The 144,179-nt window shown below is 44.2% G+C and overlaps 2 protein-coding genes, 1 non-coding gene and 1 pseudogene across 16 annotated transcripts; 1 reads left to right on the forward strand and 3 right to left on the reverse strand.

Moving 5' to 3' along the window:
* Positions 1-5,399: 5,399 nt before the first annotated feature.
* On the forward strand, positions 5,400-62,739 carry STK38 (serine/threonine kinase 38). 8 transcript variants are annotated; one of them, XM_055144508.1, is made up of 14 exons: positions 5,400-5,525; positions 16,390-16,525; positions 30,868-30,919; positions 33,281-33,403; positions 37,602-37,685; positions 41,540-41,663; positions 44,271-44,425; positions 47,540-47,642; positions 48,410-48,471; positions 56,316-56,433; positions 57,614-57,737; positions 58,297-58,392; positions 59,173-59,267; positions 60,131-62,739. In XM_055144508.1, exons 2-14 carry the CDS (start codon positions 16,395-16,397, stop codon positions 60,259-60,261), a joined length of 1,398 nt encoding a protein of 465 aa, XP_055000483.1. In that variant the 5' UTR covers positions 5,400-5,525; positions 16,390-16,394; the 3' UTR covers positions 60,262-62,739. The 8 variants fall into 8 exon arrangements, 7 of the variants coding, with proteins under 7 accessions (XP_055000483.1, XP_055000482.1, XP_055000484.1 ...); XM_055144507.1 differs by having other exon boundaries at positions 5,404-5,525; positions 16,393-16,525; XM_055144509.1 differs by lacking the exon at positions 5,400-5,525 and adding an exon at positions 5,543-6,108.
* LOC101554493 (spastin-like) lies at positions 13,703-15,234 on the reverse strand (annotated as a pseudogene).
* A 3,389-nt stretch (positions 62,740-66,128) lies between the features above and the next one.
* Positions 66,129-101,855, reverse strand: KCTD20 (potassium channel tetramerization domain containing 20). 7 transcript variants are annotated; one of them, XM_055144632.1, is made up of 9 exons: positions 101,731-101,855; positions 87,172-87,281; positions 85,684-85,889; positions 79,947-80,220; positions 76,849-76,951; positions 76,059-76,179; positions 73,970-74,167; positions 71,194-71,304; positions 66,129-69,380 (listed from the first exon to the last, which is right to left on the reverse strand). In XM_055144632.1, the coding sequence occupies exons 3-9, from the start codon at positions 85,856-85,858 to the stop codon at positions 69,088-69,090; spliced, it is 1,275 nt and encodes a 424-aa protein (XP_055000607.1). In that variant the 5' UTR covers positions 85,859-85,889; positions 87,172-87,281; positions 101,731-101,855; the 3' UTR covers positions 66,129-69,087. The 7 variants fall into 7 exon arrangements, with proteins under 7 accessions (XP_055000607.1, XP_055000609.1, XP_055000608.1 ...); XM_055144634.1 differs by having other exon boundaries at positions 87,172-87,236; positions 101,731-101,814; XM_055144633.1 differs by lacking the exon at positions 101,731-101,855 and adding an exon at positions 101,012-101,463 and having other exon boundaries at positions 87,172-87,236.
* Positions 101,856-106,146: 4,291 nt separating this feature from the next.
* On the reverse strand, positions 106,147-106,253 carry LOC129406736 (U6 spliceosomal RNA). The gene has a single exon (XR_008631195.1). It is a non-coding gene; the product is annotated as a U6 spliceosomal RNA (small nuclear RNA).
* Between the last annotated feature and the right edge of the window lie 37,926 nt (positions 106,254-144,179).

The following is a 144,179-nucleotide window of genomic DNA, read 5'->3' on the forward strand; positions in this document are numbered from 1 at the left end:
AAAGTCTCTTGTGGGTTTATACAGATTTTAAAATTGTTTTATTTCCTTGAAAACATTCCATTGGTCTTTTACTGAACATTGTGGCCACCATTATGTAACATGACCATTTTAATCAAGCTTTTTCACAACCTGAGCTCAGAATGTCTCTTCATTACTTTGTGTCTTCTACTTATTTTAATAGTATCTTTTAACTGCAGTTTATAGATCTATCACCTCCTTTGTTAGATTTACTCACTGCATTTTTATCTTTTTTAATAATGCAATTGTAAACAGCATCACTCCCTTAATTTCCCTTTCTTATGAGATCATCTTCAAAGCCTTTTATGGGAATGCTGAGTCTCCTTTCATCCCTCCGCTTGGATATACACAAGCACTAGCAGATCGTCTACTTGTCCCCCTCCTCCTAAGACCACACACACATACACACATACCCACACATGCACACACAAACTCACACAATCCCTCCTGTTGGTGACCACTTGTATCTCTGCTCCTCTGGTTTAGAGACATGCTAATCAGAACTCCATAAAACATCTCAAACAATTTGGGAAACACCATAAAATGAATATACTTTGAATTAATTATTTTGCTGCCAGGGATCAAACTGAGGGCCATACACACACAAGGCTTGTGCTCCCCCACTGACCCATTTCCATAACAAGGTTTTCTGTTAGTTTGTTTTGGGGACACACCCACATGGTGCTGGGTGGCTCTCCCAGGCTATGTGCTCAGGGGTCACTCCTCGTAGTCCTTGGAAGACTATGAGGTGCTGGGTTGAACCCAGAGAAAGCAGAAGCCCAGTCATGGCTTTTCTCTCTGGTCCCAGCAGGGTTCTGCTTGGCTCTGCCATGCTGGTGGGCAAGACATGTGCTGGTCAGGCCCAACGTCCTGCACATGCCAGGTGTCCCCTCTACCCCTTGAGCCATGTCCCTAGCTCCCTTTTCCCATCGCTCCCTGGAGACTCCGGAAGACACAGGTTGGTCAGGATTGCACATATCAGACACTTCCAGTTTCACACTTGCCCTAGGCATTTTCTCAGCCTGAGCCAGCACTGGACCCTTCTTCACTGGGTGCCCCCAACATCAGAGCAGTCGGCATTTCCTCTGTATTGGGATTTGAATTCATCACCTTGTGCTTGCCAGGCAAGTGTTTCATGTGCTAAGCCACTTCAGGACTCTCGTGAGCATTCCTATTTTGGAGGGGGGTGGTCCACCCCTGGTGGTGCCCAGGACTTACTTCTGGCAGTGTCAGTCCTGCTGGAGCTTGGGGAAACCATATGGGGTGCCAGGGGTTGAATCTTGATGGATTGTATAAGGCAAGCACCTTACCTACTACACTATCTCTCTGGTCTCTGATGAGTATCTTTTATTTTTCTTTTTTAACATTTTTAGTGAATCCTTGTGAGACAGACCCTTACAAAGCTATTCATGATTAGATTTCAAGTCATATAGTATTCCAACACCCATTCCTACACCAGGGTACAATGCCACCTATTTGCACAGTGTCCCCAGGCTCCCTCCCATCACATCCCCACTCCCTGCCTGCCTCTAGGGTAGGCACTTTTCTTCTCTCTGTCTGTCTGTCTGTCTGTCTGTCTGTCTGTCTCTCTCTCTCTCTCTCTCACTGTGTCTCTCTCTCTCCTTTTGGGAATTGTAGTTTTTTTTATTGTAATTGCAATATTAATACCAAAAGTTTCTCAAGAATACCCTTTACCTACTTTTACATTCTCATGAGTATTCTTTTTTTTTCTGGCTTTTTGGTTCATGCCCAGTGATTCACAGGGGTTACTCCTGGCTCATGAACTTGGGAGTTACTCCTTGCGGTGCTCGGGGGATCATATGGTATGCTGGGAATCGAACTCAGGTCGGCCGCGTGCAAGTCAAATGCCCTACCCGCTATGCTCTCACTCCAGTCCTCTCATGAGCATTCTTGATAGAGAATCACAATATTATTAAAGGTCCTGAGAAGTTCTTCATAAAGAAACATTTCTTTACTTAGCTTGGCAGTTTCCAGTCCTCTGAATGTGGAACCGCGGGTGTGTCCTATAAACTCTATTTGGAGGAAATGAGATCCAAATGCACCCATTTAGAGGGAATGTATGAACTCATTCCCTCAATGTATGAACTGACTAAGAGGACAGTTTTTAGGGCCTCTGAAAACATGGGAAAATTTAGCACATTCCAGAGGAAGTCTGAGTCTTGTGACTCAGGCAGAGTTCTGCACCCCACCAGCTGGGAGAAGAAAAACCCTTTATTTGTCCTTTTCTGAATGACAGGGATTGAATCCAGACCTCATACACAAAGGCATGCATACACTCCACCACTGACCACCCCTGGATCCATCCTGACTGCCACTGGATCTGCCATTGATTTACCACTGGATCTTGGAAAGAAAAGTGTTTCATAGTGGGTTTCCCCAAACTGCCTTGTTGGACAAAAGTTCCCCACAGTGACGTCAGTGTCCATCTCATCCTTTCAGGCCTGGCTTTTCTGGTGGAATTGTTTGTTTTTGATAACTTGTCTTTGCCCCAGCCGCTGCTCAGCAATTAGAGTTCTCTTTCTGTCCTTGCTGCATACGGCTTTCATATCTTCTTCCCTTCTGACACTTTAACTTCCAAATGGGGAGTGGGAAAAGTTTGTGCAGCATTTGTGTTAGCCAAATTTTCAAATTTTTTATTTCTGAAAACTTTCAGTTTGTTCCTGAAGAATCGTTATTCGTCTCCCTCTCTCCCGCCTTTCCTCCCTCCTTCCCTCCCGCCCTCTCTCTGTCTCTCTCTGTCTCTCTCTGTCTCTCTCTCTCTGTCTCTCTCTCACACACACACACAGAAAAACACACACACACACACAGTCTTGATTTTTTGTTTTTGGGCCAGACCCAGGAGTATTCAGGGCTGACTCAGTCTCCACATCCAGGGATCACTCCTGGCAGGGACTGAGGGACCATATGGAGTGCCAGGAATCAAACTCAGGCAGGCCATGTGCAAGACAAATGAGTGTGAGTGAGAGTGAGAGTACAATGGGCAGGGAGTTTGCCTGGCATGCAGATGATCTGGATTCCATCCCTGGTCCCCCAGCACCATCACGACTGATCCCTATGTGCAGAGCCAGAAGTAAACCCTGAGCATCACCAGACGTGGCCCCCAAACAAGTGCCCTTGCTATTCTCTTGCCAGTCCTGTACACAGTGTTTTGGAAAAATACAGTTTTCAAATTTGTATCTTTTAAGACCTCCTTTCTCTCTCTTTTTGGATTTCGGGTCACACCTGGAAATGTTCACACCTGGGCTCACTCCTAGCTTTTCACTCAGGGTTCACACCTTGTAGGTTCCAGTGATCATACACAGAGCCGGGGATTGAACCCAGGTTGGCTGTGTGCAAAGCAAGATCCCTACCTGCTGTGCTGTTTTCAGCCCCATCATTAAGACTCCAGTTAAAAGAAAAAAATTCTGTAAACAGGAGGCCAGAGAGAAAACAGGGCTAAAGGTCATTGCCTTGCATGAACAGGACTGACCCCAGAGTACAGAGCCAGTAATAAGCCCTGAGTACAGTTGGGTGTGTCCACACCCACACTCCCCCAACCAAAATCCCTCTAAACAGGAAAAATCCTAATATTAAAGTTAACATTGACCTATATTGGTCTATCTAAAAATTTTCAAAAAAAAAAGATTTTGAAAATCTACTTTTGCATTTCGGACATTCTTTCCATTGAGGTTTAAGATTTCTAGATGAAGCATTAGGTTAAAAAAGACAGACAGCTGCTGCAGGCCCAGCTAATTTTATCAGTGTTTTCCAGAAGGAGCTACAAATAAAACCTTTCTCTGGGCCAGGGTGGTTATTGGCCACCAATTGAGAATTTTCTCTCTTAGCTCAGCACTCTCCTTGCTGCTTGCATAGGACAGTGGGAGAGAAGTAGAGAGAGGAAGGCAGCTAGAGGGGACGGGAAGTTCTTACAGCGTCTCCGAAGTACTGCACATATGGGCTCATGAGAACCACTAGGGGTACTCTGGAGCGCAAAGCTGGGAATAGTCTGAACACTACAGGGTGTGGTCGCCCACCCACTCTTCCCCCAAGAGAGAGCCAGGCTCAACATTTAAAGGTGGTATCATGTACATCGCAAGATAGCAACAAAGGTCCAAAGGCAACACTAGAGAACTGATCCACACAGTTGATTGGAGGAGGGAGGTTCGAGAGGGAGCGGTGTTTTGGTCCTTGGGAGAGGGAGGTGGGTACATGGGTGATGAATGTGGTGTCAGAATTATGCCCGTGAGAAACCAAAATTAAACCAAAAATTAATAGTATTGTGAACCACAGAATTCAATAATTCTTTTTTTAAAAATATGGAGCGATAGCACAGCGGTAGGGCTTTTGCCTTTCACGCAGCCGACCTGTGTTTGATTCCTCCGCCCCTCTCGGAGAGCCCAAGCTACCGAGAGTATCCCTCCCACACGGCAGAGCCTGGCAAGCTACCCGTGGGGTATTGGATTTGCCAAAAACAGTAACAATAAGTCTCTCAATGAGAGATGTTACTGGTGCCCGCTCGAGCAAATCCATGAGCAACGGGATGACAGTGACAGTGACATATTTCACACACAAAAAGGCAGTAATATAAAATTAATCGAGGGAAACCAACAAGCCACCTATGTGAGAGAAAGATAACTTAGGGTCTCTATTCAGTGGTGCTTGGTGGTTATACCCTGATTTCTGTCCAGGGGTCACTCCGAGAGGTGCTTGGGTTGGGGGGCATGTGATACCAAGAATCAAACCTCGGCCTCTCCCATGCAAAGCGTGCACTCAGCCTGTTGAGTGTGATGTTTATTGTTGTGGGGGCGGCTATTGTTGTGACCGCCCCAGCCCCGTGCTACTCCCAGTTCCAGGACTTCAGGCGCTCTGGGCTGCAGGGGTAAAGAACTCCCTAGGTTCCAAGGTTAGGAACGCTAATCCTTACTTTAAGCAATCCAAAAGACGATTGCTCCTAAGTCGAAAATTTAGGAAGTGGAGGATGTGACATTTGACAGAGCTACACAAGAGCACGGGCTCTAGAATACGCAGACGCACACGCACGAGCGAATGCATGCCAAACAGGTTAAGTCCGAGTAAGGTCTGTACTGTAATTAATTGCCCTGTGCCAGTGCCAGTTTCCTGGTTTTGATAAGGTAGTCTCGTTGTGCCAAGACGTTAAGGGGAGCTGGGTGGGTGAGAGGCACGCGAGACCTCCGCGGATCATTTTGCAACGTTTGGTGTCTACAACCGTTTCACAATAAAAAGTAGAGAAGTTCACAGCCCACAGGGAGCACCCCCCCCCCCCCGCCCCGCTCCGCGACTCCGCCCCCAGCACGCGGTGCGCCGGCCCCGAGGGGCGGGGCGGGGCGGTGCCGGGGTCGCGCCTGCGCACTGAGGGGCGGGGCAGGCGGCGGCGGGGTCGCGCCTGCGCACTGCGGGCTCGCGCAGCCCCCCTCCGGCGACACGCGTCTTGGTCCCTCGGCGCCGCCGTCGTTCCGGCCGCGGCCGCCTCCCGACGTCCTGCCCCGGTGAGTGCCCCCGACTGGGGGCTGGCGGGGCCGGGAGCCGCTTTCTTCGCGGGCTAGAGGGGAGGGTGGGCGTGGAGCGAGCGGCCGCCTCTCCGCGCCCCCGTAGCCGCGCTGACCGCCCCCGCTGCCCGACCCTGCCCCGACCCACCGGCCGGCGCTTCCTGGGGAGCGACGCGAGGCCCGTGTCCGGGGGTCCCGGGCCCAGGGGGAGCGAGGCCCGTGTCCGGGGGTCTCGTGTCCGGGGGTCTCGAGCCCTGGGGGCGCGAGGCCCGTGTCCGGAAATCCCGTGTCCGGGGGTCCCGAGTCCGGGGGTCGCGAGTCCGGAGGGCCGGCCGGTGCACAGGTCCTTGCTCAGCCGGGCGTGCCTGTCAGTGACGGAACTCGTCGCTCTCCGTCGGGCCTTTTCGGCGTCTGCAGTGCCCCGATTCTGAGAGGGTCCTGTTCCTAGGGTCCGTTTCTCTGAGCCCCTTTTAAAAGAAGAGTTCCCACCCACTGTTAGTACTGGTCCCGCAGTGGGAGAGTGAGACCGCGGGACGGGAGGCGCAGTGACCCGGAGGCCCTCCAGGACAGGTACCCGGTTGCAGTAAGTCTCCGCGTCTCTGTTGTGCAGTAGCAGTTGTGTCTCGGTCAGAGATGATCGGAATCAGGCCCGGCGGCGAGTGGAGGGCGCCGGGAGAAGGGCAGGGGGAAGGACCGGCAGCCTTCAGTCCCTTTCTGGAGAATGTGGGCTTGATAGATACGCGGCTTTGAACGCACTCAGGCTCCTGCTGGGCTTTTGGACGGGTCGCAAGTTACGCCTTAAATGGGTCTGAAACACACCTCTGCCCCCCTGCCCATTTTTTGTGTATCCAGCAATATAAATGTAATCTTCTTCGTTCTTGAGCTTTGTTGTCAACTGAAAAATCATTAACTTGCTTAACCTGCTTTTATTAATGGCCTTTTATATGGAAAGCATTGTTTATTTTAGGCTTAAACACTTTCGAGTTGTATTTTTGTGTTGAAATAATTTTAGTTGTCAACATTTAACGATTGTATCCAATGTATAGAAAGGTTTATAGAAATTTTCAGACAAGGGACCTTACTTGTTTGCTTCAGACTTGTTTTTAAATATGGTTTCAGAATTTCTCCACCAAACTCACAGTGCATGTGGTTTTCATTGTGGGTGGATGGGGTACAGGCTGACAAATAAGGAACCACACCCAGACTTCATAATCAGAGGTTTGAAAACAAATTCTTTTACTGATATCCTACTACATTCTAATTTGCTTTGGTCTTAGCAGAAATTTTCTCATAAGAGTAATATTTTTTAATAGTAAGAACTGAATACAATGTCACTAATTTACTTTTACGGAATATTTGGCATATCATGAATCAAAATGCATAACTCAGAAGTTGTGCCTTGATTTTTTTTTTTTTTTTTTTGCTTTTTTGGGTCACACCCAGCGATGCACAGGGGTCACTCCTGGCTCGTTCACTCAGGAATTACTCCTGGCGGTGCTCGGGGGACCATATGGGATGCTGGGATTCGAACCCTGGTCGGCCGCGTGCAAGGCAAACGCCCTACCCGCTGTGCTATCACTCCAGCCCCTGTGCCTTGATTTTTGAATTGCTTTTCTCTGTAAAAGTTCTTTTATGTGATTTCCCCCCAAGAATTTTTTCTTTTTTTTTTTTTGCTTTTTGGGTCACACCCGGCGATGCACAGGGGTTACTCCTGGCTTTACACTCAGGAATCACCCTTGGCGGTGCTCAGGAGACCATATGGGATGCTGGGAATCGAACACGGGTCGGCCGCGTGCAAGGCAAACGCCCTACCCGCTGTGCTATCACTCCAGCCCTCCAAGAATTTTTTCTAAAAAATTGTTTTATGTTGTCTTTTTCCTTAGTAATAATGAATGTGTGCACATTCTTCAAAAGCCTTAACTTAGTCTGTGAAACAATTTAAAAGTCTTCTGAGTTTTCAAGGGGATAATTTTAAGAAAACTTTTAAAGAAAATGCATTACATCTGAAAATGGTGATTTTTTTGCCCCCAAAGAATGAAATATTGAGCACTGTTATCAACATTAGAGCAATTTAAGGTTGGTGAGCAATCTGGCCAAATGTGATGATAGATATAGGTTGGTTGGTAAAAATACTTGTGGGAAGACCAGGTTCAAATTTGGCGGGGAGTGTTAAGTAAGCTGTCGAACTTGTTTGGGCTTTAAGGCATTTTCCATCACTGATATTATGATTCATATTTATTTGTCATATTATTTCCATTAAAGGCCTTTGTTTTAACTTGCAAATTTAAATTGAAGACATTTATCAAATACCACCATAAGACATCATAGCACCTGTATTCCTCTTACACATTTTTAAGAAATATTTAGGAATTGTATTTGTTTTTTAGATTTTTATTTGCTTGTTTTTTTTTTTTGGTTTGTTTGTTTTTGTTTTTGCCATGGCTGGTAGTGCTCAGGGTTCCTGGCTCTGTACTCATGGATCCCTCCTAGCGGGACTTGTGGGACCTTATATGGTGCTGGGGGTTGAACTTGAGTTCGACCCAGGCACCCGCCGAGCTAAGTGCCTTTCCCTGCTGTACTGTCTCTCAGGCCTCACTGTAGAAACTGTAAACGTAAAAATTTTTGGTGGTATGATAGTTGTAGTACATACTGAAAAAAATACAAAATATGAATAGTCTGAACAAGAATAAAGTGATCCTTGGGGCCAGTGATGTAGCTTAGTTGTAGAGTGCATGTCTCATATATGTGAGGGCCCGGATTTGAACCTCAGCCATACAAAAGAGTGTTAAATAATTTTTTTTTTTGTATCCTATTGCTTAGAATTAAGCCACTGATAACATTTTTATATATTTCTAATACTTCTCTACTATATATTAGGCACATAAGCAGAATTGCAATCATAATTCAGTTTTTTAATTTTTAAACTTTTCATTTATTTTTTGGTTCACACTTGACTGTGCTCAGGGCTTACTCCTGGCATTACACTCAGGGATCACTCTGGTGTGGTTGGGGGACCATATGGGACACCAGGGATGAAACCTGTCTCTGCAATGTCCAAAGTAGGTACCTCACCCACTGTTCTACTGCTCCATCCCCCTTTGAACTTTAATTTATACTGGAAATGTTTCCCCTGACATCAGACATTTGAACATATGTTGTCTCCATAGTGTTTCATCTTGGATTTTTTTTTTCTGTAAACAAACTTTTAATCTGTAAACTAAGTGCAAATAATCCATTTGTTTTCATTACAATATTTAAAAGGCCAGGAATCTCTACTACCTACAGTGACATTTTATTTATTTATTTATTTATTTTTATTGCATCACCATGTGGAAAGTTACAAAGCTTTCAGGTTTAAGTCTCAGTTATACAATGCTCAAACACTCATCCCTTCACCAGAGCACATATTCCACCACCAAGAATTACAGTATACCTCCCCCCTACCCCCCACCTCCCCAGCCCCCCCCCCCCCCCGCCTCGCCTGTGTAACTGATAAATTTCACTTTACTTTGATTACATTCAGTATTTCAACAAAAAACTCACTATTATTGTTTGGAGTTTCTCCCCCAAAGTCGGACCTGCTGAAAGGGAAGCATTTGATAATTTGTTTTCCATTGCTGAAAATGAAGAGATATGAGGCAGCCGCAAGGTTTTGGATTTCTGTATTTTAGTATTTTAGTAACTAAGTCAGAGAAATTTCTGCCAGAAATTGCATCATTGCAAGCTTGTACCTCTCTGCTACTTTGTTTTTTTGTTTGGTTTTGTTTTTTGTTTGTTTTTTTTTTTTGCTTTTTGGGTCACACCCAGCAATGCTCAGGGGTTACTCCCGGCTTTGCACTCAGGAATTACTCCTGGCAGTGCTTGGGGGACAATATGGGATGCCGGGGATCGAACCCAGGTCGGCTGCGTGCAAGGCAAACGCCCTACCCGCTGTGCTATCGCTCCGGCCCCTCTCTCTGCTACTTTATATTCCACATACAAGTGCAATCTTTCTATGTCTCTTTCTTTCTGACTCAACATGATACTTTTCATGTTGATCCACTTATATGCAAATTTCATGACTTCATCTTTTCTGATAGCTGTATAGTATTCCATTGTGTAGATGTACCAAAGTTTCTTTAACCAGTCATCTGTTTTGGGGCACTCTGTTTTTTCCCAGATTGTGGCTATTGTAAACAGTGCTGCAATGAACATAGAGATGCAGATGTCATTTCTACTATACCTTTTTGCCTCTCCGGGATATATTCCCAGGAGTCGTATTGCTGGGTCAAATGGAAGCTCAATTTTCTAATTTTTTGAGAATCGTCCATATTGTTTTCCAAAAGGGCTGAACCAGTCGGCATTCCCACCAGCAGTGGAGGAGAGTCCTGTTCTACCCACATCCATGCCAACACCAGTTGCTTTTGTTTTTTAGGATGTGGGGATGTGGGCCACTCTCTGTGGTGTGAGATGATATCTCATTGTTGCTTTGATCTGCATCTCCCTGATGATTAGTGATGTTGAACATTTTCTCATGTGCCTCTCAGCCTTTTGGATTTCTTCTTTGGGAAAGTTTCTGTTCATTTCATCACCCCATTTCTTTTTTTTTTTTTTTGCTTTTTGGGTCACACCCGGCGATGCACAGGGGTTACTCCTGGCTCTGCACTCAGGAATTATCCCTGGCGGTGCTCAGGGGACCATATGGGATGCTGGGAATCGAACCCGGGTCGGCCTTGTGGAGGGCAAACGCCCTACCGGCTGTGCTATCGCTCCAGCCCCTCATCACCCCATTTCTTGATCGCGTTGGCAGTTTTCTTTTTGTGGAGTTCAACTAGTGTATTGTATATCCTTGATATCAACCCTTTATCAGATGGGTACTGCGTAAATATCCTTTCCCATTCTGTAGATTGTCTTTGTATTTTGGTCACTGTTTCTTTTGAGGTGCAGAAGCCTCTTAGTTTGCGATAGTCCCATTTATTTATCTCTGTTTTCACTTGCTTGGCCAGCGGCGTGTCAGCTTTGAAGATACCGTTGGCTTCAATATCGTGGAGGGTTTTGCCGGCCTTGTCTTCAGTGTACCTTAGGGATTCTAGTCTGATGTTGAGGTCTTTAGTCTATTTTGATCTGACTTTTGTACATGGTGATAGGTGGAGAACTACATTTGTACATGGTGATAGGTGGAGATCTACATTTTTTTGCATGTAGCTGTCCAGTTTTGCCAGCACAATTTGTTAAACATGCTTTCCTTGCTCCACTTCACATTTCTTGCTCCCTTATCAAAGATTAGATGATCATATATTTGGGGATGTGTGTCAGAGTATTCAACCCTGTTCCATTGGCTGCAGCTGTGCCTTTGTTCCAGTACCATGCTATTTTAATTTCTACCGCTTTGTAGTAGGGCTTGAAGTTGGGGAGGTTGATTCCTCCCATTTTCTTTTTCCCAAGAATTGCTTTAGCTATTCGTGGGGGCTTATTGTTCCATATGAATTTCAGGAGCGCTTGCTCCATTTCTTTGAAAAATGTCAAGGGTATCCTTAGGGATCACATTGAATTTGTACAATGCTTTGGGGAGTATTGCCATTTTGACAATATTAATTCTTCCAATCCATGAGCAGGGGATATCTTTCCATTTCCTCATGTCCTCTTTTATTTCCTGAAGTAGTGTTTTGTAGTTTTCATTATACAAGTCCTTTACCTCCTTAGTTAAGCTGATTCTGAGGTACTTGATTTTTTTTTTTTTTTTTGCTTTTTGGGTCACACCTGGCGATGCACAGGGGTTACTCCTGGCTCTGCACTCAGGAATTACCCCTGGCTGTGCTCAGGGGACCATATGGGATGCTGGGATTCGAATCCAGGTTGGCTGCGTGCAAGGCAAACGCCCTACCCGCTGTGCTATAGCTCCAGCCCCCAGGTACTTGATTTTTTAAGGCACAGTTGTGAACAGCATTGCTTTTATCGTGTCGCTTTCTTCTCTCTCATTATTTGCATATAGGAAAGTCATGGACTTTTGGTATTGATTTTATAGCCTGCAACTTTACTATATGAGTCTATTGTTTCTAGGAGTTTCTTGGTAGAGGTTTTAGGGTTCTCTAAGTATAGTATATCATCTGCGAATAGTGAGAGCTTGATTTCTTCCTTTCCTACCTGAATGCCCTTAATATCTTTTTCTTGTCTAATCGCTTTTGCAAGTACTTCCAGTACTATATTGAACAGAAGTGGAGAGAGTGGGCATCCTTGTCTTGTCCCTGATCTTAGAGGGAAGGCTCTTAGTTTTTCCCCATTGAGGATGATGCTTGCTGTAGGCTTGTGATAAATTGCTTTGATTATATTGAGGAAGGTCCCTTCTATACCCATTTTGGCGAGAGTTTTCATCATAAACGGGTGCTGGATCTTGGCAAATGCTTTCTCTGCATCTATTGATATGATTATATGATTTTTATATTTTCTTTTGTTGATATGATGGATTATGTTGATTGATTTCCGAATGTTAAACCATCCTTGCATCCCTGGGATGAATCCCACTTGGTTGTGGTGTATGATCTTTTTGTTGAGTTGTTGAATTCTAGTTGCTAATATTTTGTTGAGAATCTTTGCATCTGTGTTCATCAGGGATATTGGCTTGTAGTTTTCTTTTTTTGTGGTGTCTTTGTTTGCTTTTGGTATTAGGGAGATATGAGCCTCATAGAAACTGTTTGGGAGGGTTTCTGTTTCTTCAATTTCCTGGAAAAGCTTGAGAAGAACTGGCAATAGGTCCTCTTTAAATGTTTGGAAGAGTTCGCCCGTCTGAACCTGGGCTTTTGTTTTTGGGAAGACTTTTGATTACAGTTTACAATGACATTTTTATAATAAAAATCCAGGCATGTACAAACAAGAAATAGAATTACCGTACACTTGGGGGCACAAAAGGTTGAGTAATAGACTAAGACATTAGTTAACAAAGGGAGCACACAAGAAACCTAGAAAATGTATGCAGTATATAAAAACAGTAATTTAGTTCATTGAAGAGATTAATATTAAAGATGGGATATCCACTGCCTTATAATTATCCTGTAAACCATAAGAAAGCAATAAGCAATACATTATAAATATTTTGGCTTTCAGCACTTTCCTTCTCTCATACTGCAATAATTTTTTTTTTAAATAGCTGTTGAAGTTGTCTTCACTTGTCTGTTCAGGGCTTACTCTTGGTTCCTGCTCAGGGGCCCTGCCTGGATGTGGCTGGGGACTGAACAGGGCCCCTGAGCAGGAAAGTGCCCAATTCACTGGACTGACTCTCCATCCCAAAATGGTCTTTGTCTAAATATTAGAATAATCCTAGCAGAAAATAAATTCCATGAGGAATAAGTTAACAATCTACGACAGATTTCTGACAGATGTACTTGAAAACATTACTGCAGGTCACATGAGGATTGATCTGCATCTTGTATGATAGAGTAACTCAACCCTTCAAACAATCTTGCCCTCCTTTCTTTTAGCAAATTTGCTTCGTTGCCATCATTTTATTTTCTAAAACATATGGAAGGTAAAAAGAAAAACAAAAAATAAAAAGAATACAACTGTTTAATGTCTGTAAATTTATGAAGAAAACAATCCCAGAATGCTTTTTCCTCCTACTGTCACACTGGGGAAAGTCTCATTTGGCACACTGGGTTTATACAAAGGAAAAAGAAGAGAGTAAAAAATGAAAGTATTTGGTATTCTAACCACTTCAGTAAAGAGAACAGTAGAAAAGGAAAACAGGAACAGTTACTACTGAAGACACCAAGAGACACATATCCAAAGCTCTTGTGTTTCTACCATTCACTATCTCCGGAATACTTGACTTTGCAACACGATATACAAGTATTTACACTCTGATGCTGCTGGAAAGACCAGACTCAAGTTCTGCTGTGCTCTGAGCTGCAGTGCCCAGTGGGGTGGTCACGATCAAGGCAGTAAGGCTGTAAAGAAAAGATTCCTTTATACATGAAACTAACCATACTGTAAATGAAGATGCATGAAACCGAAAATACTATTTAAAAAATGAAAATATTCCATTTGCATTGTATATCTTATTTAAATTTTTTTTTCCCTGTTTATCTTCTAGGATGCAGAATTAGAAGTATGAAAAGTTCTGTAAACTTAGGCTGAGTTTCTGTAGCTGGTAACTATTCTTTGAAGATGGCGTTTCTCTCCTGGAAAGTGGAGTATTCTGCAGCTTACAAATGTCTTAAACAGTGGTTATCTCCAAAGTCCGTGTTCCAGCGTATACATGCTTCTAAGGTTTGAGGGCTCACACGGCCTTTTATCTTTTTCAAGGATTCAGTGAAGTCTGCTAATCAAATATTTCTCATCTCACTGGCAGACATATTCTTCACTTGTTTTTGTTTCAGTTCCCGAATAGGTCCCAGTGCTGCATCTTTCGCCAAAGCTGTTAGATCACTTCCTGAGTATCCATCAGTCATTCTAGCAAGTTGAGCTAATTCTTTTGGGGTCAACGGGCTTCCTTGTATACACAGCAGATTTTTAAGTAAAAGTAGTCTGTCTCCTCATTTGGCAAAGAAACATACACTCATTTGATGAAACGCCTCATCCAGTTGGTCGCACCCACCACAAGTACTTGGTCATCTCCAGCTGACTGTACACCATCGAATTCTATTAGAAACTCTGTCTTCAGACGCCGACTGGCATCGTGCGCTCCTTCCCGTCTTTCACACAAAAGGCTATAAACTTCATCTACCAAGATGATGGAAGGATGAAGCTCCTGAGCCACAGCAAAAAGACTCGCACCAATTTCTCTCCTTCTCCCACCTATTTTGAAGTTAAACTTGCAGCACTTATGTTAAAGAAGGTTGCATTAGACTCTGCAGCTACTGCTTTAGCCAGCATTGTCTTACCATTTCCAGGTGGACCAAAGAGCAGCAATCCTCGGGCAGGAGCTTGAAGGCCTGTGAACAACTCAGGCCTTAGAGAAGGAAGAATAACAATTTCTTGCAATGCTTGTTTTTGCCAACTCTTGGCCAGCTATATCATCAAATTTAACAGCTGTCCCATTGTCCACAATTTCATTCATAATAAGGTTAGCAAGATTGCTGTCCACATTTCGAAAATTGTTCAAGTCTTTTTTTTTTTTTTATGAGCAGCAGTTGTAGGGGTAGGAGGCTTATTTATTCTGTTTGTTTTTTGAGTGTTCTTGTGAGCACCAGCTGCTCCACAGACCAAGGACAGGCTGCTGTACCTGGGCGCTAAGTGGTGGCCAGAAAGGCCTTGTGGATCTGGTTTTTGTCACTGTTTTTGAATGAGGCAGTGAGTTACTAGTATGAGTTAAAGGATCTTTCTTTTTTTGAAATAGCTTTACTTTCTGGCTGAAGGTGTCTGATGAGGCAGGTCAGGTTAGTACTGTCATTATAGACATCTGTGTGTGACTTGGAGAACTGCAACACTGGCTGTAGCTTCTCTAGAAGCTGTAACCGGTCCTTGGCCATAACCAAACAAGTCATCATTTTAGCTTGAAGGCGACTAGGTCTTTCACACTGTTCACCCTGGCCTGTAACCATAACAGCAATTTCTTTTTCCAGTTCTTTAATACCTTTCTTCTACCATTCCAGGGCTTGCTCCTTTTGTCCTTGGTCATCCTTGTTGATGCGCAGCGCCACAGAGATGTACTCAAAGGCCTGCTTGTGGCACTCGTACTCGATTTCTGCCCTTCCTGGGCAGTGCAGGTGCAGGCGCCGGCACAACCACCTCATTTTGGACTTTTTAATCAGTGCTTAGTTTTGTTTTGACCAGCCAAGTTACTTTTAGTTTTCTTTTGTCATTTCAGTGCTGTCTTGAATCAATTTCCTTGTATAGAAATCCTGGGTTTCTTCAAAGTAGACTTCTAGATAGTAAAGAATTATACTGGGTCTTTAATTACATATGTTTAATTTATTCATATGTTATTTTGCTTGTTCTCATTTCATTTTCTTTTTCTGGGTTATGGGACCACACTTGGCAGTACTCAGAACTTAGTCCTGGGTCTGTGCTCAGGGATCACTCCTGGTATGCTCAGGGGACCCTTTGCATTGCTTAGGGATTGAGCCTGGGTTGTCTGTAAGGCAAGCACCTTACTTCTCTGAATTATCTCTGGCCCTCTTTTACTTTTTCTAAAAACAAAGCTAGTGGGGCCGGAGAGATAGTAAAGCAGGTAGGGAGCTTGCCTTGCACATTACTTGACCTGGGTTCTATCCCCGATACCCCATATGGTCCCCCAAGCCTGTCAGGAGTGATCCCTTAGTAATCCCTGAACACCAATAAAAAAACTTGAAAAAAATTACCACAAAACCAGGTTTTATTTATTTTTGGTTTTGGAGGCCACTCCGGAAGTACTCAGGGCTTACTCCTGGCTCTGTGCTCAGTGGACACTCTCGGTGTAGCTCAGGATCCTGGTTTTGCCATGTGCAAAGCAGGCAGCTGGCCTGCTGAGCTTTCTTTGGCCCACTTTAAGCTAGGTTTAAATACATGTAATATTTACTTCAGTTGTTTTTAAGTTACTTCTGACTGCTGCATGGTATTTCTTAGTGTGTTATTCACAGTATTTTATTTCTTTATTGAACTCCCTTCACTTCCTATAAGACAAGTGATGACATCATGAAGATCCTCTCTGAAGTGCATGATCTTGTGCAATCCTCTAAGAACCAATGCATGATAAATTATGCATTTTACCAAGAGGTCTTTCAGCTGTGTCATCGTATATATAGGGTCTTGTTACTTATTTTTACCAAGTATTCTGTGTTTTGGCTTTTGTTAACATATTACTTTATCCTCTAGAAACCACGGTCATTTGCATTATTACTAACTGGGCTGGAGAATGCATAGTTGTTGGATTTTTGAGTCTGAACTAAAACTTTTTTTTTTTTTAATCTAGCAGCCATGGCAATGACGGGCTCAACACCTTGTTCATCTATGAGTAATCACACAAAAGAAAGGGTGACAATGACCAAAGTGACACTGGAAAATTTTTATAGCAACCTTATCGCTCAACATGAAGAACGAGAAATGAGGTAAAGAATTTTGATTGAGAAAGTTTATGTCATGGTTTTGGCATTCATGTAGACCACATGTATAATATTGTTGAAAGGGACAAGAATAGCAGCAACCATATTATAGGCTGTCCTTTGCAATGGAATGACAGTGTCATTGATCTCTAAAATTTCTTGTAATTAAAAAAAAAAGCAACAACTTTGGGTCAGATCCTGGGATTTTGTTCTTAAGAGTGATACTAAAAAAAGTGATATGAATTCTGCATTTACTATTTAGTTGCTACATGAGGCTGGTACAAGTTCCCTGGTCTTTCTGTGTATTATTCCCTCTTCAGGAAAATGAGTAACTCTACTTATCTTGCAGGATTGCTGTTTATAGATGTAACTTATGAATACCTGTAATGCTTCACACGATAGTTGCAGCTCTTGCTGTTGATCTGTTGTACACTATTCATTTATTAATTCATAATGAAAACCTCACTCCAGTATTTGTCATGAAAATGTTCTCAGAAGTGCACAAAAGTTAAAAGAATAGTTAATTGATAAAATCTAATTTGGCCTATTTGGGACGGGGGGTTAGTATGGGCCACACCCAGTGGTGCTCAGGATCTATTCCTTGCTCTCAGTGGTCTCTAGTGACCTCCAGCCAAGAATGGACCTGGGTGCCAAAGTCACTCCTGGGATGTTTAGACCATATGAGGTGGTGCTGGGGAGTGAACTGGGGTCAGACACATGCAAGGCAAGTACTTTTAAGCCCTACTCTTTCCGTCCTGGGGTTTGACCCTAGGACCTCCAAAATGCAAAGCAAGTCTTTACCACTGAGCTATACCGCGATGGCCCTGGCAGTTTTTCCTTTTATAGTTCCTGTCTTCTATGTCCTCTAAGAAGCTCATGTCTAATCCCAAGCAGTATAGTCACTTACCTTTTGTTGTTTCATCAGTAGCCATCTACCCATCTTCCTTCCTTCGTTAAGCCATCTTAAATTTTTGCTTCAAGTTTGTTGCAAAGGTCAACTGAATGTTTCTGCTTGTCTAGAGTTTAATATTTATACATTTTGAGAGTATGTAAGGTGAAATGCACAATCTTAAGGATATCATCCAATGAGTTTTGACATATGCATACTCTTGAAAAACTCAAACATAGCTCAGGGTATAGCAGCACATGCCTTGCATGCTCAGTACCAGCAGTTTAGTCTTCAGCACCAGCTGCTTCTCTCTGGCCCTGAAGGTCTTGGAACACGACCATCAGCAGGCCCAAGCATTGAGCCCTTTGGTCTGCTTGTCAGGTATCACCAAGACTGGCCCTAGAGCCCCTTGAGAACTATTTGGGAGTCCCCCCCAAACAAATTAGCCAACTCTACCAAGACTTAGAATATTGGGGGGGGGCTGGAGCAATAGCACAGCGGGTAGGGCCTTAGCCTTGCAAGCAGCCGACCCGGGTTCGATTCCCAGCATCACATGTGGTCCCCTGAGCACCACCAGGGGTAATTCCTGAGTGCAGAGCCAGGAGTAACCCCTGTGCATCGCCAGGTGTGACCCAAAAAGAAAAAAAAAAAAGAATATTGGGGGCTGGATTAGTAGGACAGCGGGTGGGCATTTGCCTTGCCTGAGGCTGACCTGGGTTCAGTCCCCAGCATCTTCTGTGATCCCACTGATAGGAGTAATTTCTGAGTGTTGAGCCAGGTGTAATTTTGAGTGCGGAGCCAGGAATAACCTCTGAGCATTGCTGGGTGTGACCCAAAAAGCAAAAACAAACAAACAAAAAAACCCAGAAACAAAAAGCCAAAACCAAAAACAAAACAATAACAAAACAAAACAAAACAAAAACCCCAACATAGAATATTGCCATGTCCTAGAAAATTATTTCTTTTTATTTCTTTCTTCTTGCTCTTTCCACCTCTGGCAGCATAACTCTGTGTGTGTGTGTGTGTGTGTGTGTGTGTGTGTGTGTGTGTGTGTGTGTGTGTGTTTTCTTTCCACCTCTGGCAGCATAACTCTGTGTGTGTGTGTGTGTGTGTGTGTGTGTTTTCTTTCCACCTCTGGCAGCATAACTCTGTGTGTGTATGTTTTCTACCAGAGATTAATCATACCTGTTCCATCTAAGTTGAATATATAAATTAATTTGAGTAAGACATCTTTCACTCAGCTTCATGTTTTCTTGCAGGGGGAGGGTCATGTGAAGTTGGGGTTGAACTCGGATTGGCGTGTGCAGGGCTTGTGCCCTGGACCCTGAGCTGTCACTTGAGACCGCCTCCTATTTTTGAAGTTCATCCCTGTTGTTGTTGTAGCAATATTTATTCCTTTATACTGCTGAGTACCTTGTTTTCTGAATATACTTATTTTTATATTTTACTGTTGATAAATATTTGGGTTTTTTAAAGTTTGGTATTTTTTTGGGTGGGGTGGGGTGGGGGTTATTCCTGACTCTGCTTTGGAATGACTCTTTGCGGACCTCAGGGGACCATGAAATGGATTTGAACTGAGGTTGGCTGCCTGCAAGGCAAGTGTCTTACTCTTCTATACTATCCAACTCCTCCTTTTCAGTTTTTATCTGTACACTTTGTTCAACAGTTTTTTGGGTTTTTTTTTTTTTGCTTTTTGGGTCACACCCAGTGATGCACAGGGATTACTTCTGGCTCACTCAGGAATTACTCCTGGCGGTGCTCGGGGGACCATATGGGATACTGGTAATCGAACCTGGGTTGGCCGTGTACAAGGTAAACACCCTCCCCACTGTGCTATTGCTCCAGCCCCTGTTCAACAGTTTTTGTCTACAGAGACTAAATAAGTTTTTTGTGATCATAAATCTTTTAGTGAATAGTTGTTTTTAGTTCTCTGGTACATAGCAGTGGGATTGCTGGCTCATAAACATAAATAGGGGCCGGAGCGGTATCACAGTGGGGAGGGCGTTTGCCTTGCACGCAGCCAACCCGGGTTCGATCTCCGGCATCCCATATGGTCCTCCAAGCACCACCAGGAGTAATTCCTGAGTGCAGGGCCAGGAGTAACCTCTGTGCATCACTGAGTGTGACCCAAAAAGAAAAATAAAAACTATATATAGGTATATGTTTAGTATAAACTGTCACTGTCATCCTGTTGCTTATCGATTTGCTTGAGCAGGCTCCAGTAACATCTCCTTTGTGAGACTTGTTACTGTTTTTGGCATAAACATACAAAAAATTTTGTTAGACTTTTCCTTAAAATACTACCAGTAATACATATAGTTTTAGTTGCTGTTTGATAGCATGTATTCTATTTTTTTTTTTTTACTGCATCAAGTGGTGCTCTGGACTCTGCATGGGGGAGGCATGGGGTGGGACACACACACACGATTCCCCAAACCTGAACCTCTGGCATGCAAAGCATGCACTCAGCCTTTTGAACTATTTCTTAGACCCCTCGTATTTTAAACTTGAGCTATTTTGGGTTAGTTGGAGTGGGGGGGAGCAAGGAATTGGGCCATATTTAGCAGTGCTTGGGGGCTACTCCTGACTCTTCTCTGGGACCATATGGCCTACACTGGATCAGACGGGTTCACTGCATGCAAGGCAAGTGCCTTAACCCCTGGACTGTTATCTCCCTGAGCTGTTTTTGTGGGATCTCACTATTATTTAATTAATGTAGCTTATTTGTTTTTTTTTCCTCTCCATACCTCAAAGGGTGCTCTCATTGAAGTAGTACTTGTGGGTCTCTCCCCAGGCTACTAAGGGAATCAGTTGATGATGAGGATTGAATCTGGGTCTCTTGCAGGCAAATATTGTGCTCCAACCCTTTAAGTTATCTCTCTGGCCCCTCACTGTTATTTTACTCTTTTTTGGGGTGTGGGGAGTTTTGGAGTCACATTAAGGGCTCCCCTGGCTGTGTGCTTGGGTGTTGTCCCCCTGTGTGGTGCTGAAGGAGGAATTTAATCGGGTTGGTCGCATGTGTCCTCTTATTTTAATGTGTGCTTCCTGGTTGAATGAGTGATGGTGAACTTCTTTTTGGGTCATACCCTGCCACTCAGGAATGCTCAGGGATCACTCCTGGTGGTACTCAGGGGGATTCTATTTAGTATCAAGGGCCTAACTGGGTTTATTTACCTCTTATACTATCTCTTCAGCCCTTTTTTGTTGTTCTTGAACATTTTGAATGTAATTTTTTTTGTGCTACACTCAGTTATGCTTAGGGGTTACTCCTGGCTCAGAACTCAGAAATTTCTCCTGGCCGTGCTCAGGGGATCCTAGGGATGCTGGGGATGGAACCCAGTTCAGCCACGTGCAAGACAAGCACCCTACCTGCTATACCAGCCTCTTGAACACTCGGGAGCTTTTTGGCTGGGGTATCTTCCTTCTGGAAACATTTGTTTAAATGTTGAGAATTGAGTTGTAGAAGCTATTTTTCTGTACCTGGGTACTAGAGCTTAGTTTCTGTCAATCTGTGTCTTTCCTGTTTTTGCATCATACCTGGCAGTGCCGAGGGGATGCTCCTGGTTTTAGACTCAGGGTGGTTCCTGGTGGTACTTGGGTGGATTGGAGAGCTGAGGGAATGCTGGGATTGAACCTTCCTACGTGTTGAACATGTGCTTGCCCTGTTGAACTCTTCAGTTTTCTGTCCATTTTTGTCTTCCGGGGCCAGACTCAGGACTCCAGACTGTTCTGAGGTCCCTGCTGGCTGGGCTCAGGGAACAAACCACGCGTGGTGCCGGGGATGCACGGGAGAGCAGCGTTTTGATCACTGTACTCTCTCTAGTCTTTCTGTTCTAACAGTGTCTCTAGGTGAAAAGGTGGCAAATTTTTGTGAAATTTAATTTGGCAGGATTTTATAATTATTCCATTTTATGACATCAGAAAAACCTTTGTCTATTTCCAGGTTCTAAAAAACCTTGTTTTCTCCTGAAGTTTTATAGATTTAGAGTGTTAATTTATTTCTGCAATTTATCCTGAATTACGAAGTATGTGTGTGATGTGAAATGGGAGATGAGATGTATTTTCCCCTTATATTAGTACCATTCATTGCAAGGAAATATTTTCCCTGTGGATTAATTTGGCATTTTTGCAGAAAATCAAAAGACCATGAAAAAGTTTTTTATTAATTTTTTTTATTAATTTCTAGATTCCTTTCAACATTTTACTGATCTCTAGTGAGGAATTATACCTGGCTGTGCTCAGGGCCCTGCGCCGAGGGTGCAGGTCTCATCTTTCCTGGCCGGCTGTGGGTCTGGTGCAGGCACCAGTTAGGGCTCATCTGTTCTTTGAACTGTCTCCCTCTCCCTCCTCTGTTCCTGGGCTCTTTCTTTGTCCCTTTTTCAGTAACTCTGTTTATTATTGTAGGTTTTAGAAGTTAGGTGGTGTATGCACGACCAGACATGTTCTCCCCCTGACCCCCCCCAAAAAAAAGGGTAATATTAAGTTCCCGTCTTTGATTTTTCTTCCAAGATTTGTATATTTTATATTATTTGCATTTTAATATAAAATTTATTTTTATTTTAGTAGTAATAGGGGTCGAACTAACGTATTTCACGTACGCATGGCAAGAACTCTACCACTGAGCTACATCCCTCTTACTATACACATTTTAGAATCAACTTCTCAGTTTCAGTAGGAAAGTCTAAGGGAATTATGATTATTCTGGTGAACCTTTCGTATCAAATGAGGGAGAATTGTTGTCATAACACTGTTTAATCTTCAGATCCATATGAATGATGTATCTCTATATTGTTGGCTCATCCTAATTTTTCTCTGCAATGCTTTATAGTTGATCTTGGTTGTTTGGTTGTTTGGATTGTGGGGTCACACCTGGCAGTCGTCAGAGACTATTCTCAGGAGAGTCCCTTGATGGTGCTCAGGCAGCAAAAGTGGTGCCAGAGATTTGAACTGGAGTTGACCACATGCAAGGCAAGTTCCTTACCCACTTTACTATCTCTCTAGCCCCAGTGTTTTACAGTTTTCAGTGTGGGAATCTTTCTTTCTTCCTTTCTTCCTTTCTTTTCTTCCCTCCCTCCCTCCCTCCCTCCCTCCCTCCCTCCCTCCCTCCCTCCCTTTCTTTCTTTCTTTCTTTCTTTCTTTCTTTCTTTCTTTCTTTCTTTCTTTCTTTCTTTCTTTCTTTCTTTCTTTCTTTCTTTCTTTTAGGAATAGTGGTATTTATTCAGCCATTAATTAAGCTGATTGAATTGGGCATGAACTCTACATTACTTTTTTTTTTTAATTGAATCACCGTAGGGGGCTGGAGCCATAGCACAGTGGGTAGGACGTTTGCCTTGCACACGGCTGACCCGGGTTAGAATCCCAGCGTCCCATATGGTCCCCTGAGCACCGCCAGGGGTAATTCCTGAGTGAAGAGCCAGGAGTAACCCCTGTGCATCTCCGGGTGTGACCAAAAAGCAAAAAATAATAAATAAATAAGTTGAATCACTGTAAGATACAGTTACAAGGCTTTCATGTTTGAGATTCAGCTGTGCAATGATTGAACACCCATCCCTCCACCAGCACACACTTTCCACCACCAGTGTCGCCAATACTCTCTCTCTACTTTTGGGCATTATGTTTTGCTCAAATTTTCCCACCACCATTCAAAACTGCCTGCCAGGGGCAGATGCTAGATCATTGCTCATTTTGAGTATCATGGGTACTGGAATCCTAGATTGTACACGGTTAGGTTCCAGAGACATTTCTGTAGGGCCTAGTCCATTTTGGGATTCAGTTGGGCATCTCTGGACCAGGGCTGTTGGTGTGCTAAGATGGCACCCGGAGGCACATTGTGGGTGTGACAGCTAGGTGGACAGCCCAGCACCTCTGCTGCCATGTGGCATGGAGATTCAGTCCTGGAATCTGCATACCTGGGCCTTGCTTGTGGAAGCTCTTGGTTACCAGGATTCGATCTGGAGTAGTGGGGAGACTGCACCTGCTCCATCTGGGGTGCACCGGTGAAATTGGCTCAGTCTGGGGCCTGGGGAGATCTCGGCTCTGTGGTGTCTTCCAGGACTTGCTGCTGTGTCTGGGTTTTGATCTCTTTCAAGATTTATTTAGGGTTCTCAGAAGCAAGGCCAGTAATAGAGTTTACACGGTGGCACTGGAGTTGGTTTGTGGGGTGATGCCAGTGCTTCCATGTGTGTTGGGAAGTGGGGGGAGGTAGCCCACCCCAACTCTGTCAAAGCCTAGAGATATCAGTCTCAAAACCTGCATACCAGAATGTTCAGCAGATTATATCTTGGTGAGGTCTGTCCGTCTGGAGATGGTTGAGTCAGGCTGGGGCTATGGCAGTGATTTTGGACTATGGAAGCAAGAGACTGCTGGGGCTCTGCTTGGGCAGGCACAGGCCAACCTGCCCCTCCCTCTGATTTACCCCAGTCTGTTCAGCCATGCGTGGGTCTGAGATTAACTGTGGCTTTTGGTCTCTTTTAAGATTTATTTATGGGTCTCTGAGATAAGGCCAATAAATGAGCTTGTATAGCTGAGCTTGAGGTGGTTTGTGGGCATAGCTCCCACATACCTAACTTAGACCATTTAATTTCTTGGTAAACTTGGTCCCAAGTTGATGGGGTCTGGCCAAAGGCAATTTTGGGGTTTCAGGAAGCCTGAAGGTGCCATCAGACTGCTGATGCACTCGCCCCGCAGATACAGGTTGATCTGCTGGCTGCACCATACCTCCAGTGTGGGAATCTTTCTTGTTTTTCTGTTCATCTATTCTTAGTAGATTTTTTAATATGAAGAAACTTTATTATAGTTCTGCTATAAAAAATGGAATAGATGCATATACTAGATTGCATTTTCTGAAATGGCAAAGGAGACAAAGAATAACATTCCTCTTTGACATCTCATCTATCTTGGAGGATCCAGTTTCTTGAACATCTGTAATACTGTCCATGAGGGTACTAATGGTGCTTGTAGTAAAGAATATTTTGTTCAATCACAGATCCTTGCTTGAAATAATTTGCTTTTTCCTTATAATCTGGATTTTAGCACTTGTTCACATGTTTCTTAATTATTATGCACAGGGATAAGTTTTATGTCTTCATACAAATGGCCTATTGCCTTCCCATCAGATTTTGGCTCATGCACTCAGAAATTACTCCTGGCAGTGCTCATGGGATGCTGGGAATCGAACCCTGGTCGGCCGTGTGCAAGGCAAACCCCCTACCTGCTGTGCTATCTATCGCTCCAGCCCACTCATCAGATTTCAAAGCAAGCTCAGCTTTGCAAGTACAGTCATCTGGAAGAGAAGAAAATGTAGTTTATGATGATAAAAATAATACAAAACTGTAATTGGAAGTAATTATTTCAAGATCTTTCTGCTTGATTTTGCCCATTTTACTGCTGCTCTCTTTCTTTCTTTCTTTCTTTCTTTCTTTCTTTCTTTCTTTCTTTCTTTCTTTCTTTCTTTGTTTCTTCCTTTCTTCCTTCCTTCCTTCCTTCCTTCCTTCCTTCCTTCCTTCCTTCCTTCCTTCCTTCCTTCCTTCCTTCCTTTCTTTCTTTCTTCCTTTCTTTCGCTTTTTTTTCTGGTCGTGGTGGATCACACCTGGTGCTGCTCAGGGGTTATTCCTGGGTCTCCTCTCAGGAATTACTCCTGGAGGTGCTCTGGGAACAATATGGGATCCTGGGAATCGAACCTGGATCAGCTGTGTAAAGGCAAATGTTTTCCCTGCTGTGCTATCACTCCTGGTGATGCCCAGGGACCACTTCTGGTGACACTGGGATACCATATGGTGCTGGGGGTCTAATCCGTTGTTCTGCTGTGCAAAGCCCTTACTCCACCTCTTGGAGGCATCTCCTCACTTACAATAATGATATACTTTATAACTGCTGATAGCTAGCTGCTTTTCACTGAACCAGGTAAATGGTTCATGTGAAATCAAGAAAAATTTGCATAGTTGTCTTTAGGCATGTGAAACTTGACGGTTGTTTTCATTAGACATTTCTTCTGAATTTAGAGCTTCTGGTATAGTAGTTAGAAAACAAATGCTCATGAGTACTGGTTATATTTGATAATGGTTCGTTTTCACTTCTACCTACTCTGATGTATATTTTTGTTTTGGGTTCTCCCAAGCAGTGCCCAGAGCCCCAGGGACTCCCTGTGATACTTGGCAGATATCTGGGCCAGACAGTTTAGTGCTCGGGCTTAGCAGTGTGTTGCTTCTCAGGTCCAGTGGTATCAGGGGGACCCCCAGGGCTACCCCAGCAATGTTTGGGTTCCACCAGCACCAACCAGCTAGTGCTTGGGAGTCTCGGGCATAACTGGCTGTGTTGGGGGATTGCTGTGTCAAGGACTGAGTATAGGGCCATATGCTTGCGTAGCCTGGGCTATCTCCTTGGCTCCTTATTTTATTATTAATGTTATATTATGATTTACATTGAGATTGCATCCCTAAATAAATTGAAATCTTATGTGCTTATAAAAATTTTGGTAGTTTTTATTTTTTTCAGAGACCACATTAATGAAGGGAATATTAGGCCTTTATGAGCATCAGAATGTTTGTTTTTGTTAATTTTTGCTATTTCCTAACTATTTTGTGTGTGTGTGGGGGGAGAGGAATCACTCCTAGTGATATATGGAGAGGGTAGTGGGGATGTGGGGGGAACATCGACATATGTGGTGCTTTGGATCAAACTGAGGTCAACAGTGGCCTCTGTTTTCAACCATTTTTTTTAAACCATTGTTTAATAAAAAACAAACAAAAGAAAAAAAACAACTCCCAAAAGCCAGAATATAGTGTGTTTGGTGCTTGCCTTAATCATGGTTCACCTGGGTTTGATCCCCAGCACCCCATATGATTCCCCAAGACTGCCCGGAGTGGTCTGTCTCTGAGTACAGAGCCAGGAGTAAATTCTGAGCACCACCGGTTATGGCCCAAAAATCAAAGAGAAAAGAAATGGGAAAGAAACCCTTAACAATAGAGAAACAAACTGCTCTAGGGGTGGCTCAGCTGTGAATCTCATACCTTGATTCCCTTGGTATCTGGCACCACTACCAAAACAAAAGCAAATTTTTTTTTTCAATTAAAAAAAATTTTTTTTTTGTTTTTTTGGGTCACACCCAAAATGCACAGGGATTACTCCTGGCTCTGCACTCAGGAATTACTCCTAGCGGTGCTCAGGGGACCATATAGGATGCTGAGAATGAACCCGGTCGCCTCAGTGCAAGGCAAACACCCTACCCATTGTGCTATGGCTCTAGCCCCCTTGTTAATCTTTTTAATTGAGAGCTTTTGTTTTGTTTTGGGGGCCACCTCTGATTCTGCTCTGGAGGCTCTCTGCTTAAGTGCAGCCTCTGGTGGTGGTGAGATTGAACCTGGGGAGGCTGGTACAGGGCAAATGTATAATCTCCGGGGTGGCCAAGGGAGGCCCCGAAGCTCTCCCCCTGGCTGCCCAGATTGGGGCTTGAGGGGGGGGTCTCGGGCTGCTCACCCAGCCAGGACAGCCCATGCAGTGGGGCAGACGGAGGAGGAAACGAGGGCCAAGCCAGTTGATTGATCAGTTGCCATTTATTCCATTCTCCCCATGCACCTGTTCCAGTCTCTCTGAGTCTAGCCTCACGCTGCCCCTCATTCCCGTCTCCTCCTGTCTCTCCTGCTCATCTCTCTGTGCTCCATCTTGCTTCCTGCTCTGTTTCCCAGCAACTCTCTCCTCTCTCCTCTTTCCACCCCCAGCACTGTGGTAGATGCTACACCCAGTCCCATAGCAAAATCAACATAAGAAAGCCCTTTCTTTGCTCAGGGGCAGAATACTACTTAAGGGGTTTTTCTCCTTTCCTCAATCCAATAACTTAATTAACATCTTAACTCTGTAGCACTGTCATAGATTTGCTCCAGTGGGCACCAGTGAAGTCTCCATTGCGAGACTTGTTTTTGTTGAAATTGGCCTATCAGTTTAGGCCACAGGTAGCTTGCCAGGCTCTGCGGTGCCGGCGGGATACTCTTGGTATCTGGACTCTCCTAGAGGGACAGAGGAATTGAACCCGGGTCGGCCATGTGCAAGGCAAACACCCTGCCTGCTGTGCTATCGCTCTAGTCAAAATTGTCTAGTTAGTAGTAAAAAAAAAAAAAAAATCACTTGGAGAATTTATGTCTGAAATAAAAACTAAGGAAAATATTATTTTCTCTTGTAAAATATCTTGTTTCTGTTCTTCATGACAACACTTGGTAGATTAATTAAAGCCACAAGGGGCCAGAGCAGTAGTACTTGCCTTCTTGTAGCTGACCCAGATTTCAATCCCTGGAACCCCATATGGTCCCCCAAGCCTGCCAGGAGTGATCCCTGAGCGCAGAGTCAGGAGTAGGCCCTGAGCACCCAGTGTGACACAACCTCCTCTCCCTTGCCAAAACGGTTAAAGCCACAAAAACACAAGATGCAGTTCTTTTCTCAGTAATAGTCTGCCCTGGAGGCACTACATGCTCTATTTCGTTGGCATGGAACTGGTTTGATGCTTGTTTGAGAATCGCAGGAGCCCAGGCCTCCTGATCCCCCCTTGGGAGCATCCCTCATCCCTCCCCCTCCTGCCAAAATCTGTGTGATACTCATTTTTAGAGGATTCCTTAGGAATTTTCTCAAAACTCAAAATCAGATAACCACTTTTGGTTTGGGGACCACACTCAGCATGTGCAAGGCAAACACCCTACTCCCTGTACTATCTCTCCAGCCCCAAGATGTGTTTTTGTTACACATTCTGACCTTTTGTTTTTATTTTTTATGTTACACATTCTGACATTTTATTCAGGCCTTTTAGTTTTTGGGCTTCTGGGCCACATCAGGTGATGCTTGGAGCCTGCTGCTGGCTCTGTGCCCAGAGGTCACTCCCATTAGTGCTTAAAGGGTCATATGTGATGGTGGGAGTGAGCCACGGTTGGCCCATATAGATGGCAAACACCTCCCTCCAGTATGGATATTGATGGATATTTCAAAATATTCTGGAAATTAGGAGGCAAAAAGTGGGCATACATGAAGCCATGTGTGCTTGGCTTGCTTCTTTCTTCATGCCCTGATAGGTCTTTCACTTCCTGATAGTTTGGGTACCATTTCTTACTCATCTGATCCCATGAATTTGTAATATGATTTTAATATTACACTCATTTTAGCAAAATGTTATTATTTAATTATTTTTTATTTTTGACTCACACTTAGTGGTAGCCCAGGGGATACTCCTGGCTCTGCTAAGGAATCCCTCTGGCAGGGCAGTGCTTGGAGGACCATATAAGAGGTGGGGGATTAAACTCTGGTCATCCAGCATCCTATATGCTTCTTCAAGGCAAATGCCCTGTGGCCGGAGAGATAGCACAGTGGGTAGGGTGTTTGCCTTGCATGCAACTGACCCAGGTTTTATCCCTGACATCCCATATGGTGCACAGAGCACCGGCAGGAGTAATTCCTGAGTGCAGAGTCATGAATAACCCCTGAGCATCACTGAGTGTGACCCAAATGCCAAAAAAAAAAAAAAAAAGACTTATTAAGGCAAATGCCGTGCCTGCAGTAAGGGCTCTGACCCCATACACTTACTTTTATCAAAATTTTTATTTTGGGAGACCCTTAGAAAAAGATGTTTCATATCAGACACCCAAAAATGTCTTTGGACTTCCCTCCTTTTTTGTCTTATATATGTGTGTGTGTGTATATATATATATATATATATATTAAGTCATATATATGTGTGTACATATATATTAAGTCATATAAAGTAATTTGGTGCTTAAAAAAGATAGGAATTATTTCTCAGTCAGACTTAAGTCAAGAATACATCTATTTTGATCCTGGGACAGCCTGGAGCTTAGGAAATGTGCCGGCTCAGAACAAGGCCCTTAGGTGGGGCAGGCTGAGGCAAATATTTTTTTGAAATAGATGTACACTGACCAAAATAAACTTTATCATCACCTCATGTTTCTCTGTATGTTCCTCCTGGCTTCTCTGTTTCTTCTTTGTTAGTGGCATCATTTCTCTCCCACTCAAGAAATTTTAAAAGACTTTTTCTCTTGACTCCATCTACAATTTCGACATCATTACAGTTGCTCTGTGGCTTTCTTTCGAAATTTCCAGAACTTTCCTGCACATCTGAGTTATTGTAATGGCTTTCATGCTGCTTCAGGCTTTGTTACTTGCTTTCGCTGCCAGTTCACAAGCCCCTTATCTAATGTAGAAAACTCAATGTATTGCTCCTTTGTGGCGTCAGGTCTGTGCGTCTCAGCCACTAGACACATGCTCTGCTCCCCACACCCCGTGCTGTGCTTTCTTCTTCTTTGTCCTGCTCAGATTACTTGTTTTCTGAAATGGTGATAAATGATAGAAGGGATATCTAGTGCAGATGCTTTCATTTGTCATGCTAAATAAATAGCACGCAGACTAGGTTTTCAGTTTTATTAGATCAACAAGCAACTATAGTTCTAAAATACTATTTGATTCAGTTTCTAAATTCAGTCCTCCAGTATTTAGAGTTTTTTTTTTTTTTTTTCTTTCTGAGCCACACCCGGTAATGCACAGAGGTTACTCCTGGCTCTGCACTCAGGAATCACTCCTGGTGGTGCTTGGGGGACCACATGGGATGCTGGGAATCGAACCCCGATCGACTGCATGCAAGGCAAATGCCCTACCCGCTGTGCTATTGCTCCAGCCTGTCACTGTCACTGTCATCCTGTTGCTCATGGATTTGCTCGAGCGGGCACCAGTAACGTCTCTCATTGTGAGACTTATTGTTACTGTTTTTGGCATATCAAATACGCCATGGGTAGCTTGCCAGGCTCTGCCGTGCGGGTGTGATACTCTTGGTAGCTTGCCAGGCTCTCCAAGAGGGTGGAGGAATCGAACACGGGTTGGCCGCGTGAAAGGCGAACGCCCTACCGCTGTGCTATTGCTCCAGCCCCTAGAGTTGTATAAATATATTTTTTTGTCTGCCCGCCCCCTCTAGAGTTGTATATTTTGATGGTGGTACTGATCACAGATTCCCCTGCTCCCCTCCCCCATACATACACACACACACTCCATGTCTTAACTTCTGCCTTTACCTTTGTTGTTTTTTAGTCTTTGCTTGCGGTAGGGAGGAAAAGGAAGATGTGAAAATAAAGGAAGTAGGTTTCAGTCAGACAGATGTAGAGAAACATCCTGATATAAGAGGTTATCAGACGCCAACTGTTTTGTGGTTTGTTTTGTTTTGTTTTGTTTTGTGTGGCTTCTTGAGGAGGAAATGAAGCCAAAGAAGAAAGCAGAGAGAGAACTTCTATTTCTAAATAAGATTCTTTGTTGCATTAACATCTATACAATCTTAATCAAAATACAGAACCATCTATGGGTGGGAATCATTCCACCTGCCTTAGTAACTTAGCTGATCTCTTTAGATTTTTTAAGATGTACCTGTTTTTATCATTTAAACCATTTTAAAAGGTTACTTCAAATCTTTGTTTCTTCTTAGACAAAAGAAGTTAGAAAAAGTGATGGAAGAAGAAGGCCTTAAAGATGAAGAGGTAATTAATATTGGAAATTTCCTCCTGAACTAGCATGGCAGGCCTTGTCCTGTCCAGGTGTTTGTTAGTCTTGGCGAATGGGGGGAGCGATTTTGGCTTCGTAATAGGAGATTGTTGAGGGCAGGCACACTGCTAGATTTAGATATTCATGTGGAGGAAGAAGTTAATTATCAAGAGCTAAGGAGAAGACTTCCTTTGTACACTTCTAATAAATTAATTAGATCTAGAATTCCAAGAGTAAGATGCGATAAAATAAAAATTAAATGCAAATTGTTGCATATTTACAGAAGTCACAGAAAAGGTTCTAGAGCAGTGGGTTAGATTTCAGAAGTTTCTATCAAGGCAAACTATTTCTCAAAATCATCTTCCCTCCCCCAGCCCACAGATGTGTTAGGAGGATAATGTAATTTTATGGAAAACGGTATAAAGAACTAAATGGCAGTGGGAATGCCTTTAAAATTATGAGGGGCTAGAGTGGTACTGCAGGAAAGGGGCTTGCCTTGCACATACCTGATCTGGGTTTGATCCCTGGCATTACATATGGTCCCCTGAGCCCTGTCAGAATTGATGCTGAGCATAGAATAAAGAGCAAGTACTGAGCACCTCGGGTGTGGTTCTCCCCACAGATAATTGAAAATATGAATTGGTGCTTGAGAGTTAGTACAGGGGTTAAAGTGCTTGCCTTACATGCAGCTGACCTGGTTTATTCCCTGGCACCACATACGGTCCCATGAGCCCCAACAGGAGTGATTTTTGAGCACAGAGCCAGAAGTAAGCCCTGAATACCACTGAGGATGGCCCAGACTGCCCCCCCTCCAAAAACAACACTATCACTGTATCACTGTCATTCCGTTGCTCATCAGTTTGCTCGCCCGCATGGCAGAGCCTGGCAAGCTACCCGTGGCGTATTTGATATGCCAAAAACAGCAACAACAATGGAGACATTACTGGTGCCCGCTTGAGCAAAACCAAAAACAACAACAAAAACAAGAGTAAAGGAATAGTAAATAATAAAATAATAATTAATAATAAAATATAATAGAATAATTTGGGCTGGAGCGACAGCACAGCAGTTGGGCTTTCGCCTTTCACGCGGCCAACCCGTGTTTGATTCCTCCACCCCTCTTGGAGAGCCCGGCAAGCTACTGAGAGTATTGAGCCCGCACGGCAGAGCCTGGCAAGCTACCCGTGCGTATTGGAAATGCCAAAAACAGTAACAATAAGTCTCTCAATGAGAGACATTACTGGTGCCTGCTCGAACAAATCGATGAGCAACGGGATGACAGTGACAGTGAATAAAATAATTTAAAAAAAAGAAATAATAGGAGTGAATCACAGGAAAATGGTTAAAAAATACCCAAATACCTGAGACTTGAAAAGAGCATAAAATGAATGGCATTTTGTAAAAAGCCCAGAGAGAAATTAAACTAAAAAAATTTTAGCAGGAAGCAGGTTAAAGAATGTTGATTGTTTATCCTTCCTTCTTTAGGAAAGTTTACTAGTGGAGTGTAGAAGTAATTCGTCCAAGTTCTTAAAGGAGGCATCCATTTCTTCAGTCTGGGTTGGTTATTGTGTCTGAAGGTGGGATAAGGGAAAACTGACTTTCTCTGGGTCCTTATATAGTGGTTTCATGCTTGGAAAGAAAATGCTTAATCTGATGCGGCTTTGCTTTCAGATGGGTCAAAGTCCCAAATACAGGTTTGTTATGAAGTTTCTCTTCTCTTTCCTATTCTTCTTTCCTCTGTACTTTTAAAAAATTTTTCAAATTCATTTTCTTGAAGTTGTTCATGATACTTGATTACATTCATGATTTCAACACCAATCCCACCACCATTATTTAGAATTTTCCCACTTAAGCCTGCCCCATAGGCAGATGCTAAATAATTTATTTTGTATTGTTAGGAATAGTATGAGATGTCATGCAGCCTCAAAAGTGGCCATGTACTCCTGGAATTCTAAAATTTCTGAATATTTGGGGTCGGGACCATGGCCCTAGTGCCCTTTAAATGGCCCTCAGTGGCAGTTCTTGGGCATGACAGCCAGGAAACTTGAAGGGCTGGGAGGTCGGGGTGGGGGGGGGGCAGGTCACCCATTTCTGACTCTGTGAAGCCTGAAGATTTCAGTCACTGGTCCCGCCTACCCGGTTTTTTTCTTCGGATTCATTGTCATGCATGCACTGCCCTCCCCCCCACCAAGCAGTCTGTGAAGATTGGCTGTGAGGTGGCAGCAATTGGCTTCTGAAATGCCCGTCACTGAGGCGCATGGTGACATGAGCCTCACAGGAGGCCCAGAGATATCTCTGCAGCTCGCTGCTCTCTTCTAAGATTCATTCATGAGTCTTCCTCTGTATTTAAACTCTAGAAACGACTTAGAAGATCAGCACATGCTCGGAAGGAAACAGAATTTCTTCGTTTGAAAAGAACAAGACTTGGATTGGAAGACTTTGAGTCTTTAAAAGTGATAGGCAGAGGAGCATTCGGTGAGGTAAAAAATCATTTATGCTTATCAAATTCAAAAATTAGTACTAATGAACTTAGAAGCTTCTAACATACTAGTACTCTAATATTGTTGATACAACTGAAATATGAGACAGGTAGGTCAAGCTTGTTAGCCTCACTTTTTTTTTTTTTTGGGGGGGGAGGACCGAAGTGGTGCTCAGAGGCAGTTCTCTGTCAGTCAGTCCAGTGGTTTACCATGAAGCCCTGAGAATGTGGTACTCAGCAATTCTGGCATTGCCTGGGCTGCCCCCGCAGTGCTCTGGGGTCTCCGCAGGTACACACAACAACACTTGGGGTACCATGTGGTGCTGAGGGTCAAGTAAGGGTTGGATATATGCAAGGCATGCACCTTGATTCATGTAGAGTGTGTGTGTGTGTGTGTGTGTGTGTGTGTGTGTGTGTGTGTGTGTGTGTGTGTGTGTGTGTGTGTGAAGCAAGATAGCTTAAATTAAATTGGATAAATTGGAACGTATATAGAAAGATAGGAGAAAGAGGGAGACGTGTGTGTTCAGGAGAGAACTCGGGTTCTCCAAAATGGAAGCAAGCAGAGAAACAAACATGAAATGAGACACAGGTCTGAGGCAGAACACTGCTAGAAGAGCAAGCCTGGTTCTGTATCTTTTTATTTTTTTGCTTTTTGGGTCACACTTGGCACTGCTCAGGGGTTACTCCTGGCTCTGTACTCAGGAATTATTCCTGGAGATGCTTGGGGGATCATATGGGATGCTGGGGATTGAGCATGGGTCAGCTGCATGCCAGGCAGTGCCCTACACACTGTGCTATGGCTCTAGTTCCAGCTCTGTATCTTAACTGCTCTAACTTCCTATTTCTGCAGTCCCAGATCTCTGCTCTCTGCTTTTCAGATAAAAATGAGCCCTGCCAGGAGTAATTCCCCAAGTGCAGAGCTAGGAGTGAGTCCAGAACTCTTCTAGATGTGGCCCAAAAGCAAACAGACAAAAGGCATAAACTGAAAACAATGAACAATATAAACTTTCTGTTTTCTATAATCCCAATAATGTAGTACATAGTAATGTCATCCTACATAATAGATTTCTATTAAGAAATTGACTCATGTATATGAAGATTTGTATAACAGATTTTCTTAGGGGATAGAAAATGAGAACTTTGGTTGTAAAAGTGTAAACAATACAGTATCCATGGAAATTGATTAATATCTTAGAAATGTTCATGACTTTTTTTTTTTCTTTTTGGGTCACACCTGGCAATGCACAGGGGTTACTCCTGGCTCTGCACTCAGGAACCACTCCTGGTGGTGCTCAAGGGACCATATGGGATGTTGGGAATCGAACCCCGGGTTGGCCGCATGCAAGAGCAAATGCCCTACCCACTGTGCTATCACTCCAGCCCCAGAAACTCCAGCCCCTACTGACTTTTGTTCAGTAGTTCTACTTCTAGAAATTAATTCTGCAGAACTCTATTAGAAATGACTTTGGCTTACAGGTCTTCCTTGCACATTGTTTATGATAGCAAAAGATTGATAACAGTCTAAATGTCAGTAGGAAGTGGGTTAAACATTTTTCACATGTACACAATGGAAATAGTATGCATCTGTAAGGACACTGAAAATTTATGTACTTTACCAAAACAAATAAACCATCCCAAAAAACAAAACCCACAACAAAAGCACCTTTTGTTTTTACTGGAAAAGAAAAAAGAAAAAATTTCCAAATATGTTTGATTAAAAAAAATAACTCTGCAATAATATTATTTGGTTTTATTTTTTATTTTCTTGCTTTTTGGGTCACACCCAGTGATGCTCAGGGGTTACTCCTGGCTCTGCACTCAGAAATCACTCCTGGCAGTGCTCAGGGAACCATATGGGATGCCGGGGATTAAACCCAAGTCGGCCGTATGCAGGGCAAACCCCCTACCAGCTGTGCTATGGCTCCAGCCCCACTATTTTGTTTTAAAAGACAGCTAGTAATAGTAAAATATGTTTTGTTCTGAAAAATAAGCCAGAAATGGAATGAGAAGTGAGTGGCTTTGGGGACATACCTGGAAAAATAAAATTTACTATTGTATTTCTATTATACAATAACATATATAACATGAACTGTCTAATATATTAAACTGTATAGATGCAGTCCTTTTTTTTTCTTTTGCTTTTTGAGTCACACCTGGCGATGCACAGGGGTTACTCCTGGCTCTGCACTCAGAAATTATTCCTGGCAGTGTACGGGGGACCATGGGATGCTGGGAATCGAACCTGGGTTGGCCGTGTGCAAGGCAAGTGCCCTATCCCTGTGCTATCGCTCCAGCCCCAGTACCTTTTTACAGTTCTAATAAAAGGCTTTTTTCATTGGAACACATTAAATTTGTGTGCAGTCAGCTGATTGTTGGTTTGTATAGGCCATTACTGTCCTTTTCATCATAAAGTGATTTATTTTTAAACAGTTGGTAAATAAGAGAAAGGAGAACTGCATCCAACTTCATTTCCCTGGGCTAAAAGTTCTGGAGCCTTCTCAGAAGAGGAGCAGGCAAGTACTGCCTGCAGCCACCCCCACAGTCCAAAACTTCAGGACTCATCTTGCTCGAGATGCCAGTGGAAAGAAGTGTCCCAGTTTTAGTTTCTGGAGTGCATGACATCTTCAAATTCAACAATACTGACTGCCCAGTAACAGCACAGCAGAGTAGATGGGAAGTAGCCCAGAAGGCCAGTAAGCAGGAAGTAAAAAAAGTGAGCGGGGGCTCATCGAACCCTCATCCAACACCATTGTGAGATAGAACAGTTGCCACAGGTTTTCTTTTACTGCTTTTTTTTTTTTTAAATAAAATTCTATCTTCCAGTTTGTTTTAACAAGCAGTGTGTTATTTCTGTGCCTGTTAAGGGGACAGGTGTGGGGGATGGGTGGGAACCTGAGGAGAGTGGCAGGGTGGGATGGCCACACTGGCGGTGGAATTGGTGCTGGAGTATCAGATGCCCAAAACAACTGTATTATCAGTAACTTTGTAAACCACAGTGTTTAAATAAAGTTAGGAAAACAAAGACAGAACAATCCCCAAACCTCGTTTCCCTACTTAAAGTTTAAAAAAAAAATTTTTTTTTTTTTTTTTGGTGCCAGGGTGATAGTAAAGGCGTTTGCCCTGCACATAGCCAACCCGGGTTCGATCCCCGGCATTCCATATGGTTCCCCTGAGCACCACCAGGTGTGATTCAGAGCCAGGAGTAACCCCTGAGCATCGCCGGGTATGACCCACAAAGCCAAATTTGTGTGTGTGTGTGTGTGTCTGTGTGTGTGTGTGTGTGTGTGTTCTTTTGGGGGGTTGGCTATACTGGAGCTCTGCTCATGGTTGGTCCTATGCACAGGGGTTACTCCTAGGGGGATCATGGGACCATGTGGGGTGCGGGCAGTAAACCTGGGTTGGCTGCATGGAAGGCAGACTCTTGCTATACTGTCACTTCATCCCCTGCGTGAGCTTTTGACTATTTCAGATGTCATCATTTACTTATATTCTGAACTGACTAGATGACCTGTGCCAGGCCCTTAATGAGCTCCTAACGTAGAGTGAGGGTTTTCGGGACTGGAGAGAATGTATAGTGGTTGGGCGCTTACCTTTCATGCAGCCAATCCGAGTGACCTGGGTTCAATCCCCAGCATCGAATATGTTTCCTCAAGCACTGCCAAAGCTAGGAGTAATCCCTGAGTATCCCTGAATGTGCCCCCAAAACAGAAAAAAAAAGCAGCAAAAAGACCCCCTGAAACAACAACAACCATCCAAACAAAAGAAAGTGAGGGTTTTAAAGTAGATTGGTTTATTTTGCTAGAAAGTTAAGCCTGTTCAGATTTGGAAGAATTTGCAGCATTCTCTCCTGACATCACTGTGTGTAAAGGGTGCATATTGAACATTGGACAGGAAGGGCTGTTTCCTTAATATAAATATTGTTGGTTGTATGAAATCGCAGTACTTTCTCATAAAGTTTTGGAGGGGCAGGGAATGTGGTCTCGGATTACCCCAAGTGGTGCTCAGGAACTGCTTCTGGTTCTCAGGGGATTTGTGCCCAGCCCAGGGCTGATTTCATGCAACGAAAGCACCTTAGCCCCGTACTGCCTCTCATGCCCCTTCGGCCCTGCCATTTTTTAGTTTATTACTTCCTGCAGTACGTGAAAGCATTAATTTGGTACTATGAGCTTTTGACTTGATATTTCTTTTGTAACTCTTAGGTGCGACTTGTTCAGAAGAAAGATACAGGGCATGTATATGCAATGAAAATACTCCGCAAAGCAGATATGCTTGAAAAAGAGCAGGTAAAGCGCAGCTGTAGCAGAGCTTTTAGTTAGCTTATGATTTTATTTTTGTTTCCTAAAACTCTTATTTTTTTCTTATTTGACATGTTTATTCTTTATTAGACTTTCTAAGCTATATCATGTATACTCATAATTTTGCTTTTCTTTGCCTAAAATAATACCTAAACATTTTGTGCTGACTTTTAAAAATTAAAGACCTATGTGAGAAACATCTGCTATTTGTATCTCTCGGTTTATCACAAGATGTCTGTCATGAGATCACTTTGAGGTCACACATGGTGTGGTGGCATGTTTCTTATTGAATGCTGAGAGATAAAAATGTGTCTGCATCTTAGATCTAATGTGTCTTAATATACTCTTATATATAATATATTTCAGTGTCTTAATATACTTCTGTATACTCAAACCAGAGTTGGATCTTCTGAGTAGCACATTACTATTTAAGAGATAACAATATTGTAATTTCTAAATAAATTTGAAAAATATAATGCAAACGGCAGAGCATTGCAAATTGTCTGTAACAATTAATTACAGGTGTCAGAGCAGTAGTACAGTGGGGAGTGTGCTTGCCTTGCACACAGCTGGCCAGGTTCCCATATGGTCCCTGAGCACCTCCAGGAGAGATTTTTAAGCTCAGAGCCAGGAGAAAGTCCTGAACACTTCTGGGTGTGGCGCCCAAACCAACAAAATTAATAACATTGAAAACTTGTAAACTATTTTCCAAATAGATTTATTGGCTGCTTAAGAACTTAATAGAGGGCTGGGGCGATAGCTCAGAGGGCTGACGATCATGCCGACCGTCCGTCCCCTGCACTGCCCCTGGCGTGGTCCTGGGAGTCTCACTGCTGCTTGCCCCAAGCATGGACCCCTCAGGCCCACACAGCTGGTCTGAGCCTGGGCCCACTGGAACACTTGGGAGCCTTTTCCCACCAAATGAATTTCTAATATTAGCATATTAAAGATGAAAATGGTGATGGACTATAGATTATTTAATTTTGCTGGCTGCTTCAGAACAAATCAATTAATCATAAAAATAATCTATAAAGATTAGATGCTATTGCAGAGAAGTGAGAGACCCCTGTGACCAGGAGAACATCGATATAGAGCCCAAGAGCAGGCTTGAAGACAGGTCACAGGGTCCCAGAAAACTCCCCAACATACTGTGATGGAACGTTTCCTCAAACACTGTGCTTTTAGGGGCTGGAGTGATAATACAGTGGGCAGGGCGTTTGCCTTGCATGAGGTCAACCTGGGTTCCATTCCCAGCATCCCATATGGTCCCCTGAGCATCGCCAGGAGTAATTCCTGGGTTCAAAGCCAGGACTAACCCCCGTGCATTGCCGCTGGGTGTGACCCAAAACGCAAAAAAAAAAAAAAAAAAAACCACAAAAAAAAACAAAACAAAAAAACACTGTGCTTTCTTCAAAGCCAATTTTGAAAATTTCTTGATATAAAAGTCAACAAAATGTTCCTAGAAGCAGAATTTTAAATTAACTTAATTGCTTAGCCACATTGCTGGTTCCTTGCTTTGTAGAGTTGATCTCAGTCTGATCCAGTTTAATTTCTGGACACACACCTTAGGACTTAATCAGCCTCCTGCAGTTATGTTTAGTCTAGATGAGAGAGTGGAAGTAGACCAAGAGAAGCCCGTTATTTTCAGTAACAGTGACAAAATTTTGATTTAAAGCCTTTTTGGTAAGATACAGGTGCCTTGCAAGGCTGGAGCCATAGCACAGTAGGTGCTTGCTCTGTACGGGACTGACCAAACCAGACATGTTGATCCCTAACATCCGTTATCGTTACCCACCACCACCAGGAGTAACTGTGTGCAAAGTCACAAGTTTACTTCCCCCTCCCATCACTGGGTGTGGCCCCCAAACACAAAACAATTAACACAGAAAGGTATAGGTGCCTTATTTAGAGAAGTTGTTTTTTGTTTCCTTTTACTAAACAGGAATAAAAGCTGTCCACGGAGAACTCAGGTTATTATTCTAGCTCAGAGGATGTAAGTTTCTGCTATCTAGAAAATAAATTTTCAGGGAGCAGAAAACCAGCATTTAGTTCACTTTTTTGTTTCTCTTTAAATGAAAAAGGAAAAATCACTAGTTGTGATGCCAGTGAGGTTTTAGGGTGGGAGGAAAAATATGGGCTTTTATCTTTGCTTTCTTCGTGCCCAGGATAGCGACTGATATGTAGTTCCCGCTCTATTAAATGTTTATAGAATAGGGAAAAGGGAATCTTTGGTATCACTTGCACCTCAGGCTCATTTAATTTTACCCTGTATTCACCTGACTCTGCTTCTAGACCTCAAGGCTCCTAAATGCTATTTCATCTCCAGGAGAGACGGGCACAGATGGTGCGCTCACAGAGACAGTAGCTCCCCTTGACACACAGGAAATGGTTGCAGTCACTCTCTTATTTTCCAGAGTGAGGGTCAAGTGATAACTAGAACTCCTCCCCACTCTTTTTCATGGCTTCCTGCACCAGTCAGAGCCTGTCCCCAGAGCTGGGAGGAAGTGGAGGCGGTCAAGGCTGCCTTGTCCACGTTAGTGATGGGACTTGCCGCAGTGCCAACACTGCTGTGTCCCAAAAGCTTTGCTTCTCTGTTAGATGTGTGAGGGCAGATGTTTACTTAGTGGCATAATTACATTGCACTGTTTCTTATCACCTTTACCTTCCATTTTCCCACCCTCATACCTTGTCAGTGTATTAAAAAAAAATGCAAGTTTTCTACAATATTGAAACTACCAAAAATGTCCCCAAAGTGCATTTTTAGTAGTAACTCAAATATGTAAACTCAGCTTCTTCCAGCATCCAAGGATTAGCATGGAAGACTGGTAGGCTAGGGATAAGACAGGAGAGAATGAAGGATGCTCTCAGTCTCAGTTGGAAGGAAGATTACCTGGCTTTGCCAGAGACATCCTTGTAGCACAATTAAGAATCCATAGGATTGCATAAACAAAACAGCAATCATGGACTGAGTTCTCCGAACAAAAATGCTAGTAACCTTTGATACACTTCCTCTGCAAATATTATAGAAGTCAAGTCCTGTAGCCTATAGTAAGACTAAAATCTCTGTAGCCTATAGTAAGACTAAAACCTCTGTTATAGGATTGGACTGGGCCTTAGTTAACCCAATTTTGGATTTTGTAACCCTTGTAAGAAAAGGACAGAAAGGATCTTGTGACCCTTGTAAGAAGGACAGAAATTGACATTATGTACCAGTGTTTTGATTGCTATTAGAGTAAATAAGGTTAAATTTGATTAACATGTTTACGAACAAAATGCCCCTTCTCACTGATTTTCAGCAACTTCATTTCCTTAGCTTCTATGTTAGTCCAAGTAGAAACTGATAAAATGTCATGTTTTAATCTCCAACATAGGTTTTATTTGTATTTCAGTTCAGAAGGAATTGATCAGGCCCACTATCGGTAACTAAGAGCTGTGACACTGTGTGTGGAATTGCCAACAGGACGTTGCTGTTACAGGCCCAGGCAGAACTGGAGAGTCTCATATTGGAGGCTCTTTTTAATCATAAAAAATGATTTGGACAAAAGTATATGCAAAAGAATGGTAATTTTAACTAATCAGTTTCAATAAATAGTATCATTCGAGTTGCCGTTTGCATTAAATCCATTCATTTTACCATTTTAAATTCTTTCATCACTCAAGTTCTCATTGCCAAATCTCAAGTCAGATGTCAGTTTCTAATTAGAAGGTTTGCCTAAGCATAAATTATATCTTTTGCATCACCACAATTTAATACGCAAAATAGTATTTAAATTGTTTAAACAAATATACAATCTAATAAATCAGAGCAAAGCCTGTCATTAATCCAATGCATATACCTCCAGGTTGGCCACATTCGTGCGGAGCGTGACATTCTAGTGGAGGCAGACAGTTTGTGGGTTGTGAAAATGTTCTATAGTTTTCAGGATAAGCTAAACCTCTACCTAATCATGGAGTTCCTGCCTGGAGGTAATTACTTGACGATGAAAGGTTATTTTTCCTTTTTTGTTTCATGTTTTTTTTCCTCTCACACAATTAACTCCTTTCTACTTTTGATTGTCCTGACAGAGTTGCTTTCTGTATTTTTTTTTAGGTCTATACAGGAGGGCAGTAAGCTGTCTTGTGCTGAGGTGCCTTTCTGCAATTCTTAGTGCCATGAAAGTAACTTTCCCATTCATCCTCATGATTTCTTTCTTTTCTACTTCTTTTAAAATATATAGGAATATACTAGGGACTCTGCCTGCTTTCCTGTCAGTGGAAATCATACATTAAGTTACCAGTGACAGATTTGAAGCTGTAACAGTTCTTGCTTCAACGTTTTTCTTTCTTTTTTATAATTTATATTAATAAGTGAATTTCTCATTTCTTAGTAACTAGTAATCACAAATTTTTTATTTGTGATATTGCAAGTTTTATGTAACTCAACATGTGTGTCTTCTAAGACAACTAGCTCCCAAGTAGGCCCAGAGCAGAATGTATGTTTCTGGTGAGCAGATGGACTGAAGTGCATGGTGGGAATAATAAGCAAATAAAATTGTGCCATAGTTTGATTATATGACAACCTTTAGTTTCGGTCTAGGGTCATCAGTGTTGTTGTTTTTTTTTTTAATCAACAATTGATGGAGATTAGAAAAGAGTCTGGTAGACTAAGAAGAAATTTCTTTAAATGCCAGTTCTTAAGTTGGAGTAAGAACATCTTAGACTCCGTGACATGTCTTCTCTGGCCTTACCCGCACGTCTTTCATAGCTTCTCATGTCTCCCGACCCTTTGCACTCGGTGGAGTTGACCTGCAGGACTTAGACCACTTGGCCTGGGCCTTCTCAGCTGCTGGCCCTGCTCACACGGGATGCCATTGGCTGCTCTTGGGCCACAGTGCAAGGCCACGTAGCAGCCTGAGAGCTGACGGCACACTGCCATCTTGTCTGTTACACATCCACAGATGTGGCTGACAGGAATGGTAGGAATTCATATACTTCAGTGCTTGGAATTGAAATAACAATAAAATGGGGGGACAGCATTTTGAGAAAGTGTTCTTTTTTCTTAAAAGTAATTTTCTCCAAGACTACAAAACTTTCTCCTGAATAAGTGAAATTCAGAAAGCATAATGCTCATTAAAATCAAAGGTCTCTTTCTCTTTTCCCTAGTTTTCTAACATGTATGACTTTCAGTGAGATCTTAATGACTCTTTCCTGTTTCTCTTAGCTTTTATTTACTTATGTGTACTTCCTTTACTTTGTTTTTGTCTATCTGTTGAGTTAGGATCAGAATTTTAAAAATGAATCATTTTATGTTATTGGTATTTAGTAGAAATAATTGAAATTTGAATTTGCAGAGAAAATACTGGTGTGTTATCAATGTTGCATAAGGGATATTGGTTTATATTGAAATTCTTATAAGAAAACATTGGAGGAAAAATACCCACTGGTCTTGGGGTGTTCACTGTGTACTTTTGGGATGTGGGTATGATATAGTATATAGGACTTTCAGTTCCTTTTTAACTTTTGTTAACTAACACATTACTACCTAAATCCCACCTTTTATTTTTTTTTAACACAAGCAATTTATTACCTTTTTCTCCTCCTTTTATCTCTATTCAAAACAAATATTTTATTATTATTATTATTATTTTAATTGAATCACAATGTGGAAAATTACAATGCTTTCAAGCTTAAGTCTCTGTTATACAATGCTGAAACAACCATCCCTTCACCAGTGCTCATATTCCACCACCAAAAAAAAACCACAAAACCCCAGTATACCTCCCATCCCCCCATAACTGATAAATTTCACTTTACTTTCTCTTTACTTTGGTTACATTCAACATTTCAACAAAAAGACTCACTATTATTGTTAGGAGTTCCCCATTAGAGTCAGGCCTGTGGTGGAGAGTTAAGAGGTCTATCTCTCCAATCTCGGCTATCGTGGCCACGCAGTTTTGGATTTCTGTATTAAAAGTCCAGACTAAATCCAGAAAATCCCACCTTCTAATTTGCACATATTCTAGTGTTTTGTGAATAGAAATTGGGGAACTTCTTTGACCTTCTCCAAATGTTAAAAATTTTTTTTGACATTTCAACCGTCCTAGAGGAACAGTCCAATATCTCTGGAAGTGACTCTCTGCAGACAGGTCTGCAGGTATCTGTGCAAAGTGCAAAGTAAAGTAGCTTTCTATCTAGCATATTTTTCCTAAGCCAGATTATTTTTAGTATGAGAGAGTTTCCTTTTTTTCTCTTCAGTAACATGTAAGCCATAGCGTAGTGGTCAGTATCAGTAGCTTAGGCAAAAGTACTTTGCTCTCTGTGCTGTGGATTTTACCTTGTCAGTGTTCAAAAATTTTGGCCCTTTCTGTTTATACTGATCAGTTTTTGGAGCACAGCAGAGGCCTTTTAGCTTTCCCTTAAGTTGGCAATTGGGGAAGACATCTCTGAAGGCTGGCACTTACTCATGTGTTCTGTGTGTGTGTGTGTGTGTGTGTGTGTGTGTGTGTGTGTGTGTGTGTGTGTGTGTGTGTGTGTGTGTGTGTGTGTGTACACTCATGTGTTGTGTGTGTGTGTGTTTTGTCTCTTCATTTCTAGGGGACATGATGACGCTTTTGATGAAGAAAGACACTCTGACCGAAGAAGAGACTCAGTTCTACATAGCAGAAACCGTCCTGGCCATAGACTCCATCCACCAGCTCGGGTTCATCCACAGGGACATCAAGCCGGACAACCTGCTCCTGGACAGCAAGGTGCAGTGCAGAGCGCAGTTCCTGTGTTTTGGGCCTGAGCAGCCTTTTCTCTAAGCTGTGCTAGTACCAGTAGGAGAGTTGTGGAACTATGAGCTACCTTATTTATTTTTTTTTTTTCAGATTCTGGTTGGCTCTCTCCAGTATGCTATTCCAAACTATAATAATTTTTTTTGAAAGGCTTATAATTCTGTTGAACAGTCTTCTTAAAAATTAAGGCCATTTAGAAAATGACTTAAGCATGCATATGCTGCCTGAGCCCATGTACTGCTTGTGCCCACATGGCTGAGCACATGTGGTGCCCGAGCACATGTGTCGCCCGCATTTCCCCTCTTGAGATGGGTACTTTCATGTCTAATGGTGGGATGTGTATAGAGGCTCTCTCCGCCTTTGGAGAAACCTGGGTTCTCTCTTGAGCAAGATACTCTTCACTCTCTCCCACTTTCTCTTCCTGCTTCCCTTCAAAACCTTCAAATAAAACCTGTTTTATTTCAAAAAATAAAAAATGATTTAAGAGTAAAATTGATTTACAAGATTTTTTAAATAAAGGTAAATATAAGTGGCTCTGTTACATGCTTTACCTCTTTTTGGGGGTGAGGTGGGGACTGTTGCTTAGGGTGACACTCGGCTGTATTCAAGGCTTACTCTTGTCTCTGTGCTCAGGGACCACTCCTGGTAGGCCCAGGAGACCATATGAGTGCTGGGGATCACATGCGCGGCAAGCACCTTACCTGCTGTACTGTACTCTCCAGCCTTCATGTATTCACTGTCACTGTCATCCCGTTGCTCATCGATTTGTTCGAGTGGGCACCAGTAACGTCTCTCATTGTGAGACTTATTGTTACTGTTTTTGGCATATCCAATATGCCACGGGTAGCGTGCCAGGCTCTGCCGTGCAGGTGCGATACTCTCGGTAGCTTGCTGGGCTCTCCAAGAGGGGTGGAGGAATCGAACACGGGTCGGCTGCGTGAAAGGCGAAAGCCCAACTGCTGTGCTATTTCTCCAGCTTCATGTATTACCTCTTAAGAAAACTGCTGGGCAACCTCATCAGTTGCAGAGGAACCCAGTCAGAATCAGGACATAAGACAGAACAACCACCACCACAACAAAAATCAAGTTCAGGTTCCAAATCACACTGTCTCTGCTTTACAGAAAAGCACTTCTCGTCCTCTTTAATGTTTTTTTTGTATTCATCCTTTTTGTGGGGGGACTGGTATGAAGGGGTTTCGCCATACCTGGCTGTTCTTAGGACTTCCTCCGGCTCTTGGCTCAGGGATCAATCCTGGAGCTGTTTGGGGGTTCCAGGAACCAGACCTGGGCTGGTTTTATGCAAGGCAAGTGCCTTAACCTTGTACTTGTCTCCAGCCCTTTTTTAAAAAAATTAATCTAATAATTAGTTTATTTATTTATATTAGTGAGGTACAGTTATATACTTACAAATTTTCAGTGCTTGAATTTCAGTCTTACAGTGATTGAGTACCCATCTCTCCACCAGTGCCCATTCTCCACCACCAATGGTCCCAGCATCCCTCCCACCACTCATTTCACTTAGCATGATACTCTTCATATTAATCTATTTATATGCAAATTTCATGACTTCATCCTTTCTAACAGCTGTGTAGTATTCTGTTGTGTAGATGTACCAAAGTTTCTTTAACCAGTCATCTGTTTTGGGGCACTTGGGTTTTTTCCAGATTCTGGCTATTGTAAACAGTGCTGCAATGAATATACAAGTGCAAATACCATTTCTACTATGCTTTTTTGCATCTCTGGGATATATTCCCAGGAGTGGTATTGCTGGGTCAAATGGAAGCTCAATTTCTAATTTTTTGAGAAGCGTCCATACTGTTTTCCAAAAGGGTTGAAGCAGTCGGCATTCCCACCAGCAGTGAAGGAGAGTCCCTTTCTCCCCACATCCTCATCAACACGGGTTGCTTTTGTTCTTTGGGATGTGGGCCCGTCTCTGTGGTGTGAGATGGTATCTCATTGTTGTTTTGATCTGCATCTCCCTGATGATTAGTGATGAAGAGCATTTTCTCATGTGCCTTGTGGCCATTCGGATTTCTTTGAGAAAGTTTCTGTTCATTTCATTGTCATCGCCCCATTTTCTGATGGGGTTGGATGTTTTCTTATTATAGCGTTCAACCAGTGCCTTGTATATCCTTGATATCAACCCTTTATCAGATGGGTATTGGGTGAATATTTTTTCCCATCTTGTAGATTGTCTTTGTATTCTGGCACTGTTTCTTTTTAATCCCATTTGTTTATATCTGTTTCTACTTGCCTGGTCAATGGTGAGTCATCTTTGAAGATACCTGTAGCTTCAGTGACGTTGAGGGGTTTGCCGACCTTGTACCTTATGGTGCCTTGTGGATTCTGGTCTAATATTGAGGTCTTTAATCCCATTTTGATCTGACTTTTGTGCATGGTGTTAGGTAGAGGTCTGAACCCATTTTTTTTGCACGTAGCTGTCCAGTTTTCCCAGCACCATTTATTAAAGAGGCTTTCCTTGCTCCAGTTCACATTTCTTGCTCCCTTATGAAAGATTAGGTGATCATATATTTGAGGGTGTGTGTAAGGATATTCAACCCTGGCCCATGCGGTATATGAGCCCCTGACCACTGTGTTAACTTCCTGACCCTAGATAGGATAATTCTGAAGAAATAGAAACACAGAGGAATGTTTGAGTTTAAAAAGTAGTAAAATCCTGGAAATGAAGAGATAATATAAAAGGTAGGGCCTTGTATGTGGTCTGCCTGAGTTCAATCCCCAGCACCCCAAATGATTCCCGGAACCTGCCAGGAGTAAGCCCTGAACACCTCCAGGTGTGCCCCCCAGACAAATCCAAAGTAAAATTCTTAAAGACTATGAAGGGCTCAATGATGTTTACAGGCTTCTAGATGTTTACAGGTTTCTATGTGTATGAAAATTTAGATAATATGCAAAATTAAAATTATTAGTAGGACTTGGGCTGGTCTTCTAACGCTGTGTTTGCTGTTTCCTTTCCTCTAGTAGACTCAGCAGCCTCCTTGGAACTGGCAGGAGCTAGAGAAGATAATACTCTTTTCCACAGCCATGAATGCTCACCCATCCATTCCCTTATTTTGTTCCCCTTAGGGCCATGTGAAACTTTCCGACTTTGGCCTTTGTACAGGACTGAAAAAGGCACATAGGACGGAATTTTATAGGAATCTGAACCACAGCCTCCCCAGCGACTTCAGTAAGTATAAAAGTCAGATTGGCCTTTCGTGGCCTCTCCCAAGCCTAGAAGAGCCTTTCCTCTGTAGCTGTCATACTCAGCACAGTTGGGATCTGCAGAGTAGAGATACCTTTGTAGATTGACTTGGGATGTAAGGCTAGGTGGAGACTTAAGTATGTGAAGGCAGATGTTCGAGTGAACATCCGGGTGATCTGCTGGGGTACTGGCAGTGAGTATGGGACAAGTATCCTGGGAAAATCCAAGGTGAAGTTCTTCATCGGGGTTTCTTTCTGTCATGGCGGAAGACACTGGTCTCAGAGAGTTCCTTCTCCAGACCACCAAACCACTGAGTTCTGCAGAAGCTTCCGCCCAGCTCTAGCGCAGCTTCTGTCGAGTACGCTAGAGTCCTGGAGTGTCTGACTCTGTAGCAGTTACTACTCTTGGAAATTTAATGGTGATAATAAGTCGTAAACAATTTTGATCCACTTTGGAGCTTCTGCTCCTGATGAGACTGAATGCCTTCTAATTATTTTTGAGATCTGTCCTCTGTCCACAGAGCCCACATCAGAGCACAGCTCTCATTCTGGTTCTGGAGACTTAAGAATTTTAAGGCTCTGATCTGAGCTTACAAACATTCTGGGAAATGTGTTATCCAGACTTAACAGTGGAATGGCAGAAAAAGCAAGATTTTAGGGTCTCAAATGACTTGAACCAGAGCCAATGAAAAAAATGTAATAAACATTATTCCTTTCTGAACTCTGATGAGGATTTGTTTTCTTCACTATTAGCTTTCCAGAATATGAATTCCAAAAGGAAAGCAGAAACCTGGAAGAGAAATAGACGTCAGCTTGTAAGTAATATTTGTGTCTTCTTAATTGTTACAGAGGAAACATGTCTATTTAGAAAATGGGCACATAACATTGCATTTGTTTTGTGCAGTATACTTCCTATATGGAGATTATCCTCCTAGGGCACTGTTATTATGTCTGTAGCACCCAGAATACCAGAAGGATGGAAAATTGCTTAGACATTTTCATAGATAACCTCATTCCGAACTTTCTTTGTAGGTGACAACCCCTTCCTTTGCATCTTTTTCCTTTTTCAGGGGGGAGGGGCGTGGGCCACATCTGCAGCACTCAGAGGCTACTCTTGACTCTGTGCCCAAAGGGTACTCCCAGGGCTGCTTGAGAAACTGTGGTGCCAAGGGTCTAACTTGTGTTGGAGATTGAACTGCACTGATGGCGACTGTGTGCAGGGCGAGTGCCTTAACCACCGGACCCTCTCCCTGGCTCCCAAACTTTCTCCTGTTTCTATGGTAGCAGAGGGATTTCAAAGTGAAACTAAGTATAAATACCTACTTTTAAACGTTTTAAGACAATGGTTCTGAGACACTAAACATTTTGATGCATACAGTATAGACAAGATTCCTCCATTCATACCTGTTCCACTCTTTCCTACTTTTTTGTAATAGAAACAAAGAAGTTGTACATAAAAACTGGAAAGAAATTGGGAAAATCCTTATTATTACATTTGTTTATATACATAATGAGTTATGCTCCAGAAGCTTAAAAATAACATGATTGTATTTACCTTAATACTATGTTGGATGTTATTTATTTGTTTGTTTGTTTGTTTATTGCTTTTTTGGGTCACACCCAGTGATGCACAGGGGTTACTCCTGGCTCATGCACTCAGGAATTACTCCTGGCTGAGCTCTGGGGACCATATGGAATGCTGGGAATAGAACCCGGGTTGGCCACGTGCAAGGCAAACGCTCTACCTGTGTGCTATCGCCCCAGCCCCCTATGTTGGACATTATTTGAAAAGTAAAAATTCACAAGTGAAACACTGTCTTGGCAAACTTTGACATGCAATGTACATGTCCAGTTTCTAATTGTTAGAAAGTTAGTCATTGAGAAAATAGATTTTTTTTTTTTTTTTGCTTTTTTGGGGTCACACCCAGTGATGCACAGGGGTTATTCCTGGCTCATGCACTCAGGAATTACTCCTGGCGGTGCTCAGGGGACCATATGGGATGCTGGGAATCGAACCCGGGTCGGCCACATGCAAGGCAAATGCCCTACCCGTTGTGCTATTGCTCCAGCCCGAGAAAATAGAATTTTTTAAAGGAATGGCAATACTACTGCTTGTTTGTGTATACAGTAACTTATCAGGTATGCCAAAATTATTTTTTCCAGACTTAATAAAATTTTGAATTAAAGTTCTCTATAATATCTTTAGTTATTCATTAGTTTGTGAGTAAGTAGATATCAGTCATGTGAAAATGGAAATGAAAGGGCTTGCATTTCAAAAATTATCTGCGGCCCACATCGGGTGTCTGAGTGCTTCTTTTTTTTTGCTTTTTGGGTCACACCTGGCGATGCACAGGGGTTTCTCCTGGCTCTGCACTCAGGAATTGCCCCTGGCGGTGCTCAGGGAACCATATGGGATGCTGGGAATTGAACCTGGGTCGGCCACGTGCAAGGCAAACGCCCTACCCGCTGTGCTATTGCTCCAGCCCCTGAGGGCTTCTTTTTATTATTTTTTATGTTAAACCTAGGTCCTGGGAGAGGCATTAGCTTAAAACTAAGCACTCTTAGACATATAGTAACTAAAACCCTTGACATCTTATTTTTGGATTTTTACATTTACTGTAGTTAGTCATATAGTAGTTCCTTTTCTGGCACTCTTTATGCCTAGGTTCTATATGTGGTTAAAAACAGTTCACTGGGGGGCTGGAGCAATAGCACAGCAGGTAGGGCCTTTGCCTTGTACGTGGCCGACCCGGGTTCAATTCCCAGCATCCCATATGGTCCCCCGAGCACCGCCAGGAGTGATTCTTGAGTGCAGTGCCAGGAGTAACCCCTGTGCATCTTGGTGTGACCCAAAAAGAAAAAAAAAACAGTTCGTCATGTTGAGTTCCGGGGATGTCAGTAACAGACTGGGTCAGGTGCTTCTGTTTAACCCCTAGGGCAGTAGACCCTGGCTGCCTGTCAGAGTTGTCTAGGATATTTGCACATGTATTGATGGCTGGCACCCACAGCCAGAGATTCTGATTCTGATGGTCTGGGCCGTATAGCCTAGATGTCTGACTTACTGGTTTATTTGTTTTGGATGAACCACCCGTGGTGCTTAGGGGTTACTCCTGGCTCTGCACTCAGTCATCACTCCTGAATTGCCCAGGGGACCGTATGGAATGGGACATGGAACTTGGGTTGGCTGTGTGTAAGGCAACTGCCCTGCCCATGTACTAATACTCTGACCCCCCAGTACTGACTGTTTGGAGAAGAGAACTTCCCAAGTGTGCTTAGGGAACCCCGTCCACTCCTATCCACCGTAGCCGACTGGGTTGCAGGGTCAGTGCCAAGGCTGAGGATGCGCTTCAAGTTCTGTGGTGCTGGTGACCACGAGGCCACCCAGAGCACAGTCACACTAGGCCATGCTCAGGAAGCCCCCAGGGCCACGCCTAGTGAGGCTCCAGAGGCCATGTGGTCCTGGGGCTCGGACTCTGGCTAAACACGTGTCTTGTCCTGACCCTGCAGTATCTCCTTGCTCAGTGGGTCTCTGGTTGTTTCTGAGGGTGAGTGAGGAGGAAGCACCAAATACCCCTGTGAAGTTCAGGGGCCCCCGGCATCAGTGCTCAGGACTGGCTCCGCTGCTGTGTGGGGGAACATCTGTGGTGCTGGGGTTGGAAGCAGGGTCCGGCCACCGAAGCTGCCTGTGCAGCAAGTGCTCTACTTCCTGTCTCATCTCTTTGACCAGGTAATGTAGGTTTGTTTTGGTTTTGTTTTTCTCTTTTTGTGTCACACCCGGTAATGCTCCGGGGTTACTCCTGGCTCTGCACTCAGGAATTACTTCTGATGGTGCTCGGGGACCATATGGGGATTTAACCCGGGTTGGCCACATGCAAGGCAAACACCCTACCTGCTGTGCTATCGCTCCGGCCCCTGCTGTAAAATTTGATAACTGAAGAGATAACTGAATAAGTAATTTTTTTTTTTCTTTTTGGGCCACACCAGGCAATGCACAGGGGTCACTCCTGGCTCTGCACTTAGGAATTACCCCTGGCGTTGCTCAGGGGACCATATGGGATGCTGGGAATAGAACCCGGGTTGGCCGCGTGCAAGGCAAACACCCTACCTGCTGTGCTATCACTCCAGCCCCCTGAATAAGTAATTTTTAAGATAATAAATGCCCCTGCATTATTGAAAAACTTAGCTTTACCTATTTTGGTAAGTCACAACAAGGTGAAGAGTCTTCTGTGATTTTTATTTTATTTATTCAACTTTATTTTTGATTTTTGGGCGATACCCGGTGGTACTCAGGATTTATTTATTCTTGGCTCTGAGCTCAGGGATCACTCCTGGCAGGCTGCAGGACCATATGGAATGCCAGGATTGAACCCAGTTCTGCTGCATTCAAGGCATCTGCCCTACCTGTTCTGGCCAGGTAGCTTAACCTTTGGCTTCACCTTTGGCTACTAGTTTGATAATTATTACTTTGCTTTTTATTTTAATAATAATTATTTGTTGTTATTGTTTTTTCTTTCTTTGTTTTGGTTTTGGGGCTATATGGTATACTCGGGGGTTACTCCTGGATCTAAGCTCAGGATCACTCTTGGCAGTCTTGGTGGGTCTTATGGGAAGCTGGGAATCAAATGTGGTTAGTTGAGTACAAGGCAAGTGCCCTGCCTGCTGTACCGTCTCTCTGGTCCCTTAAAGCTTGTTTTAAATGGAGAGGTGTCCTTAAGCTTAAATACCAGAGAAGATTCATGTATATTTGTCAGTCTTTTTTTTTTTGGCGGGGTGCAGTTTGGGGTGCACCTCTGCTGGTACTCAGACTTAATCCTGGCTCTGTGCTCAGGGGTCACTCCCAGTGTCGCTGGAGATGAAGGGTCGAGCCTGGGTTGACTGCAAGGCAGACACCTTTTCTGCTGTGCTCTTTCCCTGGCCCCAGCCTGACATCTCTGTGTTCTTTCCTCAGCCTGACATCTCATCAGGAGCCCATTCATAGCTTCAGGAGGGAGGCTTCACAGTTTCCCTATGACTTGACTTTGCTTTGGGGAGGCAACAGTCTGAGGACCAATCATGAGATATCAGGGCTTCCCACATGGAAAGCATGCACTCTAGGCCTTTGAGCTATTTCTCTGGCCCCTATTACTTTTTTTAGTTAATGAGAGAAAAGTTACATGTCCTTTTGTTTTGTTTTGTTTTGTATTTGGGCCACACTAGCGACGCTCAGGGCTTACTCCTGACTCTGTACTCAGGAATCACTCTTGATGGTGCTTGGAGGACTATATGGGATGCTGGGGATCAAACTCAGGTTGGCCATGTGCGAGGCTAGTGCCTTGCCTACTGTACTATCGTTCCTGCCCCTATATCTACATGTCTGTCCTTCATAGTTAAAAATTTTTGTTTTTGGTTTTGCACCACATCTGGCAGTACTCAGGGCTGCCTCTGCCCAAGGATCGTTTCTGGTGGGAACGATTCAGGGGACCATATATGGGGACCAGACCTGGAGTGGCTGTGTATAAGGCAAGTGCCCTACCTGCTGTACTATCGCTTCAGTTCCTAAAGTTTTAAAAATCTGAATAACCTAAGGCTCTCGTGCTGTGACTAAGTTTCTTGCCTTTTTATATATTTGTAGTATGATGGAAAAGGATTAAGATCATCCTGTTTTCTCATGGTCACCTGACCTATTTTCATCCATTGAGAGTGGAGAAAAGCAGAGGTTTTAATCTTTGCCCTTAGTTGCTTAAATTGTACTGTAATGTCTTAAACTTGTTTTATTTTACTACTCTAAAAGGATTAAAAGCCTCATATATATTGAAAGATGTGAATAAACTATAAGACACATCACCCACTCCAGGCCTTGGAATTATCTGACAGCCATGTGTGTACCAGGGAACCAGCAGTTCTAGCCCTAAGTGTACCCTCTGAAGAAATACTGGAACCCGGAATCAGGAGACACATGCAGAAAATTTCTTGCATTTTTTTTCAATAGCAAGCAAAACCTTTGGAGTATCTAATAATGAAATGGTTACATTCTATAGCACTGTCATCTTGCTCATCGATTTGCTCGAGTGGGCACCCGTAACATCTCCATTGTGAGACTTGTTACTGTTTTTGGCATATCAAATACGCCATGGGTAGCTTGCCAGGCGCGCGGGTAAGATACTCTCAGTAGCTTGCTGGGCTCTCCGAGAGGGACGGAAGAATCGAACCCAAGTCAGCTGCGTGCAAGGCTAACGCCCTACCTGCTATGCTATTGCTCCGGTCCCTTACATTCTGTATCTGATTATTTATGAAAATAATTGAAGTACAGCTGCATGAGAAATCATAGATCAATTTTAGAAACAAATACTGAGCAAAAATCAAATAGCAGAGGATTGTATGTACAACATGATACCCTTCTTACAAAGCCCCAAAATAAAACTAAGTAATATCTCATTTTGAAAGATGTGTGTGGCACAATTAAATTTCTTTTTAAGGAGCTTTTGAATGTAGCCTGAGACTGAACATGTGCTTTGCATTTAGAAACGGGGTTTGATCCCCAGTAGCATATGTCCCCCAAGCACTGCTGGAAGGAATCCCCAAACGCAGAGCCAGCAGCAGCCTCCCAGCACTTTGGATGTGGCCCAAAAACAAAAATACAAACCAAAAAAAAAAGATCTTTTTAAGCCAGAGGAGTGATAGATAAACAATTGAACATAGACATTAGGAAGCAAGAAAGGCAGACAGAAAGGGCAGGAGTACACATTTAATTCTAAGGAGCTTGGTGGTTTGGGTCATTTTCATTATGCTTTGTAATCACATGCTTTTCAGTATGTGACAGTTGCTTTATTGTTTAAAATTCTTAGTAAAAATGATCAGCTTCCGATTGGGAGATGTACGTAAAGCTGTAAAGGACTGATAATTCTAAATCAGGATTAAGGAGTAGGGTTAAGGCATTCCTGTGAGTCAGTAAGAAAAAAAGACAGCACAGCTGAAAAATCTAATGGACGAACAAGCTGAGTAGGAATTCACAGGGGAAAAAAGGACCAGAATGTCTAATTAACATATAAGTTTTCACTCAGCTTTACCAAAAGTAAGAGGAATGCAAATTAAAACAGTGACAGAGAGATGCTTATGGACGGACAGACATTGAAAGGTACGACAGACCCGAGTGCGGTGAGCTGAGGAGCAGCGAGGAGCTCCTCTCGCTGGGGATGTTGATGTGGATGCAGTCACTTTGGGTGTCCGATTATGTAGGGAATGTTTATACCTCAAGACTCAGTGATATACTTCCAGTATATGCTCAGGAGAAATTTTGCCCTGGTGCCCAGGAAGGTGTTGCAGAAATGTTCAGGTCATAGTGAATGAAATGTTGACAGTAATATAAATGTTTACTTATAGGTAAATTTTTTAAAATAGTAATATTTATATAAGAAAATTATGCCCCACAGTGAGATGTGTCCACTAGAGTTGCACTAGTGAAGCTCAGAACTGTAGTCCTGTATGTCATAGCATTTGGTGTAACGAGATCCTGGGAAACCTCTCACGAAGTGTTTAGGTAGGAAAGAGGGAGAGCCCCACAGAAGGCAGTTTCCCAGGGTGAGGCGTGTTCATTGTTTTCCGGATGCGCTGACCCCTGGGTGTCCCCAAATGTGGGAAACTGCGGAGTCTGTGGTAGTGGGCAGTTTCCCTCACCCCGACACGAGGGAAAAGAGAAGAGAAGGAAGCGATGCCGCGCCACCCGTGTGAGTGTTGCCCTGCCGCTGCAGGGCAGTGGGGGCTGAGGAGGGACTGGGGTGCAAAGCTTTCATTTCTCTAGTTTCACTTCTTTTACAAAGACAAGTGATTGGAGATAAAGATTTCAGATTATTAACCTCTGTTTAATATGGATGATGGCTATATGTGTTGTATTTTTCTGTGCCTTTGTTTTTTATGTTTGTAATACCTCATAATACTTAAAAAAAAATTGACACAGTTGTAGTTAAAAAAGTGTAAAACAATGAAAGCACCTAAAAAAGAGCTTCCCCTGTGATAAACCTGCAAATGCCAGACAAGATTTGGCTCTCCCTAATACTGCCGTCCTGGTAGGTAACATAAAATCTGTGAAATTTAGAAAATACTCCTCTAAGAACTATTACACAGATTATCAAATATTTGATAAATACATGGATAGGTTATAATTTTAGCTTTGGTAAATAAAGCTTTGTTTAATTATTTCCTCAAACCAAAGGATAAGTATGATTGGAAGAGGGATAATTATTTTGAGCGGAAGACAAGTAATTTCCAAACTAGACTCTGCTGCTCAAATAATTCTGAGGCCTAGAGCAAAGCTGTTTGGGGCATCATAGTTTTATTTGCAATTTGGGGTTAGTTAGGTCCTGCTTCCTGAATTCTGTTAGGAGGCAGCAGGCTTGGAAAGGCCTCCGGAGAGCTGGGCACTCTCAGCCCCGGCACTGTCGGGACAGAGACCTTTCATCCCAGAAACGTGTCCAGGCTTCGGCTACGTGTTGGCAAGTCTCTTGGCCTCGCTGTTTTGTTACTCATTTCAGAAGTGCTCAGGCAAATCAGATGTGCCATCCAGCTGCTTGCTAGTCCTGCTTCTATAGTTTGGGTAGCAGCAGGTGGCACTTGTAGTCTTTGGTCTCTGGATTCTGAGCATCCCCTGATTGCTGCCCTCCCTGACGTGTGGTATGTGTTTCAGGCCTTTTCCACAGTAGGCACTCCTGACTACATTGCTCCCGAGGTGTTCATGCAGACCGGGTACAACAAGCTCTGTGATTGGTGGTCGCTTGGGGTGATCATGTATGAGATGCTCATTGGTAAGTCGCATGTTTTCAGGGGACTTTCTGTGTAGCCAGGAAAAATGACCCCTAAATTGATCACAGGCTCTGTTTCACTTGGGTTCATTTAAGCCCTGCCTTTCAAGCTGAAAACGAGGTGGAAAACTCCTGGCCTCCAATGTGTCCAGGCTTGCAGGCATCCTGTGGTTGCTTTCCTGATCATTTGTCATGCTTTGCTTCCATCTTCTCCATGTGGCAGCTCTTCCAGTCAAAGGCGTTTATTAAATATCCATTGTCTGGAGAGAGTCTTAACTAGGCGTTTCCCCTCAAACTTCTTCCTCCCTTTCTTCTCTCAAAGCCTGTAAAGCATGGAAGCCTCTGCCCTTTCTCCCTCTAATTTGGATGGTGTGTCTACGTATTTGGGGACACCTCTGTGGGGGTGGTTATATGCCTGTGAGCACTAGAAGAGTGAGTACATCTGTGGTAGTACCAAGTGAGTCTGGGTGGGTGACTGGTGATGTCTGTCTGGTCGAGTTGTGTTGGGGACTCTGGGTGTGTGCCTGTGGCAATGGGATGCAGACCCTTACGAGGCGCAGGTCGAGGAACGTGGCATGTGAGTGTCCCTTGTCTGGTTCGCACGTCTCAGGAGACCTGACTCTCTTAAAGCCCGTGGTCTTTTCTCATTAACGTGTTTGACACTGTTCCCACAGAAGGATATTGTCAGAATGTAGTCTTTTTTTTTTTCTGTTTGGGCCATGCCCTGCCATGCTCAGGACTTACTCCTGGCTTTGTGCTTAGGGATAACTCCTAGTGGGGCTCCCAGGGCCATGTGGAGTGCTGGAAGCTCAGGTCAGCTGTGCGCAGGGCTGGTTCCCTACCTACATACTGTGGCTTGGCCCCCAGAATGTGGTGATTCCTTAAGGGTGTTGTTTGATCCTTTCGTTCCATGGGGCTCACTTTTACTTCTACTTACGTCCTACTTTTTGCCCCTAGTGGTAGCAGAATTAGAATTTCGCTTTAGGGTTTAGAGTTTTGCTGGGGTGGGGGTGGAGGATGAAAACATTGGTTTAGCTGTATTCTCAGGTGAGTGGGAAAATCTCGTCCATTTCACAGAGGACATAGTAGTTATTCAAGGTACAGAATTAAGTTAAGGAGAATAAGCTTAGTCAGACTCAAAGTTATGAGATGTAAACACTCTGAAGCCCCTGTTTAATTACAGGCTATCCACCTTTCTGTTCTGAGACTCCTCAAGAGACATACAAGAAGGTGATGAACTGGAAAGAAACCTTGACTTTCCCTCCAGAAGTTCCTATCTCTGAAAAAGCTAAGGATCTAATTTTGAGGTATCAGTCAAAAAACATCTTTTTTGTTCCCTATTCAGCTCTCTTTTGACATGGGTGAATCCATTTTTATAAGCCTCGCATGCTTTTTAGAATCTTTCCCCCTTTTTACCCATTCTGTTTTTTTTAAAAAGGTGAGGGTAGATTTTTCTTTTCTGTGTTTTTGGGCTTATTTTTTGTTTGGGGCCATACCTGGCCGTGCTTTGAGCTTACTCCTGGCTCTGCGCTCAGGGACAACTCCAGGCAGGATTACATATGGAGTGTCAGAGCAAACCCGGTTTGGCCGCATGCAAGGCAGGTACGTACCTTATCTGCTTGTGCCCTTTCCCCAGTGCCATCCTTTTATTTGTTTGGGCTACATCCAGCCGTGCACAGGGCTTACTCCTGGCTCTGAGCTTAAACATTACCCTTGGTGGGTTTGGAGGAACCATATGGGGTGCTGGGTTTTGAACCTGGGCTCGCTACATGCAAAGCAAACACCCTACCACATCTCTTTGGCCCCCCTCTTTATTTTTCTTTAGTGAATACTTGAGGTGTGCTAAAAGGCATCTGTCTTTTCCAGATTCTGCTGTGAATGGGAACATAGAATTGGAGCTCCTGGTGTTGAAGAAATCAAAAGTAATTCTTTTTTTGAAGGCGTTGACTGGGAACATATCAGGTAAATTCACATAAATACTTTTAAGATTATCAGTAAATTTGTAGTTCCGTACTAATTTGGAAGCAACATCATTGGCAGACTAAGAGTAAGAGATTCTTAGAATTCATGGTTGTTTCCTGTTTCTCGTTCACGACAAGACTGGCAGGGGCTTTTTCTTAGCGCTGTGTCGTGTGCGGCGGAAGGAGTGGAGGCGCAGTGACCGGCGCAGTGCGCGTGGGTGCCCTCAGGGGAGTGTCTGGAAGGCTGTGTTGCTTTACTCCTGCCTGGGACACATCAGCCATGGCCGGGGGCCACCAACAGGACTTGCCGGGACAGAAAAGGGATGTTATGGGGTGGTGGGGGCGGGTCCTTGGAGGAGGGAGAGAGAAAGGCTAACTGGATAATTGTTTGACTTGGTCTCCTTGTGTCTTACCTTTGCCCCCTTCTGTTGCTTTGTTGCCCACCTACCGTTGGCACCTCTGGTAAGAGAAGGCAGAGCCCTGGAAGAGAAGCACTTGGAGTTCTCCATCCCTCTTTAGCAAACCGGGCAAAGATTTACTGTGGGTTTTAATTTATACTATTATTTTTGTCTTGCTGTGAATCATTTTTATAAATTTTCATCCTAAATTTGAGTATAGTTGTTTGGCTGCTGTGTCAGTGGTTAGAAGTTTATTTTTGAGAACATAAGTGGTCCCTGTGAGTGGTGTCTCCTTGTCACACCAGGAGTATTCTTTTTTTTTGAGACATATTTGACTTGTTCTGACTCATAAGCACTAATTTTGGCATATGTGTTATTGGCAGAGAGAGACCTGCTGCAATATCTATTGAAATCAAAAGTATTGATGATACCTCAAACTTCGATGAGTTTCCAGAATCTGATATTCTTAAGCCAACAGGTAATACTCCCAGCACTGCCTTTTGCTGCATTACTCCCCCGGCTCCCACTCACCCTCCAGTCTTGAGAGGATATTTGCAAGTCAAGGTAGAGAATACTATTGGAGATTGACTTTTGTACATACATTTTTGTAAGTATTTTTTCTGTGTTTATGCTGTTAGCAGTGAAACCTTATCAGGTGTAAATTGGGGATACAAACCTTCATGTTTTGTTGCTTTTTTTTTGGTTTTGTTTTTTGTTTGCTTTTTGGGTCACACCCAGCAATGCACAGGGGTTACTACTGGCTCTGCACTCAGGAATTTTTTTTTTCCCTTCTTTTTTTTTTTTTAATTTATTTTTTAATTAGTGAGTCACAGTGAGGGTACAGTTACAGATTCACACATTTTTGTTCTTGTTTTTCCCTCATGCAATGTTTAAGAGCCCATCCCTCCACCAGTGTCCATTCTCCACCACCAATGAACCCAGTATTCCTCCCACCCCCCCAGTCCCATCCCTGCACTCAGGAATTACTACTGGCGGTGAGCAGGAGACCATATGGGATGCTGGGAATTGAACCCAGGTTGGCCTAGTGCAAGGCAAATGCTCTATACCCACTGTGCTATCACTCCAGCCCCAAACCTTCCTGTTTGGACCATTCCATAGTATAAATCACACAGGTGTGTTCTTTCGTTGTTATTTATTAAGTTACAGGTTAGATGAACCTGAAATGACAGAACAGAAAGTTAAAAATAGTGATCAAAAATACAAGATTAATAGTCAAGTGTATGTAGAAGTTTTGTACAAAATGCAAAGCAGACTTTCCCTAGCCCTTCTGAATGCCCTGGGGGGAGTGGCTGCCGCAGCTCTCACTGTGTTTCTTTCCAGTGGCAGCAAGTAACCACCCCGAGACCGACTATAAGAACAAAGACTGGGTCTTCATCAACTACACATACAAGCGCTTCGAGGGCCTGACTGCACGGGGAGCAATACCTTCCTACATGAAAGCAGCCAAGTAATGCCTGTGAAGTGGACCCCAAATGGAGGAGAGCGTTTTGTGCAGCCTCACGGTTTTCCCGTCACATCACTATCACTGTCATCCTGTTGCTCATCAATTTGCTTGAGCGGGCACCAGTAATGTGTCCATTGTGAGACTTGTTGTTCCTGTTTTTGGCATATCAAATATGCCACGGGGAGCTTGCCAGGCTCTGCCATGTGGGACGGAGGACTCGAACCTGGGTCAGCCGCGTGCAGGGCAAACGCCGTACCACTGTGCTATCGCTCCAGCCCTCCTGTCACATACTCTTTTGAAAGAGCTTCCAAGAAGTTTATGGAAACCACGAGTATGTTATGGTCAAGTCTCCTGAAATGTGATGGTAGGTGGATTCTCCTCCATCCATACCTGAAAACCTATAAAACAGAGACAGCTGTTTTTACTACATCAGCCCTATGCTGTTCTGCTTCTTTAGAAGTGTCATGAGCCAATTTGATAGATATTTGAAAAAAAGTTGTTTTCCTGAGTTCATCGGAATGAAGGGGGAAAAGCAGCCATCATCCAAACATTCTTGAGATTGTAACATGTACCATCAAATACAGCCAGTTCTGGTGATATTGTGACATGCTTTCTGCCAAGCCCACCAAGTATTCCTGTTTCTTCTTTACAGCTAAGAGTTCCATAGTACTAAAGGAATAAAGCAATAATGAAAGCCTGAGAGCCAGCATTCTGGCTGAAGAGAACAACCCACCATCCTCTGTGGGGTAGTGATGGTAGTTTTTCCTCATACCTCGGCTTGGGGTGAGTGGCTTCTCAGCCTCCTCCATCGTGGTGCACTTTATTTATGGTACTAGGATAAAGACCCTCAGTCCTTTGGTTTCTCTTCCCCTTCCTACCCACCGAAAGTCTCGGGGTGAAGTCTCTGCTGCTTCTCTGGGTGATGAGGGAAGGGGGTGACAAACTTGATCTGCTGTTGCTCTTAGAAGACCCACAGCCATTGGGCATCGCCACAGAGCCTCAGAACTGGTGAAACACCCTCACTTGTTCATCACGGCTGTACCAGCAAACCCCTAAGATGTCTCGGTGAACCAGCAATGGCCACGTGTGCCGCCACAGGAACTCTGTTCATTCCTCCTGGCACACGGGAGGCCTGGAACCTCGTGGTCAAGGTGCTCCTCCTCCAAGGCCTCTAGGACTTCTCAGAAGGGGAACAGGACCCAGGCCACCACAAAGTGCCACTTACTCCTTAGCACGTGGTGCAGCTGTGTGTGTCTCCTCTCTCAGTGTTTATCTTTCCCTACTACTATGACCACCTTGCCTTGGAGTCACGATTACGGTCTTCCTTTGCAGATTGCTCTCTGGAGGATGCTCCTCTCCCCCAACAGGGTTACCTGCAGCGGGCTGCCCACGCCTCTGCTCTGGTGCTTGCGCCTGAGAGGCCCTCGACATTAGCACAAAGTGCCTTCTCATAACTGCCACCACTTTTTGAGGAACTTTGCTACGTCAGAAAGATGTGGAGGCTCCATTTTAATGCATTATTGCTTTTTAAAGTTTTGATGATTCTGAATGCATCATTTGCACCTGTGTGATAACTTTGCCTGTCATAGGACGCCAGAAGTCAGAAATTGATTTCTGCCAGTCTTGAGATGGTTAAGATCTACTTAGAAAGGGAAAAATAGCTTAGCTTAGCCATTCAGAAAAGAAAAATGGAGTATCAGAGTTACATTCATAAGTGAAACTGCTTTGGGTTTTATAATGTTTCAGAAGAAAAAAAGACTTATAGCAAAGTATGAACACTGGGTGAAGGTAATCTGTTTGCCCTTTAGTCTTTTCATTCATAGTATGTTAGTGAGAAGGAAGTAATTAAGATTCTTTTATGTAACTTGTAGTTTATTTGTATTACCAAATACTTGGGGTCTTGACCCCCACTTGTTTTGCAAGAGTGAGTAAGAGTGGTGAAGTTTGCTGGTGAGTCTGTGTTGGGGAATGACAGGAATGATTAGTTTTAGGGGAAAATGCCTGCATTTTTAACTTTGAAACTTCTCAATAAACTGTGTGAAAGTACAAGTGTGAATCGGATGTGTTTTAAAGCTAACATGGGTAGTAATTGGAAGCTGCAGTGCTGGTGACTTCTCAACCCTTTGCATACCCATGGAACATCGCTTGGCTGTCTTTATTCAAAGTATATTTCTTTTCTTCTTCTTAAGCAAGATAGTTTATCACTAAGTGAAACTTTTATGTGAGGAGAGAGAAAGACAGAAAATAGGTGTTAAAGAGAGAACATGGACTTCTCCAAAGTGAAAACACATGACACAGGGCGTTTTCCTTGTACGTCGCCCACCTGGGTTCAGTTCCCAGCATCCCATATGATCACCCAAGCACTGCCAGGAGTAACCCCTGAGTGTTGCCGGGTGTGACCCCACCCCCAAAAATAATTAAGCAAATGTGATACATGTTCAAGGGAGAGCAGGGGCTTGGAGAGCAAGCCTCAAAGTGATGTTTCTTTCTGCCTCATGGAATTGGTGACCTGCTTTATGCTCCTCTTAAGTTCAAGTCTGTGCCAGTAGGTCTGTGTTACAAGCCTGGCTCAGGGTGGTGAGGTGCTAGGGAGACTAAGGAGAGAGCTGGCTGACCCCTGATAGTGCCTCTGGGCATCTCAGTGTGGCCTCATTTTTTTCAGCTTGGGTCAACCCTAAGTCTTGAGTTTGTAAAGGATGGAACTGAGACTCAATCCTTACTATCTCTGGATTAGGCATCTCTCTCCAGCTGTTTTGTGTACTTGAGTCCTGTTGTCTTGTACTTCTTACCCCTGCTTCAGAGCAGGGAGAGGAGCCTCAGGACAAAAGGCAGCACTCCAGCACAGGGGTTCCAGGCAGAGAGAACATGCAGAGAGTATCTCTATCCACGGCACTGGATTTCCAAGAAATATGTTGGAAACCTTGGTATAATACTGGTCCTCAATAATTCTTACCAGTGGTAACTGTTTCCTACTCTCCTGACAGATTGAAACAATACGGCTGCCTTTCAGCCTCTTGTTTTCTGGAGGGGCATACCTGGCATTGCTCAGGGGACTGGCTATGTTAGGGATTGATGTGGGTAAGGCTTTACCCATGACGGCTCCTCAGCTTGGGTCTGGGAGTTTGGATGCTGGTGGGGATGGCCTGGGCTGTGGTGGTCTCAGGGTACTGTTACTGTTACTTTGTAAAAAACATTCTCCAGATTCTCCAGTCACTTTTGTTACTTTATAATTTTCCTTTTTTTTTTTTTTTTGCTTTTTAGGTCACACCTGGCTCTGCACAGGGGTTACTCCTGGCTCTGCACTCAGGAATCACTCCTGGCAGTACTCAGGGGACCATATGGGATGCTGGGAATCGAACCCGGGTTGGCCTTGCACGCTGTGCTATTGTTCCAGCCCCCAACGTTTTCCTCCTTTGTTCCTTGTATTATCTATGGATAAAATATGCCGGTATTATCCCCATTCTCCCAGACCCGTGTCCTAAAGTGCCATATCCATTGAATTTTCTTCAGTCCTCATCTTAGTCAACCTGCAGCATTCACACTGTAGACTCAGAAAAAAACAAACATTGCTCCCACCCGACTTCTACCACCTAAATGTGCCCCTCAGCTCAAGGTCTTGCTACCTGAAAAGGCTGCTACAGGCTTAAAATAAAACTTCAACTAGAGCTTTTTTTGCTTCCATAACATTTTGGGGATTGGAGTGGGGTTTGTGATCCCTGAGCCACACCCAGAAGTGCTCAGGGATCACCCTGGGGGATTGGGGAAGGAGGCAGTGGGATTGAGTCCTGCTTGGCCATAGCAGGGTAATGCTGTACCCGTCCACTTTCTCACCCCTCCAACAGCATTTCTATCTGGCAGTTCATGCAGGAACCTCCTAGACTGTTCCCCTCTGCAGACATGCACAGCTCTAGGGTGTGGTCATGCATTCTCCTTTTCTGTTGCCGATGGAGGTTGTGTTGGGTGGCTTATTTGAAATAGAGAGGTGGTAGCCTCAAAGAAGGAAATCTGCTTTCTTCACACCTGTTACCCTGGAATCATCTGAGGACATCTAATTTGACTGAGGTCTGGGATGGAGCTGCTGGACGGCACATTCACCAGCCTCGTGAGGCAGCCAGCAAACCATACCTGCCTGGTGTGGGAGATGAGCCCTGCCACCCAGTTTCTCAGAGAGCCATGGATTCAGGCACTGCTCTGTGAGGAACTGCTTCTTGCACCTGATTTCCAAGAAATATGTTGGAAGCCTTGGTATAATACTGGTCCTCAATAATTCGTATTGAGGACAAAGTATTAATTCTTGCAGGAAAGTTAGAATAGAACCCAAGCTGCCCGCCATGGGACTTTCTACCAAGGTAACAGTCCATTGCTATGGTCTTGTCAAGGAGAAGAGTTAGAAACTTCTGAGGGCCTGTCTCCCAGGTCCTTTATCACAACCTTTTATTTCTGCTGGAGCTTCTCTCAGAGGGGATCCAGGCTTCTCTGCACCTGTGCCTGATAAGATCTCAGTTCCAGGTCTACAAAGTGGGTCTGGAAATAATGCTTTCAGCAGCTCTACGGCTGAACTCATCCCCAGCAGTCCGCCTACTTTATTTCCCACCAAGTTAATTTGGGGAGAATGTTAGTTGATCTGTCCTTCCCCTTTACGAGTCTGTCATCTCTTACCGCCACCCCATCCCTAAAGAAATTCACTTGCATTTCACATCTGATCATGTCATTTTGCAATGTCTTTAAAAATTTTTTAGTAATTCATGAGCCCAGATATCTCCAAGAATCCTTCCCTTTTTTGCTTTATTCTCTGCTTCATTACCCCATCTTCCCTGTTGAGTTTTGCTTTTTCTCAGTTGAGTTGGTCCATATTCATAGGTCAAAAACTATTGTCCTTCACAATTTGATCCGTGACACTTCTAGAATCCTCTGTGAACTTTCCTTTCATAGTAAAAATTGGCTACTCTTTTGGGGTTTGCAGAATAACCCAGATTGCTTTACTTTTTTTTTTTTTACTTTTTGGGTCATACATGGCGATGCACAGGGGTCACTCCTGGCTCTGCACTCAGGAATCACCCCTGGCAGTGCTCAGGGGACCATCTGGGATGCTGGGAATTGAACCTAGGTCGGCCTCGTGCAAGGCAAACGCCCTACCCGATGTGCTATTGCTCCAGCCTCTAACACGGATAAATCTTTTGTTCAATTAAAAGCTGAGAGAGACCAGAAATATATATAGTACAGTGGGTAAGCACTTGCTTTACGTGCAGTCACCCCAGGTTTGATCACCGGCACCCCATAGACCTCCCAAGCTTTGCCAGGTATTATCCCTGAGCACCGCCAGGTGTGGCCCCTAAACTGGTAATCTTGTGGCACTGAACATTCTTAGTGGTCCATTGCTGCTGCGAGACATGCTTTTAACCACTCTGCTGAGAAAGATAAGCCTAGGAGGTACAGGCTTGAGCCTATCACTAAGCAAGTGCCGTGGCCAGGTAAGCTGAAGGGGCCTCAGACACCTATGAAAGGACTCAGTCAGGATGGGGCAAGGAGTCCCAAAGCAGTATTCCCACCTGGCTGAGCTTCACCCTTTAAATCTGTCTTTCATCCCCGCTGTGGCTCCTCATTTCTTTAAGCCAGAACCACAAGTTTGTGAGTTATCTGATCTTTCTAATTTGCATTTGCTTTGGGAAGTCTTGTATCTGAGGGCCCAGGGGAGTGCAAGTGAAAGAGAGTGTGGGGCACTGACCAGTAAGACTCTGAATGTGAGTCAGTGATAGCAGGATGTGGTCAGGCACAGGAAGAGGTTCTGCTCAGGCACCAAGGGCACCACTCCCTTAAATTTTTTTAACACCTTGTTTTCATGTTATTTTTCTAGAAAAATCAAAACAAAACATGGACACACAAATGGTAGTATTTTATTTTAGAAAAGGCATCCCAAATAGAGAATTTCGTAAACACTGGCAGGTGAGCACGTGCAATAAAAATACAAAGTAAAAGGGCAAAACTTAGAAGCATTTTGCCTTAGAGGAAATAATCTTCTGCTGTGGTGATCCTGCCCGGAGGACGAATGTGGCTCCGTCTTCCCATGCAGGTTATCAGGTTTGTTGCTGGAACTCACTGTGCCCATTTTAACAATTTTTAAACGATGGCAAGAAGTGGCATTGAGTAAATTATTAAACCCCAATTCTTCTTTTTACTACTGATTAAGTAAGGCGCCACATTATACTTTTTGACAGTTTGAGTTTTTAAAGGTCTGTGTTGACTGCTTTTACTGACAGAGGGACCCACAGGAATGCTCTTTGCAAATAAAGTATCTTTCCTGGGCTTACCCCACAGTACTGTCATAGACCATCCTAGATATCACACCGTTCTCTTGAAATTGAATTTAATGTAGCCTGCTGTATACTGCTCAGCAAGCCAGCTTAGATTCCCTGCCATTTTACCTGTTTCTTCATTTTGGAAAAGACTTTAATCAGTCAGCGTACTCTAACACTATCTCAGCCCACTCCAGCTTTTCAGTGGCAGATGTTTCTGAATCAACTACATGGTATGATGCAGACACAAACTCAGGTTCATCTTTGCTTGCTGAAAGGCCACTGAGTAAGACATTCTATGTAAAATTAAAATCCTTTTTTTTTTTTTTATGAAAATACTTCTTATAAACAGTCTGGCTTTCTTATTTAGGCACTTAAAAAAAAAACCACCAAACCTTAGTTCCACCTTTTGAATTAGGAACAGACCTGTGACTGAAGGGAACTGCCATTGTCCATACGGGGACAAAAGAGAGGTTTGCCCCCATGGAATGTTCAGGCGCTGGAAACAACAGCTGGAGGGGAGCCATCAAAGTGATGCTGGGCTCAGATGGGAAGGCAGTTGGGTGCAAAAGAAACCTGTGGGCCCCCTCTTCTCTCGGTCACCAGTACCTGGTGACACTGGCAAATCCCCCTCTAGAGCTTTCTAGCTCACTCACACCCAAAAGGTTGGAGCTCAAAGCACACCAGCTCAATTTGAGTATGTTATGTAGGACACTGGAGCACTATGAGGTTGACCTAGTTTTGAGAGCCCAAAGAAATGAATCATTTACACAACATAGTACAAGTTCATGCCATAATTCCATATCTGGGTTTTTACTTTTTTAAAGGACTGATTAGTGTGTTAGTTTACACTTGTTTACACTTACTTAGTAGTACATAAGTTATATTAACGCATATTACACAGTCCATTTAAGCTTCCTTGGTGGTGGCATGAAAATAGAAAGTATAAATAAAGCACCAAACAGTTATTTGGGATGGCCAACTAAGGTGGGTAAGGCGAAAGCCAAACCTGATCTCTATTATAGGTTTCACATAAAAAACAAAAATCCCAAAACCCACTGGCTACAGAAAATGACCTTGACCTTACATCTAAACCCTGGCCATCAGCCTTGCAAAAGTGTGCCAGTGGTAATCAGAATTTTAGGTGGAGGTGACTCAATTTAACCCCCTAAACACTTTTCTGAGTAAGGAATATTGTAGGCAAATGCAAATAACTCTTCAAAGTCAGGAAAGAGCAGTTCATTTGACTTTCTCTTTGAAAGACTCTGACCAGAGCAGTCATAAAATGGAATCAACTACCATGCCCTTTATCTCTTGGGAATGGAATTTAAGAAAATTGTTTTCCTGAGGGAACATCTTGTCACCATTTGTGTTGAATGAAAGTTTGGAAGGCTAACTTTCACACTGGGAGATATTCTCAATACATATACTTCCAGTTTTAGACTTTAAGCTCTACTGTTATCAGCCATGGAAACATCAAGGGAAGATAGTTTAGTCCAAGGGGGTGCGGGTGGGACTTGTCATATAGCATGTATGACTAACAGCTGACATCCAAATTACTAGGCCCAAGTCCCTTTAGCTCATCCATCCTTTGAGGATGACAATATTTCTTAGCCAGTGACTGAGCAGTGGACTACTTTAAAAACTAAAGTATACTGGTGCTTCAAACTCCATAGTATGAAAAAAATGTACCAGGATAAAGCCAGGCTAGGTGATGTTTCTCTTCCAGTTTCACCCCCAAATGCTTCCTTCCCTTATAGTTATAAACTATTGAAAAACTGAGCATGTATGAGAAATTTCTACCCAGATCTTGAAAGCCTTTAGATATCCATCCTAAAGACCTCCAAACCACAACGAGCCAAGTGCTATGCTGGAGAGCAGACCTGTGACTTCAGACAGCAAAGTCGCCTAATCTGAGAGGTACTTTCATTTCAAACCATCTGTTTGGGCTGAAGAACAAACTAAATCATAAGTTTCATAAACATTCAAAGAATCTATGGCTTTGGATTGTTCATTGAATTATAAAAAACAAAACCAAATTTAAGCTGTTAAAAATTTCTCTTGGACACATTGAATGAGGCCTGTTCTTTCCAGATGCCAACTCAATGCAGAGGCGTTTTCTTTAATACCTAGTGAACATCCTGCTTGTAGAGCTAGAGATTGTCTCCTTTTGTTTGGTCCCTTTACTGCCAAGTCATTTGCCTGGTATAAAACAAAACACAAAAAACCCAAGGACAGAATTTCAAGAGTGAGGACAGCTCTATGAGGCAACAGGAGTCTTGACTTCCTTTCCTGCTTCTGCAGTTTTGCAGACTCTGAACAGCACCAATCCCCCAATTTCAAGTTGGTACAAAGCTGGTAGTTCAGTTACCAATGAGTGCTTTTCCATCCCCCGCACCAGAGGCACAGACTTTCTGGAAAGGACACACATAAATTGTGGGAGAAAGGGAAAGGATGGGGGAGACAAACCAGGGTGAGGGGTAGCTCTGAGCATCCCAAACAGAGAAAAGCTCCAAAGAAGGGCGGGCCAAGAGCTGGCCCTAATCCTGAAAGTCACTGGAAGCCATCTGAGAAAGCGGGGCATTGAGTCGGTCAAGTTCATCCACCTGTGGTGGGTGGTGCATTAATATCTCCTGGTCTTCCAAGACATCCTCTCCGGCAGCCACCAGATTAGTGAGTGATTTGCTCCGAACACACTGGAAATCCACATGACGACTCTTTCCTTCTTCCTTTTCCCATGACATCTGGATAAAGGGGCGCTGCACATAGTTATAGATTACTTCAGATCGGCCACCAGGTCGCCTCTTAATTTTTTCTTTACAGGTAGGGTAACCTGAAACAGGAAAAGGCCATTCTCAGGACTCCAGCAAATTGCTCACTCTGCCTTTTGTGCTGCTTTTTTCCTAACCACATACATTTCCTCCCGAATCCAAAGACAATATAAGAAAACCATGGGAGACGTGTCCAGTCTCTGACCAGGCTTCCCAATGCTAATAACCAACAGGCTGCTTTCACTCCAGCTCAGGTTAGTAGTTCTTGTCCCTAAAAGCAAATTAACAAAATTTCTATCCCTTCTAATGGAGGGAGACAAGCCTTGTTCGTTTCTCAATCTTTAGTTACTGGTAGCAACACTACAGGAAAATCCTGGCTTCTCCAGCCCTCTGATTCTACTTAGAGAGGAGAGGGTGACTGTCATCAGAAAGTCATTAAGAAAATGTGCAATGTTTAGCAGAAAGGTGTCAAGTGGTGCTGACTAAGGTATTTGAATGGCTCTCCCAGATATGGAAGTTATCTTCTTGCTGCAAAGCAGCTTCTAAGGAGAACAGAAGGGGAATCAATTTTCCACTAGCTACAAGGAAGACTGTTCTAATGTAAAGCAGTGTGATGTGCTGCCCTGGGAAATGCGGTGGGTCTCTAGCATCCTGTCCCTACAGTTTCAGAGACAAGGGGGAACATAGTAGAAATGTAGTAGTGATCTCAAGAATCACCTCCAATGCCAACCTAAGTCAGACTCAGTCTAGTGTGTTCCCTGGGTACAAGTGAACACAGCACACAAATTAAAGACTGCTGGAAAGGAGACCAGGTTGGCATCAGCACCTTCCAAGCAAAGTCAGGTTCTGAGACTAATCTTTGGAGACCACTGCTCTGTGGTCATTTTAAAAATCATTTCGGGGCTGGAGAGATAGCACAGCGGGTAGGGCGTTTGCCTTGCACGCGGCCGACCCGGGTTCAAATCCCAGCATCCCATATGGTCCCCTGAGCATGGCCAGGGGTAATTCCTGAGTGCAGAGCCAGGAGTAACCCCTGTGCATCGCCAGGTGTGACCCAAAAAGCAAAAAAAATAAAATAAAATAAAAATCATTTCAAGTTATGCCTCCAGGGCCCTCTGAGAGATATAGTATAGGGCTTAGGGTGCTTGTCTTGCATGCAGCCAACACGGGTTCCATTCCCAGCATGTGATCCCTCAAGCATTGCCAGGAAAGAACCCTGAGCATAAAACCAGGAGTCAGCCCTGCACACCGCTTCGTGTGGTCCAAGATGGGGGTGGGGAGTCATTGTCAAGGTCATTTAGAATAGTTCAGCCAGTAAAAGGTAGTTAGTCAAATACTCTTACACTTTGAGCCCCTAAGCTACAGTTTTCAGAAGGACCCTTCCAAATTCTGGAAAGACCCTAAGGCTTCTGAAGAGCAGCCTCCCACTCAGTGAGCCCTCAAGCTGACCCCGTCCATCAGCACCCTTCACCTTTACCACTAAGCTGGAGTTAATCCTGGAGCTGTCTGAAGGCATTTTCAACTGGGAATCAGTTGAAAAGAAATGTAAGGGAAAATTTAAAAAATGTATACTTCCAACTTGTCAGGAATGTAATTTTCATGGCATGCTATTTCTCTGGGTCCCGAGGTTTTATGCGGATGGGGACGGGGGTAGAAAGAGAGAGTAGGGGGTTCCCAAGTGGTGCTCAGGAGGCCGAGGGGTGACTCAACAGATTCCTGGCCAACTGGTTCAATGTTAAGCTCAGAGGATGCAGCACTGCTCAGGCCCTGCTGTACCGGGGATCACCATGGTCCCCCTAGCGATGCTATGGAAGGGGGTGGGACATCTGGTGCAGGTACAGGTCACAAGTTTACTAGTGACAGCACACTCATTACCTTCAATTCCAATGCGAATGTTTTTTAGGCCCCGTTCCTTTAACACTGTTTTAGCGACATCTCGATTTTCAATGTACTTGAAGAATCTGTAGAGCTTTGAGCTATATAGAACTGAAACAAAATGAATAAAAACAAAAGCCTGCAGTTAGTCCTGTAGTAAAGGCCTCTGTAAAAGGGAGAAGCTAACAATCATGGGCTGAAAAGTATACTTGAGCCCTGTTTCCAAAAATATCCAGCTGGATACAGAGTGAATGTGAAATAATAAATCAGTCATAAAGAAACCAGCTGAAATTATTTTAGTTTCAAGGGTGGGACAGACCTTTCTGGCTATGAGATTAGAAGAAAATCTGATAGCACTGACCACATAGAAATACAGTACTTAAGGAGCTGGAGTGATAGTACAGTGGGTAGGATCAAGTGACTGACCTGGGTTTGATCCCTGGCATCTCATATGATCCCCTGAGCCTGCCAAGAGTGAACCCTAAGCACAGGCGGGTGTGGCCCCCAAAAAACCAAAAATAAAGTGCCTTGGGACTGGATAGTACAGCAGGTAGGGTGCTTAACATGCATGTGACCAACCAGGTTCGATCTGTGACACAATGAACACTGTGTGCACCACCAAGAGTAAGCCCTGCGCACAGCTGGGTATGGTTGGCCCAAAAACCCAATGATAATACAGCTCCTGTGCATAGCCAATATCACTACCGACAAATTCAAAGCAGGGCAGGGCGCAGGGACTGGAGAGACAGCTCGACAGAATGAGTGCACGCTTTGCAGGCAAGAGGCCTCAGGGTCTGAATGCTGGCAGTGCTGTATGGTCTCCAGCACTGCCAGGAACAACCCCCAGGAATCACTGGGTGTGGCCCCCAAACAGAAACAAACTAAACAACTGGGGAAAAATATTTGCAATTGTATTATAAAGCACAAACTTTTCTTAATAAAGTGGTCACAAATCATCAAGTAAAAAGGCAACACAACTGTGTAATGGGAAAAGGCAGGATACAGTTAACAGAAAAGAAAATTAAAATGACTCTTAGGAATTAGAAAATATATTCAACCTCACATGAAATAAATGCAAATTGAAACTTAAATGGACTGTTTTTTTTTTTTCTTGAAGTAAACTGATTTTAGTTAGAGGTTTCTGAGGGAAGGGATGAGTGGGAGAGAGAATAGTAAGAATAATGCGCTCAAGAGAGAACACGGGCTTCTCCAAAGGTAGAGGAAGCTCTACACACATCCTAGCACTGGACACGGAAGCATGAAAGTACACATCTCAAGAAGGGAGATTGCTGGCGACACGTGCTCAGGCACTGCATGTGCTCGGCCACGTGGGCACAAGCAGCACAGGGGCTCAGGCAGCATATGCGCCTCAAATGGACTGTTTTTCACTGACCAGAATGGTTATAAGTACAACAGTCTTGTGAGGGAATAAGAAAGCCATTCTGCCGCTCTTCATCTCACATCTTCCAAGATGTGACCAGAGTGGCCGCACGTGTGTGGCCTCTCCATTGCTGGATGACCAGGATCTCGGAGGCCAGCTAAACTACTTTGGTACCAGTAGCTTCTTGCAGAAATGTCTCTAGACTGTGAACTAAGCCACAGCCCCATGCCGCCCCAGGAGGGGAAAGGTTTTTCTCTCTCCGCTTTTCCTTGCTGGGGGAGGGGGGCGCGTGGTGACCGCCATATTGTAAGGACCACTAAAGAGAGGTAAGAACTTGCAATGATGCAATTTCTAGCAGAAAGTTCCCTGGACTTAGTTACTAAAATACAAAAATCCAGAACCTCCTATCTCTTGATTCTCAGCAATGGAAAACAAATTAAATGCTTCCTTTTCAGCAGGTCTGATTTTGGGGAGGGGGGGGAACTCCAAACAATAACAGTGAGTTTTTTGTGGAAATATTGAATATAATCAAAGTAAAGAGAAAGTAAAGTGAAAATTATCAGCTACACAGGCGGGGCAGGGTGGAGGTGGGAGGGGAGGTATAACTAGGTTTCTTGGTGGTGGAATATGTGCACTGGTGAAGGGATGGGTGTTCGAGCATTGTATAACTGAGACTTAAGCCTGCATGCTTTGTAGCTTTCCACATGGTGATTCAATAAAGAAAAAAAAAAGCCGTCCTACTGTTTTGTGAATGAAAACTGAAGACTTTATAAACAGATTATATACCAAAAGCACAATGATTTTTGTCATAGAAATTTCATTTCTAGTAATAGCATTTTTCAGAGACAGATCTGTGTGAAAAGCCTGTTTCACTGACGTTACTGGGTAAGTGCGAATTTGGAAAATATGAGCTTAAGTGCCCATGAGCCAGGATAGTGAAATCCGTATGATAATGATCATATAATGGAATACTTTAGAACAATGAAAAGGAGACTTCTGATGTAAGGGATAATACAGCACAGCATGTATAATAGGGTACCATTTACAAAAAGGAAAAAAAGTATGCAGTTGCACCTAGAAGGATATAAAAGCAGCTGAGAAGGGAAACTAGCAGCAGTGGTGGAAACTTTCCAATTATCTTGTGTACTTTCTGAATTTCGAATTACTGGTAACTCAAAAGTATTTAAAAATGAAAGGAATGACCCCACCATGCAGGGTGCTGCAGGGGAGCAGCACAGTAGCAAGCGGCAGGAGCAGCACTATCTACCCATATCAGTCAGCAGCCCCAGCCAGGGCCACCCTCTCCCAATGGTGCCCATCAGCCCTCGGCTCGGCTGCTCCTCTCGGCAGCATGTTTCTTGCTGAAAGCATCTAAGCCATACAAGGGTTTCCTACTTTGGGAATATTCTTCGCCCATGGGTGGGGGGTGGTCTTCATCCCAGTCCACGGAATCCTCATCCGTTAGCACAACAATGTGGCACTCTCGCTCCCCTTTCTTGGCACAGCCCACCATGATGGGCAGGATGAGCTCCTCGAGGTAGTGATCAAACTGCTTGTGAGCACCATCATTTGACAGTTCATGCAGCAGAGCACCTGGGGAGAAGAGGTGCAGGTGAGCACCCTATCCATTCCAAACACACACGGGCTGGAGAGGGAAAGCCTGAGGCAATCACAGTAGCTGTCATCATGGTCATAGGCCTGAGAAAGACAGTTTCTTGTTTCAAGGCAATATTAAACAGTTTGTTAGACTTGTTGGTGAAATCCATTATATTATACCACCCCTCAATTTACTCATATTTAGTAATGCCTGAGTATTATGATTAGCTGAGGTTTTTTGGGGGATATAAATATTAACTATAGGAGACAGAACACTATCATTTAGGGATGATTTAAGACACAAAGAACTTTTTTTGAAGATACTCAGAACCCAAATTTCATGGAGTAACAAAAAAAGAACATTTTCTTCTTTTTTTTTTTTCTCGGCCAGAAGAACATTTTCTGAAGTGTGGCAAAATTATGTAACATGTCCTAAGTGTGTACTGGGTCCAAAAGAGAAACCACAAAACTTTCATTAAATATGCAGGGAAATGTATAATAACTTCAAACAATAATTTTTAAAGTTATTTCACAAATCTGATGTATTTAATATAGTTTTCAGTCAATCCTAACCTTCACCTTAATGCTAAGGACTTTGAACAGCCCAATTTCTCAGTCTCCTTTCTTGTTAAATAAGGTTATCACCCATCTTTCAGAGCTGTTTTAAGGCAGAAGTGAGCTCACATATTTACAGAACTGCAGACCCAAGTCACTAATAACACTAAAAGTAATTACAAGCAGACCTTTATTGTGCTCTTTTATTGTCCTTAGCAGAATTGTTTTGGTTTTCTGAAGATAGTGGGGTTTTTCTGGATTTTTTTTTTTTTTTTTGCATTTGTTTTCCAATCTTCCCCAGCTGTACTCAAGGCTTACTCCAAGCTCTGTGCTTAGGTGGTGGTGGGATCAAACCTGGGTCAGGTGTGTGTAGTGCCCTACCTGCTGTACTATTGCTCTGGCCCCCAAGAATACTGTTTTAAATAAATTATTATGGATTTGCACCACATCAGCCCATTGGCCTATTTTCCCAGTAGCAGTGTTCACTTTGTAAATCTAGGTAACATTCACTTTAGGTGTGTGCACTACATTATAGAACAGTATAATATAATGTAACCCTCCAGGAGTCTATGAGCCAGGTGCTGCTGGGGCTCCGAGCAGTGCTACGGGGTGTCTGCCACTGTGCCTGGCATTCCAGGGGCCACGTGGTCCCCTGGATCAAACTCAGTCCTTGAGAATTATCCAGGCCTGTTAACATGACTTTTATATGTACTTTTATATGTACAAAAAAAGTTTCGTTACTCACTTTGCAATTTTGATTGTAGCTTTAGTATGCTGATCCATGTACCACTGGTGACCCACACTTGAATGTAATTTAATTAAAAGAAATTGCAGTTCTGGCATCAAGTTGTGGATGGAACAGAACTCACAACATCTTGAGGTGTACCCATGGCCTGGGCATGCAGGAGGTCTAGCCTGCTCCCTGGCATGGCAGAGCCCCCTAGCATCACTGAAAACAACCCTTGAACATCAAGTACAGGAGAAGCCCCAAGCACCCTGCCTCCCCAGAAGATTCCAATTAATTTATGCTACTTGATTTTATTGCTAAGCCTTCACATCAGAAAATCAGTATCTCTTAATCTGTTAGAGTCAAGACACCAAGATCTAAGAGAAGAAGCAATTTGCTTAGTGACCCACAGGGCAAGCTCAAGTTAGATCCCATTACATGTTTTTTATTTAACTTCCTCCTAGAGCTTTGAGCAAGAAAGGTTAGCAATGTACCTCTGCCCTGCAGATGACCTTTAACCCTTAATAAAAATATTTTACGAGTTAATTCTAAGCATATGCAAAGTTTAGTTGCTTAAATACAACTTGGGAACTGCTCTGTACTTACTCAGATCTTGACACCGGATAGTGTTGAAGTCAAAGTTAATGCAGAGGTAATCACATGTATCTCTCAGGTCGGGGATAGAGATGCCATCAGGACAATTGATAATACCAGTTTTATAATAGTCCTGTAAATAAATTAGATATAACAGATAAAACACAAAATGAAAAGTACCTCTTCAATCCCCAATGCATTCTTGGCTTTATTACAGGAACGGTTATTGGAACTATCACTAAGTTGATTCATTCAGTGGCAGCATGGCTCCAGCATGTCCTGATGTATCTAATGGTAACCTGGCTATCTGACAGAAATCACACAAACGAAAAGAACTTTAGAGATGCAGGAATAAGAAACAGAGAAAGGCAATGAAGGAAAATTACAGATTCCCTCAATACTTCAGTTTGATGGAACTCTACAGGTTTTTGACTATGCGTGTCCTGCCAGTAAACATAGATATACTGGGAGACCAAAAAAAGCTTCGTTACTCACTCTGCTATTTTGATTTTAGCTTTGGTATGTTGATCCATGTATCACTGATGGCCCATACTTCAATGTGGTGTATTTAATTAAGAGGACTTGCCATTTTGGCATCAACATGTTAATGCTGTAGTATGGGACAGAACTCACAGCATCTTAAGGTGTACCCAGGGTCTGGGCATGCAGGAGGTCCAGGCTGCTCCCTGGCATGGCATAGCCCCCTAGCACACTGGAAGCAACTCTTGAACATCAAATACAGGAGCAGCTCCAAGCACCCCTGCCTCCCAGAAAAAGCATATAACAAAAGACTAATACACACCAGCACAGTTCGGAATACGGTTGCGCTGATTCCTTCGGCAATCTCATACTCTCCCTTTTCATTGGGCCTGGTGAAATTATATTCTCTTCCTGGTCCAAACATCCTGCAAGACACCCAGGCCACACTGTTACCTTCTCCAGGGTTCTTCTCTGAGATTTACCTTCTTCACCACATTCTGGAGGAGTCCACTCTATTCTCTGAGAGTGTATTTTAAAATAAGCACTGGGACTCAATCCCTACAAGATGAAAACTTAGGAAATTCTCTAGATAGGGAAGGGAAGGCATCAAGAATGAAGCTGCAAGTCCTCAAGGTTCACCTCTAGTGAGCTTCTACAACAGAAAATGAAAAAACTCATCTGCAGTGTTGGCTTTGCTGGGAAAATCTCAAGAGTGTGAGGGTTGTCTCTCATGCCCTTCCAACTGCCTAGGAGTCTTCCTCCACATTTGCAGCTCAGGCAGACAGGTGCCTCCTGCTCTGGAGCTCTCCTGTTAACATTTACCAAGCCAGAATGTCAATCCTCAATATTTGTTTTGCTTTTCTTGTTTTCCTTTGGAGCCACCCCTGGCAGTGCTCAGGGTTTATTTACTCCTGCCTCTGCACTCAGGGATCACAGTTGGTGGAGCTTGGGAGACTATATATGGTACCAGGGATTGAACCCAGGTCAGCCATGTGTAGGGCAAATGCCCAGCCCTACCCACTGTACCCTGAGAGTTAAGTCTGTGTTATTAAGCACAGATATGTTCATATGTCTTTAAAAAAAAATTATGGTAGGGCTCTGAGGGGAAATGCCCCCTTCAGTCCAAGGAGTTAGCTCAAATAATGGTAATTTTTTGTCAAACAGAAAGAGGGTAGCTATCAAATTTATCAGCAGTTTGATAGATTTTAGAGGGACATGAAGGCAGAGGTCGTGAGTGCGCAGAGGAGGGCTTGCTTTCTGCTTTCTGTTCTTCCTCCCTTTCCTCAGGTCTAGACCTACAGTCAAACTGGCCCCATGTTTTCTACTCTGGTGGTACTTCTGTGAGCTGTGGAATGGGAAACTGGTACAAAAGCCTGATTTGTGTTCCCAGTGGAGGCTGACATTTAGTTTCCTAACCTGCTGAAGTCCTGCTCTTCCCAGCAACTGTTTACAACTCTTATCTTTCATTCAGCACTGACTACATTTGAAAAAGTTCCTCTCTCTCCCCCTCTCTCCCTTCCCTCTCTCTCCCTCTCCCCCCCACCGCCCCACCCCATGGCATCTTTCTGATGAAGCAGCATGATGTTCTAATTGGTTTTTTTTTTTGGGGGGGGGTCACACCTGGCAATGCACAGTGGTTACTCCTGGCTCATGCACTCAGGAATTACTCCTGGCAGTGCTCAGGGGACCATACGGGATGCTGGGAATCGAACCCGGGTTGGCTGACTGCATGCAAGGCAAATGCCCTACCCACTGTGCTATTGCTCCAGCCCCATGATGTTCTAATTGTTAACACCATTCTGTGACCCAAAGGAAATTGTCGAAGGGTGGAACTGATAATATACCAGGTGCTACATGACATTGGTAAATGTTTCAGCCAAATGTGAAGTTCATTCCTACCTCTGGACACCTAGTTATGTGAACTAATAAATTCCCGTACCACTTAAGCTAAAAACCAAAACAAAACAGCAATAAGATTTGGTTTCAGAAAATTGCAACAGTGATGAAAGTATTAGAATATGACCCAATTCACGGGCTGGGAGATGACTCCAGTGTTAAGAGCATATACATAGCATGTATGAGGCCCTAAGTGCCATCCCAGGAATCGCTGGGCCTCACCCCCCAGCTTGACCAGGGAGTCCTACAGCATAGGTCCTTAGCATCCAACCATCAGATCCACACAGCTTGGCCAAACAACACGAGAGTGATTCCCCACAATTCCCCTGGAGATGGCGTGGCCTTTTTTTTTCTTCCCCTTTTTGGGTCACACCAAGGTGATGCATAGGGGTTACTCCTGGCTCTGCACTCAGGAATTACTCCTGGCAGTGCTCAGGGCCGCGTGCAAGGCAAACACCCTACCCACTGTGCTATCGCTCCAGCCCCCAGCGTGGCCTCTTATTAAAGGGTACTACAATTTGCCAAATATAACTGGTAATAGATGTCAAGCAAAAGTATATTTTAGTAAAAGGTTTTGTGCCCTTTGTGATGTGGAAGTTCCTCCCTGCTCATCCTTGCTTTTTGGGCCCACACCCAGCAGTGCTTAGGGGGACCCAGAACATGCATGAAAGGCAAGTGCCTTTCCAGCTGTCCTATTGCTCTGGCTCTGTCATATGGAAGCTTTGTCTATTATTATATTATTAGATTTTGGGTCACATCTGGTGATGCTCAGGGGTTACTCCTGGCTCTGCAGTCAGGAATCGCTCCTGGTGGTGCTGGGGGACCATATGGGATGCTGGGGTTCGAACCTGGGTAGCTATGTAACAAGGCAAATGCCCTACCCACTGTACTATCGCTCTGGCCCCATGTCTAATTATTATTATTTTGGCTTTTGGGCCATGTACAGTGGTACTCAAGGCTTACTCCAGGCTCTGTGATCAGGAATCTCTCCTGGCAGGGCTCTGGGAATCAGATGAAGAGCCAGAGAACAAACCTGGGTTGGCTGATGCAAGGCAAGTGCCCTACTCACTTTACCATTGCTTCATCCCCATTCCTAGCTCTTTTAAAGACACACAGACACATAAGAAATATAACCTGAGCCCTGCTTTACTTAGTGTCTCTGACCTGTGGAACTCTTATGAGATAAAAATTGTGACGGAAGTCAATGAAGGGCTTGAGTGCTCTTTTAGAGTGAATTTACATAAGACTCAGAAATGAGACACAGCAAATTATCTGCCATCATTCTGACCATTGTCCATTTTATGAGGACTCAGTTTACTATAATGACCCGACAATCTACCAGTGTTGTAAGGCTTCGACTAGTCTGCCCTCCACAGCTACCAGAATTCTGAAAAGGAAAAAAAAAAAAAAAGCAAAGCTTTTTATTCTCACCATTATCAATGCAATTCAGACAGCAGCTGTCTCTGATCACAGACAGCAGCTATTTCTACTCACAGAGAATAGAGGAGTTTCTGGCACTATTACCTTCCTAACATGGTATCCGGATGAGCAGTGAAAATGTGTGGATTCACCACAAACCGTGTACCGTCCACAAGAAGTGTCACTTTCTCTGGCGCCTGGGAATGAGTGTTACTGCTGAAGCTCACAGTGCTGTTCCCAAATCGTTCAGGAGCAATAAAGGGCTCATGGTTCCGTTTAGCCCCACTCTGGAAGCAAGAACTTTGGATATCTTCAGGAAGCGGCATGATGTGAGGGAACTGGAGGTTTGCTGACGGGCAGACATAGTCCAGTGGAAGGTCTGGAAGATCATACAAAGAAACCAAAATAACAGTAAGCCTGGCAGGAAAGTTAACCCTGTCTTCTTTTAAAAAAACAAACTTTCCAGGTAAAACTGCTTGCTGGGAGCACGTAACGAGACACATTAAATTCCTTTTAGCTTTTTTTTTTTATATTTGTGTGCTAGCGGGTGGGGTTGGGGTGAGACAGTAATCACATATTAAAATAATTTTTTTAAATGTTAGTGAACTAAGAACATGTTTTAAAAATTATACACAGCAAAAAAGACTTTCTTTAGAAAGCCAAAAGTCTGCTGTCACATCCCTATAACCTCCCAGTCTGGTTTCAGAGACAAGCTTTTTTCTCATCTATCTTTTGGGGAGCCTGTGGGACAGACACAGGGATCACAACCAGCAGTGCTCAGGCTGTGCTTGGCTCTGTACTTAGGAGTTCCTCCTGGTAGTCCCTGAGGACCCTATGCAGAGTCAGGGATCAAACAGGGGTTGGCCATATACAGGGCTCTCAATCTCTAAATAATACGTGTATTTCCATATTTCCTGCATTCTACTTAAGAAACCTATTACCCCTATGTGTCAAAACTATCCATATCCATAGTTTTCAAGTTTTAAAAATGGGGCCAGAGTGGTAGTACAGTGGGTAGGGAGCTTGCCTTGCATGGGGCTAACCTGGGTTCGATCACCAGCAATACATATGGCTCCCCGAGTCCCACCAAGAGTGATCCCTGAGAGCAAAGCCAGGATTAAACCCTGAGCACTTCCAGGTGTAGCCCCAACCAAAACAAAAATAAAAATAAATTTTAAAAATTCTATTTTCTAAACAATTTGGACGACTCTCAAAAAATTAGATATTGAATTCCCATTTGACCCAGCAATACCACTGCTGGGAATATATCCCAGAGAGGCAAAAAAGTACAATCGAAACAACATCTGCACATGTATGTTCATCGCAGCACTGTTTACAATAGCCAGAATCTGGAAAAAACCCGAATGCCCCAGAACGGATGACTGGTTGAGGAAACTTTGGTACATCTATACAATGGAATACTATGCAGCTGATAGAAAAAAGGAGGTCAAGAATTTTGTAGTTAAGTGGATGGGCATGAAAAGTTTCATGCTGAGTGAAATGAGTCAGATAGAGAGAGACAGACATAGAAAGATTGCACTCATCTATGGTATATAGAATAACAGAGTGGGAGACTAACACCCAAGAACTGTAGAAATAAGTACCAGGAGGTTGACTCCATGGCTTCGAGGCTGGCCTCACGTTCCGGGGAAAGGTCAACTCAGAGAAGCGATCACCAACTACATTGTAGTCGAAGGCCATGTGGGGGAAGAGAGTTGCGGGCTGAATGAGGGCTAGAGACTGAGCACAGCGGCCACTCAACACCTTTATTGCAAACCACAACAGCTAATTAGAGAGAGAAAACAGAAGGGAATGCCTTGCCACAGTGGCAGGGTGGGGTGGGGGGGAGATGGGATTGGGGAGGGTGGGAGGGACACTGGGTTTACGGGTGGTGGAAAATGGGCACTGGTGAAGGGATGGGTTCCCGAACTTTGTATGAGGGAAATATAAGCACAAAAGTGTATAAATCTGTAACTGTACCCTCACGGTGATTCTCTAATTAAAAATAAATAAATTTAAAAAAAAAAAAAAAATTCTATTTTCTACAAGGGTACTCTCGTACCTTGTCTAGGAATCACTCTTCCTAGAAATTCAGATGAACGGCATTTTTCTGTGTAAAGCAGAGTCCTGATGGACATTGCAGGACAACCACGTTGTTCCTGTACAAATGGCCCTAAACTAGAATTTAATCATGGGATCAGAGTTTTGTCTTAGTAACACCAGTGAACCATTTAAAGCATTTTCTTCTTGGTTGTTTTGGGTTTTGTGCCACATCCAGTGGTGCATAGGGGCAACTCGCTCTGGGGACCTTGAGTGCCAGGGACCAAATCCGAGACTCTTGAATGCAGCATACATTCAGCATGGTAAGGTAGCTCTCTGCATCTATATTACATTAAAAAAAAAAACTGTTTCATCGGTTGTAAAATAAGAATGACGTTCACTCCATGTACCTTAAAGAACTATTTGTTTTGGAGCTACAATTGGTGGTGCTCAGGGTTTACTCCTGTCTACACTCAAGATCACTCCTGGTGGGCTCCGGAGACCATATAGGGTGCTGGGGATCGAGCCCAGGTCAGCTGTGTGCAAGGCAATGCCCTTATAGCTCTGGCCCTCTTGAAAAGTTTATTTATAACTGTTAAGGTGAAATAAGGTATGTAAGAGCATTACATTACTAGGCTGGAAATATAGTGTAGAAGTCTAGGCACTCGCCTTGCATCATATGATCTCTGTCTGATTCTTTGTACCACATATGGTCCCTCAAGCACTACCAGGAGTGATCCGTAAGCAGAGTCAAGAGTAAACCCTTGACAGAGCCCTCGATGACATTGAGCTAAAAGCATTTTCAAAGATGAAACACCACTGACCAAGCAACTTGAAGCAAAGATAAACAAATGAGACTACATTAAATAAAAAAAGCTTCTGCACCTCAAAGGAAACAGTGACCAAGATACAAAGATAGCCCATGGAATGGGAAAAATTATTTACTCAATACCCATCTGATAAGAGGTCATATAAAGCACTGGTAGAACTTACTAAGAAAAAAACACCCAACCCCATCAAATACTGGGGATAAGAAATGAACAAAAACTTCCTCAATGAGGGGATACAAATGGACAAAACAACATGAGAAAATGCTCTACATCACTATTTATCAGGGAAAGGCAAATCAAAACAACACTGAGATACCATCTCACACCACAGAGCCTGGAACACATCAAAAAGAATTAGAACAACCAGTGCTGGAGCAGATGCGGAGAGAAAGGGATTCAATTCATTGTTGGCAGGTATCCTGACTGGTCCAGCCATTTTGAAAAACAACATGGGCATTCCTCAAAAAACTAGAAGTTGAGCTTCCATACAACCCAGCAATACCACTCTGGGAATATACCCCAAGAGCACAAAAACGTAATACAGCATAGCCATTGAAACTTCTATGTTCATTGCAGCACTATTCACAATAGCCAGAATCTGGAAACAACCCAAGTGCCCAAAAACAGATGACTGGATAAAGAAACTAAGGTACATCTACACTATGGAATATTATGCAGCCATCAAGAAAAATAAAGTCATGAAATTTCTATAAATAGATAGGCATGGAGAGTATTAGGCTGAGTAAAGTGAGTCAGAAGGAGAGAGACATAGGATGATTGCCCTCATTTGTGGGATATAAAAAAAAAAACAAACCTAACATAGTTATGAGACCAATACCCAAGGATAGTAGAAACAAGGGCCAAGAGGACTGTCCATGGTTAGAAGCTTGCCACAGTCAGGGTGGTAGGTGAGGGGGAGGAGCTGAGGGGGCAGTTAGGACAGAGAAGGGCCACTATGACAGAAATAGCTAGAAATGATTGCTCTGGACAAGAACTGAGTGCTGAAAGGAGGTAACGGGACATATATAATAACCTTTCAGTACCTGTATTGCAAACCATAATGCTCAAAAGGAAGAGAGGGAGAAAGAGAGACAGAGAGAAGAAAAGTATCTGCCACAGAGGCAGGTGGGGAGTATTACAGTGGGCGGGAAACTGGGAACACTGGTGATGGGAAATGTATACTGGTAAAGGGATGGTGCTGAAGCATTGGATGACTGAAACCAAATCATGAACAACTTTGTATTTCATAGTGATTCAATTAAAAAAAAAGTTTTTTTAAAAAAGAGCAAGCCCTGAGTGCCATAATATATGGCCCAAAAGCCAAGAACAGGCTTAGAGCCAAGTGCATACAAACTGTGGATGCAAATAGAGACAACTAAGGGAAAATAATTACAAAAGAATCACCAAAGTTCTTTATTTGTTATTGTTGTTGTTTTTGGACCACACACAACTGTGCTCAGGGATCACCCTTAGCAGTGATCAGGGGACTATATGGTGGTACTGACGACAGAACCTGGGCAGAACACACGCAAGACAAATGCCTTATCTGCAGTACTACCTGACTCCCTTGTAATATATTCTATTTTAATGTAAAACATGTTTTGTTGTTGTTGTTTTGGGGGCATATTCAGCAATTTTCCGGGCTTACTCCTGGCTCTGTGCTCAGGAATTATTCTTGGCGGTGCTCAGGGGACCACATAGGATCCTGGTGATTGAGCTGGGTGAGCCGTAAGCAAGGCAAACCTCCTCCCTGCTGTACTATCACTCCAACGCCAATGTGTTTTGTTTTTTAGGTTTTTTGGGCCATACCCATTGATGCTCAGGGGTAATTGCTGGCTCTGTGCTCAGGGATCACACCTAATGGGGCTCAGGGTGCCAGGGAACAAACCCAGACTGGTTGTGTGCAAGGCAAGCACCCTATCTGCTGCACTGCCACTTAGGGCCACCGGGTTTTATTTTTATTTTATTATGAGTTTTAGGCCATTCCCAGCAATACTCACTCCTGGCTTTGAGCTTCAGGGATCACTCTTGTTCGCATCTGGGAAACCATATGTGGTGCCAGTGATCAGACTTGGCATTACCATGTGCAAAATAAGCACCCTACTCACTGTACTATCTCTCTGGACACTAAGATATGTTTTAGTAGAACACTTCAGGCTTACTGAAGCAGAGCTCAGGACTGACTCCTGGCCCTTGAGCTTAGGTATCACACCCAAGCTGGGCATGGTGTGAAAGTCAGGCAACTTCCTGCTGAACCATCTCTCTGGTCCCCGAGGACAGAGATGTAATAGAACATATACATCCCATCCTCTGGTATGGTCAACTTAATTAGCATTTTCCTAAATCATCTTCAAACCTCTTTTTAGGGAAAAATAAAAAGACTTGGGGCTTGATAGTATAAGCCACTGACATGAGTTCAATCCCCAATACCCCACATAGTCCCCCATGCCTGCCAGGAGCATATAGTCTGAGCATATAGCCAGGAGTTAAGACCTGAGCAACTCAGGGTGTGGCCCCCAAATAAAAAAACAACAGTGATATCTAGGACAGAGAAGGAAAGAAGTCAAGGGAGGGAAGAAAGAAGATGAGAAAAGGAATTGGGGGCAAGGGGTGGGGCTTTGGTTATACTGGTGATGGGATAGTGGTGTCGCAATGACCAAAGCACAGACTCCACAACATTGAAAACATGAATCTAAGCTGCAACCACTGGAACTTCATAAAGTGCCTGTCAAGGCGGCAGGAGGGCGAGGTCAAAGTATGGGGATACTGGTGGAGGGGGCTGCACCCGTAGGTGTTGGATTGGTGCTGAAATATTATATGCCTAGAACAACTATCAATAACTTTGTAAGTTTGTCAATGAAATAAAAAGCAAAGCAAAACAAACAAAAAAAACCCAGATGCTTTCTAGATCCGGGTGGATGTGCAAGTATCAGAAACTCCCCTACAGTCAAGCTGAGGGCAAATCACCATACCATCAGTCCTGGGACACACGGGGTAAGTGTGGTTCTGAAGACCAGAAGAAACCACACTATTTGTTTCTTTTTCTTGAACTGCAACTAGGCTTTCATCCATTAGGCAGCCAGCCTCCTGCCGCAATAACCTGTCACTCTCGCAGCCACGGTGAACGTTCATCCTTGGGCTCTGCATCCTGAACTGTCTGCTTGATCAGAGAGAAATCCTGGAAGACAGGATTAGGCATTGTTTAGAATGCTCTCAAAAGAAGTTTCCAAAGACTCCATGGTATGAAAGCCAACAGGAAAATGAGACCATTCTCATTCTTCCTCTTAGTGAAAAGGGACACATCAGACACTTCTGTGACTTAACATTGAGAGGCATTAGTTTCATGAATTAAATGGTCTGATTTAAATTATTAAAATGATCTTTACCTCACCAACTACATTGTAGTCGAAGGCCATGTGGGGGAAGGGAGTTGCGGGCTGAATGAGGGCTAGAGACTGAGCACAGCGGCCACTCAACACCTTTATTGCAAACCACAACAGCTAATTAGAGAGAGAAAACAGAAGGGAATGCCTTGCCACAGTGGCAGGGTGGGGTGGGGGGGAGATGGGATTGGGGAGGGTGGGAGGGACACTGGGTTTACGGGTGGTGGAGAATGGGCACTGGTGAAGGGATGGGTTCCAAACTTTGTATGAGGGAAGTATAAGCACAAAAGTGTATAAATCTGTAACTGTACCCTCACGGTGATTCTCTAATTAAAAATAAATAAATTTAAAAAAAAAAAAACATAATTGTGCCTTTACAACCAAAAAAAAAAAAATAAAATGATCTTTACCAAACCTGCTGGTGAAGATTTGTTACTAAGGAGTATTTTTAAGTTTTATTCCTATAACAGGTATCAGTCCACTGATCTTGGCCACATTCATGGTCAAGTGTACCTATTAAAATGTGGTGTAACCCAAAAGGAGAGAGAAAAAAAGGGAATCCCCTACCACAGAGGCAGGGTGGGGTGGTGGGGGTTGGGGTGGGGATGGTGGGAGGGATACTGGGAATTGGTGGAGGAGAATGGGCACTGGCGGAGGGATGTAAATGATCACCGTATGACTGAAATGCAAACATGAAAGTTCCTAAATTTGTAACTGTACCTGACAATGATTCACTAATAAAATTTTTTTTTAAAAAGTGGTGTAAACTGAGGAAGTTAAGTGATAATAACCTTTCAATACCTGTACTATAATACCATAAAGCCCAAAAGGTGGGGGGAGAGGGAGGGAGGATGGGGCAGATGGTGGTGGGGTAGTAAGAGAGAAACTGGGGAAACTGGTGGTGGGAAATGTACACTGGGGAAGGGATGAGTGTTGGAACATTGTATGACTGAAACCCAACCACAAACAACTTTGTAGCAGTATAACTCACGGTAATTCAACTTAAAAATTTTTCAAAAAAAGAAAAACTGGTGTAATAGGGGCTACAGTGATAGTACAGAGAGTTGGGCAACTTGCCTTGCACATTGCAGGTTCAATTCCTGGAACCCCATATGGTCCCTAGAGGCCTGCCAGAGTGATCCCTGAAAGTAGAGCCAGGAGTAAGTCCTGAGGTACCGCAGGGTAGACTAAAAAACAAGATAAATAAAATGTGGTATAACTTGGTGGCTATAACTTAGTACAGAGGTACAAAAGAGGGAAGAGAAGAGTCCAACTGGTCAAAGAAAACCTGCTCATTGATATTTTTTAAATGAAACATATATACTCTTTTTTTTTTTTTTTTTTTGCTTTTGGGTCACACCTGGCAATGCACAGGGGTTACTCCTGGCTCTGCACTCAGGAATCACTCTGGCGGTGCTCAGGGGACCATATGGGATGCTGGGAATCGAACCCGGGTCGACCTCGTGCAAGGCAAATGCCCTACCCGCTGTGCTATCGCTCCAGCCCCGAAACATATATACTCTTGACAACAATTAAGCACTAGGAAATTAAAACCAATCACAGGGTATGGTGCCACCAGATCAACCTGTACTTGTGGGGCGAGTGCATCAGCAGCCTGATTGTGCTTTCAGGCTTCCTGATACCCTAAAATTGCCGCTGTGCCTTTGGCCAGACCCCAACAATTTGGGATCAAGTTTACAACAAAATCAAACGGCCAAAAGTCAGGTATGTGGGAGCCATGCCCACAAACCACTTCTGACTCAGCTATACAAGCTTATTGACTGGCCTTATCTCAGAGACCCATAAATAAATCTTGAAAGAGATCAAAAGCTGCAGTTAATTTGGACCCACCCATGGCTGAACAAACAGGGATAAATCAGAGGGTGGAGGGTCAGCCTGGTGCCCACCCAAGCAGAGGCCCCTGCAGCCACTTGCTTCCACAATGCAAAACTGCTGCCATACCCCCAGCCTAACCTCATCATCTCAGGTCAGACCTCACCAAGATATAATCTGCTGAAAATTCTGATATGCAGATTTTGTGACTGAATTTTCTGTGCTTTCTCGGAGTTGTGGTGGGCTACCTTCCCCCTTCTCCCTCTGCTCCTGGAAGCACTGGCAGTCACCCCCATGAACTCCAGAACCACCACATAAGCTCTTCTACCAGTCTTGTTCCAGGGACCCATTAATAATAAATCAAGAGATCAAAAGCCGCAGCTAATCTTGGAACCATGCTGAACAGACTGGCATAAACTGGAGGGGAACGGGTTAGCCTGGTCCCTGTCCAAGCAGAGCCCCTGGCAGCTGTTTGCTTCCACAATTCAAAATCACCACCATATCCCCGGCCTGACTCCACTATCTCAGGACAGACCTCACCACGGTATAATCTGCTGAAAATTTGGGTATGTGGGTTTTATAACTGAAATCTTCAGGCTTTCTTGGGGCTGGAATGCTACCTCCCCCCACCTCCCTGTACTTCCAGAAACCCTGGCAGTCACATTCATACCCCAAAGCTGTCATCCAGTTAAAAAGCTACTCCAGCCTTATGGTCCTAATAAAAATATCAAATGTTGGGGCTGGAGTCATAGCACAGCGGGTAGGGCGTTTGCCTTGCACGCGGCCGACCCGGGTTCAAATCCCAGCATCCCATATGGTCCCCTGAGCACCGCCAGGAGTAATTCCTGAGTGTAGAGTCAGGAGTAACCCCTGTGCATCGCCAGGTGTGACCCAAAAAGAAAAAAAAAAAAAAGAATATATCAAATGCCCTGAACAAACACCATGACCTCCTAGTACCTGTATTGCAAGCCATAATGCACAAAAGGAAAAGGAGAGAGAGAGCAAGAAAGAAAGTGCCTCCCACAGAGGAAGGCTTGGGGTCGGGGGGGTGTTGAGGGACAGTGGAAGGGAAATGGGACGTTGGTGGTAGGAAATGTTCACTCGTGGAGGAATGGGTGCTGGATCATTGTGTGACTGAAACCCAATTATGAACAGCTTAGTCATAGTCTACCTCACAGATATTCAATTAAAAAATTTTTTTAATTCAAAGTAATATGGAGTTCATGCCCACTTCAATCAACTTAATCAGTGGCTGAATAAAAATAGCAGTACTCCTACATTTAAAAAAATTAAAAAACATATAAAACCAATCACAACCATAAGCTAGTCAAGAACTGAAACTAGAAGTCACCCATGCTACAGCAGAACAAAAATGGATATTTCTGCCTTATACAACTCAAGCTCTGTCACTGACTACAGGCTTAATACTTGCCCATGCAGTGCACAAATATGAAGAACCTGTCCTCAGACTGCCATGTGTAACGCACGTGATGACTAGAATGGAGGAGCCGCATATGAAGAATTATAGCTTTCTTCCAGGTAAGCAGGCCCGACAGCCCTTCCACCATGGAGCTGAATAGAAGCTCCACTCTCCTTTACAGTTCACTTCTAAAGTTTCTGTTGTACTACTTTCCACTTGGTGTTCTAGCTGAATAATCATCTTACATCACTAATTTTTATGCTCATGGATTATATGCTAACACCATTCTAGGAAGGTTACTAAAGGCCTGTTTTAATATTTTTAATTTTCTGATATATAAGGATTACAGGTGTCAATAAAAAATTTGACAATGTGGATTAAATTTTGAATATTTAAATAATGTGATCGTGTGGGTTTTTTTTTGTATACAGGTGGTCAATTAATTTATTTTTAAACTTGGATGAAATAAGAAATGACCACTTTGGGGGCTGGAGCGATAGCACAGCGGGTAGGGCGTTTGCCTTGCATGCGGCCGACCCGGGTTTGACTCCCAGCATCCCATATGGTCCCCTGAGCACCGCCAGGAGTGATTCCTGAGTGCAGAGCCAGGAGTGACCCCTGTGCATTGCCAGGTGTGACCCAAAAAGCAAAAAAAAAGAAATGACCACTTTGGGAGATCTGAAGCGGCCGCACACGAAACGGCTCCTCGGCTCCTAAAAGACCATGATCCCGGAGGCCTACTAACCACTTTGGCATCCAGCAGCTTCTTACAGAAATGCATCTAGACTGTGAACTGACCTACAACCCCATGCCACCCCGGGAAGGGAAAGGTTTTTCTCTCTCGGCCTTTTCTTTCCGAGGCGGCAGCAGCGGTGGCCACGTGGCGACCGCTATCTTATAGAGCCCACTAACCAGAGGTACAAGCTTGCAGTGACGCGACTTATGGCAGAAATCTCTTTGAACTTAATTACTAAAATATCAGAAATCCAAAATCCAAAAGAGCTCATATATGCTTCATTCTCAGCAATGGAAAACTAATTATCAAATAATGCCTTTTCAGCAGGTTTGATTGTTGGGGGAAAATTCCAAATAATAATAGTGAGTTTTCTGTTGAAATATCGAATGTATTCAAAGTATAGAGAGAATAAAGTGAAGATCATTAGCCACACAGGTGGGGTGGGAGCAGGATGGGAGGTATACTGGGGTTCTTGGTGGTGGAACATGTGCACTGGTGAATGGATGGGGGTTTGATCACTGTATGACTGAGACTTAAACCAGAAAGCTTTGTAACTTTTTTCATGGTGATTCAATAAAAAATAAAAATTAAAAAAAAAAAAAAAGAAATGAGCACTTTGAAAAGATGGGGCAATCCATGTGCCTGAAGACAATTTCAGAGAAGAGATACTTTCAGTCAATAACATGTTTCCAAGCATGACTTCTAGCATAAGGCAAATTGTGGGACTAAAGTGAAAGTTTTGACAGAAAATCTGATAGGTGAACACAGCTTTTTAGGATTACACTTTCTTAAAGAAAAGACATATTTATATATTCATACCAAAAATGTAGCCACTTTTAATTTGATCCTCACTGACTAGTAAAGTTTAAAAATACAAAAAACACAACTACTGCTCTCAAGTTTGCTTCAGTTGTCAAAATCAAGTCTAGAGAAAAAAGAAGGTGGTCCATGGGACTGGAAAGAGTCAACCCTGGAAAGACCAAAGACAGGCCTGCTGCTTTAGGCTTTCTTGGTGGTGAACAAGAAGCCGACTTTCTGTCGGCTCTACCTACAGCTGCCATTTCTCAACTCTTCATTAGCTCAAGGACTTACGCTCAGACTTCCTGTTCTCCCAAAAGTTCTCTTGCACAAAAACAAGCTTGAACAAACTATCTCTTAGATAATTTTCAAAGTAATATTTGCACACTAATATGCACTATTAGTATAAATTACTCTGTAATAACCATTTATTCGTTAAAATGCATGAAAGTTTCTTTATAACAAAATATAATGAAAACATTTTCTTCTCGGATTACAGTCTTAATCTAAGTGCAGACTGTCTAGAAGCTCTACTTGGAACTGAGAAGGATAGATATCTCCACTGAGTGAATAAAAAGCAAGTAGCTGGTCATTCTGACAGGCATTTTATTTGCATTTGATTCTTATTACAAACTATTAATCTTCCTTTCTTAAAAATCAAAGCCTTATCAGCAAGGCAAGAAAGATAAACACTGCCAATCATATTCACTTCTTCAAGTAGTTATTACTATTTCCCTGGTATGGAATCCATGTAGATATAATACAAATACATTTATACTCTAAAGGGTTAGTGGTAAAAGCATACAGCCTTTAAAAACACACAAACTATGCACTATATGTATCACACTCGATCTACAGTGTTTTTCAGAATTAATGTGACAGAGAACTGGACATACAGGAAGATAGAGATCTATTTCACAACAACCAATTTGCAACATACTATGATTCTACACTATACTCATTTGCTTATATCATAAATAATGACTCAATGATAATGATAAGAATGTAATGAAACTAGCTCCAAGAAAGGATCCAGTTTTCATTTTTCTCAAATACATCTCTCTTCAGGACTCCTTTCATTTTAGAAACCATCTAATGACTAATGCTAAGTGGTACACACTTTAAGTATAATCACATAATCCAATATTTCCCAAAGTCCCCTATCAATGAATTCTTCTATAATCCTAGAGAATTATAAATTCTTTTGATCTGTGATACCAGTAAGCTGACTCTTTGACAGACAACAGAGTAGCCAATTTTAATACAATAGTAAGGAGCTACTCCTCTTCAGTATGAGCCATTCAATTTTGAGTATATGTATTTTATTTGCCTGCCATGGTTCAATTCTGTAACCATCCCCCAAATGAATTTTGGTCCTCAGAACAGATCTAGGGGATGGGGGGAGGGGCAGGAAGAAAGAAATAAGCACTTCAACAAAATAGATCTCTATTGCTACAAAACTATTTCGATCATAAGTCACAGTAACATACAACTACAATAATCAAAAATTAGGAATTGCAATCATTCTAGCAGCATTTCTCAGAACACCCAGAACACTGTTTAAGTCTTCCTCACTGTTGCAAAACTGCTAAGTAAAATATGAAAGCTCATTTTAATGTGGTCATTTAAATAATTCATTTTCACAAATACCTCCAAAGTTTCACTCTTAAAGCTTGAAGTGTTTTCACCCTTAAAGTGTTGGATGAATCCTATTAAGAGCATTAATTACTCTTATCAAATTTTTGAGACTTGACTAAACCTTTTTTTTAATTGAATCACTGTGACATAGTTACAAAGCCTTCATGTTTGAGTTTCAGTCATACAATGATCAAACACCCATCCCTCTACCAGTTTACATTTTCCACCACCAATGCTCCAGTATCCTTCCCGCCATCCCCACCCTACCCCCTGCTTCTATGGCAGACAATTTTCTTCTTACTCTCTACTTTTGGGCATTATGGTTTGCAATACAGATACTGAGAGGCTATCGTGTTTTGAACTCAATTTCTTTTTTTTTTTTCTTTTTGGGTCACACCCGGCAATGCACAGGGGTCACTCCTGGCTTTGAAATCAGGAATTATTCCTGGCGGTGCTCAGGGGACCATATGGGATGCTGGGAATCGAACCCTGGGTCGGCCGCGTGCAAGGCACCCCGCTGTGCTATTAGAACACAACTTCTTAAACTATGAGTAACCTAACTGAAGTAACGTAACTGGAGTAACCTAACTGAATGTAGAGTCAGTTAAAAAATAGTTTTTAAATGATTTATTATCAGTAAATGTGTTATTTGTATACTTATATTTTATATAACTATATATCTGGGGTTGTATAAAAATTTTTCAGGCAAAAAGGGATTAAAGTTTTATAAGCCCTGTACTAAAATACTTGCCTGTGCTCCAAGACTATGCCTTCATTATCCTTAAAGCCTGAGAGATGACAATGGGATGATAAAAAGACCACTCCTGAGACTAAAGTAACACAGGTCTAGACTTTGGCTGTTTCTAATTTGCCATGCCACTAAGAAAATGTCCCTGGACTAGCATTTCATGCATAAACATGGGCATCTGCACTACCACAAAAGACAATCCTTTCTCAAAAATAATCTAGGGGAAAGTTTTCAGAAAGCACAAAATACTATACAAATTTGGGTTATGTGCCTCTCTCTCAGACAATGGCTTGGTTAGCATTTATCTGGCTCTTTAAGGATATTATGCCCATTGTCCATTTTGAATACAGTTTATGATCTAACTAGGGGCCCAATGATTTTCAGTCACTTTTTTGTGTGGGGCAGGGGAGAGGGAGTTGGGGCCACACCCAGTGATGCTGAGAGGATACCCCTGGCTCTGTGCCCAGGAATTACTCCTGGTAGTGTTCAAGGGACCATATGGGATACAGAGGATCAAATCCAGGTCAGTGTATGCAAGGCAAACACCCAACCCAATACCTCTCCAGTCCCCAACCTTTCTACTTTTGATTTAGTGACTGGTATACTATACTACTTTTGTTAACCCTATGGATTATTTTTGCCTCAGCTGCAGAATTTTTCATTTGTTCCTGATATGTGTCTTTCTAATTCTTCCTCGGGAAAATACTTTAACTTCCCTTTCTCCTACCAGTAGCATTTCCTTTAAAAATCTTGTACTCAAACAGTAAATGTTCATTGTTTTTGGCAGAACATACTAAAAAAGATATGATAATCACCTATAATTGTATTATCCGAATATTGAGTTTATTTTATAGCTCCTCTTGCAGACATTCCTAGTCATAGTTTTAAAACCTTTTTATAATTTACATTTGTTGCAAATACTATTTTGTACACTTAACATACCAGGAGTTTTGTTTTATGTCAGTAATCATATTCTTGCATCACTTTCACTGTACATAATATTCTATCATATGGGTGCACCAAATGCTAACCAACCAATTTCACAGGAGTGAGCCTGGGGGGACCATATCTCTGATATGGTCTATGGACCATATCTATATGGTCCATATGGTCTATGGACCATATCTATGAAAACCCCCTTAGAGGTTTTTATGGATCTTACATGTCGTGATGTCACAGAACATTAAACTGAATACAGATCATATTGTACACTTAGACTCCTTCTACCAGTTTGGTACCAATCACACAGCTTTATTTCTTTGTGTCAACTATTATGATGAAGTAAACTTTGATTTGCCTATAGTAATTCCTAACATAACCCATTCTAGTGGAATAGTAACAAAAATGTGTGGATAACAGAAATGATTAAAATCAAAGTCATTTTGGACTGGAGTGATAGCACAGCAGTAGGGCATTTGTCTTACACGCAGCTGACCCGGATTCGATTCCTCTGTCCCTCTCGGAGAGCCTGGCAAGCTACCCGTGGCATATTCGATATGCCAAAAACAGTAACAAGTCTCACAATGGAGCAAATTGATGACCAACGGGACGACAGTGCTACAGTGCTACAATCCTGGTTAATTTGGGTAAACCTGAGAAGTCTGAAGAAATTCCACTGTTGTCAGTGGTTTCTACTGCCCAAGGGATCCATCCTGCCCTTCCTGATGGCAGAGTCCAGTCTAAACCATACAGGCCAAATCCCTATGACAAATTTCTTAATATGTGTTTTAAGACATATAGGGATATATATTTTATTCTGACAGGTATACAAAACTAGAGCTTATGATGATAAATAAATAAATAAATATAACCCTGTCCATAAACAAAGCACTAGAATGGCTAGATTAGCACATTTTTCTATGTCGTTAACATTAAAATTTGAGGCACCAGAATAGTATTACAACAGGTCAGGTGCTTGTCTTGCACTTTCAATCCCTGGTATCCCATGTGGTGTCTGGAGCCCTCCAGGAGTGATCCCTGAGCACAGGGCTAGGAATAAATCCTGACCACCAGGAGCTGTGACAACCCCTCCAGTCCACCCAAAACCAAAACCAAACCACCACCAACAAAAGACAGTTTGAAATTCTTCTATAGTTTTAAGCTTTCCTTTCCCCTTTGCTTGTCCTTATAAAATAATAAAACAAGGCATAATTATTAAAATATATATATCAATCTCAAAGTCTTCCAGAGAATTAAAAAAAAGGAAAAATATGTTTCTGTTTGTCTTCCGAGACCAGCAAAACATGTCCCCCAAATGCAACAAGGACATTAAAAAATAAGATTATAGGTGAACATAAGCACAAAAATTTTACATAATAAAAAGTGAAATTTGTATTATAAAAACTATAATATATTAGGGCAAAGGCTGGTTTAATATCTAAAATCAGTGTAAGTCAGCATGGCAAAAACAAAAAAGCTTTACCACTGACATATTAGGTTTTATTTAAAAGCAGTTTGAAACAATATAGAAAAATGTTTGAAAACACAACACCTTCTCCAGATGGAGCCCTGGCGACACTGAGCAGCAACTAACACAGCTCCGGCTTGCGGGACTGGGACACATCCGAGCCGCGGGTGGGGGGGGACACTGGAGAGGGGCAGCGCCAGCCCAACCTCCAAGTGGTCCCAGCTGCCGGAAGTCACGCCCTCGACCCACCCTCAGTGCCATCTTGCCACATTCAACAGAGAAGAGGCCAGGCCTTCTGGTGAACAACGCGGCCGGAGAAATGCTCCGGACCCAAAACCGGGCCAGCAAAACCGGGGATCCGAACGGAGGAGGTGCAGCCACAACACCTTCTCCAGATGGAGCCCTGGCAACACTAAGCAGCAACTAACACGGCTCTGGCTTGTGGGACTGGGACACATCTGAACCGCGCGGCCACTAACATGCAATCTTTTAATGGAAAACCAATTATCAAATGCTTCCTTAGTAGGGCTGTCTTTCTTTGGGGAAAACTCCAACAACAATAGTGAGTTTTGTGTTGCAATATGGAACGTAATCAAGGTAAAGAGAAAATTAAGTGAAATTCATCAGTTATACAGTTTGGGGTGGGGGGGGCGGGGCGGTGGGTATACTGGGGATTTTGGTGGTGGAATATGGGCACTGGTGAAGGGATGGTGTTTGAATATTGTACAACTGAGACATAAACCTGAAAGCTTTGTAACTTTCCACATGGTGATAAAATAAAAATTGAAAAAAAATAAAATAAGATAATTTCTTAAAATAACATTTATTTTTTAAAAATTGAAAAAAAATGTTTGAAAACATTACTTCCCCTAAATAGGTTCAGCATATTATTTAAAAATTATTGTTTTAATAAATAATCTGGAAAATGAGTGTTACTACTTTTGAAAGAGAAATAAAGGAAACTCTAAAAATGGTGGTGGGGGGACAACAGAGAATGTTGAAGGAACTTTTCAACAAAATGTTAGAATACCTTTTCTTTCCTTTGAGGGATGGGGGTGGGGGTGGGCAATGACACACCCCATAGTGCTGAAGGAGGTGGGGAGGCCACTTGAGAAAATCAAAGTGGGGTCATATCTCTCTGACTCTGAATGTTTTTTCTTTAAAGTTTGGGGAAAAAATTTTTAAATTTAAGTAAAAAATTATGTATTATGAATTCTGACATTTTCCTTTATATATTAAAGACAAAATATGCTTACCATTAGAATAAAGAAATTAGGTTAACCCTGAGAAAGTTTTTCAAGTAGATTACTCAATTAGACTAATCCTAATAGCTTTAATCTAACTTAATGACAAAGCAGAGAGGTGTGATATGATTCTTAGGGCTATGGTTTTCTACCTTTTTATACCTGAAGACCATACTGCCCATCCAGAACTGTGACCAAAAACCATTCTTAGGGTACCAAATAACAACCTAGATTCTAAATAAACAGATGAAAATAGGGCAAAAAAGGCAGGCACTGAAAAGGAATGCTGCCTGAATTCCAAGGCACAGGGCATCAATAGCAAATATAAAGAAGTATTCAGGGAAAAAAAAAAGCATTCAGATTACCTAGCGTATCAATCCCTTAAGACAGTGTTAGGAGCTAAATTGTTTCCCTCAAATTCATTTGTGAAGCCCTAAGGCCTCAGACCATGTCTATTTGGAAATGGGGACTTTAGAGAGGCAATCAAGGTTAAATTAAGCCATTAGGGAAGAGTCTAATTGGTGTTTTTGAACAAAGATAAGGACAGACAGACGCAAAAAGACCATGAGGAGATACGGGATATGATGGCTGTCTACCAGTCATGGAGAGAGGACTCAGAGGAAACCAAACATGCTGACATAACAATCTTTGACTTCAAGCCTCCACAGTGGGGAAAACTCATTTCCACTGTCATGGCAATCTTAGCAAACTAATGTACAGATACAACATGAAATACTGTCTCCTTCACCAAAACACAAGTTTAGGAGAAAAATAGAGAAATAGTTAATGGTTTTATGGTACAGACCAGTGGTCTTCCATCTCCAGACTGGTGAAAAACTCTGACACAGCAAACTAACCATAATTTACCATGAAGTCTTGATATTTCAGGGCCTGAGACATGGTACGGTGGGTGAGTTACCTGCGTGCTTTTCACACGGATGCACAAATCACTGTTTATTGTAAGGAAAGTAATCTTTCTTTGAATAATCTTTTTTGACAACAATTATAGCTTTCCTTTGTAATTTAAATAATAGGTTTTTTTTTTTTTTGCTTTTGCTTTTTTTGGGTCACACCCGGCGGTCCTCAAGAGTTACTCCTGGATCTGCACTCAGGAATTACCCCTGGCGGTGCTAGGGGACCATATGGGATGCTGGGAATCAAACCTGGGTTGGCCACGTGCAAGGCAAACACCCTACCGGCTGTGCTATCACTCCAGCCCCTAATAATAGTATTTTACATTTGCACAGCATACACAATTCACATTTCATTCATACTGGTATGACTTTTACTATTACATCTAATACTTACAATCTTTTCCATGAAACAAAAATAGGATCACAGTTACAAAGACAGTGAGAACTAAGTCCTTTTGGTCTGGCTTACAGCTCTTTCCACTATACCCAAGTGCTTTCCAAAATAATAAGGCTCCCCATTTGGGTTAAGGACAGAAAAAAAAAATATATCTGTTTAACCATAATTTACTATAAATCCTTGATATTTCAGGGCCAGAGATATGGCATAATAGATGAGTTGATTGCCTTGCACCTGGCTAACCTGGGTTTGATCCCAGGCACAGTATATGGGTCTGAGTCCTGCCAGGAGAGATTCCAGAGCAGAGTCAGGAGTAAGCCCTGAGTACTGACAGGTGTAGTCTCAAAACCAAAAACATTTAAAAACAAAAATAAAACCCTGATAATTTAGTTGTGGAAATGGCGATCTAAATCTAAAAATATATATAATGAAATAAGTTATATTATTAAAAACAAGTCTTCACATAACAGAGAATTTGCAATGTGTCTCTCACAGTTCTACAGTTTACATGAATTCTAATAACCCCTAGAGAAACCCACATTCTTTATATGTTGTGGGCTTTCAGGTTACACCCAGCAGTGCTCAGAGGACTGCCCAGTGCCCTACGCATTTGCTCCAGCACATTGAGCTATGTCCTAAGCCCAAAGCCTACAGTCTTAACCACTACCCAGTGAAGCACAGGAAAGGCAAAACTTAACAAAGCATTCATTCAATGGCTTTGGAGTCAGTTAAATCTGAACACTGAACCTGCCACTTTCTTGGTGCTGGATTTGGAGCAAGCTTAAGCTCTTATCTTAAATTCCTAAACTATATGATGGCAATAATGAACAATGGATGAAAAACACTCAGCGGGGCTGGAGCGATAGCACAGCGGGGAGGGCGTTTGCCTTGCATGCAGCCGACCCGGGTTCGATTCCCCACACCTCATATGGTCCCCTGAGCACCACCAGAGGTAATTCCTGAGTGCAGAGCCAGCAGTAACCCTTGTGCATCGCCGGGAGTGACCCAAAAAGCAAAAAAAAAAAAGAAAAGAAAAGAAAAACACTTAGCATGGTGCCATATAATACTTATTATGTCTACTTCAGTCTATTTACCTACCCCTTACTATTTCAAATTTTACTTTCATAAATATATTAATAATCCAATAATGTCTAATGTGGTGTGTCCAACCAAATACATCTTTTTCACTCATACTTCTATTCCAGAAATATATAAATTATTTCAATTATCTTATTTCTCTTAGAATATTGACATATAATGAATTAGACTAGCTGCCAGGCCCAAATTCTGTTACCTTTATATCTATATTTGATCGATCTATTTATCCAAATCTGATCACTTTAGAAAGGTGATCATATTCACTTTAGAAAGGATTATACTTCCCTGACAACTTCAAAAGTTTTATTACCCAGACATACAATACTTAATATAATGTAACCTTTATGTTTTTTAAAATATCGAATTAGTAACTTTTTTTTATTACAAGGTATACCTGTTTGCTCTTATTTATCTTTTTACATTCTGCTTTAACCTCACTTCTCTGGAATCACCTATTATAATGCTTTGCACAAAACAGGCATTACTGGGATATTTAATGTTCACCTGAACTGAAGGCAACCCCTTTTCTGCCCCTGGAGACAGATGTGACTCTGGGTTCTATTAAACGGTTGCTAAAATGGCATACGACAATGCGTTGCATAAAACAGACATCACTGGGGTATTTGATGACTGAATTCCTACTCACCTTTACTGAAAGCCCGCCTATGTGTTTCCTCATAAATAAGCTTAACTAGTAAGAATCTCAGCACTCAGGGCTTAGGGATTACATGGTATCAGCTGTGCTGGTTCTAAGCAGAATTAAGTTTGCTAGGAGCCAGAGCACTGATGGCATAAACTGAAAATACTGGAATACTCTTCAATCCCCAGAAGAGGCCAGGTCAATCGCAGGGCTCCCTAATTCATCAATGTGATGTTACAATGTTTATGAATGTCATTTCTTACTCTGGTGTCAAGAAAGCACATTTTCTCCGGTTTTCTTCAAGGAAGTCTGAGCTTTTTTGCTTCTTACTGATCGGGGCACAGAGAAAGTGACATCAGTGCATTGGAACAATTCTGCAAACTTCAAGGTGGTGTTTCTCAAAGGGTTGTTCTGGCATCACCACTAAATACGCCCAGGAGGGATGCTTGCCTGAAATGCAGACTCAGGTTCCCATCAGACTTCAAGAATCACATTTCTGGGAGAGTTACTGGCACTTTTGAGGCACAAACCTCTCTGACTAGAATCTGGGTGGAGGGGTCAAAGGTGCTGAGGATAAGCTTTGATAAAGCCATCACATCAGTTGTTTTTGTTTTGTGGGGGGAAGGGTTCCTTACCCAGTGCTGGGGGGAACCACAGGCACAGGTCTGAGCTCCAGCCATTTCCCTGCTCTCTGCATTCACATTACACCTGAACAATGTTACTGTTTTCGTGTGTTGTTGAGGGGAGGAGGAGGTGTGGACGCCAAGCAGAGTCCAAGGGACACTTCTAGTGGTACTGGGCCAACCAGGCCTCACAGTTCGGGGCTAGGGTGCTGAGACTGCGCTCAGGTTCTCCAGGACTACACACCTAGCTGTGCTGGGGGTGTAGGGGAGTGAGGGGTGAGAGGTGGGAGGTGGGAGGTGCGGGGACACCCACCGTGGTGTCAGGCCCGGGAATGCAACGAGCCCGTGTGTACCCGCGGGCAATCAATCCCCCCCCACCCCAACTATGTTACCATTTCCATTTCCGGGCTCTGGGCCATACCTGGCAACACACAGGGTCTACTACCGGTTTCCTGCTCGGGGGTCATTCCTGGCCAGGGCCCGGGGGTCCGCCGCTCGGGACGCTTCAACGCGCGCTCTAGCACTTGGTGTTGAGAGCCGCTGGCAAGCAAACACCGCGCGCGCCGGCACGCACGGCAACCGAGGAAGTACTCAGGCCCACGGCACGATTCACACCGGGCCCCAAGGAGGGCTCTTGGACACGGCGACTTGACGCAAAGGAGTTCGCAGAGCCGCCGGCCCAGTCCCCGCCGCGAGGCCGACACCCGGAACCAGGCGCCGGCGGGTCGCGCACACTACCGGGTTCTCGGCAGCCGGCGGGTCGGTGGCACACACGGTGCCCAGGAAGGGCCTGGGCTCGCGGGCTCTCCAGGGCCGCCAGCCGGGCGGGTCGGGCCGACCCCGCCACCAACCGGCTCCGACCCGCGCCCGCGAGTCCGTCCGCCAGGCGCCCCGCGCGCGTCATTTCCCTGCGCGGCAGAGAAACTCCGAGGCGCCCGGGGGACGGGCACGCGCGGCCCGGAAGCCCCTGGCCACGTCCCCGCGGCCACTTCGGCTCAGCGGCCTCTACACAGGCGCCGGGCCGCGCTCCCCGGCGCCTCAGCCCTCAGCGCCTCACCCCTTCGCCCCCTCAGCGCCTCTTCCCTCCGCCGCTCCGCGCCTCAGCGCCACGCACGCAGGTGGCCCCCGGGCGCCGCTTACCTGCTCGGGAACCCGCCCGGGAGGCGCGCGCACACGGCGCCAGGAGCCGCCGCGGGGACCCGGCGCCAGTGCCGCAGCGGCGCGCGCCCCCAGCCCGGCCTGCGCGGCCACGCGGCTGAGTCACCGGCGCTTCCGTCCAGAGGCGCGGCCGCGCGCGGGGCACGCCGGGAAGGGCCCTCGGGCCCGGCCGCGCGAGCTCGGGGCCGCTTCTGCCCGGCCGCGCGGGTTCGAGTCCCTCTCCGCGTCCTCGGAGGCGCTCGGGGCTCTTCAAGGTGCAGAAGGGAAACGGTTGTTACCCGAATGGTAGAGTAAGCGCGTGCAGCCCCAGGGAGACGCCGGAGCGCGGAGCTCACGCCCCGGGGTGCTGGGAGGAAGCGAAGCCTAAGTGAATTCCTGAAATAGGTTTGGTGGAAAGCCCCTAGCCGGCGTCTATGCCTCTGTCCTAAAGAAGGGGAGGAAAAAAACATATTTTCCCTCGATCCCTCAGTTTAGTGGAACTACCTACTGTAGCAAGCAAGATTGATTTAGGTTAAGTCAAGCAGAGGTAAGTTGCGGGAAAACTGGTTTTACGATAAAAATATCTGCACGCCACGGTTTTTTCCCTATGTAAACACTATTGAAAAAATAAATAGCATCAATACTTACTCTCATAATTTCTGGTGATTTTGTATTTAAAAAACTATCATACTAATTAAAATCAATACATTAATAGTAAAGTTGATTATGCAAGTATTTATTTTTTTCACTGTAAGTGGATTTTAATTTTCTTTTAATTCAACAGCAAGTGGAAGTATCTATCATTCCTTGAAGATATAACATCTCTTTATTCCTCTTTTTTTTTAAATAAAGTTTTATTTTATTAAATCACCATGTGGAAGATTATAATGCTTTCAGGCTTAAGTCTCAGTTATACAATGCTGAAACAACCAACCCTTCACCAGTGCCCATATACCACCACCAAAAAAAAAAAACCCCACACAGTACACCTTCCATCCCGCCCCCCCCCCCCTTGTACTAGTAAGTTTCACTTTACTTTCTGTTTACTTTGGTTACATTCAATATTTCAACACAAACGTCACTATTATTGTTAGGAGTACCCCACTAGAGTCAGACCTATTGTGAAGAAAAATGAGGTCGCGTGGCCGCAAGGTTTTGGATTTCTGTACTTTAACAACTAAGTCCAGGGAGATTTCTTCCAGATATTGGATCATTGCAAGCTTGCAAACCCCATCTGTGGTCGTCATAATATGGCGGACACCACACCCTTCACCCCCCGGAAAGGAAGAGGCGAGAGAAAGAGAAATACCTTTCCCCTCCTGGGCAGGCATGCGGCCGTGGCTTGGTTCTCAGACTGGAGACATTCTGCAAGGAGTTGCCCATGCTGAAAGAGGTTTTGCTGGGTCTGGATTCACGCTTGTGCAGCTGCGGAGATGCTGCACACGCGTGCGGCCCTGGGATCACATCTTGGCGGCGGGAGGAAGAGCGATTATGCCAGTATTTAAAAGTTGTTGAAAGCTCTGAGAATAGCATGCCTTCTGAGTCAATTTTTTGTTCCTTGCAGAGTGTCTTAAAAATTAGTTTTGGTTGGACCTAGAGCGATGGCACAGCAGGTAGGGCATTTGCCTTGCACTGGGCCAACCGGGTTTCGATTCCCAGCATCCCATATGGTCCCCCGATCACTGTCAGGAGTAATTCCTGAGCATCACCACGTGTGACCCAAAAAGAAAAAAAAAAATTAACTTTCATTTCTGTAGACTGCAAATGGTGACTATCTAGTGAAATTGTGTTTTCAGAGACAATGACTTTGATTTAAAAACTGAAGGTCCGGGGGCTGGAGTGACAGTATAGCGGGTAGGACGTTTGCCTTGCACGCGGCCAACCTGGGTTCAAATCCCAGCCTCCCATATGGTCCCCCGAGCACCGCCAGGAGTAATTCCTGAGTGCAGAGCCAGGAGTAACCTCTGTGCATCGCCGGGTGTGACCCCAAAAAAACAAAACAAAACTGAAGCTCCATGTTTTTCATTATAATGTGATCATTTCCCAGTTCTTTTTCACTTAGGACTTTAAAGCATCCACATCTGTGTAATAATCATGATGGGCTCATTGTGATGTCAGGAGTCACTACCTGCATATCAGAGTCACTTCTATGTGGTGTCTCAACTCCTCATCAGCTTCCAGCCCTGGTTCTGCAGTCCTAGGAAGTGGGTCCTCTGTAGGGAGGGCTGAGCAACTTGACTGGAGAATTACAAAGTGCTTTTCCCAGTATTTTCATTGTTTAATTGTCTCAAGATCTGAAATTGATGTCAGCAGTTAGGGAAGAACCCCTGTGGCAATGGAATTCCTAGAAAGTAATAAAACCAACAGCTGCCAAACACAGGAACCAGGACCTGTTAAGACCCTCACCTGGGGCCAGGAACAGACCCAGAAAAGCTTCCAAGGAGAGAAGCTCCAGCAGGAAGGAAGCTGGGGGTGGGGGGTGGAGGGGAAGGGCAGGAAAGGAATTTCAAAAAAGGCCAATGATCACTCCCAACTCAACTCCCTAGCCTAGCAGAGGACTTACCTAAGTAGAAGCCCCACGTGGGGGCAGGTTGGAGAAACCCTATAAAAGTCACTTTGAACAAAGAAGGGAGCATATATGCTCCCTTCTTTTTTTTTTTTTTTTTTTTTTTTTTGCTTTTTGGGTCACACCCGGCGATGCACAGGGGTTACTCCTGGCTCATGCACTCAGGAATTATTCCTGGCAGTGCTTGGGGAACCATATGGGATGCTGGAAATCGAACCCGGATTGGCCGTGTTCAAGGCAAACACTCTGCCTGCTGTGCTATCGCTCCAGCCCTCCTTCCCCTTCTTAAAAGCCTCCAAATAAATTTTTTTTTTCTTTTTGGGTCACACCCAACAATGCACAGGGGTTACTCCTGGTTCTGCACTCAGGAACTACCCCTGAGTAGCTCAGGGGACCGTATGGGATGCTGGGAATCAAACCTGGGTCGGCCCCGTGCAAGGCAAATGCCCTCCCCGCTGTGCTATCGCTCCAGCCCTTAAAATGTATATTTTACTTCACCGCTAGTCTATTCCTGATATTCTTTTCTGCAAGGAAAGACAAGAAACTTGAAACCCTGGGTATGGCCTAGGACTGACTTTGCTTTCCTGCCAAAAGCAAATCCTTTCTCCAGCCTGGGTCCATGGCTCCCCAGGAATTCTGGTAGTGGAGATCAACTCTAGCACCTAGAAGATCGAAAGGAAGTCAGGTATGGCTTGAGGGCCATCTGGTAGGCTGGCAGGCTCTGGCCTGTGCCTCCAGGGGCTCACCCCAGACTTTATCAGTCTTAGTCTTTCCAGAAGGGGTGGGGGGAGGAGGGGGGAATGGCAGATTGGAAGAAAGTAACCTGTTGGGGATGGACTGAGCTACCAGGGTGAGCCCAAGTAGACTGTACTACAGACTGGAATGTTTTCCCCCTTCAAGCTGCCTTCAGAAAATAATTTCAGTATATTGAAAGAGGCAGTTTTTCCTTCTCTCACATAAGCCTGGCTGATCTTTGACATGCAGATCTCAGGTGTTAGCCAGGCCTGATTTTTTTTTTTTTTATAAATTTTATTGAATCACCATGTGGAGGGTTACATAGTTCTCTCAGGATTATGTCAGTTATACAATACTCAAACACCCTTCCCTTCACCAGTGCCCATATTCCATCACCAACCACCCCATTATACCTCCCGCCCCCTCCCACCTCCCCAGTCCCCGTCCTTGAAAGTGATAAATTTCACTTCGTTTACGCTTTATCTTGGTTACATTCCGTGTTTCAACACATAACTCACTATTGTTGCTAGGGTTTCCCCCCAAAAAAGAAAAGACAGTCCTACTGTCAAGGAAGCAGCTCTCCATTGCTGAGAATGTAGAGATATTAAGTCCCGCTGTTTGTTACATAACTTTTCTATTTCCACCCCCCCTTGTCCTGCGCCACCGAGTTCACGCCTGTTTAGTAATCACCACGCTGCCTGACAAAGGAAAAAAAAAAACGAAAGAGATGGTTATTTCCCGTCATCAGCCGGCATGGGGCTCTGGCTTAGTTGATAGTCTGGTAGAATGTCTGACAGCAGTTTCTGGAACCAAAAGTAATACACTGGTATCGGCCCCAGCTCGAGGTTCCACCAGTGTCCCGCTGTTCCAAGTACCTAATAATTTATTCCCTTGTATTCCATTCCCACGCCACCAGGTCCGTGTCAGCTTAATGGACATCATACTATGGTTAACGCCACGCCATGTTTCTTCCCGAGAAAGAAGGATATTTCTTCTCAGCCGGTGTGGGGATATGGCTTAGTTCAGTCTAAAGAGATGGCTACCACTTTGGTAGCCTTCAATATTTCAGCAAAAGACTTACTATTCTTGTTAGGATTTCCCACCAAAGTCCGCCAGTTAAAAATATGGAACGCTTCACGAATTTGCATATCATCCTTGCGCAGGGGCCATGCTAATCTTCTCTGTATCGTTCCAATTTTAGTATATGTGTTGCCGAAGCGAGCACCAGGCCTGATTTTTGACTTTGTAGATTTCAGGTGCTGCCTAGTTTGTAATTGACATGTAGATTTCCTGTGGCAGCCCAGCCTTGTCTTTGGGATGTAAATCCAAGTGCTTTTAGCCCAAGGAAGGCTTCGGTTTTGTTTTTGTTACTGGCCGGCAGATACAAGGAAATAATGTTGCCTCAATGTTCTTCCTGTAACATCTTTTGATGCCTTTGGTGACGTCACTGTATTGTGCCCTTTAGAGGTACCATGATCAATAAAAGGAGATCCACGAGGCCCTCTGCCTTTGCTAAGAGCCAGAGAGAGCCTTAGTCCTCCGTGAGACACAGACACATTTCTTTTTTTTTTTTAATTTTTTTATTGAGTCACTATGTGGAAGGTTACAAAGTTTTCAGGTTTGTCTCAGTTATACAATGCTCGAACACCCATCCCTTCACCAGTGCACATATTCCACCACCAAGAATCACAGTATAGCTCCACCCCTAGCCCCCCCACACCCCTAGTCCCTCCCCCCACCTGTGTAACTAATAAATTTCACCTTACTTTCACTTTGATTGCATTCAATATTTCAACAAAACTACTGTTATTGTTTGGAGAGTCTCTCCCCTAAAGTCGGACCTGCTGAAAAGGAAGCATTAGATAATTTGTTTTCCATTGCTGAGAATGAAGAGGTATGAGGTCAAGTGACTGCACTAGCAGCCTCACAGTTTTGGGTTTCTGTATTTTAGAATTTTAGTAACTAAGTCCAGAGGAATATCTGCCAGAAGTTGCATCATTGCCAACTTGTACTTCTCAGTTACATTATATTCCACATATGAGTGCAATCTTTCTATGTCTGTCTCTTTCTTTCTGACTCATTTCACTCAACATGATACTTTCCATGTTATCCATTTATATGCAAATTTCATGACTTCATGTTTTCTGAAAGCTACATAGTATTCCATTGTGTAGATATACCAGAGTTTCTTTAACCAGTCATCTGTTTTGGGGCACTCTGGTTTTTTCCAGATTCTGGCTATTGTAAACAGTGCTGCAATGAACATAGAAATGCAGATGCCATCTCTACTATACCTTTTTGCCTCTCCGGGATATATTCCCAGGAGTGGTATTGCTGGGTCAAATGGAAGCTCAATTTCTAACTTTTTGAGAATCGTCCATATTGTTTTCCAAAAGGGCTGAACCAGTCTGCATTCCCACCAGCAGTGAAGAAGAGTCCCTTTCTCCCCACATCCAAGCCAACACCGGTTGTTTTTGTTTTTTGGGATGTGGGCCAGTCTCTGTGGTGTGAGATGATATCTCATTGTTGTTTTGATCTGCATCTCCCTAATGATTAGTGATGTTGGACATTTTCTCATGTGCCTCTGAGCCATTCGGATTTCTTCTTTGGGAAAGTTTCTGTTCATTTCATCACCCCATTTTTTTATCGGGTTGGCAGTTTTCTTCTTGTGGAGTTCAACCAGTGCATTGTATATCTTGTTATCAACCCTTTATCGGATGGGTACTGCATAAATATCCTTTCCCATTCTGTAGATTGTCTTTATACTTTGGTCACTGTTTCTCTTGAGGTGCAGAAGCTTCTTAGTTTTAGATAGTCCCATTCATATATCTCTGTTTTCACTTGGTTGGCCAGTGATGTGTCAGCCTTGAAGATACCAGTGTCTTCAATGTCGTGGAGGGTTTTCCGACCTTGCATGTGACACATTTCTTCTGCGTGCCTTATCTCAGCACATCCAACAGCACAAATATTCACGCAACAGTAACCCTCTCTCAGGAAGATTGCCCCATAGCTGGAAGCCTGCCTCACCAGCAGGTGGGGAGAGTGCAGCTGGAATAGAGAAGGGATCACTAAGAAAATGATGGAGGAATTGGCCAGGATGGGAGATGTGTGCTGAAAGTAGATAAAGGACCAAACATGATGACCTCTCAGTATCTGTATTGCAAACCATAATGCCCAAAAGTGGAGAGAGAGTATGGGGGAAACTGTCAAACATATGTATCCCAGGCAGGGGGAGGGTGAGAAAGGCGGGGGTATAATGGGAACATTGGTCGTGGAGAATGTGCACTGGTGGAGGGATGGATGTTTGATCACTGTGATTGTAACTCAGACATGAAAGCTTGTAAGTATATCTCATGGTGAATCAATAAAAATTTTTTAAAATGACCCTCTCTCCCCTTTCTCCCCCCTTACTTCACGTAAGCTACCTTGCCTGCCCACCGACTTCAGAATGACAGATTTACAGATGAAGACAATAAAATGTACTAATAAAGTGTCTGCCACCATCAAACTACTAGGGATACTGGGGCCCTGAAACTCAGCTCATCTCACTCTAAAATTCTAATTTATTTGATCCTCTGAATATAGACAGTTCCACCTACCTGTGCCCAGGTATGCTGCTGAGCACCCCAGGAAGTACCTTAAATGCCTTCAGCTATTCCAGCCAAAGAAAGAATTGTGATTACTTTACAAAGGAAATGTTTTCAAAGTGATAGATGTCAGTTATCATGTAAAAAGCTAATTGTCTGGGCTGGAGTGATAGCATAGCTTTGCACATGGCTGCGGGCTGATTCCCAGCATTCCATATGGTTCCCCCCACCCCCACACCACCAGGAGTAATTCCTGAGTGCTTGCAAAGCCAGGAGTAACCCCTGAGCATCACTGGGTGTGACCTAAAAGGCAAAAAATAATAATAATAATAAGCTAATTGTCCTTTCCTACACCCCTTATCATATGTGATAAACATAAAATCGACTCCCAATTCCCAAGAATTTTTGTACCTTTACCTTTACCTTTGTTCTTGTGGTGACTGTGATGACCCCAGGTCAGGTGCTTGGTAGCTGACAGTGTGTGTGGTGAGCACAGCAATTCCCCAGTAATCTGCACCAGATTGTAATCTCTAGTAATCCTGCACTAGAGATCACACTTGGTCATGATTTGAGGATTCCAAGGCAGTGCGGCTGGAATCACACTTGGTTTGTGGAAGGCACTAGGAACCGAACCCCAAGGAATGCTATGAGGAGCATCTTTCCCCCACCCCCACACTCCCTCCCCTACAGAAGATTTTTTAACTTTTCAAAATAACTACACTTATAAAATGTTTAATTAAATGCTTTAGGTATGATTTCTAGATCACTGATGACATATCAAATGAGTTTTGAGAAAACAGCTTTTATTTGGAATTTCCAAATTGTACTAAGATATAGGTGTAAATCATGATTTCATTTCTGACTCTGTAAAGGGAGGGTTCGGGAAAATCTGCATATGGACACAAGATAGATTCACCGGGTTCTTTATTATTTCATTTCCACCTATTCCCCCTTCGTTTACAAGCTCTTTAGGGAAGACTTAAGGACTTTTCTCTGGAAGGAAACAAAGTCTGAACCTGGAATACATATCAGTTGGAGGATCAAGAAGTTTAAGTGCCCGGTTTATACATATGTTTTTTTGTAGGGAGCCATTTTACCTTACTGATCTTATTCTATCACCATTTGTTTATCACTAGCTAACGCCCATGCCACACCTAGCAAAGGTTGCCACTCCTGATCTTACTGATCTTATCCTATCACCATTTGTTTATCACTAGCTAACGCCCATGCCACACCCTGCATTTCTATTGGGGATCCCGGCATGCATACTATACCACCTCCTCCCAGCAGGGAGGTATAAATACTGTAACTGCCATAGAATAAACGCCTTTTCTCCCTCCTCCGGGCTCTGCGTCTGTTCATTCCGCTGCGAAGGGTTCTCCCTGCTGAACAGGACGAGACCTCCAGATGGACCACCACACTTTTTGTTCATGAAACAAGGACTCTGCTGAAATGAATGATACTTGGGCTGTTTACAGACGTTAATGAGGGAGACCCCACGGGACGAGAAGCCTATGTTCTTCAAAATAAAAAGGCAAACCAAATGTGCAAGCCCCCCTGATGCCATACCACTACCAAGTGACAGTGAAGGGAAGGGAGAAGGGTTGGGGAGAGAGACAGACAGGCAGACAGACAAGAGTTTTAAAATATATTCTGGGAAGAGGCTGGAGAGATAGTACATCAGGTAGGATGCTTGCCTAGTCCAATCCCCAGCACCCTACAGATTCCTCAGGCCCCTCCAGAAGTGAGCCCTGAGCACAAAGCCAGGAGTAAGCCCTGAGTATTGTCAAGTGTCACACAACCTCTTCCCAACTGAAATAAAATCATTCCAAATTATAATAATTTTAGAATTTGGTAAGGTATTCTTTGGGTTTTTTTGAGAAGGTAGTGTAGGGAGTAGAATGTATATTGAGTGTTAGAGAAAGGTGAAATGGAATGATGAAGACAACCAGTATAATGGTTTCTTAGACTTTAATGGTTAAGTTCCAATATGGCTAGAGAATCTGTAAACAATTCTCTTTGAAATTTGGTGAAGGTGTGAAGTCATTTTCTTTCCTCACCTATCTTCTTTCCCACCTACCAAAATTTCCATGCCTGAAAGTTCAGCTCAGAACCGTAAGAATCTAAAATATGTGCAGTGGGGCCTGGGAGGGAGAAGGTCAGTTGGAGCTCAAGGGCGTCTGGAGCAAGCTGGCATGGCCTTGGAGGCCCCTGGCATAGCAGCACATCCTTGGCCTTCAACACAACAAAAGTACATGCAGCATGCTCAAATTGAGGTTTAAGAATCAGGCAAATCTCTGTAAAGACAAGTTATGAAGTTAGGCAGGGAGAACACGGAAACATAGACATGACTGCCCTGGGCTGAGTAGAGGCTGAGTGTCAACTGATAACAGGTTTATCTCTTTCTGCTGCTGTCACCAGTTTACAAACTGAACTCTCTTAATCGCATGCAGCCCTGTGCCTTGTTTTAAACATGTTATTCTTGAGCTGAGAACTGAGAATCGGGTAAGGTTTATATTTTCTTTAACACCTCATATAAATTTTTAATAAATTGCATTTGAAAAGAAAACAAAACAAACCTTTGTTTGTTTTATATTTATAAAACGAATTTATAATACAAAGTTATATAGTTAAATATATATATATTTTTCAAATTAGGACTTGAGCCAGTGAATTTGGGGTTTACAGAGACTCCAGTTACCAGCTAAATCACAACAGAAAAACTAAGATTTTTCTGCCTTGCCCAAATCAAGGTCTACTTTCCCCAAAACTTTCTGTAAGTCAATAACAAGAACAGAAATTGTTTACCCAAGTGTGTGTTCTGCTCTCTATATGAAATTTTATCATGAAAAACAAACATGGACAAAGTCATGGGAAGTAGGCAATGTCTAAACTCTGTTAACCAAGAGTCCAAACAAAGCATTTCCTACCCTCATCTGGAGTTTCGATGCCAACTTGGAAATAGTGTTTGTGAAAGCACTAAGTACGTGAAATAGTAAACAAACATGAGGCAATGTAGTGAAAAATAATTTTGGAAAAAGAGCCAGATGACCTTGGTTTGAGGCCAAGTCAACACTTACTAAGTTATGTAAACTTCCATTTCTTAAGATATAAGATGATAACTGACCTAATTTTCCATGAGGAAAAACATATGCTAAAAAAACTTTTGTGATCTCAGAGGACTCGAAATATTTAAAGTATATTAATATTCATGTTATACACACATGGTATCCAAACCAGTATCTTGAAAAAGAACACCCAGAGACTTTTTGTGAGGTTAAAATTGCTTTCTTTTATGGAAGCTTGTGTGCTCCTATCAAATGAAGCTGCTCCCAGCAAAGGAAACCATCAGTAAAATGACAATACAATCACAGAATGGGAGAGTCTTTTAAGATTTATAAGGGATTATGAATCTAATAAGAGGTTAATATTAAAAAATATGAAGACGGGCTGGAGCAATAGCAGAGCGGGGAGGGTGGTTTGCCTTGCACGCAGCCGACCCAGGTTCGATTCCCAGCATCCCATATGGTCCCCTGAGCACCATCAGGAGTTAATTCCTGAGTGCATGATTCAGGAGTAACCCCTGTGCATCGCTGGGTGTGACCCTCCCAAAACTACCTCCCCCCCAAAAAATACGAAGAGCTACTGGGGCTGGAGTGATAGTACAGCAGGTAGAGCATTTGCCTTGGCTGACCCGGGTTCAACCCTTTGCTTACCATATGGTCCCCTGAGCACAGCCAGGTATAATTCCTGAGTGAAGAGCCAAAGGTAATCCCTCAGCATCGCTGGGCGGGACCAAAAGAAGCCAAAAAAAGAAAATTAAGAGCTCATGAAACTCAAGAGTGAAAAATTAAAGAATTCAATTAAACATTTGGGCAGAGGATCTGAATAGACATTTTGTCAAAGTCATACAGAGGGTCAGCAAGTCCATGGAATCAATGTATTACAAATAATTAGGGAAATGTAAATCCAAACCACAGTGAGTTTTTGCCTCACACCTATTAGACAATAGAATGTCTATTGTTAGAAAACAGTACGGAGAGGCCTCTGAAAATTAAATATTGAACTCTATTATGTTACAGCAACTCTGCTTTCTTCCAAGGGAAATGAGATCACTGTCTAGAAATAGTACTTGCATTCCCATTTTCATTGTGACATTATTTATAACAAAAACATGGCCACAGCATAAACATGATTATTTTGTAGCCATAAAAAGAAATTCTATATATAATCACAGTCTATGGAATAATAGACTATGATATGTATAAATACAGTGTATGAATAATAATACATTATTCTATGTATAAACACAGGAAATTTTATATATAAGTAAATTATATGTATAAACATAATTATTTTGTAGCCAAAAAAAGAAGGAAATTCTACGGTTTGTTATGGAGTAGGTAGACCTTGTGAAAGCAAAAAAAGATAAATATTCTCTGATCTCACTTATATGTGGAAACTAAGGGAAAAAATTCATGCAGAGACCAAATGGGTGGTTAGCAGAGGTGAAGAGTGGGTAGAGACAATGAAACTAGTCAAAATTTTGAACTTCCAGTTATATGACAAATGTGTCCTAGAGACATAATATACAATTTGGTGTCGTAGTTCATAGTACCATATTGTGTCTTTAAAAACTGCTAAGGGAACCAATCTTAAACATTCTCATCTCATCTCAGACAACCAGAGAGATAGTCCATCAGGTAAGGTGTTTGCCTTGCACATTGCTAACCTGGGTTCAATTCCCAGCACCTCATATGGTCTCCTGAGCCTGTTAAGGGTGATCCCTGAGTGTAGAGTAAGCCCTGAGTACCATGGGATGCGAATCAAAATATATATGTATTTTTTCTCGTTTAAAGATAAAAAATTATGAATGCATTGCTAAAAGCTTATAATGCATATCATATTACCTCCTTTCAGCTCCTAATTCTAATCCAGAGTCATCATTTCCAACTGTCATTGTCATTGATTCTCCTCTGTCCTAACTACATTCCCTCCTCCCCATCCCACCTTGCAGCGAGCTTCCTATCATGGGCCAGTCCTCCTGGCCCTTGTTCCTACTGCTTTGGGGTGTTATACTATTTTTTCTCTTTCATATCCAACAAATGAGTGTGATTATTCTCTGTCCCTCTTCCTCCCTTTGACTCATTTCACTCAGCATGATACTCTCCATGTATATCCATGTTTGCGGTGCAGAAGCTTTTTAGTTTAATGCAGTCCCATCTATTGATCTCTGTTTCTACTAGATTGCTTAGTTCCGTGTCATCTTTGAAGATACCTTTATCTTCAATATCGTGGAGGGTTTTGCCGACCTTGTCTTCAATGAACCTTATGGTTTGTGGTCTGATGTTGAGGTCTTTAATCCATTTTGATCTGACTTTTGTGCATGGTGTCAGGTCAAGGTCTAAGCCCATTCTTTTGCATGTGGTTGTCCAGTTGTGCCAGCACCATTTGTTAAAGAGGCTTTCCTTGCTCCACTTCACATCTCTTGCTCCCTTATCAAAGATTAGATGATCATACATTTGGGGTTGTGTGTAGGGATATTCCACCCTGTTCCATTGGTCTGCGGCTCTGCCTTTGTTCCAGTACCATGCTGTTTTAATTGTTACTGCTTTGTAATAAAGTTTGAGGTTGGGGAGGGTGATGCTTTCCATCGTCTTTTTCCCAAGGATTGTTTTAGCTATCCTTGGGCGTTTGTTGTTCCATATGAATTTTAGGATTGCTCGATCCATTTCTTTGAAGAATGTCATGGGTATCCTTATAGGGATCGCGTTGAATCTGTATAATGCTTTGGGGAGTATTGCCATTTTGACAACATTGATTCTCCCTATCCACGAGCAGGGTATATGTTTCCATTTCCTCATGTCCTCTTTTATTTCATGGAGTAGCGTTTTATAGTTTTCTTTGAAGAGGTCTTTTACTTCCTTGGTTAAGCTGATTCCGAGGTACTTGATTTTCTGGGGCACGATTGTGAATGGGATTGCTTTTTTCATGTCCCTTTCCTCTGCCTCATTGTTTGTGTATAGGAAGGCCATGGATTTTTGGGTATTGATTTTGTAGCCTGCAACGTTACTGTATAAGTCTATTGTTTCTAAGAGTTTCTTAGTAGAGGCTTTAGGCTTCTCTAGATATAGTATCATATCATCTGCAAATAGTGAGAGTTTGATTTCTTCCTTTCCTATCTGGATGCCCTTAATCTCTTTTTCTTGTCTAATAGCTATCGCAAGTACTTCCAGTACTATATTGAAGAGAAGTGGTGAGAGTGGGCATCCTTGTCTTGTACCTGATCTTAGAGGAAAGGCCCTTAGTTTTTCCCCGTTGAAGATAATGCTTGCCATAGGCTTGTGGTAGATGGCTTCGACTATCTTGAGGAAAGTTCCTCCAAACCCCATTTTGGTGAGGGTTTTCATCATGAAAGGATGTTGGATCTTGTCAAATGCTTTCTCTGCATCTATTGATATGATCATATGGTTTTTATCTTTACTTTTGTTGATATGATGGATTATGTTGATTGATTTCCAAATGTTAAACCATCCTTGCATCCACAGGATGAATCCCACTTGGTCATCCATTTCTTTTAGGTTCTCCTGTTTTGTGGCGTATAGGCCTTCAAAGTAGTCTCTAATGATCTTTTGTATCTCACTGGTTTCTGTCATGATGTCCCCCTTTTTATTTCTGATTCGATTTATTAGGGCTCTCTCTCTTTCTTTCTTTGTGAGTCTTGCTAGCGGTTTATCAATCTTATTTATTTTCTCGAAGAACCAGCTCTTTGTTTCATTGATCTTTTGGATTGCTTTTTTAGTTTCGATGTCATTAATTTCTGCTCTAACTTTTATTATTTCTTTCCTTCGGTCTGGTTTGGGTTCCTTTTTCTGGTCCTTTTCTAAGGTCTTGAGTCGTGAAGTCAAGCTATCTATGTGGGCCCTTTCTTCCTTCCTGAGGAATGCTTGGCCATATAAATTTTCCCCTTAACACGGCTTTAGCTTCGTCCCATAGCTCGTGTCTTCATTCTCATTTGTTTCTAAGTATCTTTTGATTTCTTCCTTGATTTCCTTCCTGACCCACTCATTGTTCAACATTGAATTGTTTAATTTCCAGGTGTTTGATTTGGTTCTCCATGTCGGTGAGTGGTTAGCTTCTATCTTCAGCGCATCGTGGTCTGAAAAGATGGTTGATACAATTTCTATTTTTCCTATTCTATTGAGGTATGTCCTGGGGCCCAGTACATAGTCTATTTTAGAAAATGTTCCATGTGCACTGGAAAAGAATGTGTATTCTTTCTTTTTGGGGTGTAAAGCCCTGTATAGGTCTATTAGGCCTCTCTCTTCAATTTCTTCTTTCAGAGTCAGTGTTTCCTTGTTGAGTTTTGTTCTTGTTGATCTATCTAGAGGCGATAAGGCCGTATTGAAGTCTCCGACTACTATTGTACTGTTAGTGATGTCCTCTTTGAAGTCTGTTAGGAGTTGTTTTAAATATTTAGCCGGTCGTTCATTAGAAGCGTATACCTTTAAGAGTGCGATTTCTTCCTGTTATACATATCCCTTCATAAATAGAAAATGACCTTCGCTGTCCCTTTTAATCATTTTCAACCTGAAGTCTATGTTGTCGGATACCAGGATGGCCACTCCAGCTTTTTTAAGGGGGTTGTTTGTTTGCAGGATTGTTTTCCATCCTTTGACTTTGAGTCTACGTTTACTCTGTTTGTTCAGGTGTGTTTCTTGCAGGCAACAGAATGTTGGGTTTAATTTCCGGATCCATTTTGCCACTCTGTGTCTCTTGATGGGTGCATTTACTCCGTTGACATTGAGAGAGATTATTGTGGTAGGGTTTTGTGTCATATTTCTGTGGTATTTGTTGTTTTTATGGGGCTCCTCCTTGTCTTACAGTAGCCCCTTTAGACCTTCTTTCAAGTTTGGTTTTGAGTCTATGAAGTTCCTGAGCTGTTGTTTATACGAGAAATAGTGTATGGTTCCTTTGAGTTTGAGTGAGAGTTTAGCCGGATAAAGTATTCTTGGTGAGGCATTCATTTCGTTGAGTTTTTTCACTATGTCCCACCATTGTCTTCGGGCTCGGAGGGTTTCTTCTGACAGGTCTGCTGTAAATCTGAGGGGTGCTCCTTTGTATGTGATTTCCTTCTTTGACCTTGCTGCTTGCAGAATTGTGTCTCTATCCATAGCATCCATCATTCTGACTATGATATGCCTTGGAGTCTTTTTATTTGGGTCTCTTTTTGCTGGTACTCTTTGGACTCCTTGTATCTGGATGCCTGCCTTCTCCAGCTCTGGGAATTTCTTAGCAATGATGTCTTTGACTGTGTTTTTTTCATTGGGGTTACTTCCCTGTGGTTCTGGTACTCCAATGATTCTTATGTTGTTCCTCTTGAAGTCATCCCCCAGGGCTCTGATTCGCTCTATAGCCATTTTGAGGTCTTTGGCCATGATTTGTTGTTGTCTATAAGATTTCTGCAGCTCATCTTCCAGGTCGCTGATTCTGTCTTCGGCTGTAGTCATTCTACTGTTAAGGGCATCTAGTGGGATTTTTAATTCATCTACCGATTCCTTTATTTGTGTGACTTCCGTTCGTAGGTTTGAGATTTCTGCTCTCATTTCTTCCTGCATTTTCTTGGTAGACCGTTGCAGTGCTTCATTCATCTCCTCCCTTAACTTATTGGATGTCAGTTCCATGGTTGCTTGGAGTAGGTTGACTCTCCTCCAGATTTCCTCTCTGAATTGTTTATCTGAGAGGTCGTAGATGTGAGTAGCCCTTGTTGATGTTTCTGGAATCTTTTCTTCTCCCTCTCTTCGTGGATGGGATTTTCGCTGCTTCTTCATATTGTTACGGAAGTATAGAGTTGGAACTTTGTAGTTATCTATTCCTGTTCCCTCTTGCTGTGGAAAGGAGGGGCTCTGATTGTGCTAAAGTTCCCTTATTCACTGACAGCTTTTATAGTGTCAAACTAAGCTAATGGATATTTTGCATGAGTGGTTGAGATGGCTAAAGTGATTTTCAAAGAAATAGACAATAACTATTGGCTGAGGTAACAAAAAATAACTGCGGCCACATTAGCGGCCGCCGCTCTGCCACGCCCACTTTGATACCACGCCCACTAAGATACAGGCCACGCCCCCAGTGCCTTCCTTGTAGAGAGCCAGGCGGGAAGACCTCAGGCGGCGGGAAGCGGGGGACGGGAGGGCGTGGCTGAGGGTCAGTGACGGTACCTGGGTGGGCGGGCCGCAGTTAGAGAGCCAGATCGGGAGACGGGGGATTTTTTTTGTTTATTTTTATTTTGGAGCCATACCCGGCAATGCTCAGGGGTTACTCCTGCTCTGCGCTCGGGAATCACTCCTGGGGTGCTGGGAACGGAAGCAAGATTGGTGGTATGCAAGGAAAATGCCCTACCCGCTATACTACCACTTTGGGCCACTTTTTGATTTTTGAACATGATAACAGATTATGAACAAGGTTGAAAAGAACATTTCAGAAAATTTCCCCTCTTGCTCTGAATCTCTGTAGCACTTAACTGTAAATTTGGCTAGTGATTTGTGTTGCACTCTCACTTTTTTTTTTCTTTTTGGGTCACACCTGGCGATGCACAGGGGTTACTCCTGGCTCTGCACTCAGGAACTACCCATGGCCGTGCTCAGGGGACCATATAGGATGCTGGGATTTGAACCCGGGTCGGCCGCGTGCAAGGCGAATGCCCTATCCGCTGTGCTATCTCCAGCCCCTGCACTCTCACTTTTAAAATATATATATATATTGCCAATGGAAAAGGTCATTGTGATCTAAAAAATAGTAGAAGTTCAGTCTACTACTGGGGTGGAAAAAACAGGTGGCTTTAGGAGTCAGGTGAGAAAGCAGAATGGGGTCTAAGAAGAGCTGGCATCTGGTCCTAGCCAGTCAGGCCACTTTGGGCAAGTTATTAGCTTCTCATTTATCTTTATCTGAAAAGGGAAATGTTTAAACTTGGCATGCAGCTAGCATGCCTGCGTTTGTGGATTCCTTTTTCAATCTTTGATGGAGCAAAAATAAAATTAAATTACAGAGAAGGCTTGGGAGATAGCTTAAATAGCAAAGCTTATTGGTGCCTGGAATCTGGTTCAGGAATAGAGCACTGGCTTTGCTTGTTAGGCCTTGGATTCTGCTCCCGGTACTGCAGAGTTCCCTTAATCACTGCTGGGGGATTCCTGAGCACTTAGCCAAGAGTAACCACTGAGCACCTCTGGGTATCACACACACACATACACACACACCAGTAGAGCATGGATCCTGCATTCAAGCCCTGTGAATGAGCCCAACGACATGGGCCCCCGCCTGAACACAACAGCAAGGAGGGGGTCAGACTCAGTGACAGTACTCAGGGCTTCCTCCTGGCTCTGTGCTTAGGAATCACTCCTGGTGGTATCGTGCAAGGCAAGTGCCTAACCACCTGCTCTATCTCTCATGCCCTTGCTAACTCTATCAGCTAGGTCTGATTAGCCCCATGTAACAGACACAGAAATCCAAGACGAAAGCATCCTTTCAGGTCACATTAGAGGGAAATCTGTACGGCCATTTCTACTGCAATTCTAGGATACCTTAGGAAATCTGCCCTTCGAGCAACAAGATTGTTTTTTTAGACATTTTTAATGCTCAGGAGTTGCAAAATGTGGGCAGGGTCTTCACAGGCATTGGTTTCAAGGTTGTCACTTAAATTCCACAGAGGAGGAGTGACAGTTAAGACTTATTTTCTTATTTAAAAAATATTTCTTATTTTCTTTTCTTTCAATTTTTCAAGTAATGATAACTGGATTCAAAGAGGGATCGAAATAGATATGGGAAAGTGGATCAGAAAGTGGAGTCTGGTCTGGGGTTCAATAATTCCTAAAGTTATTAGTTGTATTAGTTGTGTGTGTAAATGTTGATTTTTCTATCCAATAGCAAAGCTCCAAGATCTGAAGGTTGCTGGAGGACATAACTCTTCATTGTAAAGGCCAAAAGTAAACAGTGAAGAAACTTATCCAGAAACAATGAATTATTGAAAAGTCAAAGAAGAGTCACAGAGGGGGCTGGAGCAATAGCACAGCGGGTAGGGCATTTGCCTTGCACGTGGATGACCCAAGTTTGATTTCCAGCATCTCATATAGTCCCTTGAGCACCTTCAGGGGTGATTCCTGAGTGCAGAGCCAGGAGTAACCCCTGTGCAATGCCAGGTGTGACCCAAAAAGCAAAAAAAAAGAAAAAATGAAGAGTCACAGATAATTAAAAAGCAACTCAAGTTAGCTTTTTATGTGAATTGAAATAATAATTTTAAATTAAGCAAAGTAAAGACATTTTTTACATTTTAAGATTATTGAAAGCAGGCCCAGTAACAGGTAAGGCCTACAGATGTAAATTTTTCCCCTACACTTTATAAAAATACCAATCCCACCACCATTACATGTAAACTCCAAAATGTATTAACACGGAATTGCACTCAAAGTTTTATTAATACAGGTGAGACCCAATCAAGTTCAATCTCTGGCACCCCATATGGTCCCCTATTCCCCACCAGTAATGATCCCTGAGCGCAGAATCAGGGGTAATCCCTAAGCACTACTGGGTGTGGCTCGTGAACAAAACAAAAATATTGAAAACTAAATACATTTTTGTACACAATAAATTTTTAGTAAAATATGCTCATATCTCGGAGGGAACAATAACCAACATTTTGACATATTTGATTTTTAAATATTTGTACTTATTAAAAAATTTAAATATATTAAATATATATGTATTAAAGCTATTTTAAACATGAAAGTGAAGAAAATAGTATGATCAGCATTTTTGGGGCGGGAGGTCATACCCGGCAATGCTTAGGGGTTACTCCTGGCTCTGCACTCAGGAATTACTCCTGGCGGTGCTTGGGGGACTATATGGGATGCTGGGAATTGAACCCGGGTCAGCCACGTGCAAGGCAAATGCCCTACCCGCTGTGCTATCACTCCAGCCCCTCAACTGTCCATTCTTTTTTTTTTTTTTTTTTTTTTGCTTTTTGGGTCACACCCGGCGATGCACAGGGGTTACTCCTGGCTCTGCACTCAAGAATTACTCCTGGCACTGCTTAAGGGACCATATGGGATGCTGGGAATCGAACCAGGGTTGGCTGCATACAAGGCAAATGCCCTACCCACTGCGCTATCACTCCAGCCCCTCAACTGTCCATTCTTGCTCATAGTTTTCTTTTTATTTTTTAACACTTGGTTTTCATAGATGACACAATATTTGTCTGATGATATTATAATATCTTTCAAGTCTTTTCATGCTCCAGGCATTGTTTCTGTTGATTCTGTCTGCCTGTCCTATCTCCCTCCCAAATCTTATATGTTGAAGTTATTTATTATTTGTTTGGTTATTTTTGGTTTTTGAGGCCACACCTGGCAGTGGTCAGGGCTTACTCCTGGCTCTGTGCTTAGAGATCACTCCTGGCAATGTTTAAGGGGTCATATATGGGCATGTGAATTGAGAAAGGTCAGCTAAGGGCAAGGCAAGCACCTTAACCTTTGTACTTTGTCAGGCCCTATGTTGAAATTTTCACCTTTATGTCTCCTCTGGTATCTGACTATTTATATACATACATATATATCTAGTGCTACGCCCACAGCTGTGACACCTGTGTAGCTGTAGCAAAATGCTGCTGCGCTGGAGGTCTGCAGATGAGAGGTTGAGGTGGGAGCTCCCCAGAGCGGGGCCTCAGGCAGTTCCCCTACAATCTGTGCTCATCACGTGACCTGATGACACCAGAAACTGCTGGAGCACAAGACAACCTTGGTTTTGCCTTAGCTTAACTATCTGTGCCTTTCTTCTGTGCATTTCTTATCTGTGCATTCGTATTGGAACAGTATGAGCGTTTCCTGGTCAGGATGTTGCCAACACCACAGGCCGGCCAGAATTAGATGAATTAATATCTGAAGCCCCCCTTTCCTTTTGTTTAAGCACCTGTCTCAGAAGCATAGTAGAATGCTGGAGGCGCCTCATTGGGTTTTTTCTAAACAAGGTTGAGGATAAAAACAGCTGTTCTTGGAAACCAAAGCAATAGACTAAATGAAAGTAAAAACAAAGGTGTTGCAAAAAATCACAGCATAGTGAGACAAAAACATTTCCAGAAAGAAGAGTTGGCTAAGATTCCCTGCAGGGACACAATATTTTGCGGGAGAGCGATGGCGGACTTTGCCGCCACGTTGCTCCCCCCTGCAGTAAAAGATTACCTAGATCCACCCCCCCTTTTTTACAGGAACTAACGACAACATTGGGAATAGATGGGTAAACTATGAAGGGAAACAACGGTTGTTTTCAGAGCTCCCATTTATGGCTAGATTAGCTAGATGAAGAAAACCCTGATGTTTATTATTTAAACCTTTTGCAATATATTATAACAAATTCCTGACGGGAGAAAGGGCCTTAAACACTTAATGCTAAACTAACATGGATGTGATCATTGGCGCGAAACAGACATTTCAAAGAACCTTAGCTTTACCCTAGCCTTACGGAAAACAAGAGGTCACAGAAGCGATATGCGGAATTAACTCATACTGTATTGTACTTCGTTAATAATTTTTCTGCTGAATTATAATCATCAAAGTAGTGTTCTAATGATGTATTGTAATCATCAAAGCAGTGGTCTAATGGTGTAACCTGATGTTGTAACCCCCTGCTTATTGCTATTTCCTTGGAGAAACAATATATAAGCACAGCTTTGCAGAATAAAGTTGCAGCAGTTCACCAGCTTGTAGTGTGGCTGTCTGTCATTTCCCCGCCGATTCCTGACTTTTCCTGATTCCTTCGACCCTGGTCCCCAGTGGTCGGTGGTCTCCACTGGGTGGTCTGCGGCAATCTAGTTTTAGATGTATGTTTCTGTATTCATAGACTTGTGCTTTTGGCCAATACTCTGCGTTTGTGCAGTGCTTCTGGGACCATACCATGATGCAGATCAAAACAGAAGAAATGAGACAGAGACAAAGACTTTTGATAGCATTCCTCTGGAGAGCCTACGGCTTTCCACTCTAGAGCTGATAAGCTAACTCAGGGATTTGGTCCAGAGCTAAGGAATGGAAGAAGGACCTGGAGCATCAAGGCAAGAACACGTGCCTCGCATGCGGAACACCCAGATGCTGTACTCATGTTCCACCTGCTCTCTAGAGTTTCAACAACAAAGAGTATTTCTGGGGGTAACATGTTAACTGTGGTGCTTGCACCCTCCAGATGTGGTGTTCTGGTGATTGCATATTCTGTTACGGCATCAGAGACTCAGAGAGCAGAGTCCCAGATGCAGCAGTGAGTGGGTGTGAGAAGGGAACAAGCCATTATTTCCTCTTGCAAGGCAGGTGCTTTATCTCCAGAGTCATTGAGAGCCATCCCAAAGGTTGTTGTAACCGTCTCAGAGGAATAAGCGAGCTTTGTGCAGAAACTTAAAGACTTACTCTGATGGAAATGTATTTATGCTCATAACTCATCAATGAGTGATATTGGGTGGCATAGTTAACTTCAGAGGGATCAAGGCAATACAATCCACCAAGTTCCAGGGAAGAGGAGCAATGAACTATTCACAAACAATCTTTTTTTTTTTTAATTCTTTTATTGATTCACCATGTGGAAAGTTACAAAGCTTTCAGGTCAAAGTCTCAGTTATACAATGCTCAAACACCCATCCCTTCACCAGTGCACATATTCCACCACCAAGAATCATGATATACCTCCCCCCTTCCCCCCCACCTCCCCAGCCCCCCACCCCGCATGTGTAACTCACAAACAATCTTAAAGCTCCGGAATGAGGCTGTGACCTGCCCCACCCCTGTCACTGTGTTCTGTGGTCAGAGTCCAGTCACAGCCACTGAGTGCCAACACTTGGCCCACCAGCCCTGCTGGCGTCCCTGATGGCAGTTTGGAAGCTGAGCCTTTCAGAGACTGATGGGGACATGGGTCTCATTTCATTACAGTCCATCACTGAGGGTGGATGCTCAGAATAGTTGACTCTAAACCTTCAGAGTACCCAGCCCTTCTGGGGCAGATGAAAATGAGACAAGAGCAGAAGTGTTCCAGTGTGTTGTAAAACCCAGAGTCTGTGCAGTAGCACCTGCCTGCAGAACCTGTTCCTAAGGTTGTGTCTCTGATTCACATGTCACTTGCACAAGGCTATGGATAACTTTTACACACATAATCCCTGTATTCTATCTCAATAGCCTTTGTGAAGATGGGAGATGGGGGGATACTCAAGAGTACAATATTGTTTTAGGGCCCAGACTGATGAGAACTGAGAAATGCAGCCAACTCCTCAATTAGGATCCAAGTTGGGGTTCCAGGGAGTGGGGTAAAGCTCTCAGCTCACTGGCTCAGTGAGGGGAGGTCATGGTCCAGACCTTGTGCAGGTCAGAGAAAGGAAGTCATCAGCTCACAGAACCCTGGAGAAGTGACCTCACTTCCCTAGGAACCATCCCCAACTGCCTTAGATCCCTGGTTCCCTAGTGGGCCTCATTCTCAAGACAGTAACTGTCCAGTTTCCTTGAACTGAAAAGCTCTTGTTTTCTGGTGTTCAAAGGCTCTGGGCTGAGGTGAGCCCAGAGTGAGGGACATCGCTGCCCCTGCAGAGGATGGAGGAGGCCTCCTCCCCACCCGCAACACCTGTCACTGGTTAGGAGGGACCCAAAGGTAATCCAGCAGCCAGGGCACCACTTCACAGCTGTGATGCCTTCTCAGTGGACTGTTATCCCTGCTCCTATGTGTGTGAGTTGATATGTGTGTAACTTGCATATGTGTATGAGTGTGTATGGTGATGTGCTGAATGTGAGTATATGTATATATGTGTATGGGTATGTGTGTTTGTAAGGATGAGTTGAACGTGAGTGTATATGTGTGTGTGTTATTATGTGAGTGTGTGTTTGTGTCACAGGGTTGGAGCAGGGTGAAGTCATATTCTTACATGAGGGAGCAGCTGTTGTGTGAGGAAAGCTGGTATGCTTGTATCATGGCTTCCTGATGACAAAATTCAGATATTTTTTAAAACATTTTTTTATTTTTAAATTTTTTTTTAATTGACTCACTGTGAGATAGACCCTTACAAAGCTGTTCATGATCAGGTTTCAGTCATAGTGTTCCAACACCTGTCCCTCCACCAGTGTCCGTTTCCCAGGACCAGTGTCCCCAGTTTCACTCCCCCACCCCCATTCCCCAAACACAGATTCTTAAAGGGGCCCCCTATGTCCTCATCCCTCCCGGGGGTGATGGCCACTGTGTTGCAGAGCCCAGGACATCCCTGAGGAGCCGCTGGTGGGATGCAGCTATTCTACCTGCCAGGACACGGGCCCAGAGCTGCACACTTGCAACGACACCCAGTGTCTGGCACAGGTGAGCAGGTGACAGGGGCTCCCACATTCAGGGTCTGAGATGGGGAGGTGGGTGCAGAGCCCAGTTCCCAGCCCAAGACACCTGAGACTCTTCCATGGTGTCCCCTCGGGGTGTCCACGGCCCATCTCAGAGTGATCCAGTCCCCAATGCTCCTCTGGCACAGGGTCAGCTGAAAGTCCATCCCCACCCGCTTCAGAACAAGGAGCTGACCCAGAGGGCCACGCCCATGTTCCCCTCGGTCAGTGTGTGTCTATACTGCTGCTTTCTGACCTTGTCCTCATGGCCCAGGGACACGGGGCTCAGACAGCTCCCCTGTCTGGCTGACTCTCTGGCAGCAAGCAGCTCAGGTTGGGGGTTAGAGAGAGAAGGAGTGGAGGGCTGTGGTGTCCGTTTCCCTGAAACTGCCATCCCTGGGACGCATCCCCGGGAAATGGGGCCCAGAGTAAGGAGCTGTGTTGGCTGGGTCCCTACACTCGATCAGGACACGTGGGGACAGGACTCAGCCCGCAGCACTGGGAGACCTCAGCTGGTGTCAGCCCCTGAGGATCTCAGCAGCACTGCAGGGCTTTCCTGTGGCTGCTAGCTGCAGTCTGGGTCTGAGGTTTCCCCAGCACAGGCCAAGGCAGGTGAGGCCCGGCCTCCTTCTGGCCAGGGACAGAGTCTGTGGGCTACTCCCAGGGCCATCTGAAGGAGAGATGCGGCAACACATGCGATCTGTCTCCACTAGGGGCAGCACTGGCAACTGGACAAAGGGGGGCCCCACAGGAGGGGTCTAGAGAGCAGGGAGCCTAGAACTAGGGAGGGATCTGCCAAAACCTCTGAAGCCCCCCAGTTGTGCTCCCCAGCCCCCTCCCAGGGGGCAGAATAAACTGAAGAGGAGGCAGGTCCTGAGAGCAGCTGCAGGAGCTTCTCTGCTGATGAGGAGGGACCTGCCCAGCTGCCCCCTGCTGTCCCTCTGCAGGGGGCGGGTTCCTGGAGATCCTCGGGGCCGTGCCTGTCCTCTGGCCTTTGAATGCTCCCAACTGACAACAGCAAACTTCATTGGTCAGAAGGGCAGTCCTCAGCCCGATTCCTCGTGCATGTGGGAGCTCCTGTTCCTGCCCCAAGGAGACGGTTTTCCCCCAGGTCTGAGCTCCAGACCCTCAGCACCTGCTCCATGGGGAACTCACTGACCATCTTGCACCCCCCACCCACCAGCAGGAGGAGCCTGTGTGCCCGAGCTCTCTGGATGAGGCCTGCACGATGCTGACCCTCGGCAAAGGAACTGTGGAGATGTTGGTCTCACTGGTGCCAGCTTCCCCAGGGCAGAAGTTCTCCTCTGTTACCACCATCCTTCCTACCGGCCTGGCCTTCCCCATTCCCGCGCGGATCCTGCAGCAGATGCTGCGCCGGTGAGAGTCGCCCGCCAGCCCCTGGGCCTCGCCTGCCTCCCCGCCTGGGGTGCTCAGAAGGAGCCAGGGTCTCTCTGGGCTTCTGCTGGTTCTTCTGAACACAGTGTGGAGAGAGTCACTCAAGGTTCTGGAGGAGGACATGGGATGGGCCGTGACAGTGGGGGGCTGCTGCCTGGTCTCCTGGCCATGAGCTTCCTGTTCATTCTTGTTCCTGCCCACAGAATAGCAGCCGCAACACTCAGAGCCTGTGACTTGGGACTCCCAAAGTACATGCACAGGAATCCCCGTCCCAACTCCAAAACATTTCTGTCCACCCATGCCCTGTTCTTCCTCTCGGCATTGCTCTGGGCGATTAGACATCCCAGCACCCCGGGACAGGAGAAGGGTTTGGTGGTTTGGTCTTTCCATACGTCAAAGCAGCACCTGGTCGTGCAGCATTTCTCCACAACATTGTCACACGAGAACAGAGCGACTCCCTGGGACTCAGTGCTAGTCTGAGCTTCAGGATCCTGCCATGTGTCCAGAACATTCCATGGGCACTGTCCTGCTTCCTCTAGTTCTGGATGCCTCCTCCCGTACTTGGAGCAGATTCTCAACTACGAAGACACAATGAAGCAGTGAGTGGTCCAGGGTCCCCCATCCAGAGGGATCAGCTGGGGCTGTGTTGGGTGCTGTGTGTGGGCAGAAGCCGGGGCTCAGGCATCATTTCCCCAACACGGGAACCTCCCTGACAGGGTCCGTGCATCACAGAGAGCTGAAGAGGGGTCCCAGGGCTCAGGAAACAGAGCAGATTGGGCTGGGGTCTCCCTGAGTGGCCCACACTCCCTGCCCCACCGCCCTCGTCTGGCCTCCTCTCACCCCCTCCTGCTCAGCATTCCTGGGCCTGCAGCAGCAGATGGGCCCAGCAGGTGCTCTAGAATTCCGAGCAGCCCAGGACAGGCCCAGGTGGGGAAGGTCATTCTCACGACCTTGGGGGTTGGGAGAACCACTCACAGGTTCTCTGTTGGATCTTCTCAGTGACATGATGGCTCATCTGGGCTCCAGGTGAGGGGACCTTTTGTGGGAGCAGGGGAGGCGCATTCCAGGGTCCTGACTCTGCTCCCCACACTCTCCCCAGCGCCCTGAGTCCCATGTCGGGGTCCTGGCCTGAGGGCTGTACTGAGTGGCTGTGCTGTGTCCCCGTGCAATCGATGCTGGGCTGCATTCTGGTGCATTTCTCTGGCTCTGGCCTCCAAGTTCATCTGAGGAAGGAACTTCTCCTGACCGCACTGATCAGGGCTCAGGGTAAAGGCCCTGCCCTCTGGGGTGGCCGGGCTCCTGCACGTCGTGGTCTGGGGATTGGGCTCTGCTGTTTCTGGTTGTGATTGGCAGGACCCTGAGGCGGGGCCCTTCTCTTCAGACATTGCTCCAGCCCCAGCAGTTGTCCCAGAACCACCTGAGGAGCTGGGCCTGCCTCCGCGGGATGCCCCAGACCCGGAGCCTGCTGAAGCCTCAGCTGTGGCCACAGCACCACAAGCAGAGCTGGAAGATGCCGGGCCTGGAGACATGAGTGGTGCCAGCTTGTGGACCAGCGAGGCAGCTGACGGCCCCGAGAGTTCCTGCCCTGGGAGGAGCCCTGGGAGGAGTGGGCCCTGGGAGGAGCCAAGGAACAAGCAGGTCTCCGTCAGCACGTTCCCTGCCCGGCTGGTGGCCGAGCAGCTGACACTCATGGATGCGGTGAGAGGCAGCGTCCGCCCACACCTGCCATCCACAGGCACCTCTGCAGGCAGCGGCCCTCCTGGCCCACACTCACCCTCTGTGCCGGTCCCTGAGCCCGCACTGTCCCGGGATGGCCGAGATGGCTCATGTCAGGAGAGGCACGGGGAAGGGGTGTGTGTCCGTGAGTTCAACAGAGAGTAGTGGGGGGTCTTTGTGGCATGGAGACTAGTGTCGGGGTTCCGAGTGTCTGCTATGGTCTGAGCAGCCTGGACTCCATGAGGCCCCTCAGGGCGGTTCCCTTTAAGGGGGATGCAGGAACCAGTTCCCAGCGCAGCTCCCACAGAGGAATGTGCCTCTGAGGGGCACAGAGAGAGGAGCTGGGGAGGGCCCTGAGACTGTTAGGGTCCCAGGAGCAGACAGAGGGGCCCTGTGCCTGCACCCCGCATCAGTCTGGGTTCCGGGGTCCTGAGCCCCTCATTGCCCAGCACAGCCCGCAGGCCACACTGGGACTGACCGTGTCTGTGTCCTGTCTCCCTGGGGTGGCCGTGGCTGAGCCTGTCCCTCTCCCCAGAATCTGTTCCTAGAGCTTGTGACCTACCATTGCCGGGGGGCCCTCTGGTCTAAGAGGAACAAGCCGGGCTACGGACGCGTGTGCCCCACTGTGCGGGCCATCGAGAGCCAGTACATCACTGTGGCCTCCTGTGTCCTCACCACCTGCCTCGGGGACCTGAGCCTGCCCGAGGGGGCACTGATGCTAGAGTACTGGATCCTGGTGGCCCGGGTATGTTGCGGGTGGGGGTTCCTGTGGAGTTGTGGGCACTGGATCCTGGGGGCACAAGTATGTTGGGGGGGGGTCCCTGTGGAGTTGGGGCTGCCTGTTCTCCTGTGAAGCTCAGGAGGGAAGACGGTCTCCTGTTCTGAGGACCGCGGGGGTTTCCTGCAGGGACTGTGTCCTGAGGCCGTCCCGGTGGGGCCCATCGTCCTGCCTGCTCCTTCCTTGAGCCATGCACACGCTTTCCCGGGTTTTCCTTGGGGATCTCTGTGTCCCCCGTGGACCCCAGACTCTCAGTGTCCCCAATATGGGCTTTGTACCGAGGCCTGCAGGGAGCTCTGACTCCAGCTGCCCTGTCCCCTGCTCTTGCCTCCAGGAGTGCCAGCGCCTCCGCAACTGGGCATCCACCAATGCCATCATCTGTGCCCTGCAGTGCCCCGCCATCTGCCGACTCCGCCAGACCTGGGGCCACGTGTCACGGTGGGTGCCCCCGGGGCTGCGGCCTCTGTTCTCCGTCTGCAGAGCCCCTCAGTGAGATGAGACCCCTGGGGACAGCAGCCCGGGGGCCCGGCCCTGGGCAGGGAGCGGGACTCGGGCTTCCTGCAGCTGAGCTCTGGTTCCGTTTCCAGTTTCCTTTAGTGTCTGGGGCGGGGAGAGCCAGAAACAGGATATGTGGAGTTGGGCCCCCAGTGCTGAACTATCTGTGAACCCTCCCTGGGCACTGGGCCCTGTGTGGGTGCCGGGGTGGGTGCTCCGCCCCAGTGATGCTGGCCCCGGGGTACAGTGAGTGACTCTGGGCGCGGGGGTGGGTCATGGTACTTGGGCTCAGACCCAGACTCGGGCACACAGGGCATGTCCATCCCACTAGCTCAACCCGAATCACAGACATTCAGTCTGTTCCTGGTCACGGACCCCCGTGTCCAGGCCTCAGCCCTGCCCACACCGAGCTGTGCACGGCGGGATGGAGGGACAGGGCCTTCAGTCGCCCCCTGCCGCCCTGAGCTCAGTGCTGCTGGAGCCCAGGACACCGCACAGGCAGCTGCTGGCCACTAGTGTCCCACCCGGGGTCCCAGGATGCAGGGACAGCTCCCTCAGGACAAATGTGCTCCCTCCCTAGGTGGAGCCGGTGGACACTGAGGGCCCTGTGCAGATGGGCCCAGCGACAGAAACGCTGCAAGCCCCCGCAGGTACTGTTCAGGCTGGAGGCCTGCATGGAGGAGGGGGGAGGTCGGGGCGGGTGCTGGACAGGTTTCTGTGACTTTCCAGTCTTCTCTGCATGGACACGGCAGGTGTGTGGGTTGGGTCCAGGCCTGTTGGGGGCTGTGGGGGCAGGAGGCCCTGGAGGCATCTGCATGGGGCTGCTGCTTTGGGTGGGAGCTGCAGGCTCAGCTGTCGCTGTTCTCCTCAGTCTGGGCCTGAGGGAGGAGAGTGGGGGTCGGGCGGGTGGGCACAGAGGCTCAGGGTCGGGTGCTCGTCCCCAGGAGGAGCAGCGTTGCAGCTTTACATCCTGGCGGAGGAACCTCGGGAGGCGCCAGGTGAGGGGCGTGTGCGGGGCCCAGGGACAAAGGGGTGGCCCCCACAGGGGTCTTCCCTCAGAAAGGAGGCCGGCCCCAGCCCTGTCTCCTGCTGACCCCGTCCTGACCCAGGGCGGAGTGGGCAGCTGCAGAGCTGGTGTATGGAGGGTGGGTGGGGGAGCCTGGGAGAGGGCTGGGACCCTTGGACCCACAGGACGGCTCTCAGCCATGTGGGGAGGAGGATATTGGGAGGCCCTGGAGGGGCTCCTGCTCACCTGGAGCCTGGCAGTGGGAGGCTGATGCTTGGGGCTGTCCTGGGGACCCCCAGAGCAGGGCCCCTTTCTAACGGCCCCTTCGGCACAGGGTGTGGTCCCCTTCCTGGGACCCTTCCTCCAGGAGCTGGAGAGTCTGGACAAAGAAATGGAGGATTTTGTGGTGAGTAAGCTAGGGGCTGGGTGGGCTGGAGTTGACACCCCCCTGCACCTCAGCCCTGGGCAGAGCTCCTGAGGGAAACTCCCCGGGCTCTGGGCCTGACACCTGAGGCAGGAGCAGCACAGGGCGCCCAGGTCTCGTCACCCAGTTCCCAGGGATCAGCAGAGCCCCTGGTGCAGTACCACCTGAGGTCGGGGGCATCCCCAACCTCTCCCTCAGCAAGAGGCGTGGGGCAGAGGGACCTCAGCATCCACCTCAGGGACAAGGTCCTTGTCCCCGCAGTGACACCCCAGTGTGTCACAGGGCGGTGGGCCTGAGTCCCTGACACCCAGCCCTGTCCTTTGAGCTCAGAGCCTGGCACAGGGTCCCCCAGAGGCCCTTTCTCATGTACTTGGCTGTTTGCTTCCAGGGGGAGGTGATCAACAAGGAGAAATTCGAAAAGGTGAGCAGTGGGACTCTGCAGGGGAACAGAGGAGGGGACCGGACTTCCCTGTCCCCTGGTCCCCTCTCAGATCCTCCTTGTCTCTGTCCCTCTGGCCTGAACTCAGAGTAGGAGAATGAAGCAATGGAAACCCATACATGAGCATGGGGGACAGAGATCCATCAAGGGGAACTTCCTGGTGGAAGGGTGTTTTCTGTTTTCAGACAAGTGGAGAAGCTGACGGAGAGAGTGAAGGGGGGATCCCTGTGGAAATTTTCCTTCTAGTCCGCCCTTGGGCAGCCCTGGCCTGGTTGGTGCTGCAGCCCACTCAGGTCTTTCCCTTCCTTCCTTCGCAATGTCCCAGGAAAATAAGATCCTCCTGGAGATTGTTCTGCTCCAGGAGGCCGCGGAGAACTACCGCCTGCAGCCCCACGACCAGTTTCTCACCTGGTTTGAGGACCTGGAGCTGATCACGAAGGAGGAAAGGTGGGAGGGCCAGGCCTGGATTGGGGAGGGCCTGGGTTCAGTCCCGGGGACAGTCTGTGTTGTGTCCATGGACCCACAGCCCAGATTGATTTGCAGCCTGGGCCCTGCTGGTCTCCTGAGCCTGGGAGGGACTTGCTGGTGTAGCTTTGGTCACCAAGTGCTGCCTCTCTGTCCCCAGCTACGTCCTGTCCTTCCAGCGGGAGCCCCCGACTGAGGCGTTCTACCAACACCACCACCAGGAAGGAGCTTCAGAAGAAGCCACTGTCCACACTTACTCTGAAATCTCCTCCAGATCTGTTTATGTTTAAACAATCTCAACCATCATATTTGTTATTAACATTGAATCAGTTTAGTATTAAGACAATTGACTGAAAGAATGTGTCATATTGCAATTTTCTAGTGACACAAGGTCCCTCCCTGGCCTTCCCAACACATTCGGCACCCACACCAGCAGCAGCCGTCTCATCATCACAGGGCAGTGGATGTGCAGATACTATTCAGAAACTTCCTTCATCTCCTTGGTTTCTGAAACTTCCTTTCTGCACAGGAATCTTAGGTGGACACCACTGTCAGGAAGGCTCTGCTTCCTCCTTTGTCTATTTTCCTGCACACGGGGGCTGTTCTCACTGCTGGGGAAGCTCTTGCACTTGTTTGGGGGTATCTGTGGGATATCTTCTGGTATATTCTCAAGTGGGGCAGATGAAATCTCTGCAGCATCGTTATCTGGTGAAGGTTTTCAGCAGGAAAGAAATGGCTTCCCTGGCCCCCAGCCCCTTTGGGTGAAGATGAGCTGCTGTTCCCTGTTTCTGTCCTCCTGCTAGGCACTAAGTGAAGAGGGTACTGTTGTTCCAGAGAAGGCGCCAAGTCGTGTTCAGTTCCCCACCCCACCCAGCAAACTGCCACCCTTCCTGGGTGATCCAGAGTCTGGTGTCATAGATGAGGGCCCACAGATGACTCATGACCCTCCATACTTACCTTCCTTCCAGGACCAAGGTCAAATCAGGGGGGTGACCAGAGTGAGGGTTTGGGTGGGGATGGTGGGGTAGGCAGCAGGGCAGAAGAGAGGCCACGAGATTGGGAAAACAAGAGTAACCTCAAGCTCTCAAGGTCAGAAGGAGGAACCAGATTGATAGTTCAAAGACTGGGTGCTTGCCTTGCATGTGGCCGACCAGGGTCAATCCCCGGCATCTTCTATGGTCCTTCAAATACTGCCAGGAGGAATCCCCGAGTACAAAGACAGAAGTAACTCCTGAGCACTGCTGAGTGTGACCCAATAAGCAAACAAACAAACAAACCAATCCAGGTCAGCAGAATAAAGAGGTCAAGAGCAAAGGCACCCAGGAGAGCTGAGGCTCCCTCATGGCTGGGGGGTGCTTCTTCCTCAGCACAGGGGGCCTTACCTCCAGGGCACACAGGTCATTAGAAATGTGGGATTCAGTTCTTGCCTGCAAAGAGAATGGTCTAGTTGAGAGAGGAAACTTCCCCAAGTTTCCCCTGTCCCAGGAAATCAGGAGAGGGGCTGCATTGCCTTTTGACACAGGGACCCTGAAGGAAGAGACCAGGACTGGTTGGGAAGCACCTTCCTGCCCCCTCCCAAGGGAGCATCCGGCAGCCAGAATGTCCAGGAAGTGAACGTAGTGTAAAGAGGCCATCCAACAGCTGGCATGTGGCACATTGAGATCAAATCCATAAAAACAAAATTCAGGTTGCTGAAAATTCCATTCCACATACCAATGTGTCACAGCTCAGGTGTGTCTGACTCCTTATTCCTCTATATTTTAAGCTCTTTTGTATGCTAGTGACATAAGCTTAACTACATTTCCAAAAGAAGGGGTAATTCTTGACTCAGGCAATTGGCAAGTACAAGGGGTGATGGTTTGGAGCACAATTTCATCTCTGTAGCAGAAAACTTAAAGTCTTAATAATGCATTTTTACCCCCTACTTAGGCAGACTATTTCCATAAGTAGAAATAAAGTAACTGAAGTTTCATAGTCAAATGATCAATCAAGTTCTGTAAGATAGACAATTTTTTTCTCTATAGTTTACTGCACCGCGGGGAGGGTACTGATTGTCCAATTCTTAGCTGTGTGCCCATTCATTTTTTTAAAATAATTTTTTATTTAATTAAAGACTATAAAACAACACTCCTCCTGGAATGTGAATGTGAATGCGAATGCAGCATCATGATCTCTTATAGCCTAGTTCTCCCTCTCAGAGAACCTGGCAAGGTACCGAGAGCATCCTGCCATCGCGGCAGAGCCTGGCAAGCTCTCCATGGTGTATTCGATATGCCGATTACAGTAACAATGATGAGTCTCATTCCCCTTACTCTGAAAGAGCCTCCAATGCAGCTCCACTGGGAAGAATAAGTAAAGGGAGGCTGCTAAAATCTCAAGGCTAGGGCGAATGGAGATGTTACGAGCACCTGCTAGAGAAAATCGGTGATCAACGGGATGACAGTGATACAGTGACAGTGACAGTGAATTAAAAACCATGATTTACAAGGCTATTGATAGTTGAGTTTTAGGTATATACTATTTCAGTACAAACCCATCACCAGTGTCAACTTCCCATATTCCCTCTCCCCTGTCACCTTGACAGGCATAGTTGCAAAGTTCCAGTTGTTGCAGCTTAGATCTCCTGTTCTCAGTGTGGTTAAGTCTGTGTATTGGATATATGGCCATACCCCTCTCCCACATCACCAGTATCAGCAAATCCCTGACCCTTCAGCTGTTCATCCACTGGTTCTCTTTCTCTTCCTTTTCCCTTGATTTCTTTCCTTCTCTGTCTTTCTCTTTAAACTCTGGGTCAAAGCTGATCTAGGCACCCCCGCTCTTTACTATGATTCATGTGCCCATTCTTCAACCAACCAGCATGACCAGGAAGTTGAAGCTCTTTGATTATCCAAATCTCTATTATTTCTCTTTAAGACTATGGGCAGTGTCATAATGAATATCTGACAGGATTAATTCACCCAGAAAAAAGTGCCTCTCTACATTCAAAAGAACAAAAGCAACCAGTGTTGGTGTGGATGTGGGGAAAAAGGGACGCTCCTTCACTGTTGGTGGGAATGCCCACTATTCCAGCCTTTCTGGAAAACAATTTGGACAGTCCTTCAAAAACTAGAAATTGAGCTTCCATATGACCCCGCAATACCACTTCTGGGAATATATCCTGTGTAATCCCATCAACAGCCAACATCCAGAGAGAGACTTAAAAGCAAGCTCTCAGAAGAGAGTGATGCAGAGAGTCTCTTGCCCACATGCCTGGCTGTCTTCCCTGGGGCCCCTTGGAGGGGATGGGCTCCAGCTTCCCTCCCCACCCCGAGCAGAGTTCCCAGCAGCTAAAGACCACCAGAACCTAGCTACAGCCATGCTTGAGGCCCCTCTCCACATGTTCGGACAGGCCTCATGCATGAAAGTACTGGCAGAGGAACCCAGGTATGTGTAATCCCATCAACGGCCAACATTCAGAGAGAGACTTAAAAGCAAGCTCTCAGAAGCGTTTGGCCGCTTTGCGGCCGCGCAATATCTTGTAGGCTACTTCTCCCTCTGGGAGAAACTGGTAAGCTTCTGAGAGTTTCCTGCCCACATGGGACAGCCTTGCAAGCTTCCCATGGTGTATTCATATGCTAAATCCAGTAACAAGCTGGATCTCATTCCCCTGACCCTGAAAGAGCCCCCAGTGCGACATCGTTGAAAGGGCCGAGTTGAGATAGACTTCTAAGATCTCAGGGAAAGGACGAAATGAGAGGTTACTGAGCCCGCCCGAGAAATCAGTGATTAACGGGATTTTGTGATCGTGATTGTGACCTATATGTTCATTGTAGCACTGTTCACAATAGCCAAAATCTGGAAGCAACCCAAGTGCCCCAAAACAGATGACTGGTTAAAGAAACTTTAGTACATCTACACAATGGAATACTATGCAGCTGTTAGGAGAGATGAAGTCATGAAATTTGCTTATAAATAAATAGACATTGAGAGTATTGTGCTAAGTGAAATGAGTCAGAAAGAGAGAGACAGACATAGAAAAACTGCACTCATTTGTGGAGTATAGAATAACATCACATGAGGCTGACACCCAAGGACAGTAGTTACAAGGGCCAAGAGGATTGCTCCATAGCTGGAAGCCTGCTTCATGAGCGGAGGGGAGAAGGCAGATGGAATAGAGAAGGGATCACTAAGAAAATGATTGCTGGAGGAGTTAGTCGGGATGGGAGATGTGTATCAAAAGTAGGTAATGGACCAAACATGATGACCTTTCAGTGTCTGTGTTGCAAGCCATAATTCCCAAAAGTAGAGAGAGGCTATGGGGAATATTGTCTGCCTTAGAGGCAGGGGGAGGGTGGGAAAGGGGGGTATACCGGGGATATTGGTGGTGGGGAATGTGCACTGGTGGAGGGATGGGTGTTTGATCTTTGTGTGATTGTAACCCAAACATGAAAGCTTGTAACTATCTCATGGAGATTCAATAATTTTTTTAAAAGTGCCTCTCTCCCCCAGGAGAGGAAAGAAGCACACACAGACTATCAAAATTAATGCCCACCATGACCTCAAGATGGCTTCCACACTGTTTTCTCAGTAGTCTTTTTAAGTTATCTCTTAACTCCTAACTCAGATAAAATTTCTGTAGATATTTGGAGGAATCTAGTTTTACGCTTTCATAGGCACCCTCTGTTTTCTTTTCTATGTTCTTTTGCTCCAATCATATCTAAATCACTCTGGAATTCTTCCCACGGTCTAAACAGACATTCCATGACCTCTGCAAAACGTACTATGTTATTCACAAAAATCTTTCAGGAAGTAAATAAACTTTACCAGATTTTATTGTCAGACTCCAGGACTCTCTTGAAAAGGCTATACCTGATGAAGGCCTTCGTGAAATGCTTATGCTAACTTTAGCGGTGGAAAATGCTACCGCAGATTGCCAAAAGGCAATTTAGACTGCTAAATTAATGGGAAAATACTCTCTGGATGATTTTATTGAAGTGTGTAGGGAAGTGGGAACACCAACCCATCAGGCACAAATAATAGCCGCTGCTTTTAAAAGAGTGAACCAGGTAAAATGTTACAGCTGCGGAGCTTTTGGACATTTCAGATGAGATTGTTCTCGTGTTAAATCTGAGAATGTAAGGAAAGAACTAGGCATCTGTAGACGATGTGGGAAGGGGAAGCATTGGGCTAATGAATGTCATTACAAAAGAGAAAACTTTAGAAAAGTTAATGAGCCAGGGGCTGGAGACATAGCACAGCAGGTAGGGCGTTTGCCTTGCATGCGGCCAATCCAGGTTTGATCCCCAGCATCCCATATGGTCCCCTGAGCATCACCAGGGATAATTCCTGAGTGCAGAGCCAGGAGTGACCCCTGTTTATCGCCAGGTGTGACCCAAAAAAAAGCAAAAAAAAGTTAATGAGCCATCGGGAAACAGGAGTCGGGGCTCAACCTGGGACCCTTCAACAATACGGGAAATTGTCAGTGAAACCTCAAGTTAAATGCAAGAGTTTTACATCCCCTACTATAAAAAATTATAATATTTTTTTTCTTTTGCTTTTTGGGTCACACCTAGCAATGCACAGTGGTCACTCCTGGCTCTGCACTCAGAAATTAGCCCTGGCAGTGCTCAGGGGACCATATGGGATGCTGGGAATTGAACCCAGGTCGGCCGCGTGCAAGGCAAACGCCCTACCCACTGTGCTATTGCTCCAGTCCCTACAATTATAATAATTAATAAATCCAAGAACATTGACAAAAAACTGTCTTATATTGACTTTATGAGAACAACGGAAGGAAGGGTAGCCGATGACATTTCAGTTTCATGGAATTTGTTTCTGACTCCTAATAAAATTTATAAAATCCCAACTAGTGTTTATGGCCCCCTTCCAAAAGGAACAGCAGGATTGATCCTAGGGAGAAGCAAAGTATGACTTTGCGAGGTGTTAATGTAAAAGTGGGACTCATTGATAGTGATTTTGTGAATGAAATCTCAATTATAGTAACTCTTCAAGTTGATATCAGAATATTTAAAGGGGAACGTATTGCTCAACTGCTTTTGCTTCCATGCATACTAGGGAAAAATACAGGCATGAAAAGAAAAGGTTATTTTGGAAGCACTAATGCAGAAATATTTTGGGCAAAAAAGATTACTGATGATAAGCCTACTTTGGTTATGACCTTTGAGGATGGGACAAAACTGGAGGGTATGTTAGATTCAGGTACTGATGTTATTTTTGTCGCCTCTCATCATTGGCCTATGGTTTGGCAAAAGCATTGCGTGGATGCTACAATTTCTGGTTTTGGAGTGGTCACTGATATTCAACAGAGTGTACAACCTCTTCATTGTAGTGATCCTGATGGAGACATGGCAGTCAACCAGCCATATATTGCTCCAATAACTATCACCCTATGGGGAAGAGATTTGTTGCAAAAACTTGGTGTGAAATATATTAAAGAAAAAGAGGTGTCTCAGCAATTGCCTTTTTAATTTGGGCTGCTGCTCAAAGAACAGCTCTCCCAATAGTCTGGGAAAAGGTTCAGCCTGTTTGGGTTGAGCAGTGGCCCTTAACAAAAGAAAAACTTAAGGCTTTATATGAATTAGTTACAGAACAGTTTGAATTGGGACATATTGTTTTCAGCTCTAGTCCCTGGAATTCACCAGTATTTGTTATCAAGAAAAAGACTGGTAAATGGCAAATGTTAAGAAAAGTTAATGACTGCATGGAACCAATGGGCCCTTTGCAAATAGGCCTACCTAATTTGGCCATTATTCCAAAACAGTGGAACATTATTATAATTGATCTGAAAGACTGTTTCTATACCATCCCTTTGAGAGAAGAGGATAGAGAAAAATTTGCTTTTACTGTGCCTTCCTTAAATTAGTTAAACTCCTGCTAAAAGATATCACTGGACTGTTTTGCCTCAAGGGATGATGAGTAGTCCCACGATGTGTCAATATTTTGTTAATCGGCCACTGGATATAATTAGAGCACAGTACCCTGAAGTCAAAATTATTCACTATATGAGTGATATTCTAATCACTCACCCACCTCAAATAAATTTGCAGAAAGTTTATGAAGTTATAACTTATGAACTAGAGTCTGGATACCAGGCCAGGTAGATTCTCAGTGAATAAGGGATGGCAAATGAAAAAACTGCAGTATGGATTCCTTTTTTTATAAACTTTTGCCAGCTTTGTAAGAACAAAAGTGCTTCTTTTATGACCCAATTTTAACAAGCAGGAGACAAGCGAGCTAGACTGAGAAACAAGAGATAATCCCAATCAGCTTACAGGGAATTTTTACCCAGTGGACTGACCTTCCTTTTTCTCTCCATCAGTTTTTTTCCCCTGGTTCTTGGAGGGTCAGATCGGATTGATCAGATATGTATGAATGCACATGTACATGTGTTTTTTGTTGTCTTTCTGTATGTCTGTCTGTGTTAAGTATTTAAATGTTGAAGTGAGATTGAAATCAGAAGTGAAAATCCTTGTAACTGGGCAAACAGTCCCATCACAAAGGTTAGTAATATGCAATCCAAAGAATTTTTAAAATTTGGGTATTTTTGGAGCTTATTAGACAAAGATTTAAACAAAGATTAGATCGTGGCACTTACGGAGAAATTTATATTCTCAGTCTAAAATATTTTATTGAAATATGCCGCTATGAAGGAAGAATTATAAAATTAGAGCATGAAACTAAGGTGAAAATTGTTAAAGATTGGTGTAGAAAGTTCATGATTTGAAATATCTAAGGTATAATAACTATTGAAATTAAGTAAAAAGATGTTTTCTCATGCTTTGTAAAAGTGGTACAAGTTTTTATTATGCTAGTACATTTTTCTCTCTAAATATTTACATTATATAGTTTTTGCTTGTATCTGTATTGTATTGAATTGTTAAAAAAGGAATTGAAATAATTGTATGTAAAAATAGTTTCAAAAGGTACTGGTTTAGTTCAAAACATAAGTTTTAAGAGACAACAGGTTTATTATATAAGACTGGATAATATTCCATGCATATTTTATTGGAACATCTATGAATTTTGAGAAGGAGAAAGTTTCTATTTTTACTTATGTATGTCGGTGATTCTTATTTGACCATGAGAGAAGAATCTGATAACGGGAATGCTTCAGCAGTTACTGATTGTGGAAAAACCTGGACTGGGGAGTTCATCCAGAAATGGCATGAAAATGTTGTTTTTGTTTAGAGACTAATTGGTCTTCGTTGACAAATGTCTCTGAACCAAGACTAGAATTGAAATGTTACTTAATATGTGTAAACTCTGTACATGTAAACAAGAGCCCCCAATACGGCAGCATTAGGAAGGTTGAACAAGGAGAGGCTAATAAAATCTCAGGGCCAAACTAGACTGTCAAAACGAAGAACGAATAAAATGACTGTTTGCACTTTTAACACACATACGCTGGCATCAGAAGCATCCATTGTGGACTTGATGGTGCAAGCTTGGAAAATCAAGTACGACGTCATTGGATTGACCGAGATGAGAAGGTATCGAACACATCATGCTGTTTTTGACACTGGAGAAGAACTGTTTCTCAGAACATGTGACAATAGAGGCATTGGTGGCATTGGTTGGTGTCCTTGTCAACACGAACTTGACCATGAACATTGATTCATTCGCATGCCTAATAACTCGAATTGAACGCTTATGTTTGAATAGATGTGGCTCATTGCTGGCAGTTTCTATTTTCGTCATCTACACACCAACATCCAACTACAATGAAGAAGAAATTGAGAAATTCTACATAGAGCTGGAGAAGTTCTATAAAGAAGACCACACCTTCTACAAGGTCATTGTTGGTGCTTTTAACACCAAGATAGGACCTAGAAGGTTGCCCAAAAAACTCCACATCAGGACCCACAGCCTAGAATGGAATAAACAGGGTGAGAGACTGTCTGAGTTCATCATATGAACCAAGACCATCCATGGTAACTCACAGTTCTAGAAGGCCGAATCTGAACCTTGGACATGGGAATCTCCCGGTGGACACTTCCACAACGAAACTGACCACATCATGTTCAATCGATGGCTTTGCTTGACCGATGTCGCTGTTGTCCCAAATTTTCAAACGGGATCAGACCACTATCTCCTTTGTGTGAAATTCTACTTCACAGAGCGAGGAGAAAGGGCTGCAAAGTTTAAGAAGAGAACTCCCATAATAACCACCAACTGGGAGCTCTTTAGCACTACTGCAGCAATATGGAAGATTCCATTGTTGACAATATCGACAAGGAATACGACCAGCTGATTCAACACCTCCATGACTGTGCAAGGAATGCAAAGAGAGAGAAAGCCACAAAAGTCTCCTGTCTTCGGAAACTCTCAGGCAATCACAAGCTAACATACGAGTTCACAAAGCTGTGCATAGAAGTGATAAAGGAAGACCTCAAAGACAGAAAAGCAGCAGTATTGACCAATGTGACAGAAGCCCAAAAAAGTATTCACAACACCTGCCTGTCCTTCACCAACTATAAGACCAAGAAGACTGCCCTCCGACATCCTGATGGATCTATCACATCTTCGAGAAGGGCAATGGAAAAGGTTATCCACAACTTCTACTCAGATCTCTTTGATAGTCATGTCCACCTGCCCACATATCAAATTCTGCAGGATGGATCGGTCGTTCCCAGCACTCTCCCTTTTGAAATCCGACATTTCGTTGGTAAAGACGTGTATAGCACCCAGTCCAGACAAGATCAGACCTGAACACCTGAAGAATCTGCCGCCAGTACTCGTCAATACACTGGCTCTGCTCTTCACACTCTACCTCTCTGAATGCAAAGTTTCATCCCAATGGAAAACCAGCAGGACCGTCCTGTTATACAAGAAGGGAGACATCCATGACATGGGCAACTATCGCCCGATCTGCCTCTTATTCGTCTTCTACAAGTTATTCACTCGAGTCATCCTGAATAGGATTGACAGAACACTAGACGAAGGACAACCATGAGAGCAAGCTGGGTTCCGAAAAGGATTCAGCATAATTGACCATATCCACACAGTGACCAAGCTCATTGAGGTCTTGCGAGAGTTCAAGATACCACTCTGTCTAACATTCATTGATTTAAAGAAGGCCTTTGATTCTGTTGAGACTGAAGTTGTCATCGAACCCTAGCCAAACAGAGCGTTCAAACTCAGTACATCAAGATCCTCTGTGAGCTGTATTACGGATTTGTAAAAAACTATGCATGCCGAAGGGCATGTGCACTCGCCGGCTCTCCGAGCGGCTCTGTCTCACCGCCCGTGTTCGGTGCTCTGGAACTGCTGTGTGTGGCTGTTGGTCAAGGGCAGGCAAAGGAAGGAAGAAGGCCAAACTGGTTTCTCGAACAGTTTATTTCATTCTCTCTCTCTCTGCTTCTCTCCCAGCTCTGGATCTCTTCCTGTATCTCACCCCCCAACCCACTCTTACAGCCTAGTTAAATCTCCCCAGCATGGGGGGTTGGGGCTTACACATAGGTGTGTTCACAATAAATAGGGGTAAAGTTCTTCACCTCAGGGGATGCTGCTTCTAGGACAGATTCTCTTTCAGCAGGAGGATCCACCCAAGGGCAGAGTCCCAAGGGCAGATGTTTCTCCTCTCCTCATCCAGCAAACATATAAGCATTCATAATATTAATCATTTTGTATGGACACAAGAAGAGATGCATTAAGCTTATAGAATTGCTCTCCTGGGGCCATCTCGTTCTCAGACTACAGTGCTCAGGCCAGATTAGTCTTTCCTATCCCTAGCCGGGTCCTAGTCTCGTTGTTACTTTTGGATATGTACAGTATTTGTTCATGATCAAGCTCTTAACTTATAGTTAAGCATTAGGCACTTTGGCCAGGCCCATCTTGATGCCAGGGTAGCACATAACTCACCACTTGCCCTGGATCCATCCCGTCCCTCGTCGGGACACTGCTTTTGGGGTGCTAAGAACTGAGGGCAACTGAGGCTTAAGTGGAGAAAGCAGATACTCGAGAATGAATAATATTCGAAGACAATTAAATCCCAAGTTACAAAAGCAAAATATTGTCTTCTTGTGTCTATACAAAAGGGACATTGCTTTAAAGTAAATTATTCAAAAGACATAAGGAGAGGAGAAAGGCAATATTACTTATAAGTTTAGTGTCCTAGAAAGGTCTGACCTTACAAATTAACAGTCAGATTAGGGGGAAAAGCTGATTAACTGTTTTTGGGAAGAGAGCATAGAGAAGTAGTTACAGATAAACAAAGGAATGGGAGTGACTCAGGAACACCTTGATGGGTGTGACAGGGATAAGCCTAAACTCCTTGTGGCAAGGAGGGAAGGACACAGCAATGTCATCCTACACGGATTCACCACCAGGATCTCACCATTCTACAAAGAAGTATTCATCGACGTAAAGAGAAGGGCTCGACAGGGTGACACCATTTCACTGAAACTCTTCAGTGCCACCCTCAAGAACATCATGCGATGACTGGAATGAGAAGGAATGGGAGTGAAAATAGATGATCGGCAACTACACCATCTCCACTTCGCTGGTGACATTGTTCTAATAACACCAAACATTAGCCAAGCGGCACAAATGTTGGCTGACTTCAACTGCAAGTGTGGAAAGGTTGGACTGCAGCTAAATCTCACCAAGACAATGTTCATGAAAAACAAACTAGTTCCTGATGTTCCATTTACTCTCAACGGAACGAACATCTCCTAATGCAGCAGCTATGTATACCTGGGTTGAGAACTCAACATGAGGAACAACTTGGCACCAGAACTGCGCAGGAGGAAGAGAGCAGCATGGAACGGAGTCAAAGAGGTTGTTAAGAGGACCAAGAACCTCAGGCTCCGGGCACATCTTTTTGACTCCACCATTCTCCCTGCACTAACATATTCCTCAGAGACCTGTGCCCTGTGAAAACAGGATGAGAACGCTATTCGGGTATCCCAAAGAGGAATCAAAAGAGCTATGCTTGGAGTATCACGTTCCACCCAAGTGAGAGAAGGAATACATCGACGATCAAGAATCAGGGACTCTGTCTCATTTACCAAGGCGACAAAAATCAGATGGGCCAGACACGTAATGTGATTCAGAGATGACCGCTATACTAGAGCTATTACTGACTAGATTCCACGGGATGTCAAAAGACCGGGTGGCCGCCCACGTACAAGATGGTCAGACTTCTTCACCAAGATCCCGAATAAATTATTTGAGGCTCTTCATGTTCCTGGAGTGAGCAGACGCCATTGGGCTACACTAGTACGTGACAGGGATGAATGGAGACATTACTGGTGCCTGCTCAAGCAAATGGATGAATTAAGGGATGACAAATGATACAAGTGTAAACTCTGTATATGTAAACTCTGTATTGTATAATGAAAAAGAATTTCTGTAGAAAAAAGTTAGATTTTCTTAAAACAGCATTGAGGTATTGCTGGAAAGATTTGTGAGAATGTTTTTGTTGTTTATTACTGGCCATTTTAAACAAAAAAGGGGGAAATGTTGGTGTACAA

The sequence above is a fragment of the Sorex araneus genome, chromosome 7 (genome assembly GCF_027595985.1).
Source record: "Sorex araneus isolate mSorAra2 chromosome 7, mSorAra2.pri, whole genome shotgun sequence".
Lineage (NCBI taxonomy): Eukaryota > Metazoa > Chordata > Mammalia > Eulipotyphla > Soricidae > Sorex > Sorex araneus.

Excerpts from the sequence above, each read along its gene's own strand:
- STK38 (XM_055144508.1), top strand. The coding sequence starts at position 16,395 with ATGGCAATGACGGGCTCAACACCTTGTTCATCTATGAGTAATCACACA. Across the intron at positions 33,404-37,601 it reads GCAGAGGAGCATTCGGTGAG|GTGCGACTTGTTCAGAAGAA; the intron begins GTAAAAAATCAT and ends TGTAACTCTTAG. Across the intron at positions 57,738-58,296 it reads GCTAAGGATCTAATTTTGAG|ATTCTGCTGTGAATGGGAAC; the intron begins GTATCAGTCAAA and ends TGTCTTTTCCAG.
- KCTD20 (XM_055144631.1), bottom strand. The coding sequence starts at position 85,858 with ATGCAGAGCCCAAGGATGAACGTTCACCGTGGCTGCGAGAGTGACAGG. Across the intron at positions 80,221-85,683 it reads CGTGTGTCCCAGGACTGATG|ACCTTCCACTGGACTATGTC; the intron begins GTATGGTGATTT and ends ATGATCTTCCAG. Across the intron at positions 69,381-71,193 it reads CATTCGCATTGGAATTGAAG|GTTACCCTACCTGTAAAGAA; the intron begins GTAATGAGTGTG and ends TTCCTGTTTCAG.